Source organism: Puma concolor, chromosome E4 (assembly GCF_028749965.1).
Source record: "Puma concolor isolate L17-30 chromosome E4, mPumCon1.1.hap2, whole genome shotgun sequence".
Taxonomy (NCBI): Eukaryota; Metazoa; Chordata; class Mammalia; order Carnivora; family Felidae; genus Puma; species Puma concolor.
This window is the reverse complement of record NC_141683.1, coordinates 9,364,252-9,507,483: the sequence shown is the minus strand read 5'-3', so window position 1 is coordinate 9,507,483 and position 143,232 is coordinate 9,364,252. Positions and strand designations below refer to the sequence as shown.

Sequence of the window (143,232 nt, the reverse complement as noted above, 5' to 3'; positions counted from 1 at the left end):
AAATTTACTTAAAAAGAGGTTGAAGTTAATTCTTTTTTGATATGGATGATTACCTCCTAATGTATTGATTTTATAAGTTAAAATTTTATATATTGAGTTTACTTACAGCAGGAACCATTTAAAATTTACCAGACTTTTCTGTTTTGCACATGTGTGGTATGATATCCTGACTAGAAATTCAGGAATTTAGGGGCAACTAGAAACCTTTCAGCACATGTCTTTCGCAGCATTAACCACAATCCTCCCTGACAAGTTGGAGGTTACTGACTTTGAAACCTAGCCAGTTGCCGAGAACCCAGTGTGTATTCTTTCCATGACCCTTAAAAACTGGCCTGTTTCCTATTAATGATTTTTTGTTTTGTTTGAGGCATGCTGTGGTCCAGTTTCCTGGTTAATTTCCAGATCTTCTGCCATTCTTCTTGTACAAGTCATTTTCTTTGTGGTGGGTCTCACCCAGAGATACCATGTTTAGAAAGGGGGCTTCTGGAAATTATCATGTTTCAGCAACAAAATTGTTTAAACATCTGACTATCATTTACAACCAACATCTCTGGTCTGATCCATGGAAAATATCACACATAGCAGAGAAAATTGAGAAGAGCTGGCAGAAGATCTCTGTTGAGTTTGCTTTGTGCACTGTTCAAATGGACTCCTAGGAGACCTCAAGCCAAGGGTATTTCTTTTTACTTCAATTTAACTTGTTGGGTGTGTTCCTTTCTGTGGAGACCAGAGGATCAGAGTCTGGTTTTGAAGGTGAACTTGAGAAATCAATTAGCCCAGCCTCCCCTGTCTGGAAACTCAGCATCACGATGGACACAGAGCCTGGTCCAAGGCAAGAGGAGGCTCTTCAAAATTGTTGGGCAGGCAGGGGGCATTCTTGTTGGCCCTCACCCTTGCCGATGTTCTAGTCCCAGGTCACTATTTTTTTTTTATGTTTATTTATTTATCTTGAGAGAGAGAGGGAGAGAGAATTCCAAGCAGGCTCCATATTGTCAGTGCAGAGCCTTGATGTGGGGCTCAAACCCACAAACTGCAAGATCGTGACCTGAGCCAAAGTCAGTCATTTAACCGACTGAGCCACCTCGGTGCCCCCCAAGTCACCATTGTTCTGAGGGCCCTGTGCAGGAGGGAACTCCTAGTGGTTTGCACCAGTAGTTTGTCATCCTGGAGAGCCATTGACTAGACCTGTCCTATAAATCTTTGGTTGGAACTTTGAATATATCTTGTTTTTAGGAGTTCATTGGCTTGTCGATTTCTCTAAGGCCATTTTTCTCCAGGTTTGTTTTTTTTTTAATTTTAACATTTATTTATTTATTTTTGAGAGACAGAGACAGAGTGCGAGTAGCAGAGGGGCAGACACAGAATCTGAAACAGGCTCCGGGCTCTGAGCCATCAGCACAGAGCCCCATGCAGGGCTTGAACCCATGAATGGTGAGATCATGACCCAAGCCGAAGTCAGATGCTTAATTGACTGAACCACCCAGGCATCCCTTCAGGGTTTTTGTTGTTGTTGTTGCTTTTTTTTTGATGAGATAAGGAAAAGCTGCCAAGAACCCTTAGTCAGTTAGCCTGGAGGGAACCTTAGAAGCTGAATTGCTTTCCTCTTAAGGTATGACTGGTCTTGCTCACGATGAGATTTCCCTCTACTTTGAAGATGTTGAGCTCAACAGGGATAAGATGATTCCACAGCTTTAGGAACACTGGTAACAGCCCTACTTTCCTTGACATAAGATGTGAAGTTCTTTGTTGAGCCCTATTGGGCACATGCTCCTAGAATATAAATTACACTATTATTAATGCAGTTTGCAGGATAAAAACTTTGGGATAATTAGTGAACAAGTCAGTCACCCGTAAGACACACAATCAGAGCAAATCTGGCTTCATTAGTTTCTTCACAACGTGAAACTCCTGGTTAATAATTATAGCTGTCTTAATTGAACATCAGGTGGTAGTTTTCTATCAGCTGAGGAAGAAATAGATTTTGGTTTCATGCTCTTATCTTGTACTAATTAAGGTATGAAATGTCTTTATTTACAAAAGCATGTTTGCGTGTCTTTAATTTTTTTTTTTTAATTTTTTTTTTCAACGTTTATTTATTTTTGGGACAGAGAGAGACAGAGCATGAACGGGGGAGGGGCAGAGAGAGAGGGAGACACAGAATCAGAAACAGGCTCCAGGCTCCGAGCCATCAGCCCAGAGCCCGACGCGGGGCTCGAACTCACGGACCGCGAGATCGTGACCTGGCTGAAGTCGGACGCTTAACCGACTGCGCCACCCAGGCGCCCCTTTAATTTTTTTTTTAATGTGAGATAAAGAGAGACAGAGCATGAGCAGGGGAGGGGCAGAGAGAGAGGGGGACACAGAATCCGAAGCGGGCTCCAGGCTCTGAGCTGTCACCATAGAGCCTGACCTGGGGCTCGAACTCACAGACCGTGAGATCATGACCTGAGCCGAAGTCAGACACCCAAGCAGCTGAGCCACCCAGGTGCCCCTGCGTGTCTTTAAATGAGTGCTAGCCAGTAGTAATGGAGGGCTTTCTGCATCTGTGGTTTAACATTTTCTAGTAGTCCCATTGAAAAGTAAAGAGGAAACAGGTGAAATTTATTTTAGTGATAACTATTTAACTTACTATATCAAAAATATCATGTTACCATGTAATCACTATAAAAATCATTAACGAGATATTTTGTATTTTTATTTTTGTATGAAATCTTAGAAATCCAGTATATATTTGTCCATGTAGAGTACACATTAATTTGGACTGGCCACATTTCAAATGCTCAGTCACCGCATGTAGCTAGTGGCTGTTGGACAGGACAGTGCAGCTTTAAACTGAGATTGTATCTGTAGCTAGGCGGAGGATTTTATAGGGAAGACAGAAATGGGCAGGAAAGAGAGAGAGGGAAGAAAAAAAAGAGTTCCTCTGGATACAGAGATTCCTTGGCACCAGATTTCCAAGAGTGTGCATTCCTCTGTTCAACATCTAACCTTTAAACCGAAAACATTGACTCTTTAACACCCCAGCAGGAGATTGTGATTATGAGAAGAAAACAATCTTGTAGACTCAGTGTCTGCCCTAAACAAGTTGAGAAGTGAGAGTAGGTGGTTGTGGTCTGATGGAATCTGAATGGGCTTTGGGAACAGAACAGGTAGAATGGAGTTCAGACCAGCCCTGCTGTGTCTGAGCTGTGAGCTTATGCACGTCTGTAGCTTCTTTGGCCCTTACCCACTTTAATAATGGGCACAAAAGCGCTAGTCTTGCAGAATTTTAGTGGGGATTAAATTAGATTCCTTATAGGACTGTACTTCGTGCGGTCAGTGTGCAGTATGTGGAAGTCTCCGGGTGTTGTCTGCCTCTGACTCCATCTATTTTTCCCATTAGGGCACTTTGCTCATCTCCCTTCGCTCCTTCTTTTAAAGTCTGAACGGATTTCCTGCTCTGCATTCCCAGAACCTCAATTTCTGATGCAGCGCTGAATCATAGGCCTGCTGCTGTTGTGATTATGGTATAAATATCAGAAACTGATTGCTGAGGCACCAGTAATGATGGCAACAACAATTCGGCTACTGTCCGTTCCAAATCCACGTGAAATGTTCCATTAAGTCACTCCAGACTCCCCACAAAGAGCAGCAGTACTTCTGTTTTTGGCCAATGGGTGGTAGCATTGTCTAAGCCACTGATCTCTGAGCTGCTGGGTCTTCAGGGTTAGTTTTCCTTTTTTTTGTGCTTTGCCAATTATCTGCGGTTCATTCCCTCAACCTGGAAGAGAGGGAGCTTTTCATCAAAAAGTCTAGGATTCTGGAGTACAATGGCAGCTTCCAGAATGTGAGAGGAAGGCCAGGACACAGAGCTGCTGTTCATTCAGACACTGGGGGAGACTGCTCAGGTCCAGAGTCAACGTGTCTGTCGGGGTGGGTCCAGGGCAGGAGTCTGGGAGGCTGATGGGCATCCAATGCTGGTCCTGTAGGTTCACTGTGAGCACTGGGAAGTGACTTTATCACTTTCATCCCCTTATTAGGGGATCATCTTTGAATTAGGAGGATGTGCTTTAAAAATATTCTGCTTTTTATTTTTTTCTTTTAGTATCTCATCACCTGAAATTTGCCATACACGCCCCTCCCCCCCAACACCCACTACAATGCCGGTTTGGCTTTCTGAATACTAATCTTTAGGCTCCTCGTTACTCGACTATTTGAATTAAAGGGAGTCTGATCATACTTGCAGACTTAGACTTCTTTCAGACTTTCCTTTACATTTCCTGATTTTTGTCAGGTGACTGATTTGGCATGGATCAAGAGAACAACATTTGGGAAATGCGGAAAATCACGAAGAAGAAAATAAAATCCAACCATTAGCTTTAAAAGATACGTGTGTTGGGTAATAGGATAGAAAACTATTGGTTGTTATAGAGGCAAGGACTACACCAGAAAAAACTTCTGAAGTCAAGCTACATGCATTTTATGATTAACCCTGCTGACAAAAGAGGGGGGGGAACATGAAGCATCTAGGATTATCTTGTTTTGTCGGATTATTCAGTTATTCACTAATATATGAAATCATTTAAGGACCTTCTGCGTGCTGATCAGGGAGAGGGGAGTTAAGCACTGAATAAGATGTTTTTTTGCCCGTAAGCTCCTTACAGTTTCCTGGAGAAGAGAGACAAGCAAGTCAAAATCCCAGTGTGGTGAGTACCACAATAGGGGCACACACTTTGTTACAGAAGCAGAGAGAAAGGCATTGAACTGCCCACTGGTGGCCAGGAAAGGCTTTATAGGGAGATGCCACAAACCAAGTCTTTAAAGGCAAATAGATTGGGCGTGGGAGTCGGGAAGAAGGACATTTCAGGCAGAGGAAAGAAACGTGTAAAGACATTTATATTAGATTACTTGATGTTTGCAAGGAATGGTAAGTACCTTCGTATGAAGCAGGGGCAGAATGTGTAAATATATGGGGCAGGAGAGGGAGGGGTGTGAGATGAGCTTGGACGGGGAAGTGGAGGTGAGATAACAATGGGCGTTCTATGCCATGTTGAATCCTTTGGAATTTTATAGGATTTGATGAGAAATGGATGTTGGGGGGGAGGTAGGTGGGAGCGATATGGGTTGAGTCCCATTAGGCTATGGATTCGGACGACTGGATGAATGTTTGTAACAAAGGGTTGTGGGAGGTGAGAAAATGGTGTAGTCGCTTTGACTTCAGGGGATCTGGCCCAGGGACGCCTGACTGTATGGACCTGCCCATCAGGAGAGAGATTAGATTTCCAGTTACACATTTTGGTTAATAATAATTACCATTTACTGAAGACTTAGGATGTGCCAGATTCTGTACAAACTCTCACCTTAAATCCTTTTAACAACCCTATAAACACATTTGGCACGTGAGGAAGATCAAGATACAGTGACTTGTCCAACATTGGCTTGCCCAGCAGGGGGTGGAGCTGGAATTTGAGCCCATTCTGATTTCAGAGCCCGAACGCCCCACCATGGCCTTCTACAGCAGCCGCCTGCACAGAGGTGAAGTTAGACAACAGCACACAGGCCTTTCAGGGACAGGATGGAACATGAGAGAAGGACTAAGGCGGGAGCTCTGTGGAAGATGCTCGTGGGACAGGTAGCAGCAGATGAGCTCACAGAGCCCAGACTGCAGTTGCCTGGAGGGAGGAGGAAAACAAGGAAAGCGTATCGTCCAGAAAGCCAAGAGGAGAATTTCAAGGGGAGAGGGGTCCATGGTGGCAAATATCACAGGGGGGTGAAGTAACCGGACTGAATGAAACCGTTGCTTTTTTAATGTTTATTTTTGAGAGAGAGAGAGAGAGAGAGAGAGTGAGAGAGCGAGCAGGAGAGGGGCAGAGAGAGAGGGAGACAATCGGAAGCAGGCTCCAGGCTCTGAGCTGTCAGCACAGAGCCCGACATGGGGCTCAAACCCATGAACCATGAGATCATGACCTGAGCCAAAGTTGGATGCTCAACCGACTGAGCCACCTGAATGAGACCTTTGTATTTTCCCCTGAGTGTCTTCCTGGCACCAGCTCCACAATGCCATCTGATGGCCAAACATAAACATTTAGGGGCTCCACAGGCTTTGTCACCCCCTAAGTTGTGTTTCTGTTGATAATATGACTATCTTCTCAGACATCCAGAATGCATACGTCAGGATGGTCTTTGATGTTCTGGTCCCCCATGACCACCGATGGCAAATCCCGTTGACCCTGACTCAACTTTCTCTTGTCTACCTCTTCCTCTTCACACCCTCTCTGAAACCCTGGATTTTTTTTTTTTTTTTAATCTACACCGTCATATTTCATATTTCTATCCTGACTTGTCTGTTTGCCTCTGGTTGCATTTTCCTCTAATCTGTGTTCTGAAGTCTCACCGCGCCACTCCTGAGCTGAGAACCTTCAGTGGCTTTTCATTATTTACAATACAAATTCCAAATTCTTACTGAAGGCCATCTGTGAAATAGTTACAGCTTACTTTCCTACTTTCCCCCCTCTGCTTTATATGCCTCGCAACCTATTTTCCAGCCAGACTGAAAAATGTTTGTTTTCTGTGTTGGCCTCCTCAGATCCATTGGTTAGGCCAATCTTTCCAGCTGGATGCACTTTTCTTGCATCTTTCAGGTTGAAATCTTACCCATCCTTCAAAGGTCATCTGAAATACTCTTTTCTCTGTGAAGCTTTTCTTGACCCCTTCCACCAGGAACGATTTCAGGTTTCTCTGAGCTCAGATGAGTATGGCACTTTACCCCTCTCAGGGCAATAACTTTCTGTGTTGTTTTTTTTTTTTTTTTCTACTTTCTATTGTATTTTTATTTTCTTTATTTTTTTGGTTTTGATTTTATTTTTGTTTTTGTGTATGTGTCTTGACTTAGTTTTTGAAGGCAAAGTCTATTTCTTACCTATTTTTCTATTCCTCATTTTGCTTGTCACATGGGTGTTTTATAATAAAGATGTTTGGTTTAGTTGAATATTTATTGAATGGATGGATGGATAACTGACATTACTGTCAAGATTTGTGCAATCTTTGTATATTTTATTTTTTAATGTCAATGTCTACAATAGAAGGCTTAATTATTAATCATATATTAAGTATATATGATTCTTGAGGTATGCTCTAAAGAACTAAATTTTCCTATTGGGGAAAAATCTACTGGACTTTTGTCTGGAGCATCTCAGCATCCTATTAGGTTATTCTTGAGTCATTTAATGTGATCACCTTTTTTTAAAGCTTGTTTATTTATTTTGTGTGTGTGTGTGTGTGTGTGTGAGAGAGAGAGAGAGAGAGAGAGAGCAAGAGCGCAAGTTGGAGAGGGGCAGAGAGGGAGAGAATCCTAAGCAGGCTCTGTGCTGTCAGCACAGAGCCCAACTTGGGGCTTGATCTCATGAGCTGTGGGATGATGAGCTGAAACCAAGAGTCAGATGCTTAACCGACTAAGCCACTCAGGTGCCCCATTATGTGATCGCTCTTTGAAGGTGGGTAGATAAAGGAAAAGGAAAAGGTACTTCTTTGGGGATGGCGTCCTGGGTCTCTTGGAAACGCCTTCATGCTTAGTATAACATTTCCAGGTTTTCCCTTGACTCATAGACGAAACCGGATTAGAGAAGCAGAAGCCATAGCCATGACGCTGGACCCAGTTTGGTGGTGCCTGCCTGTCCTGCTTGTGAAATTCAATCTGGAGTGTGGAGTTTCCACAGCTGAGCCTATTATCCCATGGACAGGTCTCTTGAGCTTTCTCTGCCTTTGAGGGTATTGTCTTTTCTTAGCCACACATGGTGAGCATCATGTTAAGCAAAATGCAGGGAACTCAAAGGAGGGATCAATGGAAAATGTCTTATGGTGTTATGTTTATTTGGGTTTCGTTGTCAAGTTTAAGTCTTATAATTTGAGCACGTGATCAGTTGGAGCTCTTAGTTTCTTACCAGCTTGAGCAGAGTTAAATGCCTCTTTGGGAATGGAATCCAGGTTTTCTTATATCCTTTTAAGCTACTGTTGTTGATGATGGTGTGGATAATCTAAGGGAAAACTCTCACGTAAGGAGATCCTGGGGTTATCCAGAATTTGGGAGTGCTTCAGACAATCCACCTATTTAAACTTGAATGTCCTACAGAAGATAGCATATCTTCATTATAGAAGACCCAGGGAAATTAAATTTGTTGCTGATTATATGCTGGGCATGGAATCTGGCAGAGAGCAATTCAGTAATAGTCTTATTAAAAATCTCTTCCCAGCTGCCTCTCCTCATCTTTCTTATACATCTTCTTCCCTCAGTCCAGTGATGAGCTAGCCAACAGGCAGTTGTGAATCAAGGTGAATGCTACATCTCCATTAAAAGGCAGGGCTCCTCCAATCCAGGGGTTGGGGGTGGGAAAAGATACCCACCACCAGCTGCCTTTCTGGAGTAGGAGCTCTAGACCAGGAGCAGCCTGGTTCTTCTTTGACCTGGTCCATAGGTACCTATATACCAAATGTGAAGCTCAAAAATAAAGAAGGTCCTATGTGCTACACCCTCCATTAGCTTGCATATCACTTTGTGGTTGCGTCCTCCCTTTCTTTGGGTCCCCTTTCACCCAAGCTCTGACTTATCCACACCAGCACCTTTCCACATAGAACCTGAAGGGATTACTTTGGAATCTTTTTCACCAGAAGGCATTGGATCCACAGAGGCTCACAATCTTTTTCATCTATTTTAGAAGGAATAGATTTGGTATTTTTGTGTAAGCACTCTAGTGACTTTTCCTTAATTCTTTGTTCCTTTGGTCCTGGGTTCCACGCTTTTGTCCCTTCTAACTTAGCCCTGTTATAATCTGTGTCTGATGCCTTTGCCTGCTATTCATTAGAAACTTGAGGACAGGAGAATCTTGATTTCTAGAATTCAAAATGAATAGGAGTCTCTTTTTAAAAGGGGATCAGATCAGAAATACCTCTTGTGCTATGGATAAGCTATAGTTTGGAAATTTTATGTGGAGTGTGAGTCTGAGAATTAGGAATTTAGATTTAGAATTGGTGGTCTAAAGATTTTGGCTTCTGCTTTATGGAATTCACCCAAACAGGTTGGTAGAATCAGGTGACTCACGACACAGGCGAAGGTAGCTAATCTTTAATATCCTAGCCAAGATTGTGAAGAGTGACAAACTTGGCAGATGGTGACTACATTTATTGTGGTGAGCACTGAGTAGTGTACAGAATTGTCAAATCACTATATTGTACACCTGACACTAACATAACATTGTAGGTCAACTCAACTTCAGTTAAAAAAAGCAAATAACCAAAAAAAGTCTATTTCAGAAAAGTGGACAATCTGGAAAACAGGCCATTTTATATCTCTAAGTATCTTCTTAAACCTTCTATAATGATTGAGAATGATCCATATATAATATCCAAAGCAGTGCAAAATATTGAAGCCAGCAGAGGCACCTGGGTGGCTCAGTCGGTTAAACATCAGACTTAGGCTCGGGTGATGATCTCAGGGTTCATGAGTTTGAGGAGTATGTACTTCAGAGTTTTCTTGTTATTTCTTATGACAAAGCATATTTTCTCACTTTATCATCATCATGTCCTTGTGATGAAAACATTATTGTTATCGAAATTTTTTTTTAAATTTTTAAATGTTTATTTATTTTTGAGAGAGAGAGAGAGTACAAGCAGGGGATGGGGAGAGAGAGAGAGGGAGACACAGAATCCAAAACAGGCTTCAGGCTCCGAGCTGTCAGCACAGAGCCCAGTGCGGGGCCTAAACCCACAAACCATGAGATGGTGATCTGAACTGAAGTTGGATGCTTAACCGACTGAGCCACCCAGGTGCCCCTTCCCAAGTTTCTTAAAATTCATTTTCTTATTTTATTTTATTTTTATTTATTTTCTTTTGGAGAGAAAGAGAGAGAGAGCGAGAGCACATGGGTGGGAGAGAGGGGCAGAGGGAGAGAGAGAGAGAGAGAGAGAGAGAGAGAGGATCTCAAGCAGGCTCCACGCTGTCAGCACAGATCCTGATGCAGGACTTGATCCCATGACCCTGGGATCATGACCTGAGCTGAAATCAAGAGTCAGGCACTCAACCAACTGAGCCGCCCAGGTGCCCCACCATATATATATATTTTTAGTGTTCATTTATTTATTCTGAGAGGGTAAGAGAGAACACGTGTGAGAGAGTGCGACTGGGAGTGGGGCAGGGGCAGAGAGAGAGAGGGAGAGAGAGAATCCCAAGCAGGCTCTGCCCTGAACAGCATGGGATTCAATCTCAAAACCTGGGGATCATGACCTGGGCCAAAATCAAGAGTTGGATGCTTAGCCAACTGAGCCAGTCAGGCGCCCCACTGTTATTTTATTTTATAGATAAAATACTTTATTACTTTACTTTATTACTTTATTTTATAGACTGAGGCCAGAAAGTTTAGGTTCGTTGCCCCAAGGTCTCACACACAGTGACTAAGACAATCCAGGTCATCTGACTTCGGGTATCATCCACCTTCCATACATTTAAGTCTATATTTTGGTGGGCAAGTGAGATAAAGACGAAAAAAACCTACAACGTGTTCACATTCAGAAGCTTTCCTTTTCCCCCTGCCTTGCAAGAGGAAGTAGGCTTCTTGGATGTGTGGCCGCTTTTGCTCACGATGTGTGGGATCACATCTTAAGGAGGCAGTGGGGCTGAGGGATGGGCCCCCTGGCAAGGGCACAGCAGTCCTCGAGGGAAAGAAGAGCATTCCAGAAAGCAAAGCCAGAAGGGGGATGACAGCAAATGCCAGCCGAGGTCTGAGAGAGCGTGTTTGGGCAGAGGAGGAGTGTGGGATGGCACGTCTGTGCTCTCTGAGAGAGAGAGTAGGAAACGGATAGGGAAAGACAGTCCTGAGAAGTTTTATTATTATTATTATTATTATTATTATTATTATTACGAATGGAATGCTCACTGGGTGTCCTTTAAAGAAAATTCCAGCTAAGATTTTAATTGCTTTTAAGATTTCTTTGAAGGCCGGTTTGTTCTTTCTTTGGACTCAGCATCTCTCCACAGCTTTATGGGTGTTATAAGAGCTAAAAGCCCAAGACATGAGTCCGGGTTTTCACTCTCTCCTGTGCAGGGGAAAAGGGGCCAACAGTGTGCTTAGTCCCAGCTCAACAGCAGCAACCAGAACTTGTAGAGAAATGGGCCAGGGGAAGCATCCCCCTCACTTCCTCAGCTCCGTTGGCGGAGGTCACAGACAGGCTTGAGGCAAGAACCTCAGAGTTGAATTCTGAGGGTCTTTACTTCGGAAGTCCTTATTTTCTTCTTAAACCCAGGAAATTCTTCTTGGTGTTAATATGATCCTTCCCTGATTACATAATGATCACAAATATCACTTTATTCACAGGAAGAGAAGTAGCAAAGCTCTAAAGGGAGAATTATTTTTTTGCAGTTTCCCCCCATTTCATCGCTCGTGGTGAGTAAGCGTGGTCTTATGACTCAATTCCACTGGTGTAATAGCCTGGGCGGCAGTGCCGGCCATGGGTCGGGAGCCAGGGATGGAAATGTGCTGGAAAAGTGCTGCCTTAGCTGAACTGCTGACCTTGTCCCAGGAGAGGATATAGTGCGTCTCAGCCCAGTCAGGGTTGGGAACAGGAAAATCTGAGGCCAAAGGTAGACTCTGGCATATGACTTGTCTGGGCACTTCGGGTCTAATTTTGCTGAGAATTGGTATTTTATCTGCTGGTTTCAAGGCTGTTGGTTCATGGACAGGACATCGATTATTCACTAATGTCCAGAATGGGGCATCCATCCACGTGCTGACTGAGAGAGCAACACCCTGTAGTTTGAATGCGAGTGGGAGCAAATACTTTTTTCTCTTTTTAAATGTTTATTTTTGATGGAGGAGACAGTGCATGAGTGAGGGAGGGGCAGAGAGAGACAGACCCTGAATCCCAAGTAGGCTCCACGCTCTGAGCTGCCAGCACTGAGCCCGACGCGGGGCTCGAACTCACGAACGGTGAGATCATGACCTGGGCCGAAGTCAGACGCTTAACCGATTGAGCCACCCAGGCGCCCCATGGGAGCAAATACTTTTCTTTCCTGTCCCTTGAGTGACTTCTTTCTGCGGCATGAGGCAAGTGTGCTTGCCAATGATGTACATTGCTTGTTCCAAGATACTGCTCAGTGCTTGATTAATACTGTAATTACAGATATTTGTAACTGGTAAGGACGTAAACCTTCTGCCCTTTGGTTGCGTATTTAGTGGCAACTTCCTTTCCCCTAAAATGACTCTTTCAAAAGGAATTGTTTTCATTTGGCTAAATAAACTTCGGTACGTGAGTTTTTATTTTTTACCTTATTTTTTTAAGTTTATTTGTTTACTTTTGAGAGAGAGGGAGACAGGATCAGGGGAGGGGCAAGTAGAGGGAGAGAGAGAATCTCAAGCAGGCTCCATGCTGTCAGCACACAGCTTGACGCAGGGCTCGATCACACAGCCCTGGGATCATGACCTGAGCTGAAATCAAGAGTCAAGACGCTCAACCGAGTAAGCCACCCAGGCGCCCCAGTACGGGAGTTTTTAAAAAGTCAACCACATTGCCTTATGGTCTCACCTGTGCTGTTCATTTTTGCATCAGAGAGGACTGTTTGAATTGCAAGCAGCAGTTAAAAAGAGAAGTCGAGGGGCGCCTGGGTGGCGCAGTCGGTTAAGCGTCCGACTTCAGCCAGGTCACGATCTCGCGGTCCGTGAGTTCGAGCCCCGCGTCGGGCTCTGGGCTGATGGCTCAGAGCCTGGAGCCTGTTTCCGATTCTGTGTCTCCCTCTCTCTCTGCCCCTCCCCCGTTCATGCTCTGTCTCTGTCTGTCCCAAAAATAAATAAACGTTGAAAAAAAAAATTTTAAAAAGAGAAGTCGAACTAGCTAAAGTAAAACTTGCAGTTTAATACCTCCTGTGACTGAGGACAATGGATACACTGGCAAGGCTTGATGGTATGTCAGGGGCCCGTCTCCAGGCACCTCTGAGCCCTGCCATCCTCCTGGTGGGCTGTGGTTTTTTTCTGTGTTGGCAACACAGCAGCCAGCACAGAGCTGAAGACGTGCGAGTCACTGGAGCGGCTTAAGTAATTTGGAATTCATCTGCCGGAGCCTCGGTTTCCTCATTGGAAGGCAGAATAATACCTCATCTGCAGGGTAGTGTGCGAATATTTAACGAGCTTGGGCAGGTGTGTACCTCTGTGGCTGAGAGCGTGGGTTCTGAAGTCACATCTGGCTCCATCACGTATTACGTTCCGTGTGTGAAATGAGGATGCTTTTAGTACCTGTGTCATAGTGTTGCTGGGATTTAAAGTGATTGTGTGTACGTAAAACCTCTACTAGGGTGCCTGGCACATAGATCCACTCAAGAAATGGTAGCTGTTATTTAAGTAGACTTTTGAAACGTGACCATTGATGGTTTGAATGGAAAAGGTGAGCTCAGTCATAGGAAATGGGAAGAAAACGTCATGGACAGCGATTCACAATGGGGGCAATTTGGGTTTGCACAGCAAGGCAGACACCCACAGATGGTCTGGGGAAGAGCCTGTCAGTCAACCAGGAGGTCAGCACCTTGGGAAGTTCTGTCTGGAATGCTATGACTTTAGAAGTATGCTTTTTTTTTAAAATTTTTTTAATGTTTATTTAGTTTTGAGAGAGAGACAGAGAGACAGAGAGACAGAGTGTGAGGTAGGGAAGGGGCAGAGAGAGGGAGACACAGAATCTGAAGCAGGCTCCAGGCTCTGAGCTGTCCGCACAGAGCCTGATGTGGGGCTTGAACCCATGCACCGCGAGATTATGACCTGAGCTGAAGTCGGACACTTAACCAACTGAGCCACCCAGGCGCCCCAGAGTATTCTCTCTCTCTCTCTCTCTCTTTTTTTTTTTTTTTTTAATAAGCAGGGGGAGGGGCACAGAGAGAGGGAGACACAGAATAGGAAGCAGGCTCCAGGCTCTGAGCTGTTAGCACTGAGCCTGATGCAGGGCTTGAACTCACGATGCCTAACTGACTCAGCCGCCCAGGCACCCCGGGAAGTATTCTTTTTGTAGAATTACAAATTAGAGTCTATCTTAGTGCTTTATACTTGATCAGTATTTGTTGCATTGACTTGAATTGCCTTCAGAGTCAGAGACTGTCTTGTTAACACGTTTGATGGTGGAAAATCTTCCTTTTATCAGAGCGGATTCTGTAATTCAGAGCCAAATCTAATGAATAAGGTGGGGGGATCAAGCTGAGTGGCTCTGATTCAGATTGTTCAAAACCCCAATAAACTGAACCAGAGTGATTATTTTTTTTTCTCTGACTTAAACTGGCTTTTTAAAAAAGTGTTTTGATTTATTTTTGAGAGAGAGAGCATGGGCAGGAGAGGGGCAGAGAGAGAGGGGGACAGGGGGTCTGAAGCAGGCTCTGCATTGACAGCAGTGAGCCCGACGTGGGCCTCAAACTCATGAACCGTGAGATCATGACCTGAGCTGAAGTTGGACGCTCAACCAGGGGAACCACCCAAGCACCCCTGACACTGGCTTTTGAAAACAATGGTATGAGGAGAAAGTTGTAACACTGTAAGAAATCAGTTTCATAATTTCACATTTTACATATGGAATATATTAACAAATTATGGAATGCTTCTGCATTCTAGGCATGATATTCAGTGCTGGGGTTACAGAGATCAGTAAGTATTAGCCCTTGGGGAAACCATTGTCCAGTGGGGAGAGACAGCAGAAGATCAGTCATCAGAATGTGGTGAGATCAGACTTGTGGAGCTCATTCAGTTTCTGTGAGCAGTCACAGGCGGTGGGTATGGTTGAAGTGGGGCAAGGGTCTGGGGTCTGGGAAGTTTTTAAAGTAGAGGTGATGTTTGAATGAGATGTTGAAGGATGTATATGGGCATACAAGAATAAAGAGGGTATACAGGTGCGTGTGCGTGTGTGTGTGTGTGTGTGTGTGTGTGTGTATGCTTCTGATAGAAATGCATGTGGGATAGCTTGGAGGCCATGATGTCAGGAGAATGTTCTAAGGAATGAGTAAGATCAAACAGATGAAATGCTTAAGGGCATTGCAGTTTTGATGTCTAACTAGGGTTAGCACTCAAAGAATACTTCTAAGAAGTCCGGTCTTCAAAGTCAGCCAAGGAAAGGCAGTGAGCTGCGAGGCAGCAGTGGGTCCTGCCCGATGATCACTGTCAACAGTCTCTTGAGGGTTTTAAGATGAGTCGCCTGACGCTTCGTAGGTTTAAGTAATTTGCCTAAAGTCTTGTGGCTGCGAAGAAGTGGGAGTGGGATTTGAATTGGAGTCTGCCTCGCTCCGAGAACCGTACTTTACTAGGAGTGTCGTCTCATCTTTATCTGATGGCATAAGATTTCGCGCAGCTTCGGGCCCACCAACCCGAACATGGGATTGTGTGTATGGTCTGTAGCTGGAGACGAAGGGGCAGGTCCAGGCGCTGAGCGTGTGGACTGACCACAGGCAATGCTCACACTAGTAGTTTTCGGACTTCAGAGTGCCCCAGATTCCTTCCGGGGAATTCCTCTGATGGCTTCAGTTCTGAAGTCCCACTTCAGAGAGTCTGTCCTGTTGCGAAGCGTCTCGGGCGATTCTGATGCAGATGGTATGTGATTCACGCTTTGATGGCCATCCCCCTGAATGAATGTCTTCTGTGAACGTGGGTGTCTCTCTCCCTCTCTTCTTCCTTTCTCTCCCTCTCCCTCCTTCTCTCTCTCCCTTCTCTCCTTCCCTTCCTTCCTCTCTTTCATCCTGCCTTTCCTTCCTTCTCCCCCGCTCCTCCCTCTTTTCCTTGCTTGCTTCCTTCCTTGTTTCCCCTTTCTTCTGAGGCTTCTCTTAATTGGGTTCCAATGACGCGAGGAGATCACTCATAAGTACTATTCCCTCTCTTTCCAGCAAGATCGTCTGTTCCTTGCAGGCAGAGATCCCACGTCCGTATGCCTTTTGCAGACACTCACCTGGGTGTGCTTCCAGGGATGAAAACATACACTGGGCACCCGGTGACACAGTTGGTCACTTTACAACGAGGCATTTTGAAACACGTGGTTAAGCCAAGGAAGGCACGCTCAGCAGTTTTTCATGTCGTCTCTGTGAACTGCCTGTGTACTTACCTCTCACGGTCTCTGTCTTTCCTGCTCCTCACACAATTCTGGAGGGTCCCTGATGGGAAGGACACAGACTGATGCTTAGCAGCGATTCCTTGCTGGTCCAGCCCTCGCTATTTCCCACAGCCCCCGGCCAAACCCCACCCCCTGGAAGTCTCCAGACCTGTGCTTCCCTCCTCATACTCGCTTCTTCGGATGCCTGTCTTGTGTTGCATTTCTGAAACGGGAAATCCCGTTTGCAGCTGGCTTAATATCTGGGGTACCCCCTCTTTCTGGGCCATGGCATGTCAGAGCCACGTGGATGGTCTGACCTTGTCCTATTTGGGCAGTTTTCTCCTCTGTGCCCTGGTGACAAAGGCCCGGCATTCCTGGCATAGTGGATTCCTTGCGCGGTATCACACAAGTGATAGATTCCTGTCTGTTTCTCTGCTGTGGCCTGGGTGCCCAGATTCTGAAGTCAGGTTACATGGGGTCCAGCTTTACTTGTGGACTGGGAGTGTGGGCATGTTTTAAAACTCCTTCAAGCCCCCATATCCTCATCTGTAAAATAAGGTGGTTGTGAGGTTCAGAACCAAATGATGCTTGGGAGTGCCTGCTTTAGGGTAAGCACTATTGCAATTATTGTTATTGGTGATAATTTTTTATTGTCCTTTTATGTCCTCAGTTGAAATTCTGTCAGTCTTGCAAAGCCCAGCTAGAGCTGTGCCTCATCCGCAAAGCTTTTTTGTCCACTCAGGTCCGCAGACAGCGCTGTCCTACATTCTCATGATCACTCAGGTCTAAGATTAATGTTTGATTGCCTTTAATATTTAATACTGTGTTCCTATTGCACTGGGTCCTAATTGGTTTTATTCTTGGTCTTGAGAAGTTCTTAAATGTGGCTAATAAAGACTGCCTTTTTCTTTTAGCCTCTCCACTTCTGGTTACGTAATTACATTACCTCTTCTTTCAGGTGTTATGTTTAAGGATGTATGGGTCAATTCCCTTAACACGAACCCATTTGGGATAAACTCATATACACTGCAGCATCTACACTGCAAATGACAGCATCCCATTTGCTGGGGGATGCCACGTGGGGGGTCCCATGTCGGCTGGCTTTGTGCTGCTTCTCTTACTAGATAAGGAGAAGGCCCTGGTTCGGGGAGAAGTGTTTAAAAAAATTTTTTTTAATGTTTATTTATTTCTGAGACAGAGCATGAGAGGGGGAGCAGCAGAGAGAGAGGGAGACACAGAATCCGAAGCAGGCTCCAGGCTCCGAGCTGTCAGCACAGAGCCCGACGCGAGGCTGGAACTCATGAGCTGTGAGATCATGACCTGAGCCGAAGTCGGACACGCTCAGCTGACCGAGCCACCCAGGCATCAGGGAGAAGTATTTTAAGGCTCGAGTGTTATGGATGGAAGGAAGACCTTGTTTTGACACCATTTCCTTCTGAAGTTGATAACTCTGAGCCCTGGATGCACCGGAGAATCACTGCAGAGCTTAAAAAAAAATACTGATGCCCCGGCCACATTCTGGGCCAGTCAGATCCAGAATCTGGGGGGGTGAGGGGGGGGTGGGGGAGGGGGAGAACAGGGGCGGGGCAGGAGCGAGATGGCGGAGGTGCCCAGGTATATAGTATTTTTAAAAAGCTTACCAGCAGGGGCGCCTGGGTGTCTCAGTCAGTTGAGCATCCAACTCTTGATTTTGGCTCAGGTCGTGATCTCATGGTTGGTGAGTTCAAGCCCTGTGCCGGGCTCTGCACCTGACAGTGTGGAGCCTGCCTGGGATTCTCTGTCTCCTTCTCTCTGCCCCTCCCTTGCTTGCTCGATCTCTCTCTCAAAAATAAGTAAACATTAAAAAAAAAAAAAGCTTACCAGGTGGCTTTATGATGCTGTCCAGGTTGAGAATGGTGGAATTGCTCTAAAACCAGGTTCTCCAGCCCCTCCGCCTGGTGAACGGGCTTCGGTTTTAGTTACATGCCTTCATCCTGGTTTTCAGGGATACTGGCTACAATTAGCTTGCAGGAATTAGCTTTTTTTTTTTTTATTTTTTTTTTATTTTTGGGACAGAGAGAGACAGAGCATGAACGGGGGAGGGGCAGAGAGAGGGAGACACAGAATCGGAAACAGGCTCCAGGCTCCGAGCCATCAGCCCAGAGCCCGACGCGGGGCTCGAACTCACGGACCGCGAGATCGTGACCTGGCTGAAGTCGGACGCTTAACCGACTGCGCCACCCAGGCGCCCCAAGGAATTAGCTTTTAAGAGAGCCTGGATGTCTTAAGGGTCCAAACCATGCCGCAAAAGAGCGTTTATTATCTGAGAATGCCTTGCAACCAGGCTGCTCACGGACACTCAGTGTGCCTAGGAATAGAATTTTCCTTGCCTTAGGTCACTGGTGCCGTGGCAGACAAGTGACAGGGCTCCCGTAGGACCTAAAGTATTTATAGCTCTTACAGTATTTCCGCAAGGTGAGCTTTGCCGCGGAGGCCTGAGTCGGGGCTGCTCAGAGTCACTAAGGTGCAGGAGTTGAACCCAGCTGCTGCAGGAAATAGCTCTTAGTGTGGAGAGAGGGGCTCAGGTGTCCTTGGCCGAGAACAGAACGTGGGGGAAGCCGTGGAGCAGACCCATCCGGGATTCCTCCTTCACCTTGTGTGAGATATTTTGCACAGGAATTGATTAAGACCTCTTAAAAACTAGAGGTTTTGAAGTATAATTTACTTACCATGAACTTTATCTGTTTTAAATCTACAGTTTAGTGAGTTTTAGTAAATTCACAGAGCTGTGCAGCCATTCCCACAATCCAGTTTTAGAATATTTCCATCACCCCAGAAAGATCCTTGGTGCCTGTTTGCAGTCAGTTCCTGTGCCCAGTTCACATCCAGGCAACCGCAAAGTTGCATTCTACCTCTATAGTTTTGCCTTTTCTGGACATTTCACGTGAATGGAGTCATACGATACATAGTCTTTTGTGTCTGGCTTTTTTTTACTTTAGCATAGCAATTCCGAGGTTCATCCAAGTTGTGGCCTGTGTCAGTATTTTTTTCCTTTTTTAAAGAAATTTTATTTTTTTAAATAGGGGCGCCTGGGTGGCTCAGTCGGTTGTGTCCGACTTCGGCTCAGGTGATGATCTCACGGTTCATGGGTTCGAGCCCCGCGTCAGACTCTGTGCTGACGGCTCAGAGCCTGGAACCCACTTCGGATTCTGTGTCTCCCTCTCTCTCTGCCCCTCTCCTGCTCATGCTCTCTCTCTCTCTCTCAAAGATAAATAAACATTAAAAACGTTTATTTTAGAGGGAGAGAGAATGCGAGTAGGGGAGAGGGGCAGAGGGAGAGAATCTTAAGCAGGCTCCACACTCAGCGTGGAGCCAGAGCCCATGAATAATGACCTGGGCAGAAATCAAGAGTTGGACACTCAAGGTGGGAACCACCCAGGCACCCTGGTATTTTGTTCCTTTTTATTGCTAAATAGTGTTACATTGTATGGATATGCTACATTTTATTTATCCATACTCAGTTGACTGAGGTTTGGATTGTTTCCACTTTGGGACTTTTATAAACAATGCTGCTGTGAGCCCTCAAGTTCAAGCTGTTGTATGGATGTATGTTCCCATTGCTCTTGGAGTGAACTTCCTGGCTTGCATGGTAAATTTATGTTAAGCTTTTTGAGAAACTGCAAATTTTGCAATTCCATCAGAAATTCATGAAGGTTCCAGTTTCTCTCCATCCTCACTAACCTTTGTTATTACCTGTCTTTTTCATTCCAGGAGGTGTAATGTGGGTTTAAGTCCACTGAATCATTTTTTTTTTTCTTTTTTGAATCATGCTTTTGTTGTCTTATCTAAGAAATCTTTGCCTATTCAAGGTCATACAGATTTTTCCCTAGATTTTAGGATATTTTAGATTTTCTTCTTAATCTTTTATAGTTTTAGCTTTTACATGAGGCTTTGATTAATTTTGAGTTAATTTCTAAGTATGGTGTGAGTAGGGATATAAATTTTTTTTTTTTTTTTTTTGCAGGTGGATATCCACATGTTCCAGTACCCTATTTCAAAAAGATGATCTTTTCTCCTTTGAGTTGCCTTGGTGCGTGTGTTGAAAATCAATTGGCTGAAAATGTAAGGGATTATTTCTGGACTCTCAGTTTTATTGCATTGATTTACATGTTTCTCTTTATGGTCAGTATCACACAGTCTTGATTACTGTAGCTTTATGATAAGTTCTGCAATTATGAAGTATAAGTCCTCCGACTGTGTTCCAAATTGTGTTTTGGGTGCTCTAGGTTCTTGGCATTTCTCTGCAAATATCAGGACCAGCTTGTCATTGTCTGCAAAAAGCCTGCTGGGATTTTTTTTTTTTTTTGGATTGTTGAATTTACTGATCAATCACTACCTCAGTGATATTGAGCTGTCTGATCCATGAATACAGATCTCCATTTATTTAGATCTTTAATTTCTCTCAACAATAATTTGTAGTTTTTGGTGAACAAGACTTCAATCAATATTTTTGGAGGGGTCCTGATAGGAAATTTCTTTTTCTTCCCTTCAGAGATCTCATTGAAAACAACGGAGGGGGTCACAGCTTAGCAGCCAGGAGCGGGAGGTGGGGTGGAGAGTGGAAAAGGCACCAGCTTGGGCGACGGGAGGACTGGCTCTAATCTGGGGCCAGCCATTTCACCTCTCAGTTTGCTGATCCCTAAAATGAGTGTAATGTAGTTTGTTCTGCTTCAAGGTTGTAAGGTTAGAGGTAATGTGGGGAAGGAGCTTGGAAAAATGTTGTCTGTCCTATGATGAGGCTGGTACAGCCATTAAAGGGGACACGAAGAACTAACAGAAGAAGATGCTCTGAGAGACCTCATCTTGGCCACTGAGTCTCTTTGCAGCTCGAGGCAGAGGCCAGTGATCCGCAGCGAAGTGAACATACCATCTCACTTGATCGCCAGACAACTCATTGAATTAGCTATTTTCATCCACATTTTGCAAAATGGAAACTGATGTTCAGAGAGGTAAAGTCAAGTTTCCAAGGTCACAGAGCTAGTAAGACGCAGTGCAGGATTTAAACCCAGCCTTGTGTAACCTCAGTGCTTCTGCCTTTCCACGGCACATCACCACCCTCGCTATCACCACCAGCTCCCATCAGGGAATCTACAAGGCAACGTTAAATCTCAGGCACAGCACAAAACTCCTCAAAGGATAAATGAACACTGATAAGTGGTTAATGTATCTTGCTTATCTTTCGTTCTTCACATGTTAAAGGTTTAGTTTTGTCTCAAGATTCAGGAAGGCAGATGTGATTTCCATCACCAAGGATTAGGTGGGAAAACCAGGCTGAATTCGTAAGGGTTGATCATAGTGAGCTTTTATTTATATTTTTTAAAAGCTTATTTATTTTGAGAGAGATAGAGGCAGCACCAGTGGGGGAGGTGTGGAGAGAGAGAGATTGAGAGAGAGAGAGAGAGAGAGAGAGAGAGAGAGAGAGAGAGAGAATGCCAAGCAGGCCCCACACTGTCAGTGCAGAGCCCAACATGGGGTTGGAACCCATGAAACCGTGAGATCCTGACCCGAACTGAAACCAAGAGTTGGATGCTTAACCGACTGAGCCACCCAGATGCCCCAGATCATAGTGAGCTTTTAAAAAAAGTCACTTGGGTTACGTGGCTATATAGATCGAGATGAAAGGCAACCTTTTTTCCCAACACTTATTGTGATCTGACTTGAGCTCTGAGTTGTACCTTATAGCTTCCATTTTCTCAGCGGTGATAGCACTGGTGAGAGGAAGGTGGAGTTTGTGGCAATGTGAGATTTCAGATTCAGGGTTACAGATGTCCTCTAGCTGGCTCCTCTGGGCTTGCTCAACAGCAGCATACGTACCCACAGATGCGAGTAGACCTGAGTCTACACGGATGGGTCACCCACTTTTTTCTCGCTTCCCACGCAGGAGATCTGGGTCTGCTTTCTAGCAAATCCTTTAATATGGCAACATGGAGAGTGCACAGGCTTTTGGAATCAGACGAATTTTTGTTCCATTTCCACCATGCGCTAGTTTTGCGATTGTGGGAAATGGGCTTAAATGATCTGAGCCTCAGTTTGTTCATGTAACATGGTGCAAATAATTGCCATGATGATTACAATGAGACAAAGTCTGTACTTTGCTTATTAGTGGCAGATATGTAATATGTTCTAGACAAAGAGAGTCCTTTTGCTCTTTCTACTGGAGTTACACATGATTAGATTTAATTGTAAAGAAATCTCACTGTGGACAAGTGCATTAGTCTTCTTTTGCTGCAGTAACAAATAGCCCCCAAAGCTCAGTGGCTGAAAATCAAGTACACTTAATTTCTGGCTCATGTTATCTGAGGGCTGAATTAATGCTGCCTTTCCTGGGCTTCCCTGGGTTATGTTCTGCTCTTTGTGTCCTCTCACTTCGGGATCCCAGTTGAAGAAACATGCTGTTCTCATGGTGAAGGACAGAAACTCCAGAGAGCCGGAGCCAATCTGTAAAGCATATTTAAAGTTTCTGCTTGGACATCGTGTGTATCACATCTGCCTACATCCATTGTCATACGGCCAAGGCCAAAGTCAATTGATGGGTAAGTATAATCTGCCTAAAGGGAAGCATGGCATGGGCTTTCTAAATAAATAAACAATCTTCCTTAAGAAGTGAGAATTTTGGCAATTCTTGGGGTAATTCTTGGTAATCTGAGGAATAATCATTATATACATGGAATAGCCGGGCTTCTTTATTTTTAATTTTTCCCTTTGGCTGTGGCAGTTTGTTTGCTTGCTTTTTCAGGTTTTCTTTGTAAAAGCAGAGCCAACGAAAAACAATTTGTCAGAGTCTGAGAAAAGACTTTTGTGTTTTTCTTCCTCCTTCTCATTCTTCTCAGTCACTTGCCGTTCATCCCTTTTTACTCATCTAAACGTGGGCTTGCTTCGGCCTCTCTTCTCCCTGGACACTCTTTTCTCCAGGTAATCTCATACGGAACTCTGGCTTCAGCAGACTGCTCACCGAGGCATCCTGTGTCAACATTTGCAACTGAGATGCCACGGAACTGTCCACTCATATCGCCAGCCTGGTGTCTCTCCTGTGCTGCCGTATGAATCTCAAGGTAATAAAACCCAGCTCCGGTGACTCTAAGCGTCCCTTCTAGGACCGGACCGTCCAGCCAGTTGTGGACATTGAGCCCTGCAATTCATCCTTGCTACCTCCCTCTCCCTCGCTGTCTTATCCAGTCCTTTGCCAATTCCCTGTCTTTACCTCCTAAGGGCCTCTCTGGTCATCTACTTCTCTCCATCCCCACTGCCACCAGGAAACCACGACCCTCCTTCATCTGGACTCTTGCAGTATCCCCCAGTTGTTTCCCTGTATCCTTGCTTTCTGCTTCTAATTTGATTTCTTCATGACAGCCATAGCCAGAGTCATTTTTTAAAGGATTTACATTTGGGGTGCCTGGGTGGCTCAGTCAATTAAGCGCCGGACTTCAGCTCAGCTCATGATCTCGCAGTTCGTGGGTTCAAGCCCCACGTCGGGATCCGTGCTGACGGCTAGGAGCCTGGAGCCTGGAGCCTGATTCGGAGTCTGTGTCTCCCTCTCTCCCTGCCCCTCCCCTGCTCATGCTTTGTCTCTCTCTGTCTCAGAAATAAATAAACATTTAAAAAAATTCAAAGATTCACACTTGGTCATATCTGCCTTGGGCTTACAGCCCTTCAGTGACTTCCTGTCTTTCCATAGCCCTCAAGGTCCTGCATGATCTGGCTTTTTTTCTGTCTCTCGCACTTTGTTTTGCAGCACTCTTGTCTATACTGTAGCTATGGTGTTCTCCCCTTTTGAATCCTTCCATGTGTCACGCCCTCACCTCTCTTGGGGACTTTGCACATGCTTCCCTCTGTTTGAAATGTTTTTACCCTGACCTCCATCCTTGAAATCCCAGCTCAGAAGTCTCTTGCTTGCTGAAGCACTCCCTAGCATCTCCAGGCTGAGAGGTTTGTTTTCTCTTCTATGACCACAGTTTATGTGAATTGAATGCATCTTGTGTTCTTGTTTGCTTACGTGAATCTCTGCCTGGGTTTCAAGGTCTGAGGGCCAAGTTCTGTCTCATTCTCCAGACACTGTTTTGTTTGTTTGTTTCTCTTTTGAGCTGAAATAAAACTATGCACAAGCCATCTGTAAGGTTTAGAGAAATCAAAATTCGCTGCTCGTGGAGTTTTGTACTAAAACTCATAATCACAAACATCAAAATTGGGAGGTGGCAGGGATACCTCTGGTCCATGGCCTTTATTTTTATTAATGACAAAACTGAAGCCTGGAGAGAGCAAATGACTTGTTTAAGGTCATGCAGCTGGTAGGTGTCAGGTAACATTAGATTGTCCGAGTACCATCTGAAAGGGAAGGTTTCCATAAGGGGTCGGGTGGGGGGGATGGGGGGGTTGGGATGAAGGTGGAGGGGAGGGGTGGTGGCTAAGATGGCTTATCTTTCCCTGAAGGTACCATTTTTCAAAGGCTTATTTTGTGCCAGGGGTTGGGTATTAGCTTCTCATAGAAATAATCTCTAAATTTTAGGACCACACACGAGTTTAATCCCCATTTTAACTTGAGGGAAAATGAGAGTGACAGAGATTACAATGTGTTCAAGGTCCACGAAGCTCATGAGGAAATATCTCAATGCCTCGATAACAGTGATCCTTAACGCTGATTTCTTTTTACGTGTTGTTTGTTGGGTGGGGATGAGGGCTTGAGACGAGATCAGCCTAAACGGATTTTCACTGACAACTGGTAATCCCAAAGAGGCTTCCTAGTAGGAGACTTGCAAGGTTTCAGGGCTTCAGTGTAAAGCCGTAATCACATGGCCTTCAGTGAGAGGTTTATAGAGCTCCCACCAAGTGTACCCACGTGTACGGGCCAAGTTCAGTGAGGTGAAGAACTATAAGCCATGAACTGCTTCTGAGGGAGACCAGATCAAAGGATCAGGCCTATTCTTATCCACCTTGCTGACTGGGAACGTGCCTATGGTCACTTCAGTGAGTGGGCATCCAAGTCATACACCAGACTGTATTGTTCTTTTTTTAAAAAAAATGTTTTATTTATTTTTGAGAGAGAAAGCACGTGAGCAGGAGAAGGGGCAGAGAGAGACAGAGGGACACAGGATCCAAAGCAGGCTTTGCGCTGGTAGCAGTGAGCCCTGATTTGGGGCTCGAACTCATGAGCCATGAGATCATGACCTGAGCTGAAGTTGGACGCTCAACCAACTGAACCACCCAGATGCCCCCAGACTGTGTTTTTTTTAACTAAAAAAAATTTTTAATGTTTATTTATTTTTGACAGAGAGAGAGAGAGAGAGAGAGAGAGAGGGAGAGAGAGACAGAGCATGAGTGGGGGAGGGGCAGAGAGACAGGGAGACACAGAATTTGAAGTGGGTTCCAGGCTCTGAGCTGTCAGCACAGAGCCCAACTCGGGGCTCGAACTCACAGACCGCGAGATCATGACCTGAGCTGGAGTCAGACGCTTAACCGACTGAGCCACCCAGGTGCCCCCCCCCCAAAATGTTTTTAATGTTCATTTATTTTTGAGAGAGACAGAGCACACGTTAGTGAGGATGAAGGGGGAGGGGCAGAGAGAGAGGGAGACAAAGAATCCAAAGTAGGTTCCAGGTTCTGAGCTGTCAGTACAGAGACTGATGCAGGGCTTGAACCCAAGAACCATGAGATCAAGACCTGAACTGAAGTCAGGCGCTCAACCGACTGAGCCATGCAGGTGCCCCCAGACTGTATTGTTCTTAAGTATTAATCTCTTGGCCTAAATAATTGGTCTGCTTAAGAAACCAGTTAGCTGCACCCTTTCCTAATCTGATCCTTGTCAATCACCCAGCACTGCCTTCAGATCGCCCCAGATTCCCACTGGGTCCTCCCTCAATCCCCCCCCCCCCCCCCCCCCCCCCCCCCCGCAGCAATATCAGAACTTATTGCGGAGTGGATTGCCAGTGTGCTGTCTCCACCCGTCTGGCGGCTTGCAAAGAGCAGATAATCCTTTTAAATCCTTTATTCTTAATAGTAATAGATGATCTGTTTGGCCTTATTTTCTAACATTAGCTTTCAGACTGCCTGTATCAAATCCACAGGTTTTGAATTTGAATCCTAGAGACAAAGAGCAGTTAGCAACAGGAAAGAGCTGATGGCAGAATCATGCAAAATCAAATCTGGAAGAATTAATTTTGTCGATTTCCCTAACAGGGCCGTCTTCTTTGCACCGAGCGACAGATGATATTGGTAGTGAAAACACAAAACACGGAGTCAAGAAGAACTGGTCGCTTCACATGTCGGTCCTGCCGGGCACTAACAAGGTGACATAGGATGACTGCTAACCTTTTTAAACCTTAGTTTTCGTATTCATACAATGGGACAGTAAGATCTTTCAAGGCTGCAGAAAGGCTTTGTGAGTTGGAACTCGCTCTACAGTCTGAGGTACCATTCTGGGTGGAGCCCAGTCCCCTCCTCCTCGGGCGGAGCTTTTGTTTGGGGAAACTGAGGAACCGGGGCTGGGGGGGCGTGGGGTTGTGTGCACTGCTGCCCACGAGGTATCCTCAGCTCTGTTGTGACCTTAAAATCTCAGAGATGGCAGCTGTGTAGATGGAACAGAGGGCCCTTCCCCACAGCCAGGGCTTGGTTTTTTCAGGCAAAGATCTGGCAGGAAGGGGAACTCTCAACAGATGTGCTGATGGGCAGAGGGGAGGGTGAGTGGACAGTGATGTCACCTTCCTGTGTTAATCTCAATTACACAAGCCTAAATTACCCATACTCCTCACTAAATGGCACCTTCTCATCGTCTTTCCATGTTAAGCCCTTCCCTCTTTAAATTTAATATCCTTGGGGCGCCTGGGTGGCTCAGTCGGTTGAGTGTCCAATTTGGGTTCAGGTCACAATCTCATAGTTTGTGAGTTTGAGCCCCGTGTCGGGTTCTGTGCTAACAGCTCGGAACCTGGAACCTGCTTCAGATTCTGTGTCTCCCTCTCTCTCTGCCCCTCCCCTGCTCATGCTCTCTCTCTCTCTCTCTCTCTCAAAAACAAACATTAAAAAAAAAAATTTAATATCCTTTAACCCTCATTCTCACTCACCATTCATTGAGTGATATTCATTGAATGTGTTTATTTATTTATTTTGTTTTTAAATGTTATTTATTCTGAGAGAGAGTGCAAGTTGGGGAGAGGCAGAGAGAGAGAGAGGGAGAGAGAGAATCTCAAGCAGGGATGCAGGGCTCAAATAATGCCCCGTGAGATCACGACGTGAGCCAAAATCAAGAATTGGATGCTTAACCGACTGAGCCACCCAGGGGCCCCAATGAATGTGTTTAAAATTGCATTTGACAGGTGTGTGAGTGGTATGGTGTTGTAATCATTCAATTAGTCAACAAAATGTATTAAGTGCCTCTTTTATGGTAGGCTCTGTTCTAGGCCTTGGGGGACATCAGTGAACAAAACAGGCAAAAATTCTCACTCACATAGTAAAAGGTGGGAGTGGGGAGATAGTACTTACTACCTTTCACTTATTACATTTGATTGTTGTCTGAGGTAGAAATAGAGCTGAGTGAGGGGGACCAAGGGGGTGTGTGTGTGTGTGTGTGTGTGTGTGTGTGTGTGTGTGTGTGCGCGCGCGTGTGAGGGCGTGTGCGCGTAGAGGATTTTGAATGCTTATGATTCTAGATGGAGGGAGTAGCCAGTGCAAAGGTCCTGTAGGAGCATCACCACCCTGCATGTGTTGACTACAGCAGGGTGGCTGGTGAGGCTGGGCCAGAGTGAGCACTGGGGACAGGGATGCTGTCAGGGAGGTAGAGGGAGTGTGGGGGGTGGGGGAGGAAGATCATCTAGGGCCTTGTGGGACATTGTAAGGACTTGTGTGCTCTCAGGGTTATAGAGTATTGTTAGGCCCCCCCCCCCCCCCCGCCTTATTTTTCCACTCAGCATTGTTTTCAAGATCCAGCCGTGTTGCCAAACGGACAGCTAGTCAGTTGCTTGTGCCATTCTGTAGCACTCTATAAATTTTACCTGCTCACTCATCCAGCCTCCTGCACTTGATGTCCTCATGTGGGTTCCATCACAGGCCTGTGTGATCGTTTCTGTGGGCGACACACAGGGGTCTGGGCAGACTTGCTAGGTCACAGGGAGGCATACGCTTAATTTGGCTTAAGTAGCTCCAGATTGCTCTCCAGGCTGTCTCTACCCGACTGTGCTCCTTCAGCGGCGCACCAGGGTCCCCGTAGCCCCACATCCCTGCCAAACGAGACGTGATCCAGCTTTCCATTTTTTGCCAATCTAATAAGTAGGAAGTCCATTGTTCTAATTTGCATTTTTCTGATTATTAACGAGCGTGAACACCTCTTTATATGCTTGTTAGTTTTTTGAGTTTCTTCTTTTATAAGTTGCCTGTCCATATTCTTGGCCAATTTTTCTATTGGGGTTCTTATTTTTTGTTTTTTTTTCAGGAGTTCTCTTAGATTCTGAATATCATCCATAGTTGTTTTCAGGAGGTTAGATTTGAGGTGGCCTTTGAGGTAATCTAGTCTAACCACCCCATTTTACGGTTGAGGAAACTGAGACCCAAGCAATGAAATGACTTGTTAAAACACACACATAGTGGAAAAGCTGAGACTGGAGGTCAGTACTTTTCACGCCGCATCGTATGGAGTGGAGGTCCTTTTACGAGGCAGCGATGGCGGGAGGTGGTGGGCAGGAAGTGTGGGGTGTTGCTGGCTCCCTATCATCGACATTTCTTTAGGCAGTGGGGCCATGTGCCCTGACTGCTGGCAGAGGCCAGTTCTGGATCCAAGAGGCCCTCGGTCTGATGACTGTTTCCTCCTTTCCATTCAAACTGTTACTATTTTATTTCAAGATGTTATCTCCTCCCACTCGACCAGTGTTTCTCAAATTTTAGTGGTGTGCAGGATTCACCCAGAAAACATACTATAATGCAGATTCCCCCTCCTGAAGATGGAAGCACTGAGTGATATTTAGGACCCTGATGCAGGTGGCCCACGGACCTCATTTTGCGAGTACCCTGCCCCAAACAGTGCCATTAGCCACCTAATTGTTCTTCTGTCTCCATCCCAGAGCACTGCATCTGCCTTCTGGGCCGCCAAACAGAGCTACTGTCATTCCAGAACATCTCTCTCTCTGTCTGCCAGGCTTTCACCTTTAACACCCACCTGAAGTTCTCCTTCCTTTCGGAAATTCTGTGATTCTCAGGAGCCGGGTCAAACATGGTCTTCCTTAGAAAGCCCTCTCTGATTTTTCTGAGAATCAAGTTCAGGGTCACAGTATGAATGATGACATATGGCAGGAAGTAGGAAGAGCCCCCTCCCTGGCATGTTGCCCTTTGAAATCCTGGTGGACAGGGGCACCTGGGTGGCTCAATCGATTAAGTGTCTGACTTCGGCTCAGGTCATGATCTCATGGTTCGTTGGGCTCTGTGCTGACAGCTCAGAGCCTGGAGCCTGCTTCGGCTTCTGTCTCCCTCTCTCTTTCTGCGTCTCCCCCGTTTGTGCTCTGGCTCTTTCTGTCTCTCAAAAATAAATAAATGTTAAAAATTTTTTTTAAAATTTTGAAATCCTGGTGGACACCCCTTTGTGCAAAGTGGTGAAGGACACCTCTTGAAGGTAGCAACACCCTGCAGCAGCCAGTCTTTTTTTTTTTTTTTTAATTTTTAATTAAAAATTTGAGAGAGAGACAGAGAGAGAGAGGGAGGGAGGGAGAGAGAGAGAGAGGGAGAGAATGAGTGGGGGAGGGGCAGAGAGAGAGGAGACACAGAATCTGAAGCAGGCTTCAGGCTCTGAGCAAGCGGTCAGCACAGAGCCCGATGCGGGGCTCGAACTCACAGACCGTGAGATCATGACCTGAGCCGAAGTTGGATGCTCAACCAACTAAGCCACCCAGGCGCCCCAGTTTTGCCTTTTTTTAAAAGAAACACTCATTTTTTGTAATCAAATATATATGTACATAGTTTATTTAAAGAGTTGTAGTTCTACAAAATTTGTTATGGAAAGTGGCAGTCTTCCATCATTTCCTTGTGTTGTTTTTTTTTTTACTCGCTAGAGGCAGACGCATGAAACGCTTTTGGCTGATTTTTTTCGTTTGTGTTTTTGATATCACCAAAGAATATGGTTATATTGATCCTGTCTTTGATTTTTTCAGTTTTAGGCACTTTGCCTGACTTCCCTTTGCCGAGAATCAGGCTTTACCCTCCCATCCTGCCCCTGTGGCTCCACACGTGCCCCTCCCCACCCCCCAGGTTCTATCTTTGCCCGTTTTTTTTTTTTTTTTTTTTAATTTTTTTTTTTTCAACGTTTATTTATTTTTGGGACAGAGAGAGACAGAGCATGAACGGGGGAGGGGCAGACAGAGAGGGAGACACAGAATCGGAAACAGGCTCCAGGCTCCGAGCCATCAGCCCAGAGCCCGACGCGGGGCTCGAACTCACGGAGCGCGAGATCGTGACCTGGCTGAAGTCGGACGCTTAACCGACTGCGCCACCCAGGCGCCCCTATCTTTGCCCGTTTTTACGGACTCGTTCTCCCTGCCTCAGTGCCCGGGGCTCTTCCGGCCATGGCCACCAGCTGTCCAGGTCAGAAATTTGGGCTCCTCTGTAACTCCCTTTTCTCTTAACCCTCTATCCATTTTTCCGCCACCTCCCACTCCTGGAATTCTGTCAACTCTACCTCTGACAAAGCTCTTAAACCCATCCAGTTCTGTGTGTATTGCCACAGTCCCTGCCCTGTCACCCTCCCGGCTTGCTCAGGATACGGCAGGTGTCCTAGTCCCCTTGCTTCCTGTCATCCCTCCCTCTTCTGTCTTCTTGACCTTACAGCCAGAGCGAGCTTCCCCAAAATGCCAACTGGACCATGCGATTCTCGTGCTTAAAACTTTGAGCGCACGGGGGACGTTTCGAATTCCTTATCGTGGTGGGGTGGACACAGTACTTTGTTTCCCGTGGCATCGTGTCTTGCTGGCACACAGACCACCTTTGCTCGCCGTGAAGGTGGGGGTCGCGTGGAATGTGAGGGGAAGCAACGTGTCCTTTCCAGGCCCAGGGAGTTGAGAGCAACACGCTTAGGATGCCTCTTCTCTCTTCTGCAAGGGGCCTCCCAGGCCCATGTTCCAGAAGCTGTAGTTACAGAGTTGGTGGGGGGGGCTTCCCTCCCCCCATCGGACTTTACACAAGTGAGAAATAAGTCTTGGTTACACTGAAGCCCACGGAGCTTTGGGGTTGTGTGTGGCTGCGGTATAGCCTGTCGTAACCTGGAGCGACACCAGGAATGAAGAAGGCCCTCTGGGGCCTGGCCTTGCTTCTCCCTGATATTATTTCTCTTCTCCTTGCCGTGGGCTCTGTTTTCCAGCTTTGACAGGCCAGGCTCTCTCCTGCTTCCAGGCTTCATATGTGCAGTTCTTGTCGCTAAGAATGTCTTCTCGTTACTTACCCCCTCTTTGCCGCGTGGCCTGGCCAATCCCAACCAGCCTTCGAGCCTCGGCTCGCGCGTCTCCTCTTACAGGGACCTTACAGGATTCTGCACCACCCCCTGGGTGAGGTGCCCTTCCTCTGTGTCCCTTAGCATCCCCCGTCCACCCTTCACTTTCCACTCCGTCCTGAGGTGGCCTGATTACTTGTGTCCCTGCCAATCCAGATGCTCCCTGAGTGTCTTAACCCTGCCTGTTCTTTGTGGTTTCTTAGGGCCGGTCAGGGTAGGTGCTCAGTCCATTTTGTTGTGGGAAGATCCAGGGGATCTTAGAGGTTATCGTGAAAAACTGCAATTCAGATTTCTTTTGCCAAGATCTTCTTGGTAATTTATATTCCTGGGGCGCCTGGGTGGCTCAGTTGGCTGAGCCTCCGACTTCGGCTCAGGTCATCGTCTCATGGTTTGTGAGTTTGAGCCCCGCTTTGGGCTCTGTGCTGACAGCTCAGAGCCTGGAGCCTGCTTTGGGTTCTGTGTCTCCCTCTCTCTGCACCTCCCCTGCTTGCGCTCTGTCTCTCTCTCTCAAAAATAGATAAACATTAAAAAAAAAAAAAATCCTGAGAGATGGTACTTGTTGCTCATTGGGAGAAAGAGTTTGCAGTCAGACACAGCTGGTCTCATTTCGGTCTTTCTAGCTGTGTAATGTTGAGCAAGTTACTTAACCTCTGAAGCCCCAATGTCATTATCTAAGGGGGATAATAATAGTAACCATCTCACAGAGTCATTGCGATAGGGTTAGTGTCACAACGAAATGAGCTGGTATATAGAAGCACTTAGAAGAACCCTTGCCCCATACATGTTAGATATTTTGTGAAGAATGTCCCAAGTACAAATGTGGGATTAGACCCTGGAACAGAAACACGGGAACAGCCAGGGGCATCCGAATGAAGTCTGAAGTTAAATTCCAGCTTTGGGATTTCTTATTTTGATAGATAAACCACGGTCGTGGGGGTAACTTTATGGGGAATAACTTTAGGGGAAACCTGGTGAGGGTATATGTGGAAACTGTGTTCTACCTTTGTAACTTTTCTTTTTTTTTTTTTTAATCCTTTAATAGTTTTTATTTTTATTTATTTATTTATTTATTTTTATATTTATTTATTTTTTATTATGAAATTTATTGTCAAATTGGTTTCCATACAACCCCCAGTGCTCATCCCAACAGGTGCCCTCCTTAATGCCCATCACCCACTTTCCCCTCCCTCCCACCCCCCATAAACCCTCAGTTTGTTCTCAGTTTTTAGGAGTCTCTTATGTTTTGGCTCCCTCCCTCTCTAACCATTTTTTTTTTCTTCCCTTCACCCATGGTCTTCTGTTAAGTTTCTCAGGATACACCTAGGAGTGAAAACATATGGAATCTGTCCTTCTCTGTATGTAACTTTTCTATAAGCCTCAAATTCTCCCAGGATGTTGCATTATTATTTATATATTCACATTATTCTTATAATATCCCTTTATGATGTGGGCACTATAAGGATGGCCATTTACAGATGAAGAAACTGAGGCAGAGAGAAGTGAAATAGTTTGCCCATGGTCACCTCTCACAATCTGCATAACAGAGTAGGAATGATCAGTGGGTTGTGATTTCAATAGGATGTGATAATGAACTCTTATGGAACCCCTCCTTTTGTGTAAGGCACCTCCCTACACACTGTGTCAACAGAGAATACCAGGAGGTCTCGGTCCTAAAGCTCATTACAAGCAGGGGGTAAGGGCAGAATCGGGGGACAGGAACCTAGCCCCCGATTCAGGAGCTCCTACTCTTAACCATTACACTGGACAAATCTGGGGGAAATCATGTGGGATTCACAGAGGAAGTGCAGAGGTAAGGAAGATCTGGTTGGGAGTTTAGGGACAGCTGGCTTCATGGGTAGGGCCTTTGATCAGAGGCTTGAATGGGTCTTGGGGTTCAGCCACGCCTGTCAGCTCCTCGCTTTCCCTTCCTCCGGCCAGTCCTGAGAGGCAGATCGTACTTGTATACACTTGGCTCTTCTGTTTAGCGCTTCATGAAAGACGGGAGCTCATAGTACGCAGGGCACAGGCTTCGGGGTCAAGCGGCCTGGGAATCAGAATTCCTTTGGCTTCTCGTCAACTGTTTGATCCTGAGCTGGTTCCTTAGCCTCTCCGAGCTTCAGGAAAACGAGGGTAACAGCGACCACCTGACCTGCGGTTGTGAGGGCTGACCTGGAGAGAAAATGCATACAATGCTGGGGGTGAGGCTGGGTGCCGGGGAAGGGCTCGGTAAGTGGTGGTCGCCTCTGGGTTTCACTCCTTTGTCTCATACAAGGCTTACGTGGTGAGTCCTTGGCTGCATTGCCAAACATTTCTTGGGGAGGCAACCTCATGGAAAGGAAAGAACATGGACTTTGGGGGCTGTGCTACTGACCTGTTGGGTGACCTCAGTCCCTTGTTTAACCTTTCTAGGCCTCAACTTTTCACTGTCAACTAGTATCCGTACCATGGGATGGTGGTGACAGTCTTGAGACGGGGTGTGAAGTTGGCCCGTGGGCGTGTTTCACTGATGTCAGCTCTGATCACTGGGTCTTGCGTTTTTCTCCATTTCATTCATATTAGTCTTGACTTGCCCCAAACTGTTTGCTCTTTGGGGACTGGTCTTCAGTCTTGTGTTTCTCATATCCCTCCCGCCAGCCAAGGCATAGTAGTTGCTCATTAAATGAGTCGGCCTGCATCTGGGGCAGGCTTCCTCTGCATTGAAGAGGGTGCAGCAGCCTTGTTCTATGCCATCCTGCGGAGCTCACGGAGGTGTCCTTGGGCTGGTGGAGCAGGAAGGGACCAACTTGTGAAATGGCCACCAAACATTTTATTTGCTTTACTAATAGGCGTCAGTGTCTCAGACAGCTGTGAGGGAGTGGGAGGGGAGGGCGGAGAGAAGGTGGGGAGCCTTGGGAAAGGCACGTCCGAGAGCCGTCTCGGGCCGCTAAATCAGCTGAGGGAGCCCGTCCTGGGCCGAGTCCACCCTGCTTCTGAAGATCCGCCCGCTGACGTTCCCCCGCTGGCCGTGTTCGTCCTCGGTCTCGTCTTCGCTCGACTTGCGCCGGGCGTTCTGGTAGAGCACAGCACACATGCCTGTGAGCCAGGCGGCCACCGTGCCCGCCGAGAAGATGCAGAAGCCGATGAGCAGCAGGAAGAGGTAGTCCTGGCGGTCCAGGTGCGTGATGCACATGTAGCGGAGCGGGTTCCCCACCTGCGTGATGGGCCACCCCGCCAGCTCCGTGGGCTCCGTGCACGTGGCATTTTGATCATCTACGAGGAAAAACACAGCAGGCACAGAGCTGAAACCGCAGAACCTCCAGGGTCCTAAGTGCAAAGGGGACCCGGAGAGGCCTCGCGGACCCGGGCTACTCAAAGTGTGGTCTGCGGGCCAGCAGCACCGGCTGGACCTCGTTAGAAACGCAGGACCTCAGGCACCACAACAAACCTCCCAAGGCAGGATGCGGGTGTGAACGAGACCCCCAGGTGGTATGTGGGCACAGCAAGGTTTGACAAGTACCGCACCAGCCCTGCTTCTTGTCCCCCCCCACCCCGCTTCCGGCTCCGCTGTGTTCAGTGGCCTCCTGGGAATGCTCTTGGCTCCTTCAGGATGCTCAAGGGACGAGAAACCACAACAGGGGCTGAAAGATCCCCCTGGAGTGTTGACCCCCCCACCGACATCCATCACCTCCCTCCCGCCTCCCACCTTTCCAGCCACCTTGTCCCTTTTCCCCGGGCCTGACTGAGTCCTGCCAGGGACCACTGAGGCATCACACCCGGCTCAACTCTCCGGAGGGACAAGATTCCCCAGAAATGCCTCCCGTGTGTCCTCTGCGCAAGACGTCGGGGTGCGGGGAGCTCAGGGGAGAGGCTAGCCAGGAGGAGGAGCGGCTCTGCTTCTCCATGGTGAGGTCGACATCACTGGCTCATCACGTGATCCACATGAGTCTTCGGTCCTTTTTAGCAGCCGACTCAGCTGCCTGGCTACTTCTCTTAGCCCCTCCCCGTGTCAAGCGTCGTGGACTTGAGTATATGACAGAAAGCAAACTGGGCCCTGGATCCAGACAGACCAGACCAGGGTTCAGACCCAGACTGTCACTAAGTTTGTGAACTTCGGCAGGATGTCCATTTCCCTCTCTGAGTCCCATTTCCTCACCTTACACGGGCCGGGCCATGAATGCTACCTGCTCTCAGGGTAGTCGAGAGGATTTCATTGCCGCAGGCGGGAAGGCAGGCCTGGTGCTCAGTAGTTGCACAGAAAACTCAGAGCTCTGCCCTCAGCCCTGCATCTTCCCAGCTCTACATGCTCCTCCGTGCTGAGGCAGAGGTGTGTGTGTGTGTGTGTGTGTGTGTGTGTGTGTGTGTGTGTGTATGCGTGCCAGGGGACTATATCCAGCAGGCATCACATAAATGCCCTCCAATGCAGGGTGAGACCAGGGCTTGAGATAATCATGCCCCCAATTATAATAGCAGGTACTATGTGCCAAGCTCAGACTACATGCTAAGTGGTATACAAAGGTCTTGTTTAATTCTTACAGCAGCTTTGACGCACACAGTGCTATCATTCTTGTTTTGCACATAAGGAAACCGAGACTCAGAGACGTTTCTAGATAACCTGAAGGATCCAGGCAGGAGACAAGACACAGAAAACACAGACCGAGCTCTCTAAGCTCATTTGTAGACGTGGGAGACACAAGCCTGCTCGTGTGGAGAGATGCTTCTCCTAAACTTTAGGGCAGAAGCTCCCAGATGGGTGAAGGCATTCCGATCCTTGGGTGACCAAGGAAGTTAGGGAAATCGGGTTTGGACTGGAGCTATAGCAGCAGAGGAATTAGAGAAAGGGGTTACAGAAGTGAGCCAAGTGGCAAGGAGGCTGTTGGGCCTGGGTGGCCGGAAAGAGCTGACCAGGCTGGGCGCCCTCAAAGTCCACCGAACACCCATCCCCTGCGCCTTGCTTCTGCCCCAGTACACCTGCAGTGAGGGTTGTTGCTTTCAGGAAGATGGCCTGAAAGCTGTGATGTGGTCGAGGACTGGCTCTTGGTGGAACCTGTAGACACAGGAAGGGAAGCCATGGGCTGTCACCTCCGCTATGTGCAAAGATTACGGAGGGAAGGAGAGGAAGAGGCCCTTTGGGCGACCCTGCCCTGCCCGGGGGAGAGCTCTCAGGAGAGGAAAATGGGCTGGGGCCCTGGGATCCATGACAACTGCTGTCAAGGGGCAGGACCACAATCATGCCTGGAGGCCTCTCTCCAGTCAGCCTGGCTTAGCGATTTGCCCAGGAGGCCCCAGAGTGGGGGCGGTGGGCAGCTGGGGGCTTCTGGCCAGGCTTCGGGAATTCTATCAAGAGAGGGCTTGGGGCATCTCTCCAAACTGCCAGAGACCCGACATGGGACTATACAGAGAAAGATGTATTGGAGGAAGGAAAATGTGAGATTCTGTGGGTCCGGGTGTGTCTGGGGAGGGGGGGTTATCTCATTCTATTTTAAGAAGATTCGGCTTTCAAATTGGGGCTTGGATGGCAGAGAGGAGACTAAACACGAAACACCGTTTCCCCATTTTGGAGCGTTACCTTGAAAGGGGCAATTAGCAGTGATTTTAAGGCTTTGTTAGGTTGCTCTTAAGTGCGGGATGTGGGTGGCTCTGCGGGGAGGGAGGTCTGGGTTTTTCTGCTGCTGTATTCTCTCCCCCTCCCCGCTCCCCAGTCACTGCCAAGGTGGGAGCCTTCCTACCTCCCAGCAGGTCCCCCTAAATCCACTTTCCCCCATTTTCCCCATTTCCCAGCTCTGGACCGTGTCACACACACCTGCCAGACTGCCCTTCCTCAAGCACAGCTCTGTCGTGGCACACTGGCTCGAACCCTCCTCTAACTCCCCCGTGGGCCTGGGAATAACATCCAGACCACCTGGCCTGGCGTTCAGAGCCCTCAGCATCTGCCCCCTTCTACCTCGCCCTCCTTTAGCACTCCAGTGCCCCTCCCTTTGCTCCAGTCAAATTAAACTATTAATTCCTTGATTACATCTTACCCCTGTTGTAGTGAGCTTTGTTCCACCACTCTTTCTGTATCAAATGCCTCCTCCTGCAAGTTTTGCATGATCAAGTCCTTCCTGTCCTTCAAAGTCTGGTGTGAATGCATCTGCTCTCAGGGTGCTCCCACAGCCCCCTCGTCCTCATAGCTCAGACTACATGTGATTGTCCCCCTTCCTGAACCATCCATAGCATTCTCACTGTGCCTATCGCATTGCCTCTTGCCGGGGGGTGGTGGTGGGGTACTTGCCAGAGGAGGAGTGTATCTTTTCTCCCCCACCCGGCAGACAAAACTCTTGAAGGCATAATCCATATCTTCTCATTCTTGTTCTTGTTCAGAAGACATTATCATTTATTGAAAGAAACACTTATTTTGGGGGGGATTTTCTAGTTTGTATTTTCATTGTTGAATCCTACTTGAATTCTGTGGGCAGAGACATACTCTGTATGATTTCAGTCCTTTGAAATTTATTGAGAATTTGCTTGATAAAGCCAATTTTAGTAAATTTTGCACGTGCCCCCCAAAAGATGTGTATTCTGTCTTTGCTGAGTACGTCGTTCTGTGAATACCAACTAGGATGTGATTTTGTACAGGTCTTCTGTATCTGTATTGGCTTGTCATTTATATCTTTACTGGCTTTTTATCGATAAAAACGATTGTCTCTTGGTTACTATGAGTTCATTAATTGTCTATTAGTTACCGCAAGAAGGATGTTAAAGTCATCGGTTTTGGCTGGGTATTTACCTACTTCTTCATATCGTTCTGTCATGATTTGCTTTACGTATATTGAAGATATGTTATTAGATGTGTAGAATCTTCTGTTACCTCTTTCTTGCCTCACTGAACATTATCTCTCCTTATTCCTAGCAGCGCTTCTTGCCTTAAAGTCTACTGTCTTTGACATTAGTATGGCTCTATTGAATTTCTTTTGGTTAGTGTTTGCATTATCTTTTTCCATCCATTTACTTTTATCTACATTCCTATGTTTAAGATACATTTTTGTAAGCAGCATATAACTGAGTTTTGTTTTCTATCCAATCTAACAAACTTTGTATTGTAATTATTCCGTTAACATTTAATGTTGGACTGATATATTTGTTTTCAATTTGTCCCACATACTTTCTCTCTTTCTCTCTACCTTGTTGCTTTTTATTTTATTACTTCGTGTCCTTTTTGCTAGCTTGATAGTCATACATTGTTTTTCTATTCTGGCCTAATGACATTAGAGATTATAGGCCCATCTACTGGTCTTGGAGTGCCTGATATATGCTGGGCACCATAGAATGTGCTTTTCAAAGTTAAATTCTACTCTGACCACTCCACCAGGTAGTTTTAATCATTCCCATGCTACAGAATGAATAAATTGTTTGTCAATTATTCCCTCTCTGGCTTTCTTGATTTCCTTTCCTCTGACAAAGAGCTACCAAGTACTGTTGTATATGCTGTGCACTGCACAATTCTGGGGCCTTCATTCATATTGGAAACAGGTTACTAGACTCCACGTCATCCTTCTGTCAGCCCCACTTCATGGGCGCAGGGCATTTGTTCCAGTTAGAGCACCCAGGTACGATTACAGGCGTCATTGATGTTTAAACTCTTCCTGCAAATAGTTCCTAAGGAAATGTAAACTCCCCCCCTTGTTTATTGCCACACATAGCGTGTTACTCACAGGCAGAAAACCCGTCTGCCAGAATCACATGTCTGGAGGAGCAAGAGCTTCTGTGGCTCAGAACCACACCTGTTGGCGCAGGAGCCCAGGAAGCCTCTGTCTCAGAAAACTGGTTTGAACCCAGTGGTTGTAAGGCAAACTGTTCCTTTCTTGGCCTGCAGGGACCACAGTTCTGACCACAGTGCTGCTGCAGGTTCCCAGGCCTGAGTCTCCAGAGGAGCCAAGTGCAGGCTCAGAGCGCCCCCCCCACCCCCACCCCCGACCCTGTGCTGGTGTGCGTGTTCGGGAACCATCTGGGCTGAGTGGAGCCTCCACGTGGTGGCAACGTACGATGAAGGATGGAATTTGGAGACTCCCTCCTCTACTAAACTGTGTTTGCTATCACCCTCAGGGTGCAGCACCGGTTTCCAACAGCTTTAGCATTTTGGTCGTAAGACTTCCACCTTGAACCCCGAGAAAAGACCTGCTTCCCCCATTTCTCCTTATTAGGCCCTAGCTTGCCCGATCATCACTAGATGTATAGTTGGCCTTATTTTTTTCTCCAGCTAATTATGCATTTGTCAAGGAAGTGGATTTACCTCCTACTCCTTCGTCTGCCTCCACCCGCCAGATTAGGAACTCCATGAAGACATGGGAGTTTTGTCTGTGTGGTTCACTGTTGTTCCCTCAACACCTAGAACCGTGCTTAACCCACGCTAGAGCTCAAAGCAGGATTGTTGAATGAACAAAATGCTATTTGTTATTAATACCCCTCGGGGCCAGGGTCATTGACATAATGCTCAGCCAGAGGAAAGGGAGCCTGGGGAGAAAGAACACCATACGTGGGTCAGCTAATCCTTGCCACCTTGGATTACTCGACACTAGACGAATACAAATCCCTGCTTCCCTTGCGAGAATTTGGGGAGGATTCAGTGAGCCATGGGGCGTGAAGTCCTGGGGGAGTCAGGAACAGGTGGTCTCCGGGACCAAATGGAGGGGTAAGCCTTGAACTGGGAAGCGACACTCTTCCGTCCGCAGTGACTGCATAGAAGGAAGTGAGGGCAAGTGCAGATGGAGACAAGTGAGGGTGCAGGTGTCGTGGGCGTGCCATCGAAAGGTGCTTCTCACGACTCCCTCATTAGCGTTAGAGAACTGAGGGCAGAGGCCCTCTTTGTTCACCTTTGGGTCCCTGGTACCTGCTCAATAAATGTCTGTTGGGTGTGTACAGGAGAGAATGGTGGGCTCTTGGTCTGATCTCACACAACAGTCCTTAATTGCTCCTGTCTTTGGCCTCACTCTTTAGGACCAGTTCCTTACTGGAATTTGAAAGGACCGCTGTTACATTCTGCTGTACTATGGGTGCCCAGAGGAAATGACTCCCTAGAGGGGAGCCTAGATTGGACCATCTAGCAGCCCAACAACACCAGAGCCAGCCAGCCAGCCAGGTCCCCTTCTCAGACTCGCATGTGCGGTCGGTCCTTTGGGCATTGGCTTCACCTAGGGGCATTGGCTCCCTAGAGCTCTTTTTTTCTCATCACCTAGCCGTCTTCTCTAGCCCGGGCTCGGCAAACTCCAACCCGTGGGCCAAATTCAACCTGCTGCCTAGTTTTGTAAGTACATTTTTATCGGAACACAGCCATGCCCACTCATTTACGTATTTTCTGTGATGGCTTTCAGGTAACAGATGGCAAAATCGAGTAGTTGCAGCAGAGGTCCACAGAGCCTAAAACATTTCCTCTCTGGCTGTTTATAGAAAGCAGTGCTGACTCCTGGTCTAAACCATCCCTGGCATTGTGAAACCTTAAAGATTTGGAGGATTTGGGCTTGGGCACTACAGTTCTTATCTGATATATTTTTCCCCCCTTGGAGAAAGAGTCCATACTTTGGTAAAGGTTAAAAGTGAATCATAGACTCTTGGAACATTACAGAAAAGACCTTCAAGTCCAGCAAGTTCAACTGGATTATTCCTGTGCTTTAGAGGTGCTCTAGGCTACAGGACTAGTCTTTTGCATAAGGGGTTGTATATGGACATGTGTTAGGGGTAGAAAGACCCCCTTGCCTCAAAATACCATCTTATGTACTTGTGAGTACATGGGATTCCGTCAGCAGGAGATACAACCTTCCATTCTGCCGACAGAATAAGGCTTGAAGGGTATCGTCTTCTGAAGAAGAAGGTAACGACTTAACGCCCTACGCTGGGAGAAACCGGCCACCTTTCTGAGTAAGGTGTTGATGGCAGAGGGGAGCCAGCTGCATGTCCAGGCTGGGGGATGGTAACAGTTGGTTCTTGGAGGCTAAAGGCAAATTCTAGTTTCTTCTTAGTTTGCTCTAGAGCTGGGCCTGCTTAATAACTACCCATCTGCCCAGAAAAATCCAGGTAGCAGACGGCTATCCTGATGGAGAGAGGCAGTTTAGAAAAGTTCAGTAGCAGAAGGGCATCACTGATCACCAGTCGCCCAGGCAGAAACTTGGGACCCCTCCTTGCTTCCTCCCTCGCATCACGAGCCACATCTCAAACCACGAGCCGTTCCTGTTAGTGTTCGAAACCCTTTCGTGATATCCTGTCACACTTAATTTTTTTTTATGTTTATTTATTTTTGAGAGAGACAGAGACAGAATGCGAGTGGGTTGGGGCAGAGAGAGAGGGAGGCACAGAGTCTGAAGCAGGCTGTAGGCTCCGAGCTGTCAGCACAGAGCCCGACGTGGGGCTCGAACGCACGGACCGCGAGATTGTGACCTGAGCCGAAGTGGGACGCCCAACCGACTGAGCCACCCAGGCGCCCCTGATATCCTGCCACACTTAGAACAAAATCAGAAGCCTGTCATTGGCCTAGCGGTCCTACCTGGTCTGGCCTCTATTTTTCTGTCTCCTTCCTCCACCTGCCTCTACCATACTCGCCTTCTAATACATTGAGCTTATTCTACCCCAAGGCCTTTGCATTTGCTGTCTGCCCTCTGTCTAGAAAGCCCTCCTCCACCACGTCTTATGCCCACAGCTTGTCCCCTTACTTCCTTCAATTCTCGGCTCAAATGTCACCTCGTTAGTAACCACCCAGTGTAAAGTATCTGCCTTGTCCTCAATCCCAGGCACGCTTTCTCCCTTCCCTCCCTGCATTTGCTTCTGTAGCACTTACCATCACTTGGCATTAGGTCATATATTTATTTGCTTATTTACTCCCCTCCTGATAGAGTGGAAACTTCACGCGAGTGTGTCTGTTTCTGTTCAGAGCTGTGTGCCCAGTGCCTGGCCCAGGACCTGGCATCTAATAGGTGCCCAGAAACTAATAGTGGAATGAGTGCACTCAGGTGCCAGGCTGGGCTCCTTACCCCTGTGTGAATGTCAAATAGAGTCAACAAGGCCTGCACCTCACCTCAGCCACACGCTCTGGCCAAGCATCGTAGCTGTTGGAAGAAAATACTGAAAATTGCAAGACTCTGTTAACATGATTTTAATTCTTGTCTGAACTATATTTTAATCGGATGCATTAGCTATTCCTTTATTTGGGTTGAGGGGAAGGCCAAATCTACCACTGTTCTGATAAAAGAGAAAATCCCTGTATATAGGCTAAGCATTAGGTTTCTTTCTCTCTTTTTTCACATAATGCTGCCATTTTGAAAGCTTTAAAACACCCTCCTCCACCCCAAAAGCCCTGGGGCCCCCCCCCGAGTGGGACTCCCCGTGGACAGTGCACCCCAGCAGGAAGAGTGCCAAATCACAGCAGTACTTAACCTGTCTCAGTAAACCCACACTGCTTTCCCCCCTCTCCATGTCCCCTGTGGTATTCGCAGTCGCCACCAGGGATTGTAACAGCAACGACAGTAGCTAACGTTAGTTGAGCACTTACTGTGTGCACTTCTAAAATCTTCCCGTGGGTGATTTCATTGAATTAGCACAACGACCCCAGAACTAGGAACTAATTGATCTCCAGTTTTCAGATGAGGAGCCTGCTTCTCCTGGAGGCTGTGGCCCAGCCAGTAAGTGCCAGAGGCAGGATTAAAAACCAGGTCGTTTGAATCCAGAGCCCACCTTGGTTTTGCTTGTTCAACGGGAGCATGATCATCTCAAGAACAAAGGGCCATTTTGGGATCACCTAATTGGGTTGATGGTACAGAAGCATCACAGAACACATCACGGGAACCTGTGCACTTTTCTAGATACAAAGTTGTCCTTTGTCTTTTATTTCACTGAAAGAAAAGTAGGGACGCTTGGGTGGGCCCCTCGATTCCATTTGCTGCACATCTTGACACTTACCCATGTGTTCTTACCCTCGCTTCCTTCTCTGCGGTCCCAGGGGAGGGGAGTTTCCCTGTTCAAGGCTTACCCTCCATTTGGCTCTGGAGTCCGTCCACTCCTGCCTCCTTGGGGCTTTACCCCATTGCTTATTCCCCCATCCCATGTCTTTGCCCTGCATTGACTCCTCAGCAGCAGATAAAACACATGCATGGACCTCTTTGCTCCTACGAAAGAAATACCCCCTTTACATCATTCTCGGCCGTCTGTCTCCTTTAGTCCATAGCCAAGCTTCCTAGAAGGGTTTACAATTTTTTTTTTTTGTTCAAGAAAGCTCTACGCCCAACGTGGGACTTGAACATGTGACCCCGAGATTAAGAGTTGCATGCTCTGCCAGCTGAGCCAGCCAGGCGCCCCAAGCTTACCTTTTTTCTGCACCCTTTTTCTTCCTTGCTGTTCATTCGTATCCCACTGTGCTCTGGTGTCCACACCCACGATGCCACTGGAAGGTCCAAGACATCAGGGACCTCTTGGTAGCTAAATCTGACGGACCTTTCTCAACCCTTACTTGACCTGCTTCCACTCTCTGAAACTCTTCTTCTCTTGGCGTCCATGAGTATACCCTTCTCTGATTTCCTTTCTCTTCCCTGGCTTCTCCCACCTGGGGTACTTCATGGGTGCCTCTTCTTCACCCTTCTCTCTGTTGGGATTCCCCAAAGTTTCTGTCCTTGCTCTATTACCCCTTACTTTTTTGCTGGCTCATCTCATCCTTCATTTAGTTTCATTGGTCACCAGGGAGCTGATGATTCTCAAATATATGCTCTATTCTCTATTCTGGATTTCAGGTCAGAACATCTAAAGACCTACTGGTTGACAGGGGCCCTCCCACTCAACATACTCACAGTGGGATATGGTTCTGCCCTAGGCTCCTCACTGCCCCTCCTCTAAGAGTGTCCGTCTCAGGGAAGCCCCCAAAGCGGGCTGAGCCAATTCTTGTCTGTTATTTTCCACATCTCGCTTATTCATTGATTTTTCTCAATGAATATTTATTGAGCCCTTCTCTGTGTCAGGCCTTGAGCTAGTTTCTGAAGATTCAGACATGTTCCTTGCTCTCATAGACCTTACTGCCAGAGAAGACACATGTTAAATATACAAATCTATTAATTACGTAGAACTGTGCCAGAAGTCATGAAGGGCGTACAAGGAACCTTGGGAGGGTCAAGTTCAGTCCTGTGTCCTATTGCTTCTATCTTCTAAATGGTTCCTTCTGGCCTATTTAGACTTCTTCATCCCCATTGCTGCCATAGACCACCTTCCTCTTACCTGGGTGCCTACAGGAGCCTCCTAGCCCTGCACCCAGGCTCACCTGCCTCCTAGGGCTTCTCAGAATGCACGGCCTGTTCCCTGGAAATTCCTTTAAAGGCCCTTCATGACTGGATCCCTGTTTCTCTTTCTAGCCACATCCACATTCTGCAGATTACCTCCAGGCTGGAGAGCTCTTCTCTTCTAGAGATAAGGAAACTGAGGTTGGCTGCTTTGGCTAGCCTTGCACTACGGCCTTCCAGAGGCCTGGCTGGTGTTGGGTGACCAGAGGTCTGGCATTGCTGAGCATGAAGGGACTTTGGGTCATCTCCTTTCAGGGGTCTCGAGTGAGCCGAATTCAAGAGTGTGTGAGAATCATTCAGCCTCCTTCTTAGACCACACGTGCTTGCCACCCCATCTCTTCTTGGCCTTTTTGGGCGGTTTAGGGATCACTGACCCAGATGCCCCCCTCCCAGCCCCCTCATTGCCCTCATGAGGCTGCACCTCTGGCTCTCAGCAGGGTGAGAAGGGAGGAGAGACGGGCTGGAGGAGAAGTTGATGGCCTTGGAAATGTCTGCTGCCCAGCTGTTCCCTTTTTGGGCGTCTGGTCTTTGCAGCAATTTCTCTGATGGAGGAGATGGGTTAGCATTAATGGTGGAAGAGTATGAGGACCTGAATTCATTCTGGAAATCTAAGTCTTGGCACAGCTGTAGATGACTTTGTACTTGGTGGCTTGAAATGGGGCCATTATCCTATTACAGCAGCCTTGAATACAAGATGAAGTAGCCTTGGAATGAAACTAAGATGTTCTCTGCTCAGAACGCCCTCGGGATGATGTGGACTTGAAATAGCACATGACCCAGCCCATCTGTTCCCTGCAGATGTCTCTGAGTGGCTTGGTCCCCCTTCCTCTACAGCACTCTTGCCCAGACTCCTCTTTGATTTGTAGGCCCCACCACCGGGTCACCCAGGACTGCTTAAGGACTACAACTTAAGAGCTGACACAGAGGGACACTCTGTCCCCAAACTACTCCCACTTCTACCCCTGGTAGTCTGTTGCTTTCTGAATTCTCACTGTTTCTGGTTGTTTTCTGTCACACTGCAAATGCCCCTTGAGGGAAACCTGTCAAAACATTATTAGCCATTAGCATCTCAGTGCAAATCAATGTATTCACCAGTGGGGGTAACAGCTGTAGACCTAGAACACAAGCCATTGTCCTAGGGTTTCTCAAAATATGGCCTAAGGATTTGTACTGTGCAAAACTAGAGTCTCTGTATGTGGGGCCTGAGGTTCTTATGTTCACTGGAGTTTGAGAACCACTGGTTGAGCAGGCCACGCCTGGGAGGACAGTCGAGGGCAAGGCATTGTTGTAGTCAAGTAGACGCTGCTTAAGACAGGAGGTGGGACAGCGCAGGAGTTCAAGGCTGCCTGCTTACTACTTACATGCACGTCCTAATTATGTGACTGTAGCCTACATCTCCAGGAATGGCTCCACCTCAGCACTGAACCATCACATTGCCCATCTGGCACCCTGTCTGCTCATCACCGCTTTCCTGCATTCAAGTGCACCTTATCTTTCTATTTAGCTCCATCGACTACCCATTCGAAGGGGCTTTAGAGAGTATCTAATCCTACTCTCTTTTTGTTTCAGAGACAAGTGAGTCTCAGAGGGAAAGTGACTTGCCCCAAATCACACAGTGGCATCACAGGGACCAGGTCAGGACTTTCTGGCTTTCAATTGCATCTTCGCTCTCTTATATCCCAAGATTATCTTATTACAGACAGGAATTATGGCGTCATTCTCTGTGATGAAAGCCGTCATTACAATACAATGTTGGACATATACTGAACATATAGCGAATGTTTCAGAGTGGAGTGGACTGTGATGTGTCTCAGAGTAAGGAGGTATCATGGCATGGGGGAAAACACTGAATCTGGTTGTCAGGAGATCTCCATGCCAGGCTTGGCTGTACAGTCACTTACCTGTGAGGAAGCTAGATTCTAAAGTTCCAGCTTTGGCATCTTTTATTAAAAGGCTGCTCTGACCAATATGGTGGCCAACGGCCATTCATGTGGCTACTTACAAGATGTAAAATGACGTAAAATTAAAAATTCAGTTCCTCCATTGCAATAGCCTAATTTCAAGAACTCAATAGCCACATGTGGCTAGTGGCTACTGTATTGGACAACACAGTATTGTCCAATCCAACACAGTATTGGACCATTTCTATTGCTGCAGGGACTTTTATTGGACAGTGCCAGACCAAGCTTTGGGAGAAGAGGGGATGGAGGTCAGGTTCCTTATGTCCGGGAGCTTAGAATTGCATGAGTTTTTGAGAGCATCTTCAGAGGCATTCAACCCTGTCCTAGTAGGCAGCTCTATCCTGGGAAGAGCTCAATTGTCAGTCTCACCTTCAAATGGTATTAATGACTGGAAAATTACAGTTCCAGCCAGGAATTAGTCCTCCTCTCTACTGACCTGGGCCAAAAAGAAACTGGAATCTGTGGGTCTGTTTACCTCTGCATTGATCAGAGCATCCTGGAAACCAGCACATTACAACCCACCTCCATTTCTGCTGTGACTTTCATGTTTGTAAAGTGAGTATGTGAACTCTTTGAGGACTTAATAGTCTTTAGTACATCTGGTGAGTATATCATTAGAGGGCTTCTTTTGATGAAGACCTTTTGATAATAGAATACAACCTCTTGCCAATATGGGAAATTTTTGATTGATGATGAAATAGGTGAATGAAACATTTAACCTTCTCTACAGCTCCTTTGTGGGGGTGGGTTTAGCCAAGATGGGCCATAGGGAAAGGACATATTACTGCCTTTGTATTTTTTGTTTTAAGATCTCCTCATTTCTTTGCTGGACCTTGGCTTCCTTCATGGTTCCCCACTGCTGCAGAACGAATCTTGGCTAATTGTATTTCTCAAGAATTCACTTCTGCCTCTAAGAGCTGATAAAGGCTTGGGGACACCAGTATTATTCAGCCCTAAAGTTCATATATTTTTGCAGGGTCCTCTTCAAGATTGGGGTACTTTTGGGGATCTAAAGGGTAAATCTCTAATGGTTAATTTTAACTCAATGGTAGGCACTGGATGGGAGCCAAGGTATCATTTAGTCCTCTTCCGATAACAAAATCATACCATGTGGGTGACTTCTTGCTTTCAAGGCCATGTCTACCCCACAGTTGGACCTCCTTGCCCTCAGCTCTTGAAAGATCTCTGCATGTCCACACCTGTTTCTGGAAGTGGGGCTTGTCTTAGATAGAAGTTCAGTTCCAGACTCAGGTGTCCCAGAAAGAACCACTTGGCTACTACTGGCCCAGCGCTGAGTCTTATGGTCCAGGCTGAGAACAAGCCTTGATTTAGGCTTCTGGTTTTGTTCCCCAGGGTCTGAACTCCTGTGTTCATAACTCGTCTAATATCTAGCTCCCCCTAAGATCCCTGCTATCCCATTTTCCAAGGGATTAGAGTCCTGGGACCTGCTGCCCACCTCCCCACATCCTATCTATATCCCCACATGCATCCCTATAGTCCTGTCTCCTGGACACTGTCCTCTTGTTCCATGTGTGCTGAGCCTTCCTGAAGTCCACTGCTTATCCTGGGGTCACCTAACTGATGTCTGTACTCTCTTAAGTACCCTATACCTTTCCCACGCCTGCCAACCATTCACTTATTGAATGTTTTTTGTGTGCAAGACTTAATGCTAATGGCAGTTTGTAAGTGTTCTCATCTCCACAGCCCACACAGGTTGGTTCTATTCTTATACCTGTCTGAAAGATGAAGTTGAAGTTCAGAGAGGTTAAGTAACTTCTCTGATATCCTATAAATAGCAAGTGGCAAGGCTAGAATTATAATCCATGTCTGTTTTTAACAGGAGCTCCCCTGCCTGCATGGTGTCTGGCCTTCCCCATCTGCAACTGAGGCTTTCCCAAGTGCCTGCTCTGCCCAGTAGGCACATGGTATTCTCTTTTGTCCTGCCCTGTCTGGACAGTGGGGTTAGTTCTGCTGCACCTGACTGGACCATGGGACATATATGGTGCAGATGACCACAGTCACACGAGTCTACACACACAGCTCCAGCCTTCTTGGGTGTTCCCTCCATGAACACTTTATGGCACCTAGTAGGACTCAATAAATATTTAAATGGATGAATGGATGACTGAGTGGTGGTAGCATGGAAGTTCCTTTCTTCACTTCTTGCTTTTCAAGGGTTCTACATTTTGTCATTCTTCTGTCATGCTGACCTTAATTCTGTACCATAGGTAAAATCGCCCAATACTAATGTTCAGTATCTTCCTGGGTCTAAAATGAAACCCATCTTTAGTTTGGATTCTTTTCTACAAATAACCAAGTTACTCAGCTCACTTCATAGAGAATCTTTTTATATCCTGCAGTGTGGGTACATGGGGAGAGATGATTACACTCCATTGTAGAACATGCCCAAGGTCACCTGTTGATAGCAAATGTGGTATAATAGGAAGCTTGAGCGTTCGCCACGAGTATTTGTCAATAGTGAAGATATTTCTACTTGAGACATGAATCGTACGAGAGTCACTTGAAATAAGTTATCTTCCATTATGTCGAGGTCTGGCTAAAGGGCAAGAGAAGCATCTTCTGAATTCTACTGTGTGTGTGTGCTCAGTTTCATGTGTATGTGGGTGCCTTCTCAAGTGTGGCTGTGTATCTGCACATTGGTATATGTATGTGTGTTGTATATATGTAATATGTGGGTGATTGTGTAAGTGAGTAGGTGTATATTTATGTTTGTATGTATGGTATGTGTGTGTGGGCACATCTTTGTGCTTGTAGGTATGTGGGTATACGTGTGTGTGTTTGCACATGGGTTTATGTGTTTGTCACGGGGTGTATGTACGTGTATGTGTGGGAAGGGAGAACCAGACTGAGATGCAAAGGTAAGCAAGGTTAGGCTCCTTCTTTGGGAGTTTGGGTAGGTTGTGGTGAACTTGGGTTTGCAAGAACACAGGCATATGATGAGTTTACCATGGCTAGAACTCACTATCCAGTGGAAATGATCTTGGATGAATTCATGTGTGGTCATATCGGAAATAAAGCTGTAATTTAGATGCTGTGGCCAGATGCATATAACATATGGATCATAGTTATGTAATATGGGGATTTAAGATATAGTAGTCTCATGAAAAAAAGACCTGACTCAGGAGGTTCAAATCATTTTTGGGGGGCCATTTAGTAGCTGTGTGATTTTGGGCCAGTCTATTTTCTTATCCATATGATAGGGTTAAAATTACCAATCCTAGGGGCGCCTGGGTGGCTCAGTAGGTTGAGTGGCCGACTTAGGCTCAGGTCGTGATCTCACAGCTTGTGAGTTCGAGCCCTGTGTCAGGCTCTGTGCTGACATCTCGGAGGTTCCTCCCTCTCTCTCTGCCCCAACCCACTCACATTCTGTCTCTGTCTCTGTCAAAAATAAATAAACATGAAAAAAGTTTTTTTAAAAAAAATTACCAATCCTAGCCTCTTCCATAGGCCTAGGGCACAAAATTTAAGGGTTGGTTTGACACTCAAAGTAAAGAAGCATGTGTGAAAAGCTCTAACAGCTGCAAATCTCTCTACAAAGATAAATTGTTCTCTGTCTGGCCTTGGGCTCATTAGTGTTTTTAAGAGATAATAATTGTTAGCCAGGGCAACGAGACCACAGTTCTGCATGAAGTGGCCTGGGTGGGCTCCTCTAGGCCACCAAACAGCAGAGGGAGATGAGCAGATTAGTAGTTGTTGGGAGGAGTGTCTTGGGGGGGCGGGGCTCACAAAAGACAGACTTGTTCGTAAAGAGTTTTTGAGTTTGACAGGATAGATACCCACTTCTGATGTTTTTGAGAACAGGCAGTGAAACAGATCCAGTCTACAATCCTATTCAATCTCAGAATGACATGAGTCAAGGAGTCCAAGGTAGTCAGCCTGAAAATTCCGATGAGATAACTCTATAAGCAGAGTTTTGATGAAGGGAGATTCGAGGTCAGGTGAAATGGTAGGTTTAGGGACTGGGGATGAGGCCAAGCTACATCTCCCTTTTCCACTAGGGTAGGAGGTTCTCCTGGCTATGTGGTGGGCTCTGCTCAAGGAAAATATATATGTGTGATGGGGAGGGGGCAAGAGAAGATGAAGCTTCTTCACAGGCTGGTTACGTGAACACTGACAGGAGAATCCCATTTAAAAGCCACATTTAATGCACGAGAATGACCAATCACGACCCTCTTTCAGGGAGCTTTCTAGAAAGCACCACAGCACCAGTCATTGAGAAAAGTAGAAGACATTCTCTTGGAGAGATCAGGCAACCCACCCAAGATAACTGCTCCTCTATTCTTTTATGATTGGTGGTCTTAAGGGGATGGTCTGGTGAAATTCTTTCCTTTCGATTTATTCTAACTCAGATGGAAGTGCCTGTCAGCAGGGCCAGGTGTCTAGGGCACAAAATGTGAGGAGCCACCCACTCTTAGTGCCTCCCTCAATTTTGCATTCCAGGAGGCTCGCTTGCCTCGCCAGAGTCCAGGCATTGCCCGGAAGACACGTTAAGACCCTCCCACTGGAAGGGAGGCCAGGAGTGCTGCCACCACTCAGCTCCCTCTGCCCCAGATCCCCTTGAAACCTGTCATTTTGGCTAGGGATCTTTCTGGGATATTGCCACCTGGGCAAGACTTCATGGTGGAAGCTTTAGCAGGTGCAGGTGCATGGAAATATTTTCAAGAACAAACACTCAGAGAAGGGAGAAACGACATGGTTTTGATAGGGTTTGAATCCAAAGTCCAATCTTGCCAGATTACATCAGTGGCTCCTGCCTTTTTGTGAGGAATTATCTCACATTCAACTGAATTTTTGACTTCCTGAGTGAAGGTAGTATTGGTGGAGTGGGATAATTGGAGGATGAGGACTGGGCAATAAAGTTACTGAACAGAAGAGGGGGTGAGACACTGGAGGGCCCCAGGGACCATGGCAGAGGGGTGGGGACAGTGGAGAGAGTGGCAGCATCTGGATTGGAAATCTACCAGGTAAGACTCGAGAGTCTGTCTGGGAGGTTGGAATCTCCCTGCTGGACACAGTGGGTACTGGTGACCCATTCTTCATGGATTCATGCCATTCTCTCCTTCCTTATTGGGTTAGCATCTTGAAGATGAACCATCAAATGCCTTCTCCTCTCCCTTCTCTCTACTCCCTCTCTCATTGTCTGGGGAGCTCCTGTGCCCCTCCTCCTCTCTCTATTGAACTTTCTCTTCCGTACATTATACTGTTGGATTTTCTACTGCCTATGCATGTCTGAATTTACTTTCGGATCCTGGAAAAATTCAGTCACTGAATCAAACAGATTAAAATAGTCCACCAATGGAATAAAGTGTCCCTGTATTACTTTGCTACTGTGCAGTTACAGAAGTCAGTCATTTCCACACATACCATCTTAGGTTGACATGACAGCTCTGTTTGGAAATATTATTGTCCCCACTTGATGGATCAGGAAACTGAGGCTCAGAGGAATTGGCTTTCCCAAGGGCAGCCAACTAGTAAGTGCTCAGTTTGGGACCAGAACTCAGCTCTTTGGATTCCTACTCCAGAACTTTTTCTACTGACCCTACTGCCTCTCCAGTCAACCCCAGGATGGATCTTGCAGAGCCATAAGAATGTTTTCAATCAGATTAACCCAGACTTTTTCTCCCATCCTGACCATCTTTTGACTACCTTTTCTGTAACTAATTCCTCCTACTCCGTCACATCCGCGTCCCCACACCCAATCAAACCCTCACCTGGATGGTTCAGATGGGACACTATTAAGTAGATGGTGAAGTCCAGGAAAGAACAGTTGCACCTCCATGGGTTTCCGCTCAGATACAGGGTCTGTAGTGTTATGAGGCTATGAAAGGCAGCATGGTCCAAGGTCTGCAAGCCGGTATTTCTGAGGTCCAGGTACCTCAGAGAGCTGGTGTTGGCAAAGGTGTACTTGTTGAGAGATAACAGGTGAGGGTTGTTGGAAATGTTCAGCTGCACCAGGTTGCTGAGCACGGAGAAACTGTATGGGGAGATCAAGGTTAGGTTGTTGGAGCTGAGATCAAGGTAGATGAGTTTGAAGACCCCGATGAAGGTATAATCCATCACCTCGCGAATCAGGTTATTCCGACAGTCCAAGTAAACAAGGTCACTGAGGAGTCCCAGAGTCATCGCTGGCAAAAAAGTGATGCCGTTATCATTCAGGTACAGCCTCCGGGTGTTCAGGGGTATGTCTGGGGGGTATTCGGTTAACCGGATCCCTGTGCAGATCACTTCTTGGGCTTGACACTGACAGTTATTTGGACACTTTGACCCCGATACCAGTCCCATTCCAAAGGAAAAGAGTAACCACCCGGGCCCAGGGCCTGAAGCAAGGGACATAGTAAGAAACCGCAACTACCCTCCTTCCACCTTCCTGCGGGCGCTGTCCCTCTGATCAGAAGGCTGCCGAGGGGCGGGGTGGTGGGGGGGAGGGGCGCTGGAAAGAACTGTAACACTCTAGCTTTGTGCAAAGCAATTTTCCATTACAGGAGAACAGAACAGAAGTTGAAATGCGAGGCCCAATGCCCCGCAGCCCGGCTGGGTGGCTCTGCCGCTTGCTCACTCCCAGGCTGCTGCTGGAAGCTTGCCCGCTTGGCGGCTTTGAAAGGTCTCACCCTTTCCCTGCGTTTGCAAGTGAAGGGGAGCCAGGGGAGAGCCACATGACAATGAGGTTGCCAGTTGACACCTTTGTGATGTCAGCAGCCTCAGGAGACTGCCTGGCTGAGGGAGGGAGAGTCCTGCCTCTCCTTCTGGGTGGTGTGGGGGTGTTGTGTGTGTCTCGGTAAGCTGGCTTTCCCCGGGGGAATCAGGGCCCTGCAGCATGGGGGTGGGGGGCCGGTTCACGGGTGTGTGTGTGTGTGTGTGTGTGTGTGTGTGTGTGTGTGTGTGTGTACCAGTTCCCAGGGAGGTGTAGTAGAGGATTAGGTTAGGGATCCAACCTAAGAGGGACCTTGGCGGTGTTCAGCCCAGCTCCCTTCTATACTGAGGAGCAAAGTGACTTGTTTAAGGTCAGTTCTCAGAGTGGGTCTTTTCCTTGGGGAACGGATTCGGACAGGCGCCTGTTCTTGGTGGGAGAGGAAAGGGGAGCCTCCTTCGAATGAGGGAAGGGAATTCCTCTGATGAGGTGGTGCTCTGAAGATTGCATTCCTAGTGCACGTACAAGCCTTTCTGCATTTGGAATATATGTGCGCTAGTATTTTCAAAAACCTTTAGAGCAAGTATAAGCTACTCCCCTTAACACAAAACTCAAATGTATGAGAAAATATCTGAGTGCGAGGATATGAACTATTTCTTACCCTTACTATTCTCCTGGGACTTTTAAAGTAGCGAGTGCCTCTCTAGAGTTTCTCGTGAGAGTTTATAGTCATTAACTGTTTGAGGGATGATGGGAAAGAGGGGTCTTTTGGAGGGAGGGATAGAGGATCTGGAAGCTGAAGAGTTAGGACGCATTATCTACTCCACGGAGGAAGGCATATTGGGCAGAAATGAAGAAAAAGCACCTCAGGAATGAAAATTTATGTTTTGGGGGAAAATAGGATTTCATAGGTAACCTAGCTGTGAATATTCATAAAATAATGCCACTTATATTTAGCTTAGCATAGTGCCTGGCACCTGGTGTGTAATAAATATTTATTGAATGAATGATGCGTGAATGTCTCTGATGGTTTGGTCCCTTTTCGTGTTTCTCTGCCAAGAGAGAAATTAATAAACTCAAGTGGATTTGTGGCTGGTTAGCTAATGCTTGATTATGTTTACTTACTCAGCATTCCTAGGGTGACTGGCCGTGAATTAAGATGATGACTTAGGAGTGTTTACCAAATTGAAAGTGACCTTATTTAAGTAGAAATTTCAAACACTTAAAATAATGACCCAAAGGATGGTTGAACTAATTGAAGCAGGATTTTATTGATGGGGGAGCCACCCTTTCCTTATAATTAAAAAAAAAAAAAAAAGTTCCTTGCTAGACCTTACATGATTGCCTGGGAGAGGAATTTCGCCTGTGAAGGCTATATATGGGGAAGAATTAATTTCTGGGGCGATGGCTTCCCCTGGGGGCCAAGACAAGTTGAGGGTGTGGTTTGGAGGGGGTGTGGTAGGAATGCCACATTCCTTCCCAGTGGGCTGGGTTTGCTTTTTTTTTTTTTAAGCTTATTCATTTATTTTTAGAGAGAGAGAGAGAGGGAGAGAGAGGGCATGAGTGGGGGAGGGGCAGAGAGAGAGGGAGACACAGAATCCCAAGCAGGCTCCACAGGGTCAGCACAGAGCCCAAAGCAGGGCTCGAACTCATGAACCATGAGATCATGACCTGAGCTGAAATCCAGAGTTGGCTGCTTAACTGACTGAGCCACCCAGGTGCCCCCATCCATTTCCTTTTGGGGAGAGATGATGGCTGACTGGTTTGCCAAAGCTTGTGGAGTGATTTTTCTGCCTCTCTCCTTCTTTCTGACTCTTCCTTTCAGGGGAGCTAGCGTGTCCAGGTTTACGCGTTTAATTTCTAGCCGCCGCATGTGGATGCACTTTCTCAAGGCAGCAGCCTCTGGCTCAGGCTTTGTTGTTTGGCCATATGATTGCAAGTGCTCTCACTTGGAAAAGACTCAGACAAACAAAGTGCATTAAAAGTTATCAGGGACGCCAGTCAGTTATGTCTCTCTCTCTCTCTCCAGAGCATTGCCATTTTAGCAAAGCCTCATGAATGGTTAAATCGAGAAATAGTCCTTGGCCTGGGGTAGCTGTGTGCTTTGTGGTCCTGAAGTCTGCACGCCCATAGGCTGGTTCCAGCTCTGCCAGGTTAGACCAGATCCCTCAAACGTGGTCCTCGTTTTGAGACTAAATATTTGTTAGATAGAGAATGAGGCCTTTCCCAACTACTTGATCTCAGAACCTTTAAGACAATTTCTCTTCAAGGAACATCTACGAGACTCTTATTTCAGGGATCCTGCTCTGGGAAGTTCTGGACTAGGCTGTTTGCCCTTGGCAGAGTTGCTTAATGTCTCTGTGCTTTATTTTTCTCATCTGTATATTGAGGGCGGTGAACGAGAGAATTTCCAACCCTCCTTAGGACTGCTGAATTCCTACATCATGGGAAGATTTCAGGCCCCACAGGGAGCCACTAGGGGAGGGCCAAGAGAAAGCCTTCCTGTTCCTTCTGATGACCCCCTGTGGCCCCACGTGGTCAGATGGCTGCAGAAATAGAGTCTGCTTGCCCCAGCTTCAGAAGCAGCTGGGTTGCCCTTAGTGTATATAGCTGTTTGCTGAGCCCACCTCTGCCCCTGAGGTGGCCGGGGTGGCTGTCCTTCCAGTAGCACTGGTGGGTATCAGGTGAACTCGGTGAGGAGCACCTGGTCTCAGTGCACACTCACTAGCTGAGGCTGCTCTCGGGCCGGCTCCTATTTTTAGCTGTATCTGACAGAGACAGCTTCCCACTTACCGATCCCTCTCGAGTGCCAGTGTGCCTCCCAACAGACTCTCATGATCCAAAAGACAGGTGGGCACAGTCCTTGATGTTATAAAAAGGCAAGGGGGGGCAAAGTGGATACAGCCAGGACCCTTGATTTCCATCCCCTCCCAGGGCCTTGGTTTCCTTTCTATAGAACAAGGCGGGATGCTCTCTGAGCACCCGCCCAAGTGTAAGGTTCCATCAAGAGCCAGTCTGTGCAGGGCAAGGACAGATGCTTGAAGCCTTAAGACCCGAGCACCAGGACAGATTCCAGCGACTGCATGGTGCCCGGCACAGGGCAAACAGTTTGTAAATGTTAGCCAGTGCCTGTTCCATCCGACGCCTGGGAGCAAGGGCCGGGGGCAATATAATTTTGGCATACTTGTATTTTCTCAGGAGAAAAATAGAAAGAAATGCCGGTGCCATTTTATTCAGTTAAGACTGCTCATGTGTTCAACTCAGGACTCTCCACAGGGTTAGCAACCTAGCGGCGTAGAAGTCAGTTCTCTGTTCTGCTTCCTGGGCCAGGAATTCAGTGGGTGCAGGTCTAACGAATGCAGAATGCTAAGGACTTTGATGTCAAAGCTGCTTATGGCATCCAGGTCACTCCAGACTTATGACAGTGCTTGTGTCCTATTCAGCAGGGCCGTCGAGGCAGGTATGGGGCTGGGGGCAAGTCCCATGGAAAACAGATTGATGATGAACAGGAAAGACAGCCTGGAAGAGAAAAGAAGTTGTAATATATGCCAGGAAGGTGGGGCCTAAGGGCCAAATATGTCTGTCTGTCTGTCTACCTATAGATAGATTTATCTCTACCTATCTATCCATCCATATATCTATCATCTATATCTTTATCTGTCATCTATTCATGTATCATCTCTATATCCATCCATCCATCCATGCACCCATCCATCCATCCACCTGTCATCTATATCTATCTATCTATCTATCTATCTATCTATCTATCTATCTATCTATCTATCTATTATCTATATCATCTATCATTTATATCTATCTATAATTTATCTGTTATCTATCTATATCTATCATCTATCTTATCTATTTATCTATATCTATCATATCTATGTATCTACCTACCTATCTACCTATCATATCTATCTATCTCTCATCTATCTGTCATCTGTCTATAATTTATGTGTTATCTATCTATCTATAATTGATTTGTTATCTATCTATACCTATCATCTATCATTTATCTATTATCTATATCTATCATAGCTATCTACCTACCTACCTACCTATCTACCTATCTATTGTATCTATTTATCTATCTGTTGTCTATCTATCTATCTATCTATCTATCTATCTATCATTTATCTATTAGCTATCTAGCTAGCTAGCTGTGAGCCTTGGGTCTGTTTTTAGTACCACCTGGTGTGAACTATTTTTGTCTTTCTCCTTCAGGTTGCCTGAGTCCCTGCTCAGGAGATTGGACCTTTACAAGAGTGTAGGCCAGAGGAAATCACTCCAATTGCTGTGTTCCCCAGGGATATCTTTGTTTTCAGCCTCCCCCTACATTATACATTTCTGTAGTATTTATTATCTAGAGGAATCTAAGGGAAGCCCTTGAAATTGCATACCGTTTTGGGGAGATTGGATCACCTTCTCAGCTTATAACAGACTTATATACTAACGCCCAAGGCTAGGCTTATAGGTGCAGTAGTCATTATGCCTGAAACCCGCACTGCGACTTTGTCTGAGCCCATTGATTTGGGAGGAGACCATGGGAGAGACACCTGTGTTGTGGTATGAGCTTCGGAAGGAGAAACTCCTTGCCGAGTGACTTCAGGCAAACACTTCAGCTTCTATGGACATGTTTCTTTTTGATAAAATAGGGATGCCAAATAATGCTTCTCCAGGATTGCTATAAAGATTGAGTATCATTTAATATAACCTACCAACTACCCTTTACTATTCACCCTGTCAGGTATGTGATTCTCACAGCAATGCAGCGAGTCATGTGGCATGACCCTATCTTATAAATGAAGAAAAAGAAGCTCTAAGAGGGGCCATTTGTCCAAGGCTACAGAGCTGATGAGTGATGAAGGCAGGATTGGGTCCAAAAAGTTTTATTCCTGAGTGCAAGCTCTTAGTTACTAAGCCAGACCACCACCACTTATGCAAATGCCTCAAAATGCTCATTATTGTTTTTATAGGCTCCATGGAATAAATGTACTATAAAAGTGCCCCTCCGAGGCACTAAATGGTACATTAACTCTAGACCAGCTCAAACCACTATTGTTATGTGATCTATTTACACTTTGGGGTTCCTTGTCTGTCAGAAGGCTTACAACCTTTTCAGCTTTAAAGACTTACATTAACCTTTGAGATTGTTTTGTATAATTGTCTTCCTTTTGCAGGCAAGGAAGCTGAATAGAAAAACAACTTTCCTAAGCTCAAAGAATGAATGGCAAAGCCAGCAACCGTTGACTCGTCGATGCCTGAGGTGACCCATATTTCTGTAATGAGGAATTCCTTCCAAGGCCATCTGGAACATGCTGTATCCATTGGGCAGACCACTGGGCATTTCATACTTTATCAAAGCCCCAGAAGGGGCAGAGCCACTATCATGGAAATCTCTCCATAATCCAGCATGGCTACCCACCTCCTTCCTGCCCTTCAGAACAACCTTTGACACTGAAATTCGAAAGCAGTGGAAGCCTTTGGTGGTCTCTCGGGGGGAATCTGTACTTCACAGAGGCTCTGGGCGGTTAGGAGGAGGACTGAGGGAAATGGAGTCCTGTCTCTCCTTCAGCATTCCTCGCACACAGATTTTCAAGAAAATATGTCATGTGGGAGGTAGAGACAAATGCCATGGGCAAGGTGAAGGGTGTCCCCACAGGGTGTCACATAGAGGGGCCAAGTTGGCATTTGGCGTAGAAATTGAAAAGGAGGGGCGCCTGGGTGGCGCAGTCGGTTAAGCGTTCGACTTCAGCCAGGTCACGATCTCGCGGTCCGTGAGTTCGAGCCCCGCGTCAGGCTCTGGGCTGATGGCTCGGAGCCTGGAGCCTGTTTCCGATTCTGTGTCTCCCTCTCTCTCTGCCCCTCCCCCGTTCATGCTCTGTCTCTCTCTGTCCCAAAAATAAATAAACGTTGAAAAAAAAAAAAAAAAAAAAGAAATTGAAAAGGAGAGCATGAATCCTGAGGGAGGCAGGTAAGAAGGTCTCAGAGTTTTCCCAGCATCTTTGAAAGGCTGTTTTTTGTTTTTTGTTAATGTTTTATTTATTTTTGAGAGAGCACACACCGGGGAAGGGCAGAGAGAGAGGGGGACAGAGGATCTGAAGTGGGCTCTGTGCTGACAGCGGTGAACCCAATGCGGGGCTTGAACTTATGAACTGTGAGGTCATGACCTGAGCTGAAGTCCGACGCTCAACTGACTGAGCCACCCAGGTGCTTGGGCTCTTGGGTTTTTGGAAGGGCTGCTGTCAGAGGTCAATGGAGTCATGTGGGTGTGTCATTGCCATACTCCCAGAAGGACAATGGGGGGAGGACCACGGAGCTCCTGGGAAGAAAGCTTACTCTACCGTGGGTCTTACAAGGAGCGTCTGTATTTCTGATCAGAGCCCATGAACTCACTCTCCCAGGAGGGTCTTCCCAGCTCTTTACTTCCTGGACAGACTGAAGAAGACACTCTTAAGGCCTGGCCAGAGTCCCAGTGGTGCCAAGCAAGGGGAAGGCAGGTAGCTGAGCGACTGGTTAACGTTGTGATAAATGCTTTCGCTTCTGTCTCCAGGCTGACTCTCAACCTGAGCCCTTCTCCACAAGACCCCAAGTGTCCAAGTATCAGAGGCAGGCTCACTAACCTGTCGTGGGGCTCAAATAGCCCCTGCTTCATGGATCACGCTGTCTACCTTCCTGGAGAGCTTGCTTCGGATAAATGTCTCTCCACTTCCCAAACTAGGAAGGATGGAAAGGTTAGAAAAACCTCAGGGAAAATCCTGGTGCACGCGGCTTGCTGTGTCATTTGGCCACTCGCCTTCACCCCTATCTCAGAGAGAACCCAGCTTACAGCCGCCATGCTTCTGTGTAAAAACGGGCCGCGCTGGGTTCTCTCCGAGATAGATTCTTTTGCTGTTGCCCTAGTAACAGAATTATTAAAGCTCCAGCCTTGGGAGTATTTGTGCCTGGTGAGGTAATGTCTGTCGCATGCAGCCTTTTCATTCCCACCCCCACCCCTCGCCTCAGGCCCTTTGTACCTCACACCTAGACTCATGGACTGCCTTCCTCCTTGGCCTCCATGCCGCCTGCCCACCCTCCCCACCAGGGTGGCTGCCAGCTGAGCAATACCCTTTCTCAGACTCAGAGACACTGTGTTGGTCGTATTCCCCATCAGCCTGGCATTCTGAGGCTGATGGGGAATTCAGTGGTCCATACCACTTTCCGAAAACCCACAGAGCCCTCTGGGCTTGAGTAGAGCGGGATGTGGTTGCAGTACAGTGACAGGAAGCCACAGGGAGAATGCACCAGGCTAAGGTAGTGACTGGTTCGTTGGGAGGCAACACAGTGTAATAGTTCAGCGTTTGGGCTTTGGAATAAACAGTCTATAAAATGTGATCTCTCTCACAAAATAGCTATGTGATCTTGGGCAAGTTTCTTTCTTTCTTTTTTTTTTTTTTTAATTTTTTTGAATGTTTGTTTATTTTTGAAGGAGAGAGAGAGACAGAGTGTGAGCAGGGGAGGAGCAGAGAGAGAGGGAGACACAGAATCCAAGGTGGGTTCCAGGCTCTGAGCTGTTAGCACAGAGCCCAACCCAGGGCTCGAACTCATAAACCGTCGGATCATGAGCCGAAGTCAGTCACTTAACCGATTGAGCCACCCAGGCACTCTAATCTTGGGCAAGTTTCTTAACTCAAGTCTCAGTTTCCCCAGATGCAAAGCAGAGATAATGATAGTACCTTCCTCGTGAGGGTTTTGCTGCCCAATTAAAGATCTTGTAAAATGCTTGGCTTAGTATCTTTGAACGTAGAATCACACCGGAAGTGCTAGCTGTGATGGTCAAGATGGCGGAGAAAGGGGGAAGGGCGGCCGTGTGACAAGTGGAAGAGAGAGCGGTGCCCGGTTTTGGCCAGTGGGTAGGAGTCATGCAGGTAGAGAGACCAGGTGCAGAAGGAACCCGTTTGTAAGAACAGATCACATTTTTGCTTTGGGTCTTCTTGAGTGGAAAGTGTCACCGTTCACTTTTCCCGATTGGCACTGAATGCCAGGCACTCTGCTAAGCACATTCCATGCATCATTTCTTCTAGAATTCCCCCTCCCCACTGCAGCCCCCTGAGATAAGGCTTAGTAACACAGGGCAAGGTTAAGTAGCTTGACGCGTTGTTGAGCAGAAGATCTGGGATTTGAACCCAGGTCTGTGTGCCTCCAGCAGTGCACTCTATAAGCTGCCTTGACTGGATATCTTGACTGGAGTTAGGAAGTCGGTCCATGTGCGTGTGTGCACCCATGTGCACACACTTTTAAAGCTAACATGGTCTTAGGGGGCGCATAATGGTTTGCAATGCTTCCTGCCTAGGCAGCGGTCTGCCCCTTCATCTGGGGTCCCTGTGTGTAAATTTGGCCCCTAGACTTGGGGACTTCTTTTACAACAGGTGCTCTCCTGCGCTTGTGCTCAGAGTCAGTGACTCAGTGCTCAACTCTCACCCAGTCTTCCTGCCTCATTCTCAATCCCCCCACATGGCATCCTGGTCTTGAGAAGTGCATTAGCATCTCTGAACCTCAGTTTCCTCCTCCGAACAACTTAAGCAGTTAGAGAATTGCAGGAAGCATCAAAAGAGACAGAGTTTTCTTGAGGAAAAGTGCTGTTTCCGATTTCTCACCAGTCCCAGTGCCTGGGCCAGCGCTGGGCATATACTGGGTGCTCTCTGGTTTCTGAACGAATACATGCCCAACTTACTGCTTATGCTGATATGTATGGTGCAGGGTCCACCCCTGTTTTTGACTCTACTGAGATTGCTTCCTTTTCTACTTGTCCTGCTGTCCTGAATGGTTACCCCAATTTTAGTGCTTTAGGGCTGACTTTCTTTAAAGTTTTGGAGTCAGCTAAACCACAATGGCAGAACTGGGTTACAGCGCTGGTGTTGGGTGTTGCTCATATATGTGACGGGGATGGGGAGGGGGTGGGAGGTAGCAGATGTGGAGGGACAAGGGTGTAGACTGGATCCTATTTCCTCCACAGACTTTTTTTGTAATTGAACGTATGAATTTACATGCAGTAAATGGAACCCAGGTGCTATGGTTGAATCTTAAAGGCCAGTGTGATGGTATTAGGAGGTGAGGCCTCTGGGGGGAGGTTAGGTTGTGAAGATAAAGCCTCATGAATGTGATTAATGCCTCATAATGGAGGACCTCAGAGAGCTCCCAACCCCTTCTGCCCTGTGAGGATACAAGAAGTTGGAGACCCAGAAAAGGGCCCTCGCTCAGTCATGCCACCACCTTGACCTTGGACTTCCAGCTCCCAGAACTGTGAGAAATAAATTTCTGTTGTTTACAAGACGCCCGGGCTGTGGCATTTTGTTACAGCAGCCTGAACAGACAGCAGGGTACAATGAGTTGGTTTTTAACAGTTTTCTGTTCTTTTAATAACAATACTTCAACATGACAAATTTCAAATATTTCCCCCCTTCTTTCCAGGTATTTACACTTTCAGTAACCTGCGTATGGATCCCACTGCTATTTAATTAAGACTTAAACCTATAAAGATGCACATTTAATACTCAGAGTAAACCCTTGACTTATTTCCTTTGAAGATAAACAGGTGAGATACCTTCTTGAACTCAGATTTCTGAGATAATTAAGATTAGTTGCCATAGAGAGAGAGACAGAAACGCATTAAAATGTATCATACTTTTCGTGTTTAGGAAACTCACTTAGTTAAATATTCAGGGCCATTAAATCTACCCAGACCCAGATACCTATTAATCTGCTGGCCACACAGCCTCCAGAGTGATCTGTCTTTGTCAGGAAAGCCTTCTAATTGCTCTGTTCCTCTGCGCGGAAACTTCTAATGGCTCACCATTGTCCTGTGTACAGATGATGTTCCCGACCCTCAGGGCCTGACCCAGCCTCCTTTCCCCAGCTCATTTGCTACTCCCTAGCCTCATAGGTGCCTGCTGGCCCCCGCTGGCCCCTGCAGTGTGCCAGTTCTCTCTATATTATATACCCTTTGGGTCCTCTGTCTTGTCCTCTTGTGACTTACGAGGTCCCGCTCACTCTGTAGGTACCCACTTCAAATTCCACATCCAGGTTAAATGCTGGGCCTCTAGATTCCTCCAGACAGAATTACCTTAGGCTTTCTTGGACTTTGTACCTGTATGACAATTCTCATTATAATGTACCATAATTATGCATTCCCCACCCACCCCCCTCCCAGACTGAGAGCACCTTGGGGCCCAGAGACAAATTCATTATATGAATATGTAGAATGCCTTATATGAATGTGGAGATTCATATACTATCTAGCTTATAGTAGGTCCTGCATTACTCTTGTTGGAGGAAATTAAGTTGATGGCATTACATGGTCAGTTAATAGTGTGTGTTAGGATGTTACAGAGATTTTTTCAAGGAATGAATTATGTGACCCAGCCTTTTCTGTGGTGCCCCGTATGAAAGCTCCAGAGAGTGTGTGTGTGTGTGCATGCGTGTGTGCGTTCGTGTTTTAATGTTTATTTTTGAGAGAGAGAGAGAGAGAGAAAGAGAGAGAGAGTAGGGGAGGGGCAGAGAGAAGGGAACAGTTTGGCCCCTTGCTGACAACACAGAGCCTGATGCACGCTCAAACTCAAGAACCATGAGATCAGGACCCGAGTTGAAGTTGGACGCTTAACCGACTGAGCCACGCAGGTGCCCCCGTTCTCTCTCCACTGATGTTTAGATTGTTACCAGTTTTCTGTGGGTAAACAGTGCCATAGTGAATGAACTTGGCAGTGGTCCTTGATAAGGCCATCATAGGGACCTGTTTAGAGAATTGTGCCCTTGAAGCAGAACGAACAGCACTGGCTTGTGGAGAGCACCATTTTCACACATTTAAATGACTATTAGGGAGTCAGAGTTTAAGAGAAGGAAAGCCCTTTTGAAACCGCTAGTCCCAGCCACTGCTTCTGTGGGCAAGAAAGCAAACTTGTCCAAGGTCACGTGGCCCTTTGGACACAGCTGATGTTAGGACACAATCTCTTGACTCTCAGTCCATGCTTGGCAGAACTGCCTGTGGTGTGCCCAGGCACTTCCAGTGGTCAACTCCCCCAAATTGGCTGAGCTGCACGATGTGAACATAGCTCTTGATTGGAGGACGTGAGGTGTAAATGAATGAGCAAAGATTTGGGGCCAAGCTGACCTGAAGTGAATCCTGTCTCCAGCTCTTACAGTACTTGACTATGAACCTTGATATCCCCACATGACAAAAAACACTTGTCACAGGTGGCGTGGTGGTGTAAACCCCCTGCCCCACCCTGCCCGGTGCAGATGCTACGTGGGAACTCCCTTCCTCCCACCTGCTTCTCCTTCTTCCTTCCAATGCAGTTGTTAGGAGAAGCAAATCGGCAAAAAAATTTTTTTAAAGCTCACTTATTTATTTTGTGTGTGAGAGAGAGAGTGCAAGTTGGGCAGACACAGAGGGAGAGAAAGAGTCCTAAGCAGGCTCCATGCGGTCAGTGCGGAGCCCGATGAGGGGATGAACTCATGAACTGTGAGATCACGACCTGAGCCAAAATCAAGAGTCGGGGGCTTAACTAACTGAGCCACCCGGGAGCATCCCCCACCCCAGAAAATTTTTCATAAACCTTCAAGGAAGCAAAGGCTTCAGAGAGCAAACCAAAAGCAGTGTTCTGTGTGGATACATGTAATTTCAAGCTTTATTTTGTTCTGAAAATAATGTCCTAACTCAGATGTTTCTAAGCAAACTACGAATATATTAGAGACATCACTCTCAGAAGATGTGTGGTGATAAGACTGAGAACGATTAGGGAGAACAGAAATCCTTTGATAATCCTCATTTTAAAATAAAACTCTGTTTTTTCTGAGTATAAAACCTTTTTTCCCCCAATTATGATGTGTTTTGCAAAAACATGGAAAGTACAGAAAAGTATGAAGAAGAAAGTAAAAGTAATGCATAATTCCATAGGCACTATTAGCCTTTTGATGAGTTTCCAGGCTTTTTTCCTGTGCAGATTGTGATATGTGCCACTCGAATGTCCCTTTGCTAGAGAGCTGGTGAGCTGCTTCGGAAGTGGCCTCAGCTTTTGAAGCAAAGTCCTAGTTTCTAGAGCTGGCCCCAGACGGTGACTGAGCAAGGCTGCTTCATAGGAGCCTATCTAGTTTTCAGACAGTTTCTCCTCAGATGGCTGTTGGCTTTTTATTTGGCTTTGGGACATATAAAAGTTTTACATTTTTAAAAAATATTTATTATTATTATTATTACTATTCTTTTTTTTTAGAGAGCGAGAGTGAGTGAGGGAGGGGCAAAGGGAGAGGAAGAGAGAATCTCAAGCAGGATCCACACCCAGTGCAAAGCCTGATGCAGGGCTCAATCCCAGGACCCCAGGATCACAACTTGAGCCGAAATCGAGAGTGGGATGCTCAACCGACTGAACCACCCAGGTGCCCCAAAAGTTTTACATTTTTATGTAGACTAATCTAATGTTTCATTTTTTTTTGATTTCTTCCAGTGTTTTTATGCCTAAAAAAATCTTTCTTCATCCAGAGATCAGGCAAAATCTTCATTTTTTTCCCCTTTTGTTCATAGTTTTATTTGTTAAGTCTTTAATCTGTCCAATATTTATTTTGTTTTATGGTGTCAGGTGAAGAATCTAGAAGGAGCTCATTTAAAATAGTTTTCTGGGCCCCACTTATTGACCAAAGGCAAGTTACTTAATCTGTTTTAACATCCATTTCTTTATTCACAGAGGGTAAAGGAAATCCTACTTCGCAGGGTTAGGTTGAAGAAGAAAACAGGTCATGGATATGAAAGCATTTTATAAATGCCATAGGAGTGTTGGTTTTTGCAGTTGTTTTTAAGTGAGAAAATCATGTGTGAATGCTTGTTTGGTCTGGTCTTGTTCCAGTCCACTTATGAAAACAACACTGACAGGGCTGGCTCCGAAGATCCCAACAAACCCAAGACTATTGGACCCACAGAGAGGTTGTAGGGTGCCACAGAGGAGTTCAAACGTAGGCTGTTTATAATACGTATGATTCAAGGGCCCATATGTTTATGGGTACGGAGCAAAGTAGAATTCATTCTATATTGGGGTGGGGGTGCTGATCCATCAGGGAAAGTGGCCAAAGCCTTTCATGAGTAGTGTCTGATGAGGGGAAACAGTTATTTGTCTCTGGAGTCCTGAAGGACCACAGAGCGGTTGGGATTTCAGGAATTATTTGAATGATAGGAGACACATGGCCTGGCATGTTGAGAGGGAGGGTTTTCCAGCCATGCTGTGCTGTTTTGGAGCTGGCCTGGGGGCTGGTCGAAGTCAGACTCAGAAGGGTGAGTTGGACTGTGTTATCTTGGTGTGGCCACGATTTTCTCTCCTCATTTAGACAAGAAGAGAGATCTCTTATTTCTCATCGGAGGGAGATACAAAAGAAGGTTGCTGGCAGATAGAGAGCCAATTCTTAATCACTGAGAGGAGAGGCTAGCTGAAGACCTAACATCCTAAGGAAGGCTCTCCAGATGTAAGCATTTCACCTCCAAATTATTTATTGACTTGCTTTCTTCTTTCCTCTCTTTTCAAACCTACCAGCATGTTTCAAATGTGTTTAATTACAGGAGGTCTGGAGTCTGATGGAGCCCCTAAAAGGATACTGTCCCTAAAAACTGGTAGCAGAGAGAGAAGTGTGGAAGAAGGAAAATAAGACAAAAATACGTTCTTCGAAGTTAGGAGTTCTGTCTCCTTCATTTTTGAGTGATTTAGGGAGTTTCGTACAGAGAGCAGGAAGCAGTGGGTGTACAAGATGTACTGGTTGGTTGAATTAGGGAGAGAACAGACCAGAGAAACACCCTTTGGTTAGTCAAGAGTTAACACGGTTCTCTTGAAGAGAGTAATTGGCGGTGGCTGAGTTATAGTAACACTGCACATTCCCTGCTAAGTGCACATTTCCTGTTCAGGACGTGGATTTGATGGGGCCTTTTAAAAGTAGGTGACTTAGGCGGTTCTTTTTATTGGGGGGAAAATCAAGATAATATGGTCTGGCTTTGGAACCTAATTTCCCATTATTCCTCATCAAGGGCCTTCATCCAAGCCACGCACGTCTACTCGTGATTCTCCAAATCTAAACAGACTGCACAGATCCTGCCTCTGAACCTTTGTTTATATTGTTCCTTCCAAAGGCTGCACCCTGTCCTCTCCCCTCTCCTGAGATCCTACTCTCCTTCAAGACCTGAGTCTAGCTTCTTTTTTTTTTTTTTAATATTTGTTTGTTCATTTTGGGGGGGGGTGCGTGGGGAGGGGCTGAGAGAGAGAGAATCCCAAGCAGGTTCCTCACGTGGGGAGGGGCTGAGAGAGAGAGAATCCCAAGCAGGTTCCTCACTGTCAGCACAGATCCCCGCGCGGTGCTTGAACTCACAAACCGTGAGATCATGACCTGAGCTGAAATTAAGACCGGGTTGTTTAACTGACTGAGCCACCCAGGCACCCCTAGCATCGTTTGCAAAGCTGCCTCAAAAGCCCTTCCAACTTTCCTCCTTTTCCTGCACTCTCTCCCTCTCTGATTTTCTCCTCTCACTGTTAATGTGTATGTAATTTATTTGCACTCATATTCTCTGATGCAAAGTTAGTGTTTTATATGCATACATTTGAATCTTCAATTAGATAATATATTTCTTATTGTCTGAGACCTAGTTTTCTATTTCCTTATTATCTACCCCCCCCCATAGTGCTTAGTATAAATCTGCCCGCAGACCAGGTAGCAAAAAGTTATTTGATAGTTTGATGATTTCAGAAGATTCCATGATGCTCACCCCCAGGTAAATTATCTTTGTGATGCTAACAAGGCAGGAACAAAGGCAAAGTTTGATTTAGGCCAGCACGTGGAGCATACTGTCAAGGGGAACGAAATAGTTGCCATGAGGGTACATCAGCTACTGGTCAGTCTTTCTCTTTCTGAATTCTACGGGAAAGTCTGGCTTCCTGGATGAAAAGCAACTGAGGCATGACCCTGTCCTCTGTGCACAGGCCAAGCATGGGAGACAATAAGGATACCGATGACTAAAAGACAGCATGGTAAATTGGATAGAGGGATATAGAGAGGGTTATGGGAGTCCAGAGAGAGGGCATCCAAATGAAGCTGGGTTAAGCCATCAGGGAAGACTTCCTGGAGGATGCAGTGCTTGACCTAGGTTTAGATACAGAAGAAAGGAAAAGATTTCGAACACCATCACAGTCCAGGTCAGGAAAGGGTGTGCGGGGAAATTTAGAAAGGGAACTTTTCTAAGATCAAGTTATTTTACAAAGAAGCAGCACTGGGAAATCAAGGGAATTTAATTACAACTGCCTCACGAGCAGGATTTGAAAAGGAGTGGGAAGCTCATGGAAACCTTAATTGCTGAGAAAAGTTAAGAGGAGAAATATGACAGAAGTAATAGGTCTGTATGTATGTCATGTCTGATTTGTCATTTTTCTAGACAGGCACTCTGCCTCCTGCCTTCTAGGTTAGAGGAAAAAAAGATCCTTCGGCTGCTAAGGTGAAGATAGCATTTAGGATGCAGAAATGGGACTTGGAAGTACTCCTGATTCCTTTTAGGGAAGAAAAGGTCCATCTCGGCTTACCTCATTGCTAAGAAGAATAATAAGCATTTGTTCAGCGATAATAATGTGTGAGGTGCCTGAAAGAGCCCTGAATCAGGCTAAATAATTTCTTCCTTCCTTTAGAAAATAAAAAACAGCTTGCCCGATTTCTCTTCCAATTTGTTCTTGTGGCTTTCCATTCCTTTGGAAATCCGGAGGATGCCTATTTTATGAGCTTTTGTGGACCAGCCCTTCGATACTCAGGGAGGGTGTCCTTGTGTGCATTAAGCTGGGTCTTTAAGATTAATGCAATATGCAGGAACATGTGATCAATGATATGGCATTAGCAACTTTTACTTTGGCAAGTGGCTGCATGTTGAAGGCATCTGGAAAAATTGTAAATCACAGCATGACCAGAGCATCAGCCACAGACATCAAGACAGGGGAATGGCCAAGTGAGAAGGATGGACCTAGAGCCTCCTGGGTTGTCCACACAGGTATTGCTAGAGACAGAGAAGGATGTAAGGATGTCCCAGCATAGAGGGGCTAGAGGACACAAATCTGTTGGTACCCATAAAGGGAATCAATATGGAGAAGAGTCTCCATATACAGGTATAAGGGTAGATTAGACAATCTCCAAGGTTCTGTCCAACTCAAATTTTGATTCCATGACTCTCTAAATAAGGACTTAATGAGTTTTTTCAATAGGCTCTAATATCTCATAGACCAATGGAGTCCTTGGCTACACACACACACACACACACACACACACACACACACACACACATAAATTATATACAATGTAACTATATAATATACTAAAATATATTAAAAATATAAATATATTATGTTTGATTCATATATAAAATGTATATATATTATATAATTATTAAAGCTCAGAAAGATATATATTTATATATAATATATAAATATATATAATATCACTATATAACATACAAATATACATATAAAGTATATAAATATATAATTAAATAGTATATAATTATATAAACATAATTATATAATATATATAATTTTCATGAGCTTTAATACTTTACATTTGTGTAGTACTTTACAGTTTGTGGGGATTTAATCTCACAGACTCTATTGGTTATCTGTTGCCACAATGATGCCATATAACAAAGAGCTCTGCAATGTCAGTGCCATACGACAACAAGTGTTTATTGCTCACATGTCTGTAGCTTTGCGGTCTTGTCTAGGCTTGCTCACATAGCTGGACATTGGCTGGCTGTCGGTTGATCTAGGATGGCCTCAAGCTGAGGTGACTTGGGTGTCTCCTAGCTTTCAACAAGCTAACCCAGACATGTCCTCCTGTGGCAGAGAGGGTGATAGAAGAGGCAAAAGAGAGCAAGCAGAAACTTGCAAGGCCTCATTTACTCCTATACTGGCCAGAGGAAGTCACAGGGCTGAACTCGGTGTCAAGGTGTGGGGGACTGTGCTCCATTCTTTTTGTTAGAGCAGCTGCAGAATCACCTAGGAAAGGCTGTAGATATAGGTGAAGTAGCAATCTACCACACAGATGTGGCCTTGCTTAATCCTGTCGGTGTCATCCTTTACCCTGGTATTATTCCTGCTTTTACAGATTAAAACATGGACACCAAAGAGGTCAGCAACTTATACGAGGCCACATGGATCATAGGAACTGGAATATTGGCTTTCCTGCTATAAAATCAAGGCACTTTCTGTTGTTCTACACCATGCTTAATTAAAAGCATGAATCCCAGGAGTGTTGTCAGGGACTTCCTAGAGGTAGACTGGTAAAGTGTGAGGCCCTCAATGTTGCGTGAGTTGCAGAATACACAAACTTTTACTTATGTGTTCTAATCCTTCTATGTAAAATATGATACTTTAACAAAATAATATATGGACCCAAGGAATTTACTAGTCATCTAAACATTAGTTTCTTTGTAACTAGATAGTTACTTCATGTATTTGTCAGAGTAGGCTAAATGCTGTGACTAAGTACCCCTAAATCTTAGTGATGTAGGAAAAAGTTTATTTCTTGCTCATATTGGCCAGAACTCTGGCACATAGCCACATCTAATAATAAAGAAGGCTGGTAAATATAATATAACTGTATGGAGAAAAGAGGATATTGATAAATACTTAGCAAGACTCAAAGGAATGGACCATAGTATAGGTAAGTTTTGCAGGGAGACTAGGAGGTATGTGGTAGGTGATGGAAGACGTAACAAAGGAAGATGGGACAGAAAAGCCCATAGCTTGAGACTCTATCCAAGGAAATGTGTAGACCATTGGATCTAAGACATTTTGCACAAATATACTCTCTTGTCAGTAGGTGGGATGACAATTAGGAATTTAAGAATTTAAATCTGATTATGTCACTCCTCTGCTTAAAAGCCTTCAATGTTTACCCTAAGAATAGACGGTTGATGTGTGTTACACAGTCTTCCAAAATGTATCCTCTGTCTCTCCAGCCTTATCTGCTATACCTTCCCATTCACTTTTTTTTTTTTTAATGTGAGGATCTCTCATCTATAGGCCATTAATCATGCTATTTCTTCCATCTGTTCAGAATCTTCTTTTCTGAAACCCCCTTCTCAACCATTCTTTTTCTGGCTGAGACCTACTCATTTGTCAGTTCTCAGCTTAAAAATTACACCCTCCCAACAACCAAAGGTAGGTCCAAAATTAAAACACCAAACCACAGATCTAAGAACCTGAGAGAACACCAACAGAGAACACCAAACAGCATAAATACCAAAACACAAACACATCTATACATATCATTCAAAATATTAAAAGCCAAGAGATATTATTTTTTTAGATGTTTATTTATTTTTGAGAGAGAGAGAGAGAGAGAGAGAGAGAGAGCAAGCAGGGGAGGAGCAGAGAGAGGGAGACAGAATCCCAAGGAGGATCCATGCTTTAGCACAGAGCCTGATACAGGGCTCAAACCCACAAACTGTGAGATCATGACCTAAACTGAAACCAAGAGTTGAATGCTTTACTGACTGACCTACTCAGGCACCTCAAGCCAAGAGATATTCTTGAAGGCCCCTGAGAAAAAAAAGACACGTTGCACTTAGATAACAGTTATGGCAGACTTCTCATCACAAACTATACAAGCCAGAAGACAATGGAGTAGCATTCTTACATTTCTGAAAGAAGAAAATGTCAACCCAGAATTCCATACCCAGCAAAAATATCTTTTGAAGATTAGGAAGAAATAAAAAAATCTCATTGGACAAATAAAAACTGAACTAATTTACTTTTAGCAGACTTAGAAGTACAATAAATGTTAAAGGAATTTCCTCAAGAAAATAAAAATGATACCAGACAGACTCTTGGATCTACACAAAGAAATGAAGAGCACTGGAAATGGAATAAATGAAGATAAATTTAAATGCATTATTTCTTCAAATATTTTTCTGCCATGTTTTCTTCTTCTGGGATCGCAAATATATGCATATTAGACTCTTCAATATTGTCCCACAGTTCTTGGGTGCCTTTTTTTTTTTTTTTTTTTTTGGCTCTTTTTTCCTTTGGGTTTTCCTTTGGGTAATTTCTATTGACCTATCTTTAAACTTACTTATTAATTCCCTTATTCATTTCAAGTCTATGATGTGCCCATTGGAAACATTCTTTATCTCTGTGACTATGGTTTTCATTTCTAGCATTTTCATTTGATTCTTTTTTACAGTTTCTCTCTCTTAGTGGAAGTTACCCATCTCATCATGTATGTTTTTCATTTTTTCCACTAGAGCCTTTTACCATAATAATCATAAGTATTTAAAAATTCCCTGTTTGGTGGTTCTGACATGTGTGTCACATCTGAGTCTGGTTCTATGGATTGCTTTGCCTTTTGACAATGTTTTTGTTGTTCTTGTTTCCTTGCATACCTTGTAATTTTTTGATGAAAGCCAGACATCTTGTCTAGGGTATTAGAGACTGAGTTAAATAGTTGTTACCCCTGGAAATGGACATTTTTTCCTATTCTTAGCATTTAGCATGGAGGGTTGAATCAGCCTAATTAAGAGTTGGAAACCAGTTTGGGATTTGTCGTTGCTATGGTTACTTTCATTATAACACAGTTTTAAACTCCTTTGGTGTTGGGCGCCTGGATGGCTCAGCCGGTTAAGTGTCTGACCAGTTTAGGTCATGATCTTGTGGTCCATGAGTTCGAGTCCTGTGCCAGGCTCTGTGCTGACAGCTCAGAGTCAGGAGCCTGCTTCAGATTCTGTGTCTCCCTATGTCTCTGCCTCTCTCTCTGTCTCAAAAATAAATAAAAACATTAAAAATTTTTAAATTTCTCTGGTGTTTAGGGTGGTGGCTGGTTTATTGGAAGGTTTTCTCCCCACGGTGTCTGCTCTACCTTTGGGTGTAGATCTTCCTTTTGCCCTGTGCTTCCATGGGGTTTCTCACCATGATTTTGCACCTCTTTCAGCAGTAGAGTACTATCAGTAGTTACTAGATGCTTATTAGCCTGGTGGGGGGTGGGGAGCATTCTCTGAAGTTCTGATTAAGTCTCCATTGTAGCCAGGTCTTGTGTCTCTACATCTTGGAGGTGGTGCTTTCTTAGTGGTTTTCCTTTACCTTTAACTATAGGTCTCTGGGTCCAGAACATATTCCTGCTCCTTCCCAAGACTATAGAGCTGCTCCCCTGCCTTTCCCCAGCTACAATAGCTTTTCACCAGTGTCCTAGGATTGACAGGGTTTGTTGCCCTTCTGCCAATATTTCCAAGCTAGATTTGATAGGAGATAAGAATCTAAGTGGAATTTCAGACATTTCCCACAGTGTCTGCTACTTCTTTCTCCCAGGCCTGCAGTGCATAGGATGCTGCCTGAAGACTCGTGTCCTATTCTCCATCTTTTTTGTGTATCCTTAATGAGGTCTGTGGAGGAAAACCTGTTAGAGGGTGTGAATTTGCCTTTGTCTGTGTCCCAAGGGTTTCTATAGGCTCTTGCTGGTCTAAGCTCAGCCTTTAGCAATTTGTTGAAATTTTTGTTGATTTTTATTCTTTGTTTATATATTTATTTTTGAGAGAGAGAGAGAGAGAGCGAGCACATGAACTGGAGAGGGACAGAGAGAGAGGGAGTGAGAGAATTCCAAGCAGGCTCCATGTTCTCAGTGCAGAGCCCGACATGGGGCTCAATCACATGAACCACGAAATCATGACCTGACCTAAAATCAAGAGTCTGATGCTTAACAGACTGACCCACACAGGTGTGCCAATTTGTTGAAATTTTTAGCTGAATTAGTCTTATCTGGGTCCAGCGGCATTGGCCCCAGATAATCAAGTGCTTATATTTGTCTCTCTCTGGAGGTTCCTGTAGTTTCCTTGGGTTTGGGGTTAGCTGACTGTCTTTCAGTCCCAGATCTCTGATGGGTCAAGAAAGGTGAATTTGCAGATTATTCAACTTTTCTTTTTCTTGGTGTAATGGTAGGAGTGATGTTCTTTCCAGTTTTCTACATCCTAAGTGGGAAGCTAACACATAATTCTTAAAACATTTGTGTATCAATTTTTCCATTTTTCAAGAGTATAGAACAGTATTTATTATAGTATCATTTCCAGACCATCAGTATCAGAGTGTTAAGGCTTATTAAAAATGCTGATTATGGAGCCACACTCTAGGCTTATAAATCTGAAAATCTAAGGGCATTCATTTTACCAAGCTCCCCAGGTGATTCTCATGCATTTTTTAAAAAAGTTTATTTATTTTGAGAGAGAGAGAGAGAGAGAGAGAGAGAGAGGGAGGAGGGGTAGAGAGAGAGGGAAACAGAGAATCCCAAGCAGGCTGTGTGGGGCTCGAACCCACGAAACTGTGAGATCATGACCTGAACTGAAACCAAGAGTCAGATGCTTAACCCACTGAGCCACCCAGGTGCCCCATCTCATGCATTTTGAAATTTGAAAATGGTTGGATTCACAATTAGCCGTGAACATTTATTGGCACTTATTATAGTGCACCCGGCATATTACAAAGATTATCTTACTTAATCTCACAACAAACCTATGATATAGGCACTTTTATCATCCTTTTTTTTTTCTAAATTTTTTAATGTTTATTTTTGAGAGAGAGAGGCGCGTGCGAGTAGAGGAAGGGAAGAGAGGGAGGGAGACACAGAATCCAAAGCAGGCTCCAGGCTCTGAGCTGTCAGCACAGGGCCTGACAGGGGGCTTGAACTTGTAGACTGTGAGATCATGACCTGAGCCGAAGCCGGGTGCTGAGCCACCCAGGCGCCCCTATCGTCCTTCCTTATACACTATGCAGCTGGGTCTCAAAGAGGATAATTAGCTTATCCAAGGTAACACAGCTGGGATACAGCAGGGGTGGAATTTGAACTCAGATGGTCTGATTCTGAAGCCCCAGATCTTTTTAAACATTGAGCTATAATTCACATTTCTATCTTTTAAAGCGTACCATCAGTGGTTTTTATTATATTTACAAGATGATACAATCATCACCACTCTCTAATGGCACATTTTATTTTCATCGCCCCCCCCCCCCCCAAAAGCAATTTGGTACCTGCTAGCAGGCACCCCCCCCCCCCCCCCCGCCCCCCTCCAGCTCCCGGCACTCACTAACTCACTTTCCATCTCTAAGGATTTGTCTCTTCGGGACATTTCATGTAAATGCAATCATACAATACGTGGCCTTTTGTGTCTGGCTTCTTTCACTTAGTAAAGCTGGAGATCTTAACCACCGTGTCAGAAAATTAGAAACGGGATCGTATCTGCTTAGACAAAAAGAACTAACACCTGTCAGCTCGCTGGTGCAGGAGGAGACAGGCTACCCAGGAGACACAAAGACAAGAATTCCATTCAGTTTAGTGAAGACTAATAAAGACCACGTGTGTTACGCGCGAGAGCGGTTTCGCGCGGGGAGGGGGGTACCTGGGTGGTGGGGTCTGGTGTCCGGGGCAGTTCCGGCTTCAGGTGGCCGCATTCCCCGCGGGCTCCAGATGCCGGGAGCAGAGGGGAACCCGGCGGGCGCGCAGGAGACGACGTCCCCGCGGAAGCTTCTGCAGGAGTCCCAATGTCCGTGACCTTGGCGCGCCCCGCCTCTGCCCTGCGCAGCTCTGGGCCGGGCTGTGAAGGCGGCTCCCCACGCAAACTCAAGCTCCCCGAGCCGCGAGAGAGGCTGGGGGAGCCGCAGAAATGCGTTCGTCAGGAGGTTTGGTCAAGCCTCCCTGATGAGGCTGAAGCACTGATGACAGGACGCGGCCAAACTTCAGGCTTGGGCCTGACGCCGTGGACCGTCCCGCCTCCCCCCCACCTACAGGAATGATGGTACAGTTTTGAGGCGGCCTCTACAACGCTTTGCAAAAAGTTCGTGAGTTTGGTTTGTTAGGAAGAGTTGAAATGAAGAATGTGAGTGGAGAGAGAAAACTGGGGTGCCTCCTGAGAGCAAAATCTGGGGCCAGATACTCCATATGGATGCACATCAGAATTGCCCCTGGGGTGTGATAAAAATAGATTTCTGGGCTTCACTGGGGGAAATTCTGGTTTTGGGGTCTAAACAGGGCCCCGTGTCCCGTGATTCTAATAGGCCTCTGCAGGTGATGACGAGTGAGGGGCCAGGGCCAGGCTGGCACACACAGCTGGAGGGTAATAGTTTTCCGCGTTTAATGTGCATGCGAATCATCTGAAGGTCTTATTAAAATTCAGAATCTAATTCATTCAGCAGGTCGGAGAAGGGGCCGGAGAGTCTGCGGTTCTGACGACCTCCTGATTCGCTATCCGGGGACCACCTTTTGAATGGCAAGGTTGTAGGGGATACCGGCTTAAGGATAGAAAGCTCTGGCTCTCACTCAGGGTGCTTGCCATCTAGGGCGGGGAGCCCGGTGGACAGCTGCTTCTAGGCCAACGTGAAGCGGGCTGTCCCAGTAAAGACCCAGAATCGTTGTAAAGGGAGACACACCCTTTCTATGGGCATCACATGTTCGTAGTGAGACATCCAGGAAAAAAAAATGGTGAATGTCATGTTCGACAAACTGTTTAGCAAGATAGGACAGGGTACTACAGATCTGACGCATATTTCTATCCCAAATGGTTAATATCTTCAGAAAAAAATATGGACGCTAAAGAGGTAAGCCCTAATTTTCTAGAAAATTCACTGATGTGGAAAACTTCATTTCCTGATAATGCCGGGAAAATCTGTGTTTTGTTGGGTGCTCCATATGCTGTTGGTGCTTATGAATTGTGCAGTTTTATTATCCTCATTAACAGGGATAATGCTTGCTTTTTAACAATCATGATCACCATCTGGAACTTGGAAAACCATCGTTTGAGACTCAGGTAGGAAGGGGAAACGGTCTTGATGGGGTCCTGGCTCACTCATTTCCCCACTGCCCCAGCCTTGTTCACGTCCAAGGGCTTGGCTGCCAGGCACAGAAGAACCATACAGACAGATGTGATGTTAGTTGTGGTTCAAGAGGAAACAGAAACAAAGCAAAACAGAATGAGACTCAGTACAAGGAACGTTTGGCTTTGACTTCATTGTTTAATTTCATTCTCATCTTTTTTTTTAATTTTTAAAAATGTTTTTTTTTAATTTATTTTTGAGAGGGAGAGAGATGCAAATGGAGGAGGGGCAGAGAGAGGGGGAGACACAGAATCTGAAGCAGGCTCCAGGCTCTGAGCTATCAGCACAGAGCGTGATGTGGGGCTTGAACCCACATCATGACCCGAGCCAAAGTCTCAGCTGAACCACTGACTGAACCACCCAGGTGCCCTGAATGTCATTCTAATGTTAACAAATATTCACAAAGTGGCTTTCCATGTGTGTTCCCCTCACAGCCCTGGTGATCTCTAACTATGCTGTGACATTGTGACAAGCTGGCTAATGTGACCGTCAGTGCTCTCCCAGCTCTTGGGGGGAGTTGGATTTGGGCACCTGCATGTCCTTTTTGCTTCACGGAGGATTACCTTGTCAGAAAGAGGTGGCTAGACCTCCAGGACCTGGTAACCATAGCAACCATGCACGCCTGACCTTGTGGGTTCTTTAAGACACCTCTCCAGACCTTTCCCAGACAGATCTTTTCAAGCTTTCCCCAAACTGTTAGTGGTATTCTTAGACGGGCTCAGCCCTAACGTGCAGGGCACTTCAGGAGTATTAACCTGACTGCCTTTTCCAGGTACCTGAACAGTCAGCACTCCATGGGGAACAGGAGGAGCTAGAAAAATTGGGAAAGCGAGAAGAACAACATGAGCAGAATCTCACCAAGGAAATAAAGCACCTGCTTTTGATCACTAAGAACAGAAGATAAAATGCTCACATTCGAGAATGCAATCAACTCACTGTAAGGAATTGCGCTTAGAAGTTTCCTGGTGGGGGCGGGGTGGGTAGCAGGTATGTAGGTGAGTTGGAGGTAGTTTTCTAGAGAAGGCGGGTTTCCAGTAGAATTGGTGGAGAAGAAAAGGGCAAAACATGGCTGTGAAAAAGGGAGGAGATGTTAGTATTTCCCCCATAGGGGCTGTGTATTGTTTCAGGGGCACAGGTGGGGGGGCAGGTCCTGTGAGGCTGAACAAATGGAACAAGGCATTGGGGGCCATATGGCTGAGTTTTATAGGCTGGATCCATCATCATAAGTAGCCAGTTCCAGGGTGGGCAGATACTAAAACAATCAGGCTTCCCCAGGTTGTGTCCTTCCTGAGTTTTCCAGCCTTTCTTCCCGCCATGCTCCCCCTTTCCCCGTTTCACCCTCCCCAGCAGCCTCTTCCTGGCATGTGGCTTCCAAAGCACCCGTGCCATCCCATCAATTGGTACCAGATTGAAATGAGGTTGAGACCAGATGTTGACATGCACTGAAGCTTAGAACACTATTGGGGCTCAGCCAAGTCAACTCATTGTGGTTTCTTGACCGTTTCTCTGCTGACATGTGGACATTTACCACAAATAGTGAATGTTTACACCAAAGAAGTGGAAGGATGTGCATTCTAGCTGACCTTCACTTCACCTCCCTCTGTCGTCTTCTAGAAACAGGGCTTTATCGTTGGAGATGGAGTCAATGGGTTATGTCTCAAGTATGGAGACTACTTCACCACAGGGGGGTAAATAGTGATGTTTCCCATTGCAGTTATTATGGGATGGAAGGAGTAGAAATATGTAGTCTGATTTGCACTATTTCTTCTTTGGGGGAGGCACACACTGTATTAGGCCTACCTCACATTGCATTTGGTGCTGGTTGGATGAGATCATGATCCTGTCCTCTGTAAATAGAAGGTGGCTCGGATACTTTCTCATGGATCCTATGTAATTGTCCTGTAACTTACTGGGTGACTCTGAACTTGGGTTCCATTGGGTGAAGTTACTAGGTGACCTGGTTTCCTCAGCTCTCAAATGAGGGGAGTGGGGTTAGACCTTAGTTAGGCTAGATGATAATTAATATCCCTTCCAGTTCAAATATTCTGTGACTTTCCTGGGTACTGGGCAAAGCTCAAGTTCTAATCACAGAAATATCTGTGAGCCCCTTCCACTGCAGACATTAGCTCCATCCTCTGTGGCTCTGGGTGAAAAGTGACACATTATCAGTAGGGACCATGGGCACATGTCCAGTTTCATACCTGGAAGGCACGAGGCCATGAAGTGTCCAGAACCCAGTACGAGAAGTAATAAAGAAGTTCTCTGACAGCAGGGATGATTTACATCCGGTAAGATTAAGTGTGGCTCTGTCTCAAGGAAAACCTAAAATAACTGTTTTAAAGCAGTGGTTCTCAAAGTATGGTTCCTGAACCAGCATCATCAGCATCATTTGAGAGCTTATTAGAAATGCAGATTCTTAGACCTAAGTCATACCTGAAGAATCAGAAATTGGAGCCCAGCCATCTATGGTCTAATGAGCCCTCCGCATGATTCTGATGTATGTTAAAGTTTGAGAACCGCTGGCCTAAACATACCAAGATTATTCTATTATGGAAAACGAGGCCTGGCGGATGACCTCGTGGGCTGATAGAATGTCACCAGGAACCTAAACTGACCATCCACCTGTTTTACCAGACTTGGTTCTGAATGATTTTGGCTTGCCCTGAAAAATAAATTCCATTCTCAAAGCAAAAAGACCTAGTGGCGATTACAGGTGCCCAATATAATTTGGTTCATTTATTGAAAAGAATTCACAAATATGAGTTCTAAAAATATTTTAAGCGATGGCACCATCATTGGGTTGTGCGCTTCCTAAGGTGAGGTGCCACTCACATGGATGTGTGTAGTCTTTGGTGTGTTTGTTTAAAAATTGACCTAATTAATTCATGGTCATACATCTTAACACAGTAACATTATAAGGCCATCATCTTTAATGCTTACTTCTTCATTTATTTTGAGAGAAAGAGAGAGCATGAGAGAGTGCTTGAGCGGGGCAGGGGCAGAGAGAGAGGGAGAGAAAGAATCCCAAGCAGGCTCCACGCTCAACATGGAGCCTGACATAGAGCTCAGTCTCACAACTGTGAGGCCATGGCCTGAGCCGAAATCAAAAGTCGGGCACTCAACTGACTGAGCCACCCAGGTGCCCCTATAAGGCCATATCTTGCAGTCCTTTTGTAACCCTCTCATAACATACTTCTTTCTGGCCGCTGAGTAAGCTTTCAATAAATAATGATTGAGTTAAATGGGTGACTTTATAGAGACCAAGACAAGGCAAGATGAAATCAAGAATCAAACACTGATCTGGATAACTAAATCAGTGTAGACAGAAATGTAAGATGTTTCAGAATCTCAAACATTTGGTTCTCCATTGTAGATTTTTTCCTTTTTCAATAATAGTTTGGGTTATGTTGATTTGAACAGGGGATTGAGAGCTAGGACCCAAGTTAAAAACTCTGCATTGGAGAAATTGGGAAAGTCACTTACACTCATTTTGTATCCCATTTCTTTTCCCTACAGGCAAGGGTTTTTACAAATAAAAGAGTTGGACAAGAGCTAGTCCATGAATCTGTCTTCTGCTCCTGAGGGGATACGTATGCAGGGCCTCTCCGTAGAGAGAATGGCACATTCTCAGTGGCACCTTTAGGACACAGCAGATACCTACCGTTGACCCCCATTCCTTCAGATGTGACTATTTTCCATTGGTCTGTATGGATCTGCGGGTGGGAGAATTATGGGGTAACCTTGAAGACAGAATGACACAGTGTGTTCTCGTTTCTAACCTATCTGAGAAGCCTAGATGGTTTAGAAAATTGGAATAATTTCCTTTTCATTTTCGCAGAGAGCTGTGGTTTCTAAGAAAAAATATCAATGTTTTTGACCAATTCCTTCCACAAAGACTGGAAAAACCATGCCCTATCTGCTTAGCCCAGGTGCTGTGGGCCAGACAAGACAGTTGCCTGTTTACACAAGCAGAAAACAAAGCCACTTCTAGATCAGGCTGTCTGACTGCTGCAGATCAGATCAGATCAGCAGCACTGAATGGGCTCCTCGCAGGGCCAGCTCCGGGTATCTCAGAAGACACGGGGCTGGTGGGGTCTACTCGCAGGTTCTCTGCCCAGCATTCATTCTGGCTTCTTCTTGACCAGCAGAACTCCTGCATCATTGAGGGCAGCAAGGTGTCCACTGAAAAGCGACACTTTTTCAGCTTCCTTTTCTCCTTACCTGTAGCCTTGTGACCGTGTTCTGTTCCTTGAAATCCAAATGGAGCCTTCACGTGGATCTCCAGGAAGGCTCTCTAAAGACTGCCGATTCAGCCCAGAGGTGTGCCCGTGTTATTATTGTTCTACTCTTTCTCCTCGCTGCTGCCCGGAATTGAAAGATGGCATCTGGAGCCTCAGCGGTCATGCTGGGCCGTAAGTGTAGAAGCCAGGCACTGAGGTTGGCAGAGCAGAAAGGCGGAAGGATTAGTCCCTGTTGACTTCGTATCAATCATGGGTTGCCTCCCCAAAGACCTCTTTTATGTGGCAGAGTAACTTTTTTGTGTTTAGACCTCAGTCATTTTGGGCTTTCCATTATATGTGGTCGCATCTAATCCCAGCTGATACCGGTGGTCCCTGCTCTCACTTCATGCCTGTGGATGCTGTGGAGTCTGGCACATTCAGGTGCACGCATGTGGTCCCTACTGTGGAATGTATCACTCTTCGGTCAGAGTCTTCGAGGAGTGGAGTGAAGGACGAAGGGATGGCAGGGGTATTTTCATGATTAGGGTACCAGGCTTCCCTAACTCCCACGAGAGGGTCACAGGATGTTAACAATGACCTGGTTTAGTTCCTACGTCACCGCCTGCCCTTCTACATTGTGGACCCAGGTTCATTATCTGGTACGTGTGAGATGGAGATTTCAATCACCAGGGGTTTGGGGACCTGGAAGGAAATCTTGGACCACCGAATCAACACCTCTGCTTGAAGCATGAAGTGGAGACGAGACTACATGGGTGATGATCTCTCTGAAGTGATTCCATATGGTCTGGATTTCAGCCGCAGAATGCAGCCTGACGAACAAGGTTCAGGCTTGGCTCCTTGTATCTGAGCGTTCTCTTTGAGTGTGCTCAGGAATTTTTGACTAGATAAACCAATCGCAACTGAAGTTGACCATGGATCCCAGCTCATAATTCCAATATGTAATTTTTTGTAATGCTTATTTTTGAGAGAGTGAGAGACAGAGACAGAGACCTAGCATGAGTGGGGGAGGGGCGCACGCACACACACACACACACACACACACACACACACACACACACACAGAATCCGAAGCAGGCTCCGGGCTCTGAGCTGTCAGCACAGAGCCTGACACAGGGCTCAAACTCACAGACCATGAGATCATGACCTGAGCCAAAGTTGGACACTCAGTCAGTACTGAGCCACCCAGGTGCCCCAAGTTCTGTAGATTTTAACTCATGCACCGAGTCTTGCCAAATACCACCACTAACAGAACAGAGGACAATCCCAACACCTCGTGAATTTCCTTGTGCTACCTGGTAGTTTTTTAAAATACCTTTCCTGAGTTATAATCACATACCATACAGTCCACCCATTTAAAGTGTGCAGTGTGATGGCTTTTAATATATTCACAGATAATGTGAAGCCTCCACCAGTAAATTTTAGAACATTTTCATCACCTACAAGAGAAGCCCCTTACCCTTTAGCCATCCACTTATCTTTCCATCCTTGTCCCAGGCAACCACTAGTCTGCTTTCTGTCTCTATAGATTTGCCTGTTCCGGACATTTCCTATAAATGGAATTATGTAATATGTGGTCTTTTGTTACTGGCTTCTGTCTCTTAGCATACCATTTTCAAGGTTTCTCCGTGCTGTGGCATGTATCACTATTTCTTTCCTTTTCATGGTCCAGCGACATTCCATTGCATGAGATACCACATGTTCTTTAGTTAATGGACATCTGGATGGTTCCCACCTTTTAGCTATTGTGAACAGTGCTACTGTGAACACTTGTGTACAAGTTTTTGTTTGAACAACCTGTTTTCAGTGCTTTTGGGTATGGAAGTAGGAGCGGAATTGTTGGGTCATGTGTACTTTTATGTTGAAGTTTTTAAGGAATCACCAAATTGATTTCCCACGCTGGCTTAGCTGTTTTATGTTCCCACCAGCAATATATGAGGGTTCTAATTTCTCTGCATCTTTACTAACGTTTGTAATTTTCTGTTTTTGCTTATAGCCATCATGGTGGGTGGAAAGTTACATGGTCGTTTTTTGGATTATAATAGTCTCACACGCTGGGTGAAAAATGTAGACATTTTTGTCCTGTTTTTTTGCTTTCAGCCAGTTGAAACTTAGCAAAACATAGACTTTCAGAATGAGAGATTTGTATAAAGGGGGAATTGGCAGAGAAAATGAATCAAAAGGAATGGTCTATAAACAATATGAGGAAGAGCAAAACGTTATATGAAAATCATGGGTCCAATATACACTTCAATCAATACATATTATTTGTTCCTACCGTGTGCCAGTCTCTGTGCTAGGCACTTGGGACTTAAAACTTAAATAGGAACTGAGCCTTTAGAATGTTTACTGTATGGAGCGGGTGCTCAGAGGAGGGGCCCTTCACACAGTCTAGGTATCAGGAAGGCTTCTTGGAGGCAGAGGGATGGAAAGTAAAGAAATTCTCATCAGAAAATAAGGGACACTAGAAAGTATTTTAGGGGGAAAGAACTCATGCTGGAACATTTGGGAACTATCTTCCGGATGGCCTATTTTTTTTTTTTTTTTTGCCTTTCGGCTAAAATCTTGATTAGCCTGATTACTTTCATTTCCCAATCTGCAATTGGTGGGTAGAATTCTTTCTTGAGGAAAATAAATCATAACTAAGACTTTTGTAAATACTGCTAGCTTTTGATTATTTGCACTAATTAAAGGGGAATGTATAATTCAGGATGGCAACAACGTAAACGGCTTATATTGACTTTGGAATATGTTTTTTGTTTTTTTCTGAAATTCCCAGATGTTGCTGTGTCGGATGTTTTCAGAACACACAGACCCGACTACGGCATGATGCCCTAGGAAGTGGGCTCTGTAGTGCTTCAGGATGATGCGTTGGCCTAAGCAGACACATTTTCTTCAGACAGTGCTTATGGGGCACACCTTTCCTGTGGTGAGAATTCATTGTTTGGGCTTTAGGTTTTCTGTCTCCTGATTTATACTAAAAAGGAGGAATAATTCCAAAATTGTTTGCTCTATTTTAGAGGTGGCAAAAAATCCTCAGAGATCAGCTGTGCTGCCCATTCTTTCTTGGTACCATAAATAAAACCTTTTTGCCAGATTCAGGGGAGGAAAAGAAATTCTTCTGATATGGTCAAATTCTTTTGATGACACCCTGTGGCTTTTTAAATAAACACAAGTAACTTATTCATGTCCCAAGTAGCAGCCTAGACATTGCCATAAAATATACACACATATACAATGGACCAGATTTTGGATGACTTGTTTCTGAAGGGTCGCCAATGGAGAACAGACTCTAATCCCAAATAAATAACATTGCCAATTGGTCAAAGTAAGAAATAGATTCACATATGTATAATAAAACCTGAAACTCATTTGGGCTACTTATGAAGAATTAGCAACAAGTCTTTCTTAAAATTTTTTTAATTAAAAAATTTTTTTTATTTAAAAATTTTTTTAAGTTTATTTTTGAGAAAGAGAGACAGAGCATGAGCAGGGGAAAGGCAAAGAGAGGGAGACACAGAATTGGAAGCAGGCTCCAGGCTCTGAGCTGTCAGCACAGAGCCTGATGTGGATTCGAACCCACAAACCATGAGATCATGACCTGAGCTGAAGTTGGACACTTAACCAACTGGGCCATCCAGGTACCAGGGGCACCTTAGCCAGGGGCTAAGTTCATGGTCTTGTGGGTTCATGAGTTCAAGCCTGTGTTGGGCTCTGTGCTGACAGCTCAGAGCCTGGAGCCTGCTTCCAATTCTGTGTCTCCCTCTCTCTCTGCCCCTCCCCTGCTTGCTCTCTGTCTCACTCACTCTCTCTCTCAAAAATAATAAGCATTAAAAAAAAATTGGAAAATAAAGATCCTTGAGTATCTGGTTTGAATTAATAATAAAAAGTAATTTGTAATTAGCACACCAGTGATATATTTGCTATCTATTGCTACGTAGCACATTATCCCAAAACTTAATGACTTAAAGTAACAATAAACATTTCTTATCTTATGTAGTTTCTGGAAATGGATTAGCTAGTGTTTCTGGCTCAGGGATTGTCATGAGACTGTAGTCAAGCTGTCAGCCGAGTCTGCAGTCATCTGGAGGTTTGGGGCTGGAGGACCTGCTTCCAAGATGGCGCACCCACATGGTTGGAAAACTGATTTCTCAGTCCCCTTTCTAAAAATTTTTTTTTTTCAACGTTTATTTATTTTTGGGATAGAGAGAGACAGAGCATGAACGGGGGAGGGGCAGAGAGAGAGGGAGACACAGAATCGGAAACAGGCTCCAGGCTCCGAGCCATCAGCCCAGAGCCCAACGCGGTGCTCGAACTCACGGACCGCGAGATCGTGACCTGGCTGAAGTCGGACGCTTAACCGACTGCACCACCCAGGCGCCCCTCAGTCCCCTTTCTAGTGAAACTTGCTCAAAGCCTGCTTGAGTATTATCACAGCATGACAGCTAGCTTCTCCCAAAACAAGATCTGAGGGGGCAAGGCAGAAATAGCAATGTCTTTTATGACCTAGTGTAGGAAGTCACACGTCATCACTTGAGCCATATTTTATTGACCACACCAAGACGCCCTGATACAGTGTGGCTAAGACTGCACAAGGGTGTGCATACCAGGAGGTACTGGAGGTACCAGGAGGCATCACTGGATGCCATCTTGGAGGCTGACCACCACGAGCTGTTAGTACATAATTGGAAATGAGTCACTCCAAAAGAGAATTGGATTAATTACTTTCCTATTCTGGCAATTAGCATCCAACTGCTATAAAAAAAATTCCAAGTGGGTGAAGTCAAATTGTGAATTTGAGCGCTTTCAGGATGAGAGGTTTATGATCAACATCAAGATAAGTCATTAGCTCAGGGTCATAGAAGACCATCTACAGTTAGCTGGATTCTACTCTTTGCCATTGTGAGTACAGAGCCCTTGGGTATTGGTACCCTACCCAGATTCTTCAATGGTGATTTCATGCCACCTCTTGTGTCATCTTCATCATGAAGCTACCCAGCTGGCTTGGTTCTGGTGGTGGCTTCCAACCATTTCTCTCTCTACTGAGGACGTTCCCTCACATTGCACACTCTCACGGGCAACTCTCAGATTATATGCATCTCCCAGACCACTAGGTGCTAGCCCATTTTGTTTTCTTTTAAATTCAAGAAACGTATTAGAATACCAGTGAATGGGGGGGGGGGGGGGTTATGCTAGGGATAAACTCAACCCTGTTCTGATTTATATGAATCAGAAAAGCATGTGTATAAACACATAAGGCATTTACAAACATTAGCACATTGACTATTACTAGGAACAAGTCTCTCTTAACACATTAGTGTGTTCACCCTGAGATTGAGGGCCTCAGTAAGGACACTGGTGTGGTGAGTTCAAATCTGAAACCCGGACTGGCCTGTTAGTTCTTCCATGTTTCCTGGTAGGCTGGGAAGCATCTGCCACTAATTATAGGGTAAACTGAGCGAGCGTGTCTGTGTGACTGGTCCCTGCCCATTTAAACAGACTTCGCTTCCACCAGCAAATGGGTCCTGAGAAGTATTTAAAGGAGAGGCGTGGACATTGGCTTCAAACGGCCAGAAGTTTTTCAGACTGACTCCTGTCTTCCCATGTCAACTCACTGGTTTTGTCTTTATCTCCCTTTTTCTCCAACCCTATTTTCTTTGTACCTTGGCTCTGATATCCACCAGGTCCCCGTGCTCCAATGATGGGTGTAGACGTGTTTGTTGAATTCACTCTCTGGATCTGAGCCACCTTGGCTGCACTATGCTGAAGCGCTTCGCCCCTGCCACCATCCCATGGTGTGAGTCTGTCCCTACTCCCTTTGAGCCCCAGTGGCCACCGGTAGGGATCACACCTGTTATTCTACACAAATGCATCACTACCCCCTGGGGCAAACAAGTCAATGACCATCAGATAGGATTATTACCATCATTGTAATTCATCAAATGAATTTTCATTTATTGCGGTTCACTTCAAATTCAGACATTTGTTCTTAGAAAGGCTTTTCTATTCCTTTCTTAATAAATGAGTATTTATGTGGTGAGTTTTCTTCCAGTTAACACATGAGAAAACCAAGGTTGAGAAAAAGTAAGCCACATAGCCACTAAGTTATGGGGAGAGGATTCGAATCTCAGCCTTCCAATATTTGGTCTAAAATGATTTTTTTAAGTTTGTTTATTTTAAGAGAGAGAGAGAGTGAAAGAGAGCACACAGGAGTGGGGGAGGGACAGGGGGAGAGAGGGAGAGAGAGAGAGAGAGAGAGAAAGAGAAAACCAAGCAGGCTCCACAATGTTAGCACAGGGCCTCACATGGGGCTCAATCTCACGAACGATGAGATTATGACCTGAGCCGAAATCAAGAGTTGGACGCTTAACGGACTGAGCCACCCAGGTGCCCCTGGACTTTGTTTTTAAAAGAAAATGTGCAGTGATTTTCACCATTTGATGTAATAATTGTCTCCCAGCATTAGAGAATTAAATTGAACTTAGTTAAGTTGAATAGAAGGGTAGTGGCCAGGGGCACCTGGCTGGCTCAGTCAGGAGAGCATGAGACTTGATCTCAGGGTTGTGAGTTCAAGCCCCATGTTGGACATGGAGGCTACTTTATTTTTATTAAAAAATTTTTTTTTTACATTTATTTATTTTTGAGAGACAGAGACAGAGCATGAGCAAGGGAGGGGCAGAGAGAGAGAGACAGAATCCGAAGCAGGCTCCAGGCTCTGAGCTGTCAGCACGGAGCCTGACACGGGGCTTGAACCCACGAACCGTGAGATCATGACCTGAGCTGAAGTCGGATGCTTAACCGACCGAGCCACCCAGGCACCCCTGGAGCCTACTTTAAAAAAAAGCACAAGCTAAAAGTTAGAAGGGCAGTGGCAAAAGTGTCAGAGTGATGGGGGTTTGGGAAGAAGTGCCTTTGTAGTTCTTCATCTTTGCACTTTGGTATAGATAGTGAAGAGCCCACCTGCTAAAAATGTTCTTAATTTTTAAGTACTTGTTGCAAAGCTACTGGGGGTAAGGCATTTACCTTGATATGAGGGACCCTGTAGGGTCCATATTTTGGGGAATATTATAACCTGAAGTACTTGAAGTATCCTTTGAGGGCTATTCTAATAAGTTCTCTGTGAGACATTTTTGTGTCTTGCGTGGGGATGTTGTGGAGAACCTGGTCGGCCACATGATGCTGTGTTCCTTCGTAATGATGGAGAGATCTTTTGGATCTCAGCATGTGCAAGAGCTGCTCAGAAACCCTAAGTCTCAAAACCTACTGCACTTCCTTCTTTGAGTTTGTCTTCTAGCTTGTGTTTCTGTGTACTAACTTTGCCCCAGCGTTATCTTTGAGCGTTGCTCAATTTTATCTTTGCCGTGATTTTCCTCCCTTTTTATGTATAGTATCCTGTGGTCCTGCATAGCCCTGACATGATTCTGAATGTGAATGCGTGTCTACATTAACTTGGACAGATATAATAATTTTACAAACATTTGTGGAGGAAGGTTATTTATTTATTTATTTATTTATTTATTTATTTTGAGAGAAAGTACGCATGCACGAGTGCGAGAGGGGGAGGGGGAAAGGCAGCGAGGGAGAGAGAGAAAATCTTAAGCAGGCTCCACGCTCAGCACAGAGCCAGTGCAGGGCTCGATCCCACGACCCTGGGGTCATGACCTAAGCCGAAGTCAAGAGCCAGCCAGCCAGCCTGAGCCACCCAGGTGCTCCTGGAGGAAGTTTTAACAAACAGATGAGATTCATTTTGGTTTAGTAATACTCATTGCTTAGAAACAATGTGTTATCAGCAAAGGAGGGAGTAGAGATGGAAGAAATAAGAGGGCATAGGCTGTCGGGTCATTTTCTACAGGCTGCCTGTCCGGTCAGTGGCCCAGAGAGGCTCCACCGAGAAGGCTGTGTGACTTTGCTTCTGGAAGCCCTTCAGGACAGCACAGTGCTGAGAAACTGTCAGGGCCACCCAGAAGACTGGCTGGTTGATTGATCTCATGGCATTACTTAGTATAATGCTTTCATTGAACTTTTTTTCTGTACTGGAAGAGTATATGGGGAAGAAGAAAGGGTTCCAGCAAGAGTTTTCTCTGGGGGCCAAAAACATAACCAATGGTTCTCAATGTGTGGTCCAGCATCATCGCCATCACTGGGGAATGTGCTAGAAATGTAAGTCTTCAGGCCTCACCCAGAGCTACTGAATCAGAAATTCTGAGTGTGTGGCCTAGAAATCTGTATTGTAACAAGCCCTCCAGCTGATTCTTCATGCTCGGGTGTGAGAGCTGTGGGCATTTAGAAGTCAAGAGCATGAGCTCTGGACTCTGACCTCCTTTGCTAGAATCCTGGCACCATCCCTTATTTAAGCTGTGCGACTCTGGGAGCATTGCTAGATCTCTCTGTGCTTTAGTTTTCCCATCTGTAAGTATCTGGAGAGAATTATAGTACCACCTTCAGAAAGTTATAATAAGGATTAGATTTGTGAATATACTCAAGAGTAGTACCTGGCACATAATAGCAGCTCAGTAAATGTTAGCCATTATTATCAGCGGACTTCTTGTCATGGAAAAGTGGGAGAGGGTTTCTCGCTCTAGCCTCTCTCCGTAAGAACCCGCGAAGCTCATGCAGCCTTCTGTGAGGAACAGCTACAGGCTGGAATTGCTAGGATAGTGCAGAACACGAGATGCTCAAAGCCCCGTCTGCGCATATCATGTATGTTGCCTTAGAGATAGCCCTGACTTGTGAGAAACTCAGTTTCCTTCTCAGCATTGGTAAGATCCGTTTCTGACCTGTGGGACAGGGAATTGATTCCTCGATTTTGGGCGAAACCCCAAGTGTCTGAGGGATCACAAAGGTGTTGCAGAATTCACCAAAAAAGTCTGAAAGTAATATCACCTAAAATTAACTTTAAATATCTTAAAAGAAGTTCTAGTTTGCCCAGATTTTCGAAAACTGTGCCTTAGGGGGTGGTGGGGAATGGGGGAATCTAGAAAGAACCAAATGGCTATTGGACGTTGTAACCTCTCTCCAAAGCCTGGGGATCACCGTTGCAATGTTTAAATGGATTATTTTCGAAAGTTGCTACAGACACACTCATCAACACGGCCTCAAGACCCACTTTCCAGTTGCGATAGGGTGGCATTGTGATTTCCCTTCTCCCAAGGTTTGAAATTTTTCCAAGATGATGTGCAGCTTGACTGAATTAAATCCTTGTCAATAAGATGAAATACACCAGATCAATTGGGGGTTTTCTTTTGGCAGCCCCCACAGCCAAGCTGGCTCATCTGTACGGCGGATCCACTCAATCATGCAATAGTAGTTGCTGACATGACCAGAAAGAGTGATTTGTTGGGGAAAAATGGTTGGAATTGGAAAGGGCTGGGATTAAACGCAGGAGCTCAGAGGTTCCATGCTGTGCCTGAGCAGCCCAGGGGCTCCGGCGGCCTCTTTGTCTAGTCCCGGCGGAGTCACTAAATGGAAGGAGAGGACACGGGCCAAGCTGGGTCAAGGTCTTTGGATGAATGTGCACGGGTAGTCCTAGAGTGTCCTGGAGATTCTAGCCCCCTCCCCATCTCTCTCTCTCTCTCATTCTCTCGTTCTCATGTTCCAGACCTGAGAACCTGTTGAGGCCAAAGAGAATGATTTCTGAGGTCCAGTCCTAGGTCCAAGAGCCAGAAAGCAGAGCTCAGCGGTCTGGTTGTGTAGACAACAGCCAAGTGCTTTTCTTATCTCAGTACATTCTTCTCCTAGCCCACCCCTCCCCCTCACCATCTCTCCTCATCAAACTTCCCAGTGAATTAGGCTGTTGCTTTGACAACAGCTGGGAAGGGGGGTGGGGGGGATGGTGAAGTGGAGGACTGGAAAGTTCCACGTCACTCTGTGGCAGAACTGCTGATGAGACCCAGGAAGGAGCACAGAATGAGATGTTAGCTTGAGGATTGCAAACATTGGCAACGCAGGATGATTTACCCCGGGCTGGAGAGGCTTCTCTTATTCCTTCGCCTGCCCCCCCAGGAAGCCTCTAGGACTCTGAAAATAATGGATTTATCTCATGGGAGAGAGCTGGTGTCTTGCCAAGAGAAAAGCATCCTGATAGCAACAGGTCGAAGCCTCACGTTGTGGCAGGATTTATGATGGGGGTTTATCAGCCAGAGAGAGAGGCAGTGTGGGGAGGCCTGGGCGGTGTCTCTCCCCACAGGAATGTTCTGCATGATCCCTTCACTACATGAAAAATGAAGTGTGGTGGGCTAGTGGGGAGACCTCGTAAAGCTCGGGTGATCACACAGACTTGGATACAGAGCCTGGCTTCAGAGCATAAGAAATACCCAGGCTATACCAGTGAAAGGGTGTGGACATAAATAATGGGCAACTCCCATAAGAAAGGTCAAACGTCTGACTTCAAATAACATGCTTTTTCTTCCTGAGCCGAGTTGCCGAGAGTTGAATGAGGGTCAGATTTGCATCCACATCTCTCCCTAGCTCAGCTCTTGGCTTGCCTCGTTTTCTCCCCAGGGTGTATTAAAAACAGAGCTGCTTCACGTGAATGTGATGGTTCCCATTCGGAACCTTGCCTCGGCTTTGGTTTTTCTCTATCATCCTGAAGGGGGAAATGTCCCCCACAGCTTCCAGGTCACTTGCGAGCTATTTGGGTTTGGAAATGAAATGAGACCCTTGGAAATCGTGCCTCTTTACTCATACTTCGCTGATGTTAGTAAGACTCGGTCATTCTCCAGCCCCGGGTCAGGGGTCAGGCAGCCATAAACCTGCCCGTGGAATTTCTTCCGGGCAGAATTCCTTTTTCTTTCTCTCTTCTTTTGCTATGGAAGGAAAGGATTTTGGAAAAAACAGTTTGCTTTTTCTCTGTGGTTTTTGTTTTTTGTTTCTCTGTTTTGGTGGCTCTTTAGAGCTAATCTTCTGGCCTGACAAAGCACCTGAAAATACATGTGTAAACAGTGATGGCCTATCTGTCTGACCCACCCCTGCCCCGGCCCCCACCCCTGCTTCTTTGAGTCTTAGACTCAGCAGCTGGAATCCTTAACTCCCAGGGAGAGACCTAGCCTTAACCTTAGGCTTTGAAGTTGATTTTATTCCTGGCCGAGGGTTGTAAGGAGACCCAGGGCAGGAGTGGGCTGAGGTGGAAGTCAGTTTCCCTCGCTGCTGTCTGACCGGTGCCTTCAGTCCCCAGCTGGGCCCTGGTCCTCATGGTCTGTTCCAGCCTTCCTGCTGTTTGTCCTCTGTGGCACTGGCCCTTCTGGCCATCACCTGTCCCTCCCTTGGTTTCCAGGCAACCACTCGTTTCCTGGTTCTTCTCCTACTTCTCCCAGAAAATTCACCGCCTCCTTGGCATGCTCTCCTCTGCTCCCCCCCACCCCGAAACGTTGACATTCCTTAGGGCTCTACCATTTGTCATTTTCTCCTCTCTGAGTAACCTTATTTACACCTGTGACTTTAATCACCAAGTCTGGGCTACTGGTTCCCAACCATGGAGACTAAGCTCCAGGCGTGTTTCCAGAACTTTCTGGCCACATCGACTTGCAATGACCCGTAGTAGCTGAAACTTACACATTCCAATATGACCTCATTTTCTTCCCCCTCAAGGAAAACTTCTTGTAGTCTTGTTTTTGATAGATGGTTTTCCATCCATCCAGTCCCTCGAGTAAAAAAATCGTGAGTGCTCCTTGACTCCCGCCGCCCCCATCCCCCATGTTCAAACACTCACATGTCCTGATGTTTGTAGTTCAGAAATTTTTCTGGAGCCCTGCCTCTCATTTCTGTTTTCCATATTTACTGCTATTGCTTTGGTCTAAACCCTCACCCTCCTTCCCCTATAAACATATAACATTATAATTCTTGAACAACCATAAGCTCAACAAATACTGGTCGAAAGGATGGATAACCTCTCTAGACCTCGGCAGACTGCTGTGAGGGTTATATGAGATGCTTTACGAAAAGCCTCCTTAGCACAATGATTGGCTCACAGTAGATGCTCAGGGAACATGAGTTGTTATATGTTATATACAGGAACTGTTTGAAAGTGTAGACCTTGGACCCAGGCTGCCTGGTTTCAGACTCTGGTTCCATCCTGTTTTCACTTCTCGTATACACGATGTCCGTGTCTCCATTTTTTTTCATCTGTAAGATGAGATGATGATCATACAGCTATTGGGATTACATTATTTAATTTATGTAAAGCTTTCAGAATAGTGCCTAGCATATGATAAATGCCCAATATGTCAGTCCTTACTGTCATTATTTTTGTTAGTCTCCCGCTTCCTGGGTTTCATAGTCAACATGTTGGGCTCTGTTAGAGGAAATGTGTGTTCTCTGAGCTCTCATGTGTGGCACCCTAAAATTACGTTGGGGAAAAATCATCACCTCATTTTCACCAAGTATCATGTCTGTCTCCTGTGGACTTGATAAATACTGAATCACAGTCTTTTTTGCCGCATTTTATAATCGTTCTTTGGGGTGAGCAGCTGTCCTGGTTTTCCTGGGATGAGAGGTTTTCCAGGATGGGGGGCTTTTGGTGTAAAACTAAGATAGTCCTGGGCAAACCAGGACAGCTGGTCATCTTGCCCTTTATCTTCAGTACCCTGAGCTCTTCTGAAGCTCAGCTTCTAAACATGCTTCCCCAAGCATATTTTAGAGGCAAAACCAAAATGCGTAAGTCAAGGTGACGGGCTTGCATATCACATTGGGAAAATAATCCGGGAGCCCTCACATGCCATCTTTGGTTCTTCTCCACCGAAATGTCACATTCTGGGAATTTCTGGGACAAACCAAGGCTGGTTTTTTTTTTTTTTTTTTTTTTTTTTTTACTGGTGAGAAGAATGACTTCTCATTTCTGGCTCTGTCCTTAAACACTGCAGCTCTCTTTAGCTGAGTCTCTGCACTGACGAGCAAACCGAGATCCCCTTTCTCATCCGCCAGGCCTTCTCTGCACACGGGCTGCAGGGCCGCAGGATCCTGGTGGCATCTGACCAGCTGTGAGCCCAGCCATTGCAGAGAAGGTGGCTGCTGCTCCCCACCAGCTAATAAGCAGCTTCCCTCTGCTTCACTCCCGAGGCCTCTCCTCCTGTTGTTTCTAAATTGCAGAGTCTCTCTTTCCCTATTGGCACCAGACTTATCTTCATAGAAAAGAAATCAATTCACATCATTTCCCAGCCCAAATCTGTTGGTTCCAGAGGCCCATAGCATTGGTGCCAAATCCTTGGCTTGCTCTTTGGCTCCTTCACGGTCTGGCCTCCAACGATCTCTCCAAATCCTTCTTGGCTGACTTCTGCTTTCATTATCCAGAGGTCACCACTGTTCCTCAAAGATCACCATGTCTTTGGATTAATCTACTCAGGCTGCTGTAATGAAATACCATTGACTGGGTGGCTTAAGCAACATTTACTTCTCATACTTCTGGAGCCTGGAAATCCAAGATTGAGATTCCAGCCAGTTTGGTTTCTGGGGAGGGTGCTCTTCCTGGCCTGTGACAGCCGCCTTCTCAAGCTGTGTTCTCATAGGGCAGAGAGAGAGAGAGAGAGAGAGAGAGAGAGAGAACTGGTGTCTCTTCCTTTCTTTGAAGGGCACTAATCCCATCACAAGGGCTCCATCTGCATGACCTCATCTAAGCCTAATTGTCGCCAAAAAGTCTCACCTCCAAATACTACCACATGGAAGGTAGGGCTTCAACGTTTGAATTTGGGGGGAGACAGTTCAGTCCCTGACACCTTTTAATTAACTCCGGCTTCTGCACATGCTGTTTTCTCTGTCTTGCATGCCCTTTCCCTTTGCCAGACAGATTCCTACTCATCTCTTAAAACCCACATAAGAGCTTCCACTCCCTGTGAAGCCTGCCTTGGCTCCCCTCTGGGTGCCTGTAGCATTTTGTCCAGTGCTTAGAGAAGTTGCCACTTTGTACGAGAACACGTTTACATGTCTGTCGCTCCCTGGAGTCTTAGAGAGTCTTGAGGGACTGCACTTCTGGAGGAGTATTCTCAGAAAACCCGGTGCCTAGCACAGGTGTGGTTTGGTCACCGAACGACTGGATGAGAGTGCCAGCCAATCTGTAGCCACGACAGCAGCAGTTAACCTTGACCGGGAGCACTTCCTGGGTGCTGCGGTGCTCTGTGCAGTGCTTTGCAGGTCCCATCTTGGTCCTTGAAGGAAAGCGGTGTTGCTATCCCCACTTGACATGAAGGCCGTCGCTAATTTGGTTAGCAGCTGGAGCCCATCTTTGCTCCATCCACGCAGAAGGAACTTCAGATATGTCATCAACAGAATGCTTTTTTTATTGTCATTATTATTATTTATTTTGAGAGACAGGTAGAGAGCAAGTGGGGGAGGGGCAGAGAGAGAGGGAGACGGGATCCCAGGCAGACTTTTCGCTGTCAGTGCAGAGCCCGACGCGGGGCTTGAACTCACAAACCGCAAGCTCATGACCTGAGCCGAAATCAGTTAATCAGGGCTCTTAACTGACTAAGACACACAGGCGTCCCCAACAGAATGTTTTTTAAAAGCTTTAAAATACTATATAACCTTTCTCAAGACATTCTAACATATTGAAAGCTCTCATGTATTAAGAATTGATGTGCTAATCACAAGTTCAATGTGGCTCCTAAGGCAACCTCCAAAAAATGATTATATGACATTTCCTTGATGTGATGTCACTTTTAGTTTGTATCTGGAACTTATAAGACTGATTTTCTTTTAAAATATCCTTAGCTAGTTGGTGGGAATGCAAACTGGTGCAGCCACTCTGGAGAACAGTATGGAGGTTCCTCAAAAAATTAAAAATAGAAGTACCTTACAACCCAGTAATTATACTATTAGGTATTTATCCAGAGGATACAAAAATGCTGATTTGAAGGTGCATGTGCTATATTGTTTATAGCAGCCCTATCAATAATAGCCAAATTATGGAAAGAGCCCAAATGTCTATCAACCAATGGATGGATAAAGGAGATGTGGTATATATACACAATGGAATATTACTTGGTGATCAAAAAGAATGAAATCTTGCCATTTGCAACAACGTGGAAGGAACTAGAGTGTATTATGCTAAGTGAAATTAGAGAAAGACAAATGTCATATGATTTCACTCATGTGAAATTTAAGAAACCCAACAGATGAACATAGGGGAAGGGAAGGAAAAATAAAAGAAAAACAGAGAGGGAGGCAAACCATAAGAGACTCTTAAATACAGAGAACAAACTGGGGGTTGCCAGAGGGGAGGTGGGTGGGGGACGGACTAAATGGGTGATGGGCATTCAGGAGGGCCCTTGTTGGGATGAGCACTGGGTGTCATATGTAAGTGATGAATCATTGGGTTCTGCTCCTGAAACCAATACTACACTGTATATCAACTAACTTGAATAAAAAAAAAAATATATATATATATATATATATGTATAAAAAATTAAAATTTCAGAAAAAAAAAAATCCTTAGTTAGGATGTTTCATAGAGCCACATTGGCCTTGACCTTGCTGGCCTGAGTCAGGCCTATGTGCCATTTGAGGCCATGTCTCTCACTTGATTTCCAGGTAATTTCCGCATTCGCTTTAGCGGGTGCCTCCACTTTGTGCCACGTACCCGCTTTGGTGTATAATTGGAAGGGCAAAAATTGTTCGGTGAAAAAAAAATTAAGTCAATGCACAGAATGAGGCCCTGAGAACATTTCTGTTAGGTGGACAGACCTCATTATAGCCGCATCATTCTAGATGCCAATAAAGGATACTAAAAGCAACCATAATTTCTTGACTCCTTTTTGTGTTTCAACATTTTACACTGCCTTAATCTTCATATGTGTCCTACAAAGTAAGTGGACTTTTTCCATTTTACAGAGGAAGAAACTGAGGACCAGAAAGTTGCATAACTTGTTCAAGGTCTCCCTTGAGAGAACAGAGGACTTGGGAGCTGAGCCAAGGTTAGTCTTACGTCAGATCGCACGCTCTTCACCTGCGAGCTACACCGTCAGGTGATGCCAATAACACAGTGTCCGCAGACACCCCACATTCTAATCTAGAGTGTGACATCACCAGCCTGTGTTCCCCAAATGTGACCTAGTGCTCATTCCTGGCCTCAGTATTTCTAGGTGGCACGACACATCCTGTGTCACCCAAGCGGCCAATGCTGGAAATAATCCTTGCTCACTCTTCTGTAGGGTTGGAGATTCCTTTGGACATTTTCCCCGGGCAGAGGAGGGGTGGGGCCAGGGTAAGGATATAGTGGATGACAGCTGGCATAGAAGCTTGATAGCAGGGACACGAGCTGACTTGCTTAGTGAGACGCGTTTAAATCTGTCCCTGACCTTTCCCCAGGCGTCATGCCTCCATCTTGTTTCTACTTCTGGTGTGAAGGATCTGGTGAAATGTAATGATGAATAATTCCAAAACCCAAGAAATGTTCTTATTAAGTAGGATTTTTGTCTTGAAAATGGGGCATCTGTGGGCAAGTACAAACTCATCAGGCGACTCCCAAATAAAGACCTGGGTGGCCCTCCTCATTCTTTCCCACGCTGAGAAAATTTTGGTGGTGGAAACTGCAAATTTGCAAAGCTGTAGCAACTTGAAAATAGTTCTCCAGGCTGTAAAATTTACCCCACTAAAACCACTCTAATTTCTTGAGCCAAAGATCAAACTTTTGCCAGATGTGGTTTTTCCATTGTCATTTCAGCCTTCAGGTGGGAAAGCAACGCTTGATGAGTTTTAATATATGGAAGCTATGTCTCCATGGGCAAAAAGGTATAGGTCAGAGCAGTTAACTGGACAATTCAGTCTACAACCTGGATTTGACGGACCAGTGTCTAGATGTAACTACATTTGTCCTGGTTTTAATTTTGTAGTTTACCGGTGTCCAGAAGTTTGATTTGGTTAACTTCTACTTAACGACTTGCTTTTGGAATCTGGCCCTGAATGAGTGCTTCCTTGGATTCCTCCCCCCAGCCCGCCCCCTTCCTTGGGTTTGTTCTCCACGGCTGGAATCAAGGACTGGACAGTGTGAAATGAAGGGCTGGGGCCATCCACTGTGGGCTTCCAGGATGGCTTCCTGGCAGTGGGAGCGCAGTGACCCTGGAAGGCTGATGTGGACTCAGTTCTCCTGATGTAACATGGCTGGCAAAGCTCCAGCTCTGGAATGTTAGCATATTCTTCCACGATGGTGGTTCAGCCAGCACATGGGAAATTGGACTCGGGTGGGGCCTTCTGGCAACAAATCCAAACCAAAATGGGAATCAGTCCTTTAAGGCCAACTGTGAAAATGTACGTGGGCCCACAGCCTGAAGGCCCAAGGGGCACTGGGAAGGGCGGAGGTGGAATCAAGAACACTTTTAGTGACGTGCTGCAAACACCCCTTACCCAACCTGGCAGGTCTTTGTGTGTGCTGAGATCGGGCTATGGGAAGGGCCACTGAACATCTTCTCAGGCCAGGGAGAAATGGCAGAGGCACAGCATGTGGGGGAACCTATTTTCAAAGATGTCTTAGATTTTTTGTTGTTGTTGTTGCTCGATTGAGAGCTCTATTCATTTTGGAAAAAAAGAAATGGTAGCCTTCGCAGGAGGCAAAGTAGCTAGCCTCGAGCGGGCTTCTGGGATGTCTCCATCGTGGATTACTCACCTCTTCTAATTGCTCAGGAGAAGGCTGGGGCCGGAGGGGGAGCGTCAGGGACATCCACTGCAGGGCTTCTCAACCTGGTCCCACACTGGAATCCCTTGGTGAATATTCTAGAAATACTGATGCCTGGGCTGCATTCCAAGCAAATCAAATCAGAATGTCTGGGGTCCCCGCCCGGACATCCACGTGTTCTGATACGGCATTCCGCGGTGCGGCCGAGGTTGAGAAGCACCAAGCTAGGCGAATCTGACATGTGAAGAAATGAACTGTCCAGAGAAGACTCTCACTGAGCCTTCTTGTGCCACGTTACGTTGCTTCTCTTTACTCTAGTTTGGCCATAAATTAAAAGCACACTTCAAGATGTAAGTTTACGAAGTAGCTTTAAGAAATGAGTTCCTTTGAAGGCAAACAGGGATTTAATCACTGGTAATACACTGATGCTTTTTTTTTTTTAATTTTTTTTTTCAACGTTTATTTATTTTTGGGACAGAGAGAGACACAGAGCATGAACGGGGGAGGGGCAGAGAGAGAGGGAGACACAGAATCGGAAACAGGCTCCAGGCTCTGAGCCATCAGCCCAGAGCCTGACGTGGGGCTCGAACTCACGGACCGCGAGATCGTGACCTGGCTGAAGTCGGACGCTTAACCGACTGCGCCACCCAGGCGCCCCTACACTGATGCTTTTTTACAGGAGCGTCTGGCTGGCATGAGCTTATTGTGTCTGGGGCCAGCTGAGCTAAAAGTGGGCTCCTTTGCGGCTTCTCTATCGCTGGCCAGCAGGCTGGCCTTCTGTTTCTCCTCCGGAAACCTTGCACACTCCTTTGATTCATGGTGTTAATGGAAAACCTGTAGCTGGTGGTCCGTACATCTGTTGGAGAGACATTTTTCACAGAACTCACCTCATCTGGGGACCATGTGTCCAGGAGAGTTACCGGTTTTTGGCAAAGGGCACATCCAGACCCACGTGCCAGCATTACCCTCTGGGACATCTGGTTACCAACTAATGACAGGCAGCCAGGTATGCTTACTGGTTTGCTTTGGTCTTGTCCTGTCCAGCACCCCCCCCCCCCCATATTTGCCCATTGCAACTAAAAATTCTTAGCTAGACTTACCAACAATGCCATTTAATCACATTTAGACCAGATTTCAAGGTGTCGCTGGTCTCTATACGAAAACATTTGAATTTCTTCTTGTGTTAAAAGAATGACATGATCTATGATGTAACTTCTAAGGCGTTAAAAAAAATTGCTTGGTCTAGACTAATAGTCTTTAACTCTGGCCACTTTAGACTCACCTGGGGCATTAAAAAACACTACTGTCACCTGGGACCCACCTCATAGATTCTGAAGCAGTCAGTCTGGGGTGGGGCCATGGGGGTGGGACCAAAGCGTGAACACTTCTGAATCTCCTCACTGAGTCTAGCTTGCGGTCTGGGCTGACACTAAAACAGGGCTCCGAGCTCTGGATTCTTCCCTGTGACCTTGGTGCTATTTGCAATTTCATTCATTTTATTTATTCAATGAATTTACGTTTAAGAGGGAATTTTTTTTGAAATACTTCCCTAGGTATCCTTTCCTCCAGTCGTACATGCAGTCTTTTCTTCACCTTTGCAACCTCATTATGGCTAAAGCAGACATTTATCACCCCTGGGAAGGAGAAGGTAGGTACTGCGAAGAAAGGTGATTTGCAACCTTAGATGCCCTTTAGAGCCACTTGGGAAGCTTTAAAAAATTGGCAGTGCCTGGGATCCACTCCAGACTAATTAAATCAGAATGTGGGGGATGGGTCCAGGGATTACTATAAAAGTACTCCAGGCATAATACTTTTTTGTTATGTGTCCAGGAGACCGATGATTCTAGTAAGAAATGGATGGCTTACCAACTTACAATGAAATTCTGTTTTTTAAATGGTATTTATTCAGCACTGTTGTTTAAAAAATTATTTTAGAGGAAGAGAGAGAGAAAGTGGGGGAGAGCAGGAGAAGGAGAGAGAGAGAGAGAGAGAGAGGGAGAGAGAGAAGAGCGAAATCAAGAGTCAGATGCTCAACCGACTGAGCCACCCAGGTGCCCCTACAATGAGATTCTTATTTCTTAAAATCTTGTGTATTCGAACCCGAAGTTTTGACATTTAAGGGAAATTATCTACTGACCTGTAATTGGAAAAGATGGAGGTTAGTTTTGTTATTGGTGATAGGACTTGATGATTTACCTTCATAAATATTTATTGAATAACTAGTATATGCAAGGAAACTGTGATTAGAAACACCTGGGAACTTTTGGTTTGTTTACTTTGGGTCAGGAAGGAGACCAGCGTGGATATACGGGTCTGGGTCCCAGCAGGAAAGACAAGGCACGCTCCTACTTGATAAGTATATAGGATTTAATAAAGGGACTGTTTATCATGATACAAGCAGGGTTTAGGGAAACCGATAGGGAGGGGTGCAGCTCGTAGGAATGGCGAGTCACAGGGGGAGCCATGAGCAACCCCAGGCCTGAGGGGCCAGGCAGACTAGCTGTGTCAGGAGGGCACCTGACAGAAGCCACAAGCTTCTTGAGAAGGACACAGCATTGCCCAGGGACCCTTTCTGTATAAGATCATTCTAGTTGAGTTCCTGTCTCACCCAGCCCAGAGAACTAAGTCATTCACAACTGGTCCTGGAGGTGAGCAGGCATAAGTGACAGAGTCTTTCTTTTGAAGGTGGGTAAACGAGAGGGAAGGAGTAGGTAGCCCCTGATTCTGGCTTGGGAAACTGGTAATCCCGCAGTTTAACAACCACTGCCCCGTCTCGTGGGACTCTGCCTTTGAGGCTCACCAGGGCTGGAGAGTCTCACAGCAGCACAGAAGACGTCAGCCTGCCATTCATTCATTTATACCTTTACTCATTCTGTGAAATTGAGAAATACTTCCTGAGTGGCTCCCAAGTGCCAGGCACGGTTCTCGCAACAGGAGCTAGAGCGTCGATAGAGAAGCAGCAGAGGAGCCCGCGTCTGACGCAGCTGGCTCCGAACAAAAACATTAACACCTGTCAGGGGATCGTGTAGAAAAGCGTCGGCAGCCACTGCCTTAAATCCATTTCTTTTTTTAAAGTTTTTTTATTTAGTTTGAAAGAGATAGAGTGTGTGAGCAGGGGAGAGGCAGAGAGAGAGGGAGAGAGAGGATCCCAAGCAGGCTCCATGCCGTCAGCACAGAGTCCGATGTGGGGCTTGAACTCACAAACCTGAGATTGTGACCTGAGCCGAAACCAAGAGTCGGACGCTTAACCGACTGAGCCACCCAGGCGCCCCTAAAATTCATTTCTTAAAAGGTGCTTTCTGAACTTACATTTGGCATTATGCTTTGAATTCATGGTAAAACCACAATAAAGAGAAGACATTGGTGTGGAATTGCACTGCTAAATAAGAAGCTGGCTTTGGCACGAACTAGCCACATAGCATCCTACCGTTGTTCTGGAAATTTCTATTTTCAGTTTCTTAGATGTAGGGATGTGACATGGGCACTGGGGGTGGGGTGGGGGCTGGGAAATGGCCCTGAAGAAATTTAGGAGGGAAAATAAGCCTTTCCTTGTAGCTGGAGATGGTCTCCATAATAAGGGAGAGAGTTTCATTCATTCATTCATTCATTCATTCATTCATTCATTCATTCATTCACAGACACATTTGTTGGAGGACTGTCATGTGAGGACACAGGGTTGGGTGGCAGGGATCCCCAAATAATGACAGAATCCTTGCCCTCAAGGTGCTGGTGGTTTCCTGGTGATTCAAGTGAGTACGTCACTGTTTACCTGGAGTTTGGTGGGGTTATCCTTGAGGAATCTCTTGAAAATGGTTCATTTGATAAAGGATTTGACCACCTGCCAAATTCTAGCCTGAGTATTTGTGACTTGTGTGCTCTGTGTGTGCACACATGTGCTGGCCTGCACATACGTCCTTCATCTAGAAAGAATTCTCTACTGGGATGAAGTGGGGAGGAAGGACAGAGAAGCACGAAATTTTTCCTTAATGTTTTTCTGGTGCGAAAGTAAGCAGGAACCTAATGCAGCACAGGCTGTGAAGGTAGCAAAATTCTGGTCTACACGATCTTCTCTCTTTTGACTCAGAACCAGGTGATGTCAGCAGGATGTTGGGGTTTCGGGACCAGTCCTAGGGTCCAGTGAAATGGCTCCACTTTATGATCCCTTAGAACAGGGGCCCGTTTTCATGTGAATTCTGCAATGTCTTTGCTGGCAGGTGGAGCGGGGCGGGGGGGGGGGGGGTGCTTCAAACAAATGGACTTAGCATGTAGGGTTTCTTGTTAGGTTGGCCTCCCTTTGCTAATATCTGGGACTTTTGCCAACGTCTTTGAACACCAAAGGTGAAATCAAAGCCCAGAAGGTGACACGTGTCCGAGAACAGGAGGAAGCCCATTATGTTAATGTGTTCCTCTGTGTCTCTGTCATCATGTACGTGCTTCTGTCCTGACTTTGAGTAGGCGACCTTTAGCTGAGATGTGAGGGTCTGTCCTTCTCATGTCTGACAGCGATGGAGGTTTGTTCCAAATGGAGCAACAGTTAGGCTAGTTGTCCAGTGCTAGTGTCTGTGAGTGAGGAATAGCACCAAGGGAGACCAGGATGGAGTAACTTACCACTGCTCGACCTCACTGAGAGCCCGAGACCCAACTGGGTCCCAGGAGGACTTGTACAGGAGAGGACTGAGGGGTTTATTTAGGGACATCACAGAGATGCCTTTTGCAGAAACAGGAAAGGAGCAAGGATAGATCCCCTGATAACCCAGGGGTTTGGTGCTTTCTCAGTTCCGGAGGACACAAGGGTAACTCATTGTGGGTGGATGCCACCTGGATGCACTAAATTTCTTTATGGATGTGCCCAGGGTGACTTTGGGGTGTTCATGTGGCCCCACAGGCCGGGGTGGGGGGAGCAGTGGCCGCCCCTTGCATCTCTAACCCTGCTGCTGTCAAGGTTCTGCCCTCATTTGCTTCTGATGTGTATCCTGAACTTCAGGTGACCTATATTTAGATTATGTAAAAAGGGTGGAAAGCAAGTGGCCTTTTTGCTCTAAGGTCAGAGTTCAGCTGTGCTTGATAATGCCGCTTTGATCTCCAGGACCCTGCCTGTCGAGATCTATGGTGTCTGTCAACTAACTTCGCCCCGCACTTGACCTTTTGCTTGCCTGGGCCTGTAGTTACTGCCAAGACTCTAATCCCTCAGCATTGTCACTTCTGGCAAAAAAAAAAAAAAAAAAAAAAAAATCCCAAAAGCCCGAGATTCAGACATTCCAGATTCTGCCCTGGCCCCTTAAAAATACATTTAATGAAGACTTTTTTGAAATAAAAAAAACCAAGAGGGTAAAGGAGTGGTTTTAAGAGGAAACTTCAAACAAATTGTAGAGCCAATGATGCAGAGCTCAGTAACAGTAGTTGGCTTGGCCAGAGTCCTATAGAAGGCACTTGGAATCCTAGGAGCTGGCCGGAATGGAGACATTTGCTGCCGCTCCCTGTTTGGGAGCAGGTGACCCCTCACCCATCAAAGACAGATGCTTATCTCCTGTCCTTCTGAGAATTTCTCCCCGTGCTTTCCTTTGAGTTGCTCATTTTGATATTTTATCATGCAGGCAGCTGAAAAGTACTTCCTTATGTCCAGCTGGAATCTTCGCTACTTAATTTAAAAATCAATTTTCCATCCCTTGTCAATTTCAGTTACTTATTATTATTATTTTGTATGGGTCCTTTCCAGATGTGCACGTGGTTTCCACAGTGTGGTGAACCAACTTGGACACGATACCCTCAGAGGTCTGACTGCCGCGCAGCACGTCAGGACCGTTGGCCCAGGACTCAGGAGGAGTCTAATCGTCTGCCTGCCTAGAACCTATTGCTTGACCTTGGATAAGTCGCTTTCCCTGTCCAGGCATTGTGTCCCTCCGCTCTAAGGTAAGGGAATCCAATCACATCATCTCTAAGATTTCTTTCAGTTTTGATGCTTGTAGGATTTTGCTAAGAGCACTGTATTGAAACAACGAATCTGCTTAACATGTAATAGATACACAATAAATATTTGTCAAGCAGAATTCAATCATAGGGATTTCCACTGAAGGCTTCTTTCAGCACTGGCTGGCCAAACCTGGAACCGATGTCCTCAGTCCCTTCCGGGAGTGATCTATCTCTATCTCGTGTGGAAGTAGGAACCAGATGGCAGTGGTGAAGACCTTTCTTCACAAGGTGCATCAGGCGCCTGGTACAGGAGTAGTCAGGACTCTCCAGCTCCACAGACAACCTGTTTCTAGTCACTTCTTCTCCGTCATAGCCAATTCATTAAAATGCCTCTGTGATTCCAGAAAGAAGGCAAGTGTCCATGAGGAAGAGGTTATAAATACATCCAATTATAAATATATCCCATTAAAAATAGATATTAACAAGCAGCTCCAGACAGCATTGGGCTTGGCAAACTTAGCCAAGGAGAAAAAAGGAGGCTAATATCCAGAAAGCAATCCAGTTGTCCGTTGAACAACATGGCTTTGAACTGTGCGGGTCCACGTAGTATGTGGATTTGTCTTGATAAATACAACACAGTGCTGTGAATGTACTTTTTGTTATGATTTTCTTAATTATATTTTCTTTTTTCTGTCTTCTAAGAATACAGCATATAATATGTATAACATACAACAATGTACTAGTTGACTGTTTATATGATTGGTAAGGCTTCCACTCAACAGTAGGCTATTGGTGGTTAAGTTTCTGGGGAATCAAAACTTTTATGTGGATTTCTGACTGTGCCGGAGGTCAGATCCCACTGTGCAAGAGTCCAATGTAACGTTTTCTTAAATGATTCCTTAGTAATATCTTTGGCGTTGTATATGGCTCTTAACTAGCTACTAAATAGCGTAGGTGGTCAGAGAAGGGTTTGGCTTAGGGCGTCCAGTAAAAATAGAAGTAGGACTTAATAAAGATTTCTCTGTGTCACAATACGTACACAGAAACTCCAGTGGACGGTTAGGGGTGACTGTGTTCCTGGGACTTTGGAAAGACAGAGTGGCATGCAGTCCCTAACATTCCTGGCTTTTAAAGTCTCCAGAGAGGGGCGCCTTGATGGCTTCGTTGGTTAAGCATCCGACTTTGGCTCAGGTCACGATCTCGTGGTTTGTGAGTTCAAGCCCCATGTCGGGCTCCGTGCTGACAGCATGGAGCCTGGGGCCTGCTTGGGATTCTGCATCCCCCAATCTCTCTCTGCCCCTTCCCTGCTCCCGCTTTGTCTCTCTATCTCTCAAAAATAAATAAACAAAAACATAAATAAAAGCTTGAGGGTGTGGCTGCCCCTGGAATCAGAGGGCCTGGGCTTCCATACTGGGTCCAGCAGGTCCCAGACGGGTGACCTTGGGGAAACCAAGCCCTTTCACTGCTTTAAGCCTCAGGTGTGTATTAACAATTATGTGAGGTAACAGAATAGAAAGTAACCTAGCCTAGAATCTGGCATATGTGAAGAACTCAAACGTCAGCTTCTTGTAGTGACTGTCTGGGGTCAGGGCCAGTGGAGGACATGTGCCACATTGGAGGAGCTCCCAGGGCCCCTCCCTCAGACCACATGATGCACTCCGATCCCCTCTCCATGAGTCTGTGGAGTTTCTGTGGCAAAATGCCACAGACTGGGTGGCTCAGACAGCAGGAGCCGATTTTCTCCCAGTTCTGAAATCTGGAGCCCGAGATCAAGGTGCTGACAAGGGTTGGTTTCTCAGAGGACTCTCCACTTGGCTGGCCTGCAGGTGGCTGCTCTCTTGCTGTCTCTTCACATCACCATCCCTCTGGGCACACCCCCCCCCCCCCCATGTCTCTCTGCGTGTCCTAATCTCCTCTTCTTATAAGGACGTGGGGCAGATTGGATTATGGTCACCCTAACACTCTTATTTCAATTTTGACATCATCGTCTCTTTAAATGTTTTTTAAGTTTATTGATTTATTTTGAAAAGAGACAAAGGGGGGGGAGGGCAGAGAGGGAGGGAGGGAGAGAATCCCAAGCAGGTTCTGAGCTGTCAGCACAGAGCCTGATGTGGGGCTTGAACCCACAGACAGTGAGGTCATGACCTGAGCCCAAACCGAGAGTAAGACGCTTAACTGACGGGGCCTCCCAGGCACCCACGTCATCGTCTCTTTAAAGGCCTTGTTTCCATGGTCACGTTCTGAGGTACTAGGGATAGGACTTTGTTTGCAGGGAGGGAGACAGAATTCAGTCCACGAGGCCCAGGCACCCACTGAGCCTGCACGTGGAGCTAAGACCTTACAGTCCCTGCCGTGTCGGGCTTTGCAGTTCAGCTCCCAGATGAGCGTCTGTGCTCAGGTCAGTCCTCTCTGCTCCCTCCTCCCTTCCTCTTCTGGGAGGAAGACTCAAGCTAACACCCCCATTTTTACAAGGGAACACTGCTCCCTTTTTAGAGAGTCTTGATGTGTGGTCACTTAGGTTTACAACCAAGGACACTGAAGTCCCTGTGTCCTAGGGGAAACCCCCAGGGAACTTGGGGGGACTCTGAAACCACCTCATAAAATGGCTCCCGAGCGCCAAAGGCTGGGCTGTGTGAGGCCATGAGACAGAACGCCAGAGCCACACCCCAAGGGGCCCGAAGGGGGTTCCCATCTTCTGTGGCTTTCTCTTTTCTTCCCTCGGCACCCCGCCTACATGGTGAGTCATCGCAAACTCCAAACACCCAGCCAGCTGTTTGGAACAGAAGAAACAACCACGGTCAGAGGCATCTTGGGCCCAAACTCTCCCTCTCCTCCCTCCCCCCTCCATCTCCCACTCTCCATCTCCATCTGCATCATCTGCATCATCTCCATCATCTCCATCTCTGTCATCTCCATCATCTGCATCATCTGCATCATCTCCATCTCCATCATCTGCATCATCTCCATCATCTCCGTCATCTCTATCTCCTTCTCATTGTTCGGTTTTCCAACTCTCTCTTTTCCCCCTCTTCTCATTCTCATCCTCTCAAGGCTTAATTTGATTATCTGGAGACACTGAGTCTTTGCCAGTCAATGTCTGATCTATGGAAAAATTAGTATTTACCAAACTAATAGTTACAGCAAAGCCCTTAAGCCATGTTTCTTCCCAACGCAAGATCACTTTTCTTGTAATTCTTACCTAGAGTGTTAGCTTCTCACGAACAGGGGCCATGTTGTGCTCTCCACAACCCTCATGCCTTCCACACAGAAATACACAAACACTATTTGCAGAGAGAGATGAAACTTTTAATAATATACTCTCTGAAAAGCTCAGGCCTGCAGTTAGTTTTTTTCCAATGTTATTTTTGAGAGAGAGTAAGCCAGGGAGGGGCAGAGAGACAGAGGGGGGCACAGAGGATCCAAACCGGGCTTTGTGCTGACAGCAGAGAGCCTGACGCGGGGCTCGAACTCATGAAGTGTGAGATCGTGACCAGAGCCGAAGTCCGATGCTTAACCAACTGAGCCACCCACGTGCCCCAGGCCTGCAGTTAGCTTTAAAGACACTTAGTAAGCCCCTCCGGGACCCAGACCTGGAGGTGCCAGCGTGCCAAAGCCCGGCTTCATCACTTCTGGTGATTCAGTTTGAGCCACTGAGCTCAGCAATAGATAGAGTTGATTTAAAGAACAAGCCTCAAATATGGCTTTTGACACTAAACTATAAAGCAGAAAATCATGTAGTTTTCATGGACAAAAATGCCTGCATCAAATGCAGCACCTTATCAACTCAAAATGATTTTGTCATGATTATCTGTTTAAAAAAAAACTTTTTTTGTATATCTATACAATGAAATACTACTTGGCAAGGAGAAAGAATGAAATCCTGCCATTTGCAGCAACGTGGATGGAACTGGAAGGTATTATGCTGAGTGACATATGTCAGTCAGAGAAGGACAGGTGTCATATGTTTTCATTCATATGTGGATCTTGAGCAACTTAGCAGAAGACCATGGGGGAGGGGAAGGGGAAAAACAGTTACAAATAGAGAGGGAGGGAGGCAAACCATTGTTCTCTCTTAAATACAGAGAACAATATGAGGATTGATGGGGGGTGGGGGAGAGGGGAAAGTGGGTGATGGGCACTGAGGAGGGCACTTGTTGGGATGAGCACTGGGTGTTGTATGTAAGCCAATTCGATGATAAATTATATTTAAAAAAAGACCAAAACCTTTTTTCCCCTCTTTTGGCTTCAAAGTTAGAAATTCCCTTGTAGGTACTTGGTCTAATATTGAAGTCCCTGACGTTCTGCTGAAGTCAATGCCTTCAAGTTTGCTTCAGCAGATGGGGGCCGTGGACTCTGAACCCGGTGTTGACCTCATTTGCTCTTTCTGTCTCTCACTCTGCTGTCGGAGGAAGATGGGGCTCATGAGAAAATCGAACGGATTTTGGTTTCCCATCTCTGACCTTTCCCACATTCCTCTACGCTTAGTGGAAATAAGAAATAAAGATTGGGCACAAGCGTGAAGCATGTACCTGTTCACTCATCTAGTCATTCAACAGTTATTTGTTTAGCACCTATTATGTGCCAGACATTTTCCAGTCCAGGCACTACAGAGACGAGAAAGAGGGGCAGTGGATGCTGACTGGCTGTTATCAGCAAGGACACAGCAGCTGGCTTCAGTGGCATGTGATCTCAACATCTCCCTCCATTGGACATCCAGTGGACATCTAAACCCGAGCCCCGCATCCCTCATGCCCACCTGCTTCCCCACAGTCCTGCCCCCTCAGGTGATGGCATTCCCACTCTCCCAGCTATTCAGGCCCAGGCCCTGGTGAGTACCTTACACCCTCTCTTCTCCCGGCCCTAACCCTCCACCTAACCTATCAGGTAGTCCTGTCGGCTCTACCTTTCCAACATGGCTGGTACGGGCCTCTTCCTCCCATCTCCATTGCTGCCGCCATGTTGAAACTCCATTACCTTTCACCAGGATTTCTGCAGCAGCCCCTTCACTGGTGTCCCAGGTGTCCCCCTTGCCTGCTCCCGTACCTTCTGTCCCCAGTAGAGTGGCTGGAGTGATAGTGCTAAAAGTTAGGTCATTTCATTCCTCTGCTTAAAAGCCTCCAAATTCAGAGTAAAGGTTAGAATCCTTACAATGTCCTGTAAAACCCTCTGTGACTGTAGAACCTGGCCCTGTTCCCTCTCTGACTTCATCTATTACTATCCCCCCCCCCCCCCCACCGCGTCCTCTGCTCCAGCTACATTTGCCTCCTCCCTGTTCCCAAGGGCCTTTGCTCTGGCTGTCCCCTCTGCTTGGAAAGCCTTTTCTCCAGATATCCGTATGCAAACTCCCCTCTTCCTTCGGATCTTTGCTTAAACGTCAACTTCTCAACGAAACTCATGGCAATCTTATTTAAAATAGTAACCTGCACGCCTCCCTGTCTTTCCCGGCACCTCCATCCCCATTACCCTATAATACTCTTTTCTCAAATAGCACACAGCACCTAGCCTGCCTCTTCGTTCATGGGTTGGTTGCACTCATTTTTGCTTTGCCGTCTCCCCTCCCTAGAACAGAGGCCAAGCGAAGCCAGGGGACTTTGTCAGTTGCATTCACTGAGACGTCCTATGTGCCTAGAGCCCACAGTGGTTCAGCTGTGTTCATTTGTTCTCATCCCGAGCTGCTCTCTGCCTCTGGGGAGCAGGTCGTATGTACATATGACCCAAGTCGGCAGCCTGGGTCAGCAGCCCTCGCCTCTCCTTAGGCTTGCTGAGCGGGGCTCCAGGGGCGGACGGACTTACCGAAATTCTCAAGCGGAAGCTAGAGGCTTGGCCCTCAGGCGACCTGACTCTAAAGCAGTCTTCTGCTTTTCTGAGGGTCCCAGGTTGACAGAGGGTAGGAAGGGGTGGTTGGAGCAGTGAGGAAGGGGCTCCTGGGCAGGGTGGTGGGTTAGGGACCCTCGACGGTACGGTGGGGAGTGTAGTGCACCTGCCCGCGGTGTCCAGGGCGGCTGACTCTTTTCAAAACTGCTCCGTCATGCCCTCCAGTTGTACGAGGCTCCCGTGAGCATGCCTGATGACTCAGTAGCTGAATGGGACGGGGGAGGGCTTCAGGCATCAGAGCGGGGCTTATCAAGGGGTGGATGTGGAGTCTGAGCTGCGCACCGAGCGAGCGAGGAGAGGGCGCTGCGGGCAGTGAGTGGGGAGCTCTGCCCGCACCACCCCCCCCAAGCCAAGCCATGGATTTTTCATCTGTTCAAAGGGAACAGTAAAGCCTGCCTGTCTCCCTTTCAGCGTCCTGAGGATCAAATGAAATAATGTATATGAAAATGTTCCAAAAAGAATAAAGAGCTTGGCCAGGATAAAAAATTGCTTTTATTCCCAACGATAAGTCAAGGGTGAGGTTTCTAAGAAGTCGTTTGTGTGGGCTGTTATTTCAGATCCTGTTTGTTTTGTTAAAAAAAAAAAAAATTAAACCAAATCTGGGCCTGTTGTATCAAGGGGCAGTGGAAAAAGTGTGCTATATGGTTCCTCAGACCTGTGGTCCAGCTGTTTCCCGCCCCGGCGCCCTCCCCCTCCTCCCCCTCCCCCCTCCCCACTTGTCTGATGGTCTCAGTGCCCTCCAGCTGCTGTGATGCCCCTGTGTGTCTCGGGCCGGCCGTGACCTTGTAGAAGGCGGGATGCAGAATCGTGCCGCTTGGTCATGGGGCCAGAACGACCTGCCCCCAGAGCCTCGCTGGTCCCGCTGAGGGACAGAGGGAAGCTGGGGTAATGACCTGGCTTGTTCAGGACCTGAGTGGGGAGCAGCGGAGAAAGAGGAGGGCGACTTGTACCTGTAGGACCTCCGTGCTGTGCCAGAGGCCGTCGTGACTTTCCGCCTCCCAACGCACCTGCGTCTCTCTAAGGTAGTGTTGTTCTTAGCTTAAAGATGAAGAAAGCTGAGGCTCAGAAAGGTTGATAGTCGGTCCCAGGCCACACAGCTTAGTGGTGACCAGCAGTGTCAGCATTGGAACTCAGATCTGTCTGGTTTCAGAAGCCATGCCCTTTCCAGGCTGCCCTGCTCCCCCCTCTACACAGGCCGAGGGGTGGGGCTCCAGGTTTGGCCCCTTCCCTCAGATCTGTGATGATGGGCATGTCTTTCCAACGTTTCTCACCCATTTCTTCAGCGACAGAGGCAGAGGTAGCTTCGTCCCTCATGGGGTGGTTGTGAGAATCAAGAGAAACCGTGTATGTGGAGGAACCCGAATATTGCAAAGTGTTGCACGCAAGTGAGGAATGGCTATTAGAATTTTACCCTGTGACTGCCTTGCTCAAGAACCTTCAGTGAGTCCCTCTTCCCTGACCCGCTGGATCCTAGCGTCCCTAGTTCCGTGCCTGTGCTCTCCCTGTCTGCCCCTCACCTGGCCTTTCTCTGTGGTCTGGCAAATGGCATGTTCATTACTGGAAGTGTCCTTCCTGCCACCTCTCTGCCAATGTGGCTCTCTCGCCACCTTTCCAACCTGACACACATATGCCCCACCTCCTCCAGGAAGCCCTCCCTCACAGCCTCGCCTGCCTGTGTCACGTGGCTTTCAATGTGCTGCCTGGTGGCTGGGCACAAGTGCTCTCCAGCTGACTCAGAACCTTGAGAACTTCTCCCCAAGGAGGTTTGCCAGTCCTGTACCACTGAGATCATGGTCCTGTGCTCTTTGAATGCCCCCACAGCGACTCGTCCAGTACTCGGGACCCGTGACTTAAACGGTTTAGAAAATGTCAACCGGTGGACTAACGCAGGGTCCTGGACCAATGCTTCCACTTTCTCATGTGGTGGGGGTCACGGAGAGCTCTGGCAGCTTTTCCAGGAAGCCTCCTGGAGCCCCTTGGTCTCTTCTGGAAGAGGCAGCTTCCGGCCTGAGCTCACACGGTGCCTGGAGTGAACTGGGTCCCTCCTGCGTGCCTGGCCAGACCACCCTGTCCTTGCGGGGCCAGCTCACCGCAGAGCTCTGGGAGCAAGGACGCTGACCTCAGCCCCCTTCCCTGCTCTGCACTTCTCTCAAATGTCATGCCCGGGAGGTGCGTTACACCCTGGCTTGTCTTCCAAGAACCTGGAGAAAAGAGAGCAGCCTTGACCTTCCTCGTGCATGTAGTGGTAGGACCTCGCACGTCCACCTTACCAGGGCTGGACACAGATCTCGAAGCAGGGTCACATAACACCTGCGTACGGAGACTCCAAAGCTTGCTTTCCAGGTGCCTTCTGTGATTCGGGAGAGAAGGTACGAGGACCCCAAGGGGGGGAAGGTAACAGAAAGCATGCGTTGGTGTCACTCACATCGGCCGGTTGCCTGCCACTGGGCACATTGGCTCATCTTCCGGGGCACCAGTGTCCTGATGTGTAAACTGCGGATGACAATAGCATGGCCACCACAATGCATGGCTTTAAGTTCCGTCTTGAATTTTGTCCGCCTCCCCACTGTTCAGGTCTCAGGTTAGACGTCACCTTCTAAGAGAGACGTTCCCGCCACCCTAGGGATGTCCCTGGTGCCGTCCTGAGTGTCGCGCCCTGGCAATCCTTCCTGGCACTTTTTACGGTCTGTAATTATCATGTTTGTGCACCTGTGTATGTTTTTGCTACTAGAACAGAAGCCCCACGAGGGCAGGGAACACATGGGTCTTACTCACTGTTGTGTCTCGAACTCCTGGAACAACGGCTGGCACTTAGTAGGCGTTCAGTACACTCTGGTTCCCTTTCTTTTCCTTCCCCAGTAAATAACACATCAGTGTCAGGGAGAGAAAGTTTCCCTTTGGGCTTCCAAGTAAGTTCCTGCAAGGGCGTAAAGGTCCCAGCGGCCCTTGTCAAAAAGAAACTCCTACCCGCCATGGGAAGCTTGACCAGTGGGGGTCAGGGAGGGGCAGGTGCTGGTGACCTTTCAGCCTGAAGCAGTGGAACAGATGCCCCCCTTGTACCTAACGAAGTGGCTGTGGGGTATCCTCCAGGAGACCCCTCCCACCCGGCCCCCCGCAGAGCCGCAGGGCCATTTCTGGGGACAGCAGCCTGGTTTTGCCCTCCTTCCTGTGCCCACCCCCACCTTCCCAGTGCTTAGCGAGCACCAGACGTTTCCACACGTGGCCACGGGGCCTCTGAGGACGCTCTGGAATCTGTCACCTTTCTCCCACGACACACATGCCAGGAAGATGGACGTGAGTGTGTGCGTGGGGACGGGAGGTGTCCATGTAAACTTTTTCCGAGGGAAGAGAAATGAAGGACAGAGCGGGAGAGAAGGGACTGGCAGAGATGTGAGGAGGACGGGGAGAAAAATGTTGGAAAAGGGACTTTTTTTTTTTTTTTTAATCTTAGAAAGGTTTGAATGAGTGGGAAGGAGCCAGCTGACAGGAGGAGCTTGAGAATCCAGGAACACGGCGAGGGAAGGCTGACAAGCAGACAGAGTCTAGGGCTTGCCTGGGACGAAGGGGCTTCCCAGGAGGTGGGAAGAGGCCCACCAGGGACTTCTCCGTGGCCGAGCTCCGTGGCTGAGCTGGCCAGGCATTGGCACAGGCGTGACTTTGTCCTGTCCTCACTCAGGTAGCTAAGGGTGCAATTATATGCCTTCCGAGGCCTTCCGGCAATCGAACCTCACTTCCCCTCCACCCCCCACAAAAGCACATTCCCCGGGCTGGAGATGGGACGCTAGAAAGCCACCTCATCTTGCCAAGCCTCGTTCTCCAGGACAGAGGGCTGGTTGGATGATGTCTGAGGTTCTTTCCAGCTGAGCTGTTGCGAGTCAACGGTTTAAGTTGCCTGTGATGGCTTTGATGGCCCTGGCCGGGTCTGTTCTCGGGACACAGCATCAGGGGTCTCCAGGGGAAAGTCTTCGAGTAGCGATGCTCCTGGCTTTCCTGAAGCCTCTTGCCCCGTCCTGCTTTGGAGGACACGGCTTGGGGATGAGTGGGTGCGTACGGGTTTGTCCGCCCTCAGGAGACTCTGCTGGCTGTGTGGGGTCTGGGTCAGCCAGGCGCCGCACAGCAGTGGTGACATGGGAGCGCGGGGGGTGCGTGACTTCAGCAGCCGCACCTTGTGGCCTGGGTGGAAGCAAGAGCAGTGGGAAATGGGGGAGGGGGCTGCTGGTGAGCTGATCGGGTTTCTCAATTATTTCTTTACACTAACCAGTTTGGGCTGAGCGAGCACCTGGGGCTCTTCAGTTTTGTGGGGAGGAGGTCCCGGGAGAGATGTTATGCGATCCTTCAATCTGGGCAGGGGGGCACCTGGGTGAGTCACGCACACATAAACCAGGGGTGGCTTTATTTCCCAAGCTGGTGGTGCAGGTCATGCTAATGACATTAGTTTTCTTTAAAAAGAGGCAAAGCCAACAAAAAATGCTATGTATGGGTCTGTAGTAGGGTTCATGTGTGTTGTATGTTGGGGGAGGGGGAGGTGGCTGAAATCCCAAATCAATAAGGTAATTGAGTTATTTCCGTCGAGTGTTTAAGGCTATTACTTTAAGTGAACACAGGGCAGTTGGCTGTGTTTGCTCTAATCAGCTTTGGACTCATTGGGCATATTGATCTCTCCCAGCGCTGTTTGGTGTTCTTGAAACATCAGCGGAAGTCTTACCCCCGCCTCCCCCTCCTCTTTCCTCCTCTTCTTCCCAAGGCTTCTGAAAAGCACAAACACAGTTCTCTCTGCTGGCTGGGTTGCAAGTTTTCCACTTCACATCATCATCATTTGTTCTAAAAGCAAAATGCCATTTTCCGCGACTCTTTACACTTGTGTGTGTGTGTGCGCACGCACACACACACACACACACACACACACACACACACACACAGCCTCTGTGCTCAACAATGTGCTTTTTAATATAAAGAAAGAGTGAAGACAACAGGTCCACTATTTCTGCAATATCCCGGGGCAGGGAAGCCATTCCCAGTCCAGCAAGAAACATTGTGCCCATTGAGGCTGCCCTCCAGCTCTGGGCGGCTGACAATCCCAACCTTTGTGACCACCAGAGAATCATGGCCTGTACCCGTCCCCTCGGACTCCACCCTACTGGCCCCCAAAGGTCACTGACAGTGATGTCACGGAAAAGCATGGGGTCACAGAGCCTGTCCTGCGAAGAAGCTCTGGGAAGTGTTGGTGGGTCCCTGAAAGCTAGTGGACTTACCCACTCCCTTCCATCTAGCCCCCAGCCCTGAGCCCTGCAGAAGTTCTCCAGCTCAGAGGTAACGTACCAGGGCAAGGACTCCATCCTGGATCCTGGCCCGAGTGGGAGCGTGCGAGAAGCTGTGGGCAATCTGCCGTGCCCACTCTCCATGGCACCCGCTGGCTGTCAGGACTGAGCAAGGGGGACCCTGGCCCCTCCCCTTAGACCTCCTGCTGCTCATCTACTTTAACCCCATTCTTGCCGGGCTTGGCTCCACATCTGACATTCATTTGCCCTTTTGATGCCTTTCTCTCCCCAGCTTTACCCCCTGCGGAAATGGGATACGCAGGTATACCTGTACACACACACACACAGTCCCCATTAACCCACTCTGAGAGTGCCAGCCTCATCCAAGTCAGGCCAGAGAACCAAGGAAAACCCCTTGGTAACCTGGGGGTGCTGTTAGCTGGAGCTTGCACACACCTGCCTAAAGTTTGGGGACACAGAACTCCTGGACGCTCTCGGGGGAATATGGACAGAATCCCAGAGAAAGCAACACGATTTATGGTAAAATTGCACTGACTGAGCCCTGTCCATGTGTCCTAAGCCACATACATTATTTCCCATCCATTCCGGGAAGGAGCTGTTTGTGTTGTAATTTTGCGCTGAAGAAGGTGAATCTCGGTGGTGAGGGCAACCTCTTGGGTGGTAGATTTGAAACCAGGCTTTGACTCCAAATCCAAGACCCCCCCCCGCCCCCCCGCCCCGGGCTATCCCGGGGCTTAGAAATGACAACAGGTAACTAGGATTATTTGCACTCCAGAAGGGAAGACTTGTGCAGATCCATGTGTGGGCGGTGGGGGCCGGGGTGGATGGTTTGAGGAATTTGGAGCCCTGGTAATGGGGTGAGATGGCACCACGTCTTGTGATCTCCTTAGTGCCATCATCCCTGGTACTTGTATCCTCCTCTCTCCTTGGGATCAAGCCCTTTCAACTTAACTCTGCCCAAGGCCTCCGCCATGACTCCTGCCACCCAGCAACCCACTGCTGTTGGGGAAAAAGTCCTGGCTCCCAATCTGGTGGCCCCTCTCCACTCCCCCCGCCCAACTCTGCCTTACTTGCTGTGCCTCCGACATCCATGCACTTCTGACTCCCAGACTCTGCAGTGGCCGTGCCCTTCTGCTGACACGTCTCCTTCTCCTCGCTCTTTTTGGTGACCTCCTATGATCTTCTGAGTCCCAGCTTGTGACACTCTCCCTAATCCCCATCCCCACTGTCTTCCCATAACACTGCATGTCTGGCCTAGCAATGCAAGTATGATCAGAGCTGTGGTTTAGAAAGATCACTGTATTGATGGTGTAGGCATTGACTGGATGAAACACTAAGGGCTGGGAGAACATTTGGAGTCTTTTGCAACCCTTTCAGTGAGAGAGGAACCAGGGCAGGGGATAGAAAGAAGAGTTCTGGCTAGGGGTGGGGGTAGGTTCTGGAGATTGAGACTCCCAGACATGGAGCTGAGTTTGAGCCCAGGGTCAGACTAAAGGAGGCTAGCACCTGTCCCAAGATGGCTTTCAGGGAACTCTTGCCTCTCGGCAGGGGACTTCCCTAGAAGACCTTTGGAAGACCCTTTCAACCCTTTAACTGATTCTGTTATAACTGTGGCATTCTCTGGGTTGCTCAGAAGGCAGGAGCTCTAAAAATAGAAAGCCTTATTATTACCGATTAAATTTCTTTCCACCTACAGAATTTTCTGAAAGTAATAAGAAGAGGAAGCCTGAGTCTGTGCTGAAGTGTTCAGGGAGCAGAGATATGCTGAGAGGTGATGACAGAGATAAGGAGGGGTCGAGGGGAAAACCACTGATTGAACACGCCAGTGGGTAAAGGGACTTTCCAGAGGGTGTGGACCCTTCAAGGGGAGGTGTGCATGAATATTAAAACTATAGAGTGCCCGCCGAGGCCACTGTCTGAGCCATGGGAGGACAGTGGCCATGGGGTACAGTGACTTCACCCCTGTCTCTGCCTCAGGGCAATGCACGAATGACCTCTGCAACCCTGCTCTGGGGTGCAGCTCATTCCCCAACTCTCCTGCCTCCTGATGCATTTCATGCTCATGAAGATCCACCCGTAAGGCTGACAGCAGCCTCACAGTTTCTGAGAAGGGCACCCTTGACGACTAAGGATCTGTAAAGTCACACGAAGAGTCCAAAGAAGAGAGGGAATAGAAAATACTCTATTTGTGCATTTTATTATGTTTTTAAAGAATTTTAAAAATGTTTTTTTATTATTTTTTTGAATGAGAGCGAGTGGGGGAAGGGCAGAGAGAGAGAGAGAGAGAGAGAGAGAGGGAGGGAGGGAGAGAGAGAATCCCAAGTAGGCTCCATGCTGTCAGCCCAGAGCCCGACATGGGGCTTGAACTCACAAACCATGAGTTCATGACCTGAGCCAAGATCAAGAGTTGGACACTTAACTGACTGAGCCACTCAGGTGCCCCACTTATTATTAAAAAAAAAAAAAAAAAAGCTCCCTCCCCTGGGCAATCGAATCAGTGTCAGGTACTCCACACCTGGATCCACACTACAGCTCTGCCCTAGAATAATTTAGAACAATTTTAATGCCTCTTTCTAATGACGTGAAAAAGTCCAAGTCACTTTCTATGTGCTTCTTCCTGTAGGTTCTCTTTGCCCGCGTGGCTTAGTCCCTCATCCTGGGTGCCGTCCGTGGTCAGGTGTTCCCGCAGGGGTGGTCTCACCAGCCGGGTCTACGTCGGGGCTTTGCAGTCAGGCTTGAAACCTGGCCCTTCTAGTAACTGGCTTGGGTTATTAAATGGAATTATTCCAAACTGCCATTTGTTCATAAGTTAGAAATGATTGAATAACAGCATTTACACATGGTTTAACGTTGAGTTTCCTTTTCCGCAAAATGGAGATCATAAAGGAGTGCTGTTTAATGGGTTTCAGTTTTGCAAGGTGAAGACAGTTCTGGAGAGTGGTTGCACAACAGTGTGAATGTACAATGTGGACATATAACTGAGAAAATTTTAAAGGTCTTATTGTTTCAGTGATTCGTGAATCAGGTGGCACCCAATCCAGCAGATAGAAAGGGGCTCCTGGGCGTCTGGGTGGCTCAGTCTGCTGAGAGCCTGACTCTTGATTTCTGCTCAGGCCGTAACCTCACGGTTTGTGAGATGGAGCCCTGCCCTTCTAGCTGCCAGTGATGAACCTGCTCAGGATTCTTTCTCTCCCTCTCTCTCTCAAAATAAATGAATAAACTTAAAAAAAAAGAAAAAAAAGAAAGAAAAGGGCTACAAGGAGCTGTACAAATGAAAGACTTTTATAGGCAGAAAGGAGCAGGAACAAGCAACTTATACCAGGTTAGTAGATGGTTACTTTCCATTTAGGGGATGGTGGGGATTTTATAAGGCAGATCTCCTACCGAATGCTGCTTAGGAGGTTCCTGATTGGCTCGTTTACAGTTCCATCTCTGATAGAGTGGAAACTGTAATTGAATTGACGGTGTTTGATGAGGTGGGGTTTAGCACAGGCAACTCCATTTTGGACCCGCCATCTTGTTTTCCACAGTACTTAACACTACTGGACTGCGTACTTAAAAATAATTAACGTGGTAAGTTTTGTTATGTGGGCTTTACCGCTATTAAAAAACCGGAGATAATAAAGTCGGTCTCACCTGACGGTGAAGGTGGGCTGAGATGACGTGTGTAAAGTACTAGGCACAGTTCCTGGCATCTGGCAAACACACAGCTCGATAAATGTTAACTTTTATTAGTAGTATTAGTATTGATATTTCTTGTTCCCCAAACCGGCATTCTCTTTCCCCAGGCTAAAATCAAGGTGTCTCTACTAGGGAAGGGAAGAGCTAGAGAGGATCATCACCTAGTGGAATCTCCTAAACATTCGTTACTGACATTACGTTCTCCTTGAGGCCGGAGTTTATAATAACGACAGCTAACACTCATCTCCACACAAATGAGCCCACTTAAGCCCCACAAAACCCGAGGGAATGGGTATAATGATTTCCATCATTTGTCTGAAGTCACACAGCTAGTAAGTGACAGTCCAGATAAAGCTGTTTGTCCCAGAGCCTACGGTGTTGACCACCAAGTCATGACCTACACCCAGCCCACCACTGCGTTAGAATCTCTGGCTTATGGCCTCTTGAAGTGATGGGTCCCTCTTTAGCTGTGGCCAACAAAACTCTTTAGGCCTTGATCTCCTGTAATGCCAGCCATCAGCTCAGATTTGCAGGCCATTTGTATTTCAGACGTAAGAAGGGCACACCTGAGCGGTGCTCACGTTGGCTGAACTCTGGAACCAGTCCTGAGGTCACTCATTCTTCGTAAGACTACGTAAGACTATGCAGTTCAACCCCTCAGAGCTCTGTGGTTGACTCCTTTCTCCCAGAGGTTCTATTTATTTAGCTTTCCATGTTCTTCGCTCCCTAATTAATTAAAGTAATGGATGCACAGAATAAGAAATACTCAGGCAATCAAGGACAATAGAAAATGCAAAATAGAAATGTTCCTTCCCCTTCCCTCGCCTGTGCCTCTGTTTAATTATTTCAGTTTCTAGTTCTTCTGGTGCCTATTTCCAACCTTTAACCATCTAAATGCTTTTATGCCTTTCTCTTGGGTTTTCATTTTTAAACAGTGTTGATTGATTTCTTACCATGAAAGAAGAAAGATATAACTCATTTGCTGTAATCCTCCTTCTAATTTTGCTTGTTTTTCTTCTTCACCTGTGTAATTTTAAATAATATATTTAAATTTATATTTTTAAAAGATTGTGTTTCTCGATATCTCAACTCTAGACAGTACTTTTCTGATCTTTGCACTGCAAAATAAGGACTTTACCTCCCTTTGTGTTCTGATTTCTACCAGCTGCTCTCCTACTTTTCCATTGCTTGTGTAAAATATTCACACTCTGGGGGTGCCTGGGTGGCTCAGCTGGTTGAGCCAGTTGAGTTTGACTCCCGATTTTGGCTCAGGTCATGATCCCAGGGTCATGGGATTGAGCCCCAAGTTGGGCTCCATGCTAAGTATGAAGCCTGCTTACCATTCTCCCTCTTTCTCCCTCTGCCCCCTCCCCCACTTGGGTGCTCTCTCTCTAAAATAAATTGAAAAAAATATTTACACTCTGTTCTGTAACTACCATTAGATCCTCTGTGTTTGGCTTATATGCTGATTTTTACAGATTAAAAATCAATGGGTATTTATGTTGTGATTATTTATTTATTTTCCTCAGAACCAAGCAGTGTGATTAGACCCATAGAAAAGATGTAATTCTACTGTTGAAGTAATTAAACACGGAGGCCATTAGGCTGAGGTGACTCTAATGTTCTGGTAGCTTACCTAAGCCAGAGTCAATTCCTATAAATGTACTTGTATTCAAGAAAGCAAAATTTAATAGTAACCAATCACAACAGCCAACTAGGCTTTCCTAAATAAGGCAACAGCTTGAGATTTAGACAATGAAATAATTTCCTCGCTTTGCTTTTATGTCTGTTCTATAAAAGTCTCTCCCCAAACTCCTGTCCGCCAGGTGCCCCTAACCACTTTTGGCTTGGTTCTGGTGGATTCCAACCAATGTTTGCTCAAATAAACTCTTCAAAAATTGAATGTGCCTCGGTTTATCTTTTTTCATACTACGTTGTTAAGACTTTCCACTCAAAGGAGAATGCTTCCAGAATCAATGTCAGATGGATTCTGTTTTCATACATTCTACTCATGTTCAGAATCATGATACATTTTTTTTTGTGTGTGTATTTTGACTGTGACTTTTTAATACAACTCTTTTGCTAATTTTATTTTTCCTGGTATTTCTAACTACCTTTCCTTTTCATTCACAGACAGTGCTATTCTTTTTAGATCATCCAGCTTCTCATCCTAATTACTTGTTACGGGAAATTGCCTTGATTTAAACAATTTTTAATTTAATTTTAATTCTTCTTCAGCACTGGACCTGAGCTGAGACATAACTGAACATGAAAGTTATGAACATCCCCAGCCTAGGTGAGGACATCCAGGAAGTCAGCCAACATTGTTCTAGGTTTCCTGAGTCATAAAAGAACCATGAAATGCAATGTGGCCTCCTGGAGAAGGAACTGGATCTGAGTTCATGTTCTTGTTTCCACACACCACTTAGTTTCTCTGCACCTCAGGATTGGTCTCCATAGAACAATGGTGGCTACCATTTTATTGAGCATGTATTAAGTGCTGAGCATAGCATTCTAAGCACCGTATGTACATCACCGTGATCCAGCTCCAAAATAACCATAAGCGAAGGCCAATCATCATTGCAATTTTAGACACAAGGGGCTGAGATTCAGCAAGACTAAGCAATTTCTCAAGGTGGTGAGTAGCAGAGGCAAGGCTTGAACCCAGGTGGCCTGACTCCAAAATCCAGTATTGTTTCTGTGAAAGAATTTCTCAGCTCCCTTTCTGCATTAAATAAATGCCAATGATTCTGTGAGCACTTACTCTACTAAGTATCGATAGCAACTACCTTTGGAGCTGTGAATTTTGAGGGAGGGCCCTTGACTCTTAAAGATATCCTTCTCAGAGTGCTCTGTGTCCTTTCCTAATATGCTTGGTTATTTTCTAGGTCCCCTGGGGAACTGTCACTGACGGGGTTCAATTCACTTCATTGCTGGGTTACTTTTACTCTTTCTGGATCCCGTGCTCTCCTGTCGCTCAGATATCTGTTTCACTTGGCTGGAGTATGCTTTCAAATGATCATTATGAAAAGGTGCAGAGGCACTGGGTGGCTTAAGTATCTGACTCTTGGTTTTGGCTCAGGTCACGATCTCACAGTTGGTGAGTTCAAGCCCCACATTGGGCTCTGCCATGACATTGTGGAGCCTGCTTGGGATTCTCTCTCTCCCTCTCTCTGCCCCTCCCCCACTATCTAACTCTCTCTCAAATAAATAAACACTAAAAAAGGTGCAGTGGATGTCAAATTTCCGACACTTAGCATACAGTTTTAGTGATGGCAATCTGATACATGTTGCTTTACAGATAACCACTTTTATTTTTTCCTAAATCTTCAAGTATTTATAGTTGGCATTTCTAAACTTTTACTTGGATATACTTGGGTGGTGGACCTAGTGTGTATTTTTTGTAAGCTCCAGGCACTTGTCCTTCTTTCTTTCTTTTATCATTTTCTCCCTTCCATCTTCTCTGTTCACATTTTCTGGAATGCATTAAATTGATGGTCCACTTATTGGGTTGACCCTCTAAGTCTCTTCACTTTTTGTCTGAAATTTTCTATGTCTTTGTCTTAATGATCCATGGTCTGAAAGTCTTTTTGAATTTGCTCTTCACTTGCTCCATTGACCTTTTCCATTCAGCCACTATGTTTGTAATTTCCAGTATCTCTTTCCTGCTCTCTGAATGTTTTCTTTTTACAGTAACTCTTTTTGTTTTATGGATGTACTATCTCCCTGAATCTTTCTGAGCAGAGGAATCAGAATCATTGTTTTAATTTATTTTTAAAGTTTATTTATTTTGTGTGTGTGAGAGAGAGTGCACAAGCAGGGGAGGGGCAGAGAGAGAGGGAGAGAGAATCCCAAGCAGGCTCTGCTTGGGTTCCACATTGGGCTCGAACCCATGAACTGTGAGATCATGACCTGAACCAAAACCAAGAATCAGATGCTTAACTGACTGAGCCACCAGATACCCCTAGAATCATTTAAAAAGTCTTTTCTGTTTTGTTTTCTCTGGAGTGAGTGTTTTATTTGTTCATCTAGATTCTTTAGTGATGTTGAATTTTCTCAAATGCTTGGTGTCCTTGGAAGTCCCACGCATATTTTTTTGAATGAAAGAGAAAGTTTACTAACTTCTGAGGTCAGCATGAATTTCCTTTATGGATGCAGAGACCTATTTATTTACCAGGTCTCTTTCTTAAATGAAAGACAAAGTAAAGGTGATACACAAAATGCCTGCACTCATGCTAGTTAAAGTCTTAGAGATGCAAACATCACATACATAATGGGATAAATAGAAAATTTTGGTGAGATTTGGTGAGAAATACCAGGGCTTTATAAGAGAATATAGCGGGAAGATCTAATTTAAATTGGAGTTTTAGGAAGGGCTTTTCTGAGGAGGTGACATTTATACTGGGTCCTGAAATATTGGTTGGAGTTGCCTGGTAGAGTTGGTAGAATACCAGAGCATTCCAAATAGCAGGGATAGCATGTCTAAAGGCCCCGGGGCAGGAAAGGGTGTGGCATGACGTAGGCACTGAAAGGAGAGCTGTGCATCTATGACACAGTGATCGAGGGCAAGAGTACAGGAGTTTAGGTAAAGAAGTAGCCAGGGGAAGGTCATGGGGACCTTAAAGATCAAGTTACGGTAAAGGAGGTTACTTTTCAGTTCAATTATAAAACATTAAAGGCTTTTTTTTTTGAGAGAGAGAGAGAGACAGAGAGAGAGAGAGCGCACATGAGCAGTGGTCAAAGGGAGAGGGAGAGAAAACCTTAAATGGGCTCCATGACCAGCCCAGCACAGAAGCTGACATGGGGCTTGATCTCACAACCAGGAGATCATGACCTGAGTGGAAATCAAGAGTTGGATACTTAACCTACTGAGCCACCCAGGTGCCCTACTCATGAAAGGACTTAAGCATAGGAGTCCTATGATCAATTCTGCATTAAAAAAAATCTGGCTATTGTGTAACTAAGGGGATGGAGAGGGTAACAGTGGAAGCAAGGGGAAAAGGAGGTGTTTGCAGCAATCCAGGCAGAACAAGATGGAGACCAAGCTGGGTGCATTGAAGATGAGAAGAACTGACAGCATTGGGTGGCGGATGAAGTAAAAGAAACAAGGGGGAAAGTGGTTTCATATTGGCTGGAGCTGCCATCTAGGAGTGGAAGACTCTGGAAGAAAAGCAGATTTGGAGGCAACATCCTGAGTTTAGTTAGGCTATGTCAGGTGTGAGATGCTTGTGAGACATCCATGTCTAGATGTCTAGAGGGGCTGTGAATACTTGGATCTGTGAGGATTGTGCCAAGGAGGCCAAAGGATCACGCTTCAAGAAGGGAAGAGAAGAAGTCAGTAGTGTTGAACGCTGTTCCATTGTTAGATAAACAGCTAAAACATGAATTCAAATCTGAAACAAAGGGGTTTCTGATGACCTTGGAGAGACTGGTCATATTAGAGTGGGGGCCGTGGAGGCCAGATTTGCGGACTCAGAAGCACGTGGAAGGTGAGCAAATGACTAAGGGTGGGGCAGGGTGGGGGAGGGTGCTCAGCAGCTTCTGGAGGTATTGGCTGGGAAGGGGAAGAGAGAGCCGCAGCTAAAGGGAAGTGTAGCATAATATAGGTTCCCACATCACAATTATTCATCAGATTGTGAGCTTGAGAAGGGGAGGAAGCATTTCTGACACTTCTTTCTGTCCCCTAGGCCAGCACGGTGGCTAGGATATGGAAGATGATCAAACCATGTTCATTGAACCTGCGGAAATATACGAAGGCTTGGGAAGAGAATGGCTCTACTGTTCCACGGCAGGTAGAGCTGGCTCAAAGCCTGGCCTGCAGGGCTGTTGCTGACGCTGCCCACAGGTCCAGACAACCACAGACTGTGGACAGTCACGACTTGTGTAAATTGCCATTGTCAGCCTGGCCTCTTGGGGTCAAGCTGCTGAAGTTCCAGTAGGCCTGCTGATAAACCCCAGGTACTGTCTGTAGAGTCGAATGGCCCTCTTAAGATAAGAACAGATGTTTTCTTTTCTTTATTTAAAAAAAAATGTTTAAATGTTTATAATTTATTTTTGAGAGAGGGAGAGTGAGAGAGAGACGGAGTGTGAGCAAGGAGGGGCAGAGAGAGAGGGAGACACAGAATCTGAAGCAGGCTCCAGGCTCTAAGCTGTCAGCACAGAGTCCGACGCGGGGCTCGAACTCACAAACTGTGAGATCATGACCTGAGCCGAAGTCGGACGCTTGACCGACTGAGCCACCCAGGCGCCCCAGAGGTTTTTGTCTTTAAAAAAAAAAAAAAACAGCCCAAAGATCTCACAGCTGGCCGGTGAGAAGCTGGGCCCTGAACCTGAGACGGTAGACTCCCCGGCAGAAGTTGATGCGGATAAAGCACCCAGTCTAGCGTCTGGAACGTACAAGGACTCATTAGGTGTGGATCATCCTTCCTTGCCCCATCTCATGTGCTTTCCCTCTGCCTGGCAGCCTCCTGTGCTCTACGGCATGTCCCTGGATGGACAGACAGTATTCTAATAGAGTAATGAAGCTTGATGGTATGGAAATCAGCATCGGCCTTGACCTTCTATTCTTAGTGTATGAACTCTGACTCTCCACTTTGGTAGGACTCACCCAGAACACCATCAACCAAGAGGCCACGCCAAACTGAGTTACAAGAGAACTTCTTAAAGTCATTCTTCGGTGAGTACAAATAAAACCCATGTTTCTGGTTTTTGTTTTTGTTTTTTTCTTTTGTAAATTCACAACCTGGTTTTACCCAAGTATTTGTACCCGCTCATATCTTGAAACAGCACTGGGGGCTTCCAGGTCAAGGACACAGGGGGATCCTAATCTTCACTAGCAGCAGAAAAATCTGGAGAGGCTCCAGACACACCCCAGCTAGCAGGGCTCAGACAGGAGAGGCTGCCCTGACTGGCGGGTACCACGGATCCTGCTTGTCCATTCCTTTTGGTGCCTACTCTGTGTCTGCCCATGTTTGCCTTTCCTCCACCCCCATCCCATGTGCATCCCTACCCCCCTTCTCCCAGCTGCAGACTCCCTATTCTTATCAAAAGCTGCTCCTGTTCTCCAGATCATGTAATGCCCGTTACCATGGCACCCGGTACTTCACATTATTAAGACAATCTCTTTATTAGTAAGCCCGCTCCTCCCAGGAAGTCAGGCGCCTCGGAGCCCATTTGACGAGACGATGAACCCGAGTCTCTGGAGGTTTCGGGACTGTCAGGGGGTCAGGACAGACAGGCTCGGAGAGCTCGGGCCTCATGCCCCACTCCTGGATTGCACCTGACTGCTTAGAGGGTGACTGGGACTCTCACAGCCTCCTTCCCTTTCATCGCCTTCATTGCCTTTTCTTTTCATCATGCACTCATAATAATTATACACGTTATCACACTTCACGTTTTACAAAAGGCTTTCAAATACATCCCTACTTTCCATCTTCACAGTATCCCTGTTGACTAAGAATTTTGTGCTCATTTTAAAGGCTGAGGAAACTGGAAGCTGACGTTCAGGGAATCTGACTGTTCAAGGTCATACAGACACTCAGGGGCAAAGCTAGGGCTCAAACCAGACCCTCTGCTGTCTCTACAACCCCTTTTCTTATCCTAGACAGACAGATAGGCACACAGATAGACAAAAAATTCTATGCCAATTGCGTGCTCAGTAATAATTTGTTGATTTATAGACTCAACGTGTCCGCTTTGAATCCAATGTGATGTTACTGACTCACCATTACTGACTTTGGACTGCCTTCCCAGTAGAGGAATAGCTTCAACGACTTTTTTCTTCCTTTCCTTTCCTTTCCTTTCCTTTCCTTTCCTTTCCTTTCCTTTCCTTTCCTTTCCTTTCCTTTCCTTTCCTTTCCTTTCCTTTCCTTTCCTTTCCTCTTTTCTTTCCTTTTCTTTTCTTTTCTTTTTTCTTTTCTGCTTTTTTTCCTTTTGAGCGTCTGCTATGAACAAGGCACCACGGGAAGTGGTGGGGTATACAAAGAATGTCCTACATCACCTGTATTCTTAGACACACCCTATGCTCACAACGCTATAATGTAGCATGGAGTGTGATAAATGATAGTCATTCATTCGCCAGCTACTCATTGCCTACCAGCCACGTCCCAGGATTCAACGATGGGTAGAAGAGATATGCTCTCATGAAGCTTTCTGTCCGTGGAGGGAGGCAGGTATTAAGCAAAGAGTTATACAATTGGTTGATTATAATTAGGATATGTGCTGGCGAGGAAGAGTGGATGTGCGGCGAGAGCAAAGAAGCAGAGGTCCGACATTTGCTAGGGTGGGGGGATGGGGGTGTGGCAAGGGAAGCTTCCTAAGAAGAACACATTGATCCACTGAGTGGGATGACACATCCCAATGTCCCTCTACCCCCCGCCCCAAGGAAACTGAGGTCCCTGCCTCATCACAATGAGGCCAAGCCCTCAGTAGACACTGAGGAAAGAGCGTGGATTAAAAAGGGCATGCGAGATGGGTTTTAATAACAGCAAGTTCAGTGACATTAGTCTGTGCATAGGCTTCATGTGAAGAAAACCCAAAGGTCACATGGCTGAGCTAGTGGTGGGTCACAACAGAGAGGTGTTCAAAGTTGGGCCAGTGGGTGTAGAAGTGCCAAGAGCAGGGAGAGAGAAGGAGATACAGCCACGCGGAGAGGAGGGAGAGGGGGAGAGTGAGAGAGAGAAAGAGAGATACCTAACTGGGGGAACCAGGAGAAGGTGGCATTTAGGTGCCCAGAGAAGGGCCAGCTAGGATTCAGCCAATGGGGACGAACGGTGGGGAAGGCGGTGTTCCAGAAGGGATGGAGCAGCTCGAGCAAAAGCAGGGAGCAAGGGCGAAGGAGCGAGCAGGGTGGGTTTGGGGAAGAGAAATGCCCTTTTCTGGAGACTAGAATGTGCTGAGTCAAGGCGAGGGCCAAAGGTTTGGAGAGATGGAAGGGGACCCAGTGCAGATACCTCTGTGGGTGGAGGGGGAGCCATTAAGAGTATTTGGCCTGAGGAATCACATCCGAGCCCTATGCATTAGGAGGATTAATCTGCCAGGAGTGCACAAGATGGATGGACGGGGAGGGAGGAGGGATGATAGCTGCTCCTTCTATGCCACTCCCAGTGTCTTCCTGGTCGACCCCTGGCAAACTGATCGATAAATGGAAGTTTTTTGGTTTAAAAAAAATTTTTAATGTTTTATTTTATGTTTGAGAGAGAGAAAGAGAGAGAGAGAGAGAGAGAGACAGCACGAGCAGGGGAGGGACAGAGAAAGAGGGACACACAGAATCTGAAGACAGGCTCCAGGCCCTGAGCTAGCTGTGAGCACAGAGCCTGACGCGGGGCTCAGACCCACGAACCGCGAGATCATGACCTGAGCCGAAGTCAGATGTTTGACTGACTGAGCCACCCAGGTGCCCCTAAATGGAAGTTTGAACACAGTCCTCCGCCTCCTTTCCAATGGAAAAAGGCTGATTAATTTTTGGCCCTAATCATGATTGCTTTCTTAAATTACCTGCCATGACTTATCCTTCACTGAAGTATAGAGAGGGTATATCCCTGCCCCTCAAACAGTTGATAAAATAATGGATGTTCGAGAACTACATATAGGATTAATTGAATTTCCTCTCTTCTTACTTTAGCTTTTGGGGGCCTGAAGTCCTTGGGAGCTGTTTTCATCTGTCAGGATGTCGAGGGGAAGTCCTCTCCTCTGCCCCTGCCTTCTCCACCTGTGATTATAGAGTCCTTCCAGTCTTGGCTGGCCAAGCCTTGGCATCCGTGCAGGGTCATGGCGGGAGGGGGCAACATCAGCCTCAGATGCAGGCTTTGATTAGGTGTCAGAAAGGCTCCAATCCTTCAATATCTGTGCCCAGCCTGCTGATGTGTCTGAAATTCCCCCTTAAGAGTCACTGATGTTTGGGCAATTCCAGAAATAACGCTGTACCCTTAACAGCTGCCCATGGGTGACGTCACAGGCAGCCAGAACAGCCTTCCTCTTCCCACATGCCACTGCACCAGGAAACTGCTTCTAGAGCTGCTCTCCCCCGCTGTCCATCAGACTCTGTAGCGGCATCTCTAACTGGACATATTCTGAGACTGCTTTTTGCCAGGCTTTTCCTCTTCACCCGGTCCTGTGCGCGCTGAATGTTTTCAACTATTTCTTGTCTCTTGGGCCTACTTTCTCCCAACTAAATCTTCCTAAAACCCATAGCTGCAAGCAAGCACCACTTCACCCCTACCTCACCTTCGCACTCAACCCTTTTTCCAGAATCTTCGTCCAACCAGAGTCTGGGCCACCTGCTTGTCAGGGACAGAGGTTTGGATAGTTGAGGAAGTGCATCTTGCACATTAAAAACAAAGGTGGGGGGGCCCCTGGGTGGCTCGATCGGTTAAGCATCAGAGTCCTGATTTCGGCCGGGTCATGATCTCGCGGTGCGTGAGATCCAGACCTGCATCGGGCTCCGTGCTGACAACTCAGAGCCTGCTTGGGATTCTCTCTCTCCCTCTGTCTCTGCCCCTCCCGAGATCGTGCTCTCTCTCTCAAAATAGACAAATACACACTTAAAAAAAGTAAATATTGTGTTCTCTCTACCACATTTTACCAGGAAGATGAACTTTTTTAAAATTTTTTAAATGTTTGTTTTATTTTTGAGAGATAGAGAGCACACACAAGCAGGGGATGGGCAGAGAGAGAGAGAGAGGGACAGAGGATCCAAAGCAGGCTCCGTGCTGACAGCAGAGGAGCCCAGCACAGGGCTCGTACCCGCGAACTGTGAGATCGTGACCTGAGCCAAAGTCGGGTGCTTAACCGACTGAGCCACGCGGGTGCCCGTTTTTTTTTTTTTTCAATGTGTATTTATTTATTTTGAGAGAGAGTGAGAGAGTGAGGGGTGTGTGTGTGTGTGTGTGTGTGTGTGTGTGTGTATGAGGGAGGGGCAGAGAGAGAGGGAGAGAGAATCCCTAGCAGGATTCATGCTCTCAGCACGGAGCCAAACGCGGGACTCGACCTCATGAACCGTGGGATCATGACCTGAGCTGAAATCAAGAGTTGGATGCTTAACCAACTGAGCCACCCAGGTGCCCCGAGAGAACACAATATTTACAGTCAAAAGAATTTCCTAAGCTTGACCCCACTACTTACAATAACCGTGGCTTTAGGAACTCAGGCTGTAAAAAGAGATTAATGTTGGCCTTACAGCGTAACCGGGAGGCGCGGATGAGTAATCTCTAACACCACAACATGGTGCGAACACCCGGTTGAGATTTGGCCTTCTTTAGGTGCCATTCTGTAGGCTGCACATTTCACTGCTTATAGGAATCACCTGCCGAGCTTGTTAGAGATGCTCATGCCCAGGGCCTCTGTAGCTCCAGAGATTCTGATCCAGAAGGTCCAGGCAGGGCCTAGAGATCTCTGGGTTTAACAAGCCCCCCAGACGAGTCTCACGCAGATGGTGCCTCGACCCTCTGAGCTACCCCTGCTGCAGCGGGTAGACGCCTCAGATGCCGACTTCCTCCACTGGTTCTCTTCAGTGTCCCATGGTCGATTCTGGCGAAACTGGGTCCGGTATGTCCCCAGAGACTAGGATAATACACTAAATACAGAGCTTTCTCCAACTCTGTCTGCTACTGCTAAACATTGACTTTAAGACCTTCCTTGTGCCACACTTTTGCCCTAATCGACTATTTCTCTGCCTTTAGCTAATTCTATTCATTTTTGCTGTCAGGCAGGGTTACCTGAATGCTGCCGGTTAGTGCAGCTCTCACTCAGTTCCTTCGGAAACTAAATGCTTTCCGGCCTTTTGGGATTAGCTGCCTGGAAATAGCATTGGTTATACAGCGTTTGGCTTTTGGCAGTAAGAGAACTATGTCTTGATGGGACACTAACTCAAAAGGCCTTCCCTGCTGCAGAGAAAATCATGACAGCAAGATAAATTCTCGTGTCCTGATATCCAACGTCCTTTCTGACTGCAGCCCCCTGTGGATTTGCTCTCCACGAATACATCATACCTGCTTATAAATAAGCTATAAAGCATGTCGTAGACTATCGGGTGTTACACATATGGGAGATTTCATTACCATTGCCTGTATAATTGCAAGACCTTCCTATGCTATAAATGCCTGAGAACAGAACGAGGTCCATTTTGCCTAAGTCCTCCTTTGTGGCATCGCCATGCTCAGTGGATCTCACGAGGGAACAAAATAGCGGTTTTGTTGCCATACAGAGCCCACAGCTGGGGGCTCATAAATGAAAACCCCGTCAAATATAACAGACACTTGCCCTTATGTAAATATAGCTCTACAAGTGGTGGGGCCTTTGGGCTGTGCGAGGGTAATGGTGAGGTTCTGGAAGTCCCTGTCTGCCCCGCCCTGCTCAGCTGCCGGCAATGATAATCTGCCTCCTGCAGTCACTGGAGGGTATATTTAGAGCCTCTTCCCCAAGAGTGAGCGGGATCTGAAAATAGATCGCTTGGCCTGTGTGTGATTGGGTTGCAGCCTCTAAATCGACACCTGAATGTATGTAGCCAGTAACCAGTTCAATCCATGTCTGTTCAACGGAATGCAAGTGCCAGTGGCCCGGTCTTGGGGGCTGGGCTCTGTTCCAGTATTTCTTCTTCCCTCACGGGACTTGAGCAGGCCTTCCTGAGGTCTAGTGCTGACATCCACCTCTTTGGCTGTGACTCCTTGGATCCGGACCCAGTCTGGATTAGAGTGTCCCACATTTGAACTGCTGACCTCTCTCTAGAAGGGACCAGATGTTTCCCTCTGGTCTCCACTCTGTGTGATCACAGTTGTTCTATATCCTGAGAGCCCCCATGTGCTTTGCAGCTGTGGCCGAGTTGTTTATGTGACAAGGGGAGGGTTTTATGACCATAGTTTGACTGGGAACCGTTGAAGGGATGGAAGCATCTATGTAACCCATTCTTTCTACCTTGAGAATTTTATGACGATGTTATTTAGTTTGGACTTAAGGGCAATTAAAAGTTACCCTCAACTTCGTAGCTTAAAGCTCCACGAGAGCGGGGACGGAGTCTGTCCGGGTCATAGTGGTAATCTTAGCATCCGTTCAACAAGCATTTATGAAGCACTCATTGTGTACAAAGCCAAATGCTAGATTCTTTGATATTATAAAGATGAAAGAGTTGTCGCTATCCTCAAGAAGAAGGTTCCAGTTCAGTAAGTAATTATGATACAAAGGGAAATTAAACTAGTGCTGTAATAAATATTTAAGCAAGTGTTTTGGAGAATGGTCGAAGTATTACCTATTTGTACGGGCAGATTGATGGAGGAGGCAGCCTTTATTTTATATTATTTTTTAAAGTTTATTTATTTATTTTGAGAGAGAGAGAGAGAGAGAGATGGGAGGTGGGAGAGGAGAGAGAATCCCAAGCAGGCTCCATGCTCAGTGTGGAGCTGGACGCGGGGCTCGATCCCATGACCCCGGGATCATGACCTGAGCCGAAACCAAGAGCCAGATGCTCAACTGAGTGAGCCACCCAGGCGCCCCAGGTAGTGCCTTTAATGAATAAGATTTTGATGACAGAGGAGGTAGGGCACGAGCACAATACCAGTAAGCCTCAAGGCAGTATGTGCTAAGTCTACACAGCAGACATCCTCAGCCACCACAAATCCTGCTAAGCAAGAGCTTGTGTTCATAAGTTCCAACTGTGTGTACCAGCGAATGGGCAAAGTGGATCTTCGGTTTCTCGGAATTATCCTGGGAAGGGCTTTCTCATTTTTTTTTGCTGGTGGGTCCTTCTTAGCTTCCGGTTAAAGAAAAGGTCTCTTTCTTTAAGTAAGTACTTCCCAAACTCATCTAGCTGCACATCAGAATCACTTGGGCTTCTTTAAGCAGTTCGGAAAACTAGACCACAGCCCCAAGCCAATGAAGTAATCTCTGGAGGTGGATAAAAGCTTCTGTAATCTTTTTAAGCTTCCTGGGTAATTCTAATGCCAAGTTTGGGAACAACTCCCTTAGGGCAAATTTTACTCCCCTTGTCTCACTAGTGATTGGAACAATTAGCTACGATACAAACGTGACTGGTTGCAAAGCTATGGATGACACCTTACAGATCCAGCATGGGCCTTTGGACACATTTTAGACCTTATGGAAATGGCTCACTTTTGGGTGATAGCTGAGACAGTTTTCAAGCTGATCAGGCCTCCTTCTGAATCAGGCACCTCATTTCTGTCCTCAGAGACTCTCAGTCACCAAGACAGATGTACGAATGCCACTATCAAGCCTGTCCACACACGGTGTATGGCTCTAGGAGAAGGAGCCCATGCAAATGAAATTTGGGTTGTAAAAACTGTTGGAGCCTAGGAACACTTACCTCCTCATGCCTAGTACCCTGGGAGAGGTCAGCCTAATTCAACAAATATTTATCCATTCATCAATAGTGCAGTTACTGGACTTCTATTATGTGTGAGACTGTGTTGTAAAGGCTGTTGGAGCTACAAAAATGACTCGTGCTCTGATGCCAGTTATAGGGTTTCCTGTCTAGTACGTGGGGTTTTCAGATGCATTCATGATAATCACACAAGAAGGAACATGCTGAGTGACCCAAGAATTGTTCCGACCAAGGGCTATGGGACTCTAGGAGACGTGGTTCAAATGGAGGGCCACCTAAAATTGCCCGTGAGAATGGCCTTGGGGAATGGTAGTATTCAGACAGAGAACGGAAAGAGGGGAGGCTATTCTGAGCAGAGGGACAGAATGAGCACATCCACAAAGATAGATTACTGGGGTGGCACCACTGGAAAACAGCGAGTTATCTGAATTCGAACAGCATGTGAAGGAGAGACAAAGCCAGGAAGGGAGGTTTCCCACAGTACACGGTTGGCATGGCATGTTGAACACAGAATCAGGGGCGAGACTTTGCCCCCATGGAACTCTTGGAGCCCAAATCCTCTAAAGGGGAGGCCTGAACATTGTACTCCCTGGCTGCTTGAATACACTGAGCTCATCCCCTCCTCAAGGCTATTAGGTCTACTGGTATATCCTCCCTCTACCTTTTCCTTTTCCCCCAACTGAACCTTACTCATTCTTTAGATCTGAGTATAACTGTCATTTCCTCAAAGAAGTCTCCCTGACCTTTCAATTTAAATTAGATTTCCCTGCTATAGTCCCTCTTCTCATTCAGTTATTTTCCTTCAAAGCACTTATCATGGTTTATAATGATATATTTGTGTCTGTGACTATTTATTTGATGTCCGTATTCTCCATCAGCCTACATAAGCTCCATGAGGTCAGGGACTTGATATATCTTGTCTCGGAGTGTATCCCCGATGATTGACAGGTACAAAGCTCTCATTAAGTATTGACTAGATGATAATTGAGTGAATGAGTGACAGCGAAGAGAAAAAAACCAATATGTAAGTAAGAAACTCGCACCCCACAACACATAACACAATACAAGAAACACATTGTTATTATTTTTTAATGTTTTTATTTTATTTTTGAGAGAGGGAGAGAGAGAGAGAGAGAGAGGCAGAGTGTGAGTGGAGGAGGGGCAGAGAGAGAGGGAGACACAGAATTGGAAGCAGGCTACAGACTCTGAGCTGTCAGCACAGAGCCCAACACGGGGCTCGAACCCAAGAACTTTGAGATCATGACCTGAGCCGAAGTCACTGCTCAACTGCCTGAGCTACCCAGGCGCCCCTAGAAACACCTTGTTAGTAAGAGAAGGATCAAGGTCAAGTGAAAGACACGTTGGCTGGGTGTCAGAATTGGGGGCCTGGTTTTTTATACCCATTTCTGTCACTTCCTGGTTGTGAGACCACATCTGAAATCTGACTTGTGGGAGTATCTACCTTTCCTTCTCTGACTTCACAACCTTGGACTCCAACGCCTCCTTTATGTAATAGGGTAGCACACTATGCCCTGTTTAACTCTAATATTTGGGGAAACATGTTGAAAGTTTATATGCTATTATGCAGGTGAAGTGCTACATAAATGTAAAAATATTAATCCATATCATCAGCGTCGAGCTATTTGCATCTAAATTTTATATCTAATCAGTGACTTTGGTTTTTTTATGTGTGTTTACTGCAAAATATTATTTTCCATTGCCATTGGTCAACAATGTGTGCACGCATGTGGGTACACACACACACACACACACACACACACACACACACACACACACACACACACAAGAGACCAGTGGTAAAGCTATATCCTTTTATTACAAGGGTGAATATAAGATGTGCTGAGTCTGTGTCAAACATACTAGTGAAAACACATGCCCTTTTCATTTACTCAAAGGCACTAATGGCTTTAATAAACGCAGAACATATCACTTAAGAGGAATAGATAATTAGCCTTGACAAGAAGTGAGCTCAGAATTCTTATGAATGAATTAGCTAATTCCCACTATGGACATCGAGCATTTGCGTTTTCATTTGACATCCTAATGAGAATCCAGTAACAGCTGGAGGCAGTGGAGAGGCTGAAGTCAGTGGCGTTGTCTGGGAAGGGCTTAGGTTAGGCTAATGCTGTTATATCAGTAATGGTCTCGGACAAGACACAGTGGTGCCAGCAAAAAATGCGGATTAGAAAGAAAAGCCACATTCATATTTCTTGTACTTTAGGCAAAGTTTATGGCTTGTTACGGAATGTTAAATCACATGGAAGGCGTCACAAGGAAAACATGCCGGGATATTTTGGTATAAGCAGATCTCGCATTTTTTAATGCAAAAGGACATATTGAGCACCTCCTGTGTTCTAGCAGTTATGTGGGAAAACCATTGTTGTGGCAAGCGGGCGGGGGAAGGGAAGTGGGTCTGGGCAATGGGGCCGTAGTTGGAGGAACACGCTCTGCTCCCAGGGTGAGCAAACCAGCCAGACCAGAAGGGACCCCTGGAGGAAGGTGAGAAAAAAAAAAAAAAAAAAACAAGCAGGCAAACAAAATATTACCTCCTCGTATTTGTACAGAACTCTAGAGTGTGAAACAAACACACAAAAATCCCAAACCAAACCAAAGCAGAACACATGTACTCCTCTTGCCACATTTGGTCATGAGACACAAACCCCAGACACCTCAGCGAGGTGAGTGGTGTGGCCGTTTCCCTGGAGAGGACATGAGCTTGCCCAAGGTCACACCGCTGGAGGCTGGTGGGGCTGGCGGGCCCTGGGCCTTGTGACCACTCTCCCAGGGCACTTTCCTCCAGGTGGAGCTTAAAAGGTAAGGCTTTTGGTCTCTGTTCTGTGAGGAAAAGTGGACAGGAACCTGGCTTAGCAAAAGGGGAAGAAAACAGAGTCTACCTCAAACTGCTGACCGATCATCTTGACGCTGACCTTGAGCGAGGCTCTGAGAGCTTTTTAAAGGATGGTTTTTGAGTACTCGGAAGAGCCCTTGCCAGTGCGTCTTCACCAAAAAGCCGATTGGGGCCAGAAAAACGCATTCCTTTCTCGGGCAGGCGCACCTATTTGTAGTTTGTACTTTTGTAAGACGTTTGCTTCAGACACCTCTGCGGAGAAAATGGACCATTATGGGATGCGTGGTGGATTCGTTTGCCTTTAATTTGAAAGTTGAAGGGGATGTTGGAACTCATCTGGCCCTGTTCCATCATTTTGCAAATGATGTAAAAAGAAACAAGGGGTAAAGGGATCTGCTTAACTTGCAGGCACATGAGCGGATACATGAGCGTTAATTGTGTGCCCGGCATATTGGCATATTCTAAGTGATTAACACGTGTGGAGTCAGGAATCCTCATAACAAACCTAGGTGGTCACCGAGGTGCAGGGAGGGCCAGTAACTTGCCAATATTGTGAGGCTGGGAACGACAGAACTGAGATTTGTACCCAGCAAGGCTGGATTCTCACTTGCTGTTTTCTCTGCAGACACAGCCTCTTCAGGCCACACAACGAGTGTCGTATGAGCAAAGTGTCGTGGTACTAACAGACGGACTTTCTGGTGATATGCTGTAAGGCGTCCTTGCTATATCCTTTTCATTTCTTGCCCATGGGTTAGACAAAATACGGAAACAGTTCATCAGATCTTCAGAAGTCATGAAACGGGGCGGGGGTGGGGGAGGAATGACAAATACACAGGACGAAAGAAGCAGGACGCCGGAAGATCTGGGGTGATGAATGAACCCAAATGTTTTCGTTTCAGGGGAATATGGGGGATGATATTACAGGGGGGTCCCCAAACCAGTCGCCCAAGAAGAGGATGGGGAATGTGTACGAGAGAGAATACAACTGGGTGGATGGGTAACTTGTGAAGTTAGTTCTACGTTGATTAACATGTAGGGCGGCCCAGAAGCTCATACGGGTATAGGCAGAGTCCTCCTGTATTCTGCACTGCCCGTGTCTATGCTGGTTCTCAACCCATGCTCTGAGTCCGGCACCCACCCGAGGGAGCCCCAGGCGCACCAGCCTTCGGTGACGGCCTTCACCTCTCTTCTTCCTTCCCCACCAACTTTTGCTCTGATCCCCATCTTGGCCCTTCTCCTCCCTCGTCATCTGGATGCTCTTCTCATCTCTGGGCCTTTACTCTTAAGTTTTTGTTCTGGGTTCTCTTAGCACTTGAATCTTGATTTTTTCCTGTGGGGGCTTGAGTTGGCTCGCATCTCTATGTGCCATGTGGTGCCAGGGGCAAACCTCTCATCGTGTCTCAGCGCCTCAGAGCCCAGCCCATGCCCCTGGCGGTGTGCCGATAGCCCCTCCTCTACCTTGCCGACAGACCCCGAGAGGAGAAGATCTGGATCCTATCTGAGGTATTCAAATCTGGCCAACCCCTTCCCCTCCATGAGGGCCTCCATAAATTGAAGTACGTTCCTAGAAAAAGAATAGGTTGTGAATAGGCTGGAATGCTTGGTGATACACGGAGGGGTTGAAAGAGGCAAGAGTGTCTAGAGAAGTCGATGATGGGCACGGGAGATTTAGCTGTGAATTTGCAGAAGATGCCGCTGCAAAAGACCCCGTGGGCTCCTCTGCTGTGGCTCAGGGATCACCCCTGAGCCTGTTGGCAGAAACTGCAGAGAAAAGGCAGATTTCAGCTCAATAAAAAACTTTCTTATGGTAAGAGCTGTCCAGGAATGGAATGGGATGGTAGTGAGCTCCCCGTTACCAGAGGTGTTCAAGCAGTGGCTTGTCAGGAATGCCGCCTAACAGATCCAAAGAGCAAAGGGATACTTAGGCTCTTTGATTTGTGGCTGCGTCCCTCCCAAGAGAGTCTCTGGTTCGGTGAGGACTCCGTGGTGCTTTTTGAACAGGTGGCTCGATGACAGTGGTATATAAGGTGATTGCGTCGCTTCAGCGAATGACCGCCACGTCCAGCCAAGGCGCCCTCCCTACTTGAACATTTTCCGTGGGAAACAACTCAGGCTCCCAACTGCACCTGTCACGCTGCCCCCGCTGCAGCCCAGACAAATGTTTCTGGCCACCCCGAAGGGATGCTTTAGCTGACTTTTCCACAGCTGGGGATGCAGTCTCGCCCTTTTCCGATCTCGTGCTTTTGGAAGGGGCTCCGTTCTCTCTTGGCCCCCACCCCTCCCCCCCTCCCCGGATCAAATACCAAGTGCGCCAGACGGACGGGACAGAAGCCGGAGTGAGAAAAGGCATTTGAATAAAACCCCATTGATTTTTTTTTTCTTGTGGGTGCAAGTGAAGGAGGAGGCCCCTGAAGAGTTCCCCCCCCCCCCCCCCCCCCCCGCCCCGACCCCTGCCGCCTCCCTCCCCTGACCCCCTGGGGGCGGTCGCACATCGATCTGCTTCCCGGGGATAATAGGAGGCTCCGCGGCCCAGCCCCGTGTGAATCCAAGCAGCAACAGGAGCCCGTGCGCGGCGGGGCGCGGCGGCGCGTTGTGCGTGGTTACTGACAGGCACCAGCTGCCGCGCTATGTGGCCGCTCGGAGCGACAGGCGGATTCCAGACTAATCCCGGAGGGCTGGCCCAGCCCGAGCTGCCCGGGCTGCGAGGAAGCGATGACCACTCCTGTTAGCCCAAGTTGAAGGCAGCCCGGCTGCGCTCGGGAGCCCCGGAGGCTGTGCTCTCCAGAAGAGGCGGGAGAGAGAGAGAGAGAGCGAGAGAGTGAGCGAGCGAGCGAGAGAGAGAGCGAGGAACATGAACTGAAGAGTAACCATGTATGGGAATTATTCTCACTTCATGAAGTTTCCCGCAGGCTTTGGCGGTGAGTACTGCGCTTGGGCTGCCCCCCCGGGGGGGGGGGGGGACCTGGCCGGACAGACCCCAGGGGATCGGGCCCTGCGGACGAGCGCAGGGTCGCGCATCAGGAGGAGGGCACGTATGTTGATGTGCATTCGTGGTGTGTTTCCCCTGTGAGTGTGTCTGGGCGTGCAGGAGGGAGGGAGGGAGAGGGGATGGTCGGAGGTGAGGATCTGGGCAGAGCAGTATGAGTGAGCCGAAGGGAGGGTGTGCGGATATTCTAAGCCACCTGCTTGAGAATCTGTCTGAGACCCAGACGGCATAAGAGCATTGTTCGAGGCCGGTGTGTTTGTGTCAGTGTGAAAAGTGCAAGAGTCAAAGGGAATTACTATGATGGACCTATTATCCAACTTGTGAGAAAAGCGTGAGCCAAAAGGCTTCACCCATCTATTAAGGGTCCCTGGGATACTTCGTAACAAGGGCGTGATTGAACAGCAGATCTCCCTGTAATTGGATTTTTGCAAAGAAAACGTAGCACTTTAATTTGCCGCTGTGTTCTCCTTCCTCTGTGGTCTTCCCTTTTGATTTGCTACTAGCCTCGCGCCCCCTCCATGCTGCTGCCCCCAATGCCATTTCCAGGGTCTCCGCTGTGACTTGTACTCTGAGGGTGGGATCTGGGGGTGTGTGTGGGGTGGGGGGAGCTGAAGATCCGAGTTGCCAGCCAGGCAGGGCAGCTCGGTCACACTTCACAGGGGCTGCCTTCACGGGAGTCCCGAGGCTCCCTTGATTCAGTGGCAGAAACTGCCCAGCCGCCCCAGCTTTGAATAAATGGAACCACCAGCTGACCAGCTGGCCTGTCACTTGTCAGCTGGTGGCATGTAGCTTGTGTTCTCGGGAGCCGAAGAGAAGTGTTTGCCCTGTGGATGCTGGCAGACAGGACAAAGCAGAAATTCTTGTTAGGTCTTGAGAACTGAAGAGTCCCTGCTCTCCCGACCCCCCTGTGTGGACAGACGGGCAAGTCATCTGAGGGCTAGGGAGTAAAGCTTGCCTACATTGCTGGGCAGAACCCTCTGTGAGGCATGGAGGGGCATTGCAAGGTGGACGGGGTCCCTGCCCGGGCGGCGCCCGAGCCAGGGGGCTTGCTCCTTCATTCAGGGTGTCTGGGGGTAGTTTCTGTGATCCAAGCATGGTATTAGGCTCTAGGAAGACAGATGCGAAGGAGACACGGTAGGCTTGTCACACAGGCACATTATAATATTTCGTGCTGTGTGCTCTTTTGGAGGCAGGAGGAAGCTGTTGCTGGGACGCACGGGGTGGGGGGCCATGGAGATGTTCCTGGAAGAGGTGATGTTTAACTTATTGGGGCCAATCTTGTGATATGACCCAGTCAGAGTGGTGGCCAAGGCTGCGGCCGGGACATCTGATCTCCGGTTTATAGTTGGGTCCTGGGTGTGAAGAGCCTTCTCAGCTCCCATCTTGGTCCCATTCACGGCTGAGAAACACTTTTTCCTTTTCCCTCTGAATTCGGTGCTTGTCTGTGAGATTCTCGGGCGCCCCGAGGTCTGTGAGGTCATGGCTTCATGAAAGCCACTGAGACGGTGGGAGTGAATGACAGGGTGGAAGGTGGAAAGGTCTAGGGAGTGAGCTAAGAGAAAGGCTGGAGAAAGAGGGTCTATCCCCAACTTCAACAGGGGCTGCCCGCTGGAATCTTGGAATGGTAGCCTTCCTAAGGAACCTGGAGAAAGCCTCTGAGACCTCTCATTTTACAAGGTGGAAACTGAGGTCTCCAAAAGGCAGGGAACAGTCTAAGGTTATGTGGGATTGAATGGGAGACAAAAGCCCTGACTCAGACTTACACTAATACTCCTTCAATCTGATATAGTAAAAAAAAAAAAAAAAAAAAAAGGCACGAGAGAGAGAGAGAGAGAGAGAGAGAGAGAGAGCTGAACTTGGTTCACTTACTCGCTGTGTGATGTTACACAAGATATTGAACCTCTCTGAGCCTCAGTGCCTTCATCACTAAAATGGAGTTGATCAGCCCAGCCTCCGAGTATTGTCTGGAGAATTAAATGTGCTCACGCTTGACAAAGCAGTCATAAAGTGTTGTCTATGTATTTGGTACTTAATAAAAATTATTATTTTCATCCCCTGCATTTTGCTCAAGGTAGTCACATACAAGCTCACTTAAAGATCAAACATTCCTGTCGAATAATGAATTAGGAATCTGGGCAAATAAAATTAAAACCGCAAGGACCCACACACTTTGCAGGTTCAGATTCTCACCGTGGTGGGAGCTCATTGAGCGTAAGTAGGTTTCAGATAAAAGGAAACACAAGAGTGCAGCCGTGGAGGTTGATAGGATGCGGTAATGGGGGGCGTGGGAGGGAAGAGGGCAATCGGGTTGCGGACCTGTCTCCCTCTGATGTGACTTTTCCTCGTTCCTGAGGGAGGAGAAGAGTTATTTTGTTTAGTTCTGTTGATGTTTTCCGTTTTGTTTGCACGCGCCCGTGGAGAGGCTGCTAAAACGCTGAGCGGAAGCTCAGCCCCCGCTCCGGGGAGGTCTGTCTGAGAACTTGCCCGTGGTGAGGGAGACCCCCCCCCACCCCCCAGGAACGGGGGAAACTGAGGACTGCGGTGGCTGTCACCTGCACCCTCAACACGGAGAGCCACCCTGTACACATGCAGTGATTTGGCACACCCCCTGCCTTTTCATGTGTGAGCAAATGGGACCACAGGCGGCTGCTGCGATTTGCGTGAGGCTCTCTGGGGACCCAAAGTCACCCTTGGGAAACAGCACGAGGGTTGACATCTGGGGCCATGCTCACCAGATGTGAGATCATCAGCCCCTCAGCGAACAAGGGACTGGTCAAGCCGGCCGAAGGGTGGCGACTACCTGGGCTGCTGTGACCTCACAGAGGTACCAGCATCCCTGCTCCCTGCCCTGCCCTGTGATGAGGGCCAGCTGTTCAGTAAGAGATCTGTTTGCCTGGATGGGACGGTCGCTGCCTCTAAGAAGATGGCAAAACAAAGCCTGTAATTCCCTCATCCAATTGTGCGGTAGTCCTCGGGGTGACAAGGAGATGGGGGGCGGGGGGGAGGCTTGCATTTCAGTTACCAAGCACGCTGGCTGTGGCTCTTACTGAGGGCCACCTACCCTTGTAAGCTTTTGCACTCTCTCTGCTTGTTCAGTCCTCACGACAACCTTCTGAGCAGCCATCATGATTATCATACTCCCATTA

At 46.8% G+C, this 143,232-nt stretch overlaps 2 protein-coding genes and 1 long non-coding RNA gene across 4 annotated transcripts in view; 2 read left to right on the top strand and 1 right to left on the bottom strand.

Moving 5' to 3' along the window:
- Nucleotides 1–34,344: 34,344 nt before the first annotated feature.
- Nucleotides 34,345–53,437, bottom strand: LRRC52 (leucine rich repeat containing 52). Its single transcript, XM_025927859.2, has 2 exons — nucleotides 52,517–53,437; nucleotides 34,345–34,807 (listed from the first exon to the last, which is right to left on the bottom strand). Exons 1-2 carry the CDS (start codon nucleotides 53,136–53,138, stop codon nucleotides 34,482–34,484), a joined length of 948 nt encoding a protein of 315 aa, XP_025783644.1. The 5' UTR covers nucleotides 53,139–53,437; the 3' UTR covers nucleotides 34,345–34,481.
- Nucleotides 53,438–53,494: 57 nt separating this feature from the next.
- LOC147572452 (uncharacterized) lies at nucleotides 53,495–125,955 on the top strand. 2 transcript variants are annotated; one of them, XR_015245784.1, is made up of 12 exons: nucleotides 53,495–53,580; nucleotides 58,617–58,702; nucleotides 59,990–60,170; nucleotides 62,887–63,010; nucleotides 65,682–65,844; nucleotides 78,094–78,258; nucleotides 84,339–84,488; nucleotides 97,379–97,461; nucleotides 99,838–100,164; nucleotides 100,712–100,806; nucleotides 104,875–105,068; nucleotides 125,590–125,955. It is a non-coding gene; the product is annotated as an uncharacterized LOC147572452 (long non-coding RNA). The 2 variants fall into 2 exon arrangements; XR_015245785.1 differs by lacking the exon at nucleotides 59,990–60,170.
- Nucleotides 125,956–139,641: 13,686 nt separating this feature from the next.
- Nucleotides 139,642–143,232, top strand: part of RXRG (retinoid X receptor gamma) — a 44,679-nt gene continuing 41,088 nt past the window's right edge. The window contains exon 1 of the mRNA XM_086694477.1: nucleotides 139,642–140,018. Coding sequence (XP_086550603.1) covers nucleotides 139,970–140,018 — 49 coding nt within the window. The 5' untranslated portion in view covers nucleotides 139,642–139,969. The remainder of the gene's footprint in view (nucleotides 140,019–143,232) is intronic.

Excerpts from the sequence above, each read along its gene's own strand:
- LRRC52 (XM_025927859.2), bottom strand. The coding sequence starts at position 53,138 with ATGTCCCTTGCTTCAGGCCCTGGGCCCGGGTGGTTACTCTTTTCCTTT. Across the intron at positions 34,808-52,516 it reads GTCCCATCTGAACCATCCAG|ATGATCAAAATGCCACGTGC; the intron begins GTGAGGGTTTGA and ends TTTTCCTCGTAG.